Source organism: Ochotona princeps, chromosome 27, assembly GCF_030435755.1.
Source record: "Ochotona princeps isolate mOchPri1 chromosome 27, mOchPri1.hap1, whole genome shotgun sequence".
NCBI classification, from domain to species: domain Eukaryota; kingdom Metazoa; phylum Chordata; class Mammalia; order Lagomorpha; family Ochotonidae; genus Ochotona; species Ochotona princeps.
Genome location: NC_080858.1, coordinates 4,275,222 through 4,381,131, shown reverse-complemented (window position 1 = coordinate 4,381,131; position 105,910 = coordinate 4,275,222). Strand labels below are relative to the sequence as shown.

At 41.3% G+C, this 105,910-nt stretch overlaps 2 protein-coding genes and 1 pseudogene across 2 annotated transcripts; 1 reads left to right on the top strand and 2 right to left on the bottom strand.

Moving 5' to 3' along the window:
- Positions 1–6,839: 6,839 nt before the first annotated feature.
- Positions 6,840–8,058, bottom strand: LOC101517454 (cAMP-specific 3',5'-cyclic phosphodiesterase 4B-like; annotated as a pseudogene).
- Positions 8,059–19,122: 11,064 nt separating this feature from the next.
- On the top strand, positions 19,123–62,227 carry A2M (alpha-2-macroglobulin). Its single transcript, XM_058655762.1, has 37 exons — positions 19,123–19,254; positions 21,299–21,482; positions 22,454–22,613; positions 22,776–22,828; positions 24,338–24,358; positions 24,631–24,799; positions 25,576–25,660; positions 26,153–26,273; positions 26,954–27,068; positions 27,202–27,311; positions 29,900–30,061; positions 32,697–32,915; positions 33,152–33,215; positions 34,238–34,383; positions 34,962–35,111; positions 37,947–38,111; positions 39,241–39,299; positions 40,313–40,344; positions 40,464–40,566; positions 42,455–42,683; positions 44,044–44,170; positions 44,506–44,627; positions 45,112–45,163; positions 51,490–51,573; positions 51,830–52,006; positions 52,285–52,372; positions 53,484–53,640; positions 53,881–53,955; positions 54,392–54,572; positions 55,429–55,637; positions 57,240–57,458; positions 57,611–57,738; positions 59,198–59,288; positions 60,250–60,318; positions 61,154–61,256; positions 61,720–61,761; positions 62,093–62,227. Exons 1-37 carry the CDS (start codon positions 19,190–19,192, stop codon positions 62,107–62,109), a joined length of 4,353 nt encoding a protein of 1,450 aa, XP_058511745.1. The 5' UTR covers positions 19,123–19,189; the 3' UTR covers positions 62,110–62,227.
- Positions 62,228–73,535: 11,308 nt separating this feature from the next.
- LOC101516964 (protein FAM186A-like) lies at positions 73,536–101,621 on the bottom strand. The gene is made up of 9 exons (XM_058656051.1): positions 101,244–101,621; positions 93,683–93,902; positions 92,295–92,465; positions 87,385–89,834; positions 85,430–87,324; positions 80,912–81,104; positions 77,094–77,239; positions 76,387–76,572; positions 73,536–73,636 (listed from the first exon to the last, which is right to left on the bottom strand). The coding sequence occupies exons 1-9, from the start codon at positions 101,421–101,423 to the stop codon at positions 73,615–73,617; spliced, it is 5,463 nt and encodes a 1,820-aa protein (XP_058512034.1). The 5' UTR covers positions 101,424–101,621; the 3' UTR covers positions 73,536–73,614.
- Positions 101,622–105,910: the final 4,289 nt, after the last annotated feature.

The window sequence follows — 105,910 nt, the reverse complement described above, 5'->3', positions numbered from 1 at the left end:
AAGGGAATCAGAAAATTCATGTCATTTTAGAAATGTTTACTTCTTTTTTATAGAAAAAAAGATTTATTTTATTTTTATTGAAAAATCAGTTATACAGAGAGGAGGAGAGACAAAGAGGAAGATCTTCCATCCACTGGTTCACTCCTCCAAATGACTGACATGGCTGAGCCAATCCGCAGCCAGGAGCCAGATTTTTTTTTTTTTAAGATATTTGTAATGATTTACTTACTTATTAAAAGAGCCACACACAGAGAGCAACACACACACTAAACCGGGACCCAGGAGCTGTGGGTCTAAACAAGGACCAAGGAGCATGATTCAATTCTGTCACATGGGTGCAGGGTTCATCCCACTGGGCCATCATCTTTTGCTTTTGCCAGATGTATTAGCGTAGAGTTGGATCCAAAGCGGAGCAACCGGGACACCAACTGCCAATTAAAGGCAGCAGATTTATCTATTGCACCACAACATCAGCCTCTACAAGGACAATCAATGTATCTTTAGCTGGAAAAAATATGAATCAAATAAAATCAGAAATGCAAATAAGAAATACTATAATTGCTTATGAATTCTATATTTAGTGAAGTCTTTAGAGTTTTCTATAGACAAGCTCAGGCTAAGAAATGGTAGAGGACATGCTAAAAAATGGTATTTTTTCAAAAGATGAAATTCGGAAGTTTGATAGACAGCTGCCTGTCATGGAAATGCAAATAAAAGCTACAATAATGTTCCAACTCAGAACTACACACAGAAATCAACAAACAATTACTGGCAAGGATTAGGGGCTAAAGGCACCATAATCCACTCTTGGTAGGGATATAAACTTGTACAACCACTATGTAAGTCAGCATGGAGAGTCTTCAGACAACTGAGAAATAATCTGCAATATGACCCAGCCATCCCATTCCTGGGAATACAGCTAAACAAAATAAAACTTGCATTCAAGAGCTCTCCCTCCAACCCCAGGATTACAGCAGCAGCATTCACAATACGGAGACAATCCAGATACCCCTCAGCAGAGGAACAGATAAAGAAACTGAGGCACATTTACTATATGGAATATAGTAAGCCATAAGAAAGAATGGCATTGTACCAGTTACAACAAAATGGTCCTAGCCAGTCACAAAAGAGCAAATAGGATATGTTCCTTCTGATAGAAGACAGCTAATACACAAAGTACATTTATACATACTTTAAAAGGGTGATTTATACGTGTGTGCCTTGTCTATGTTTTTCTGTGTCTCAAATAAATATATAATCAGATTCATAAAATCAAAGAGAAGAATGTTAGTTGCCAACGGTTAGGAGGAGGAAGAAATGGGGACCTTCTACCAATAGATATAATGCTTTAGTTAAGCAAAGAGTACGCTCTAAAGTGAAAGATAGTGCACATTTAAAAATAGTTATCATGTTAAGCATTTACTGCAGAACCATAGAACTTACAAAAAAAAAAAAAAAAAAAAAAGAAAACAAACACTCCTGGGTATCTCAATGATGTTGTGGAACTGAAGCCAGGGAAACAAGAGGATGTATGGACTTGAGTTGGAAGAGGTTCATATTGCATCTCTGTTTCCTGGAGTTTTAGGCTGTTGGGGTGGGGAATGATGGAGAGATGGGCAGGAATGCTCTTGACATTGGACTCTACCAAGAGTTCTGTCGCTCCTTAGGCAGTCCTGGCATTGAGTTGTTGAGACCAGAACAAAGTCTACTAACAGAAGAATGCTCCATTTGTTCTGCCCTCTGTCCTCTGTTATGGTACCAGGTGTCCTCTGCAGGTTCCAATATACTGCCATATCCTCCACATGCATCTGGATATGCTGTCCACTGCTCTGTCTAAGCACTACCCCAGCCAAGCATTGACAGTGAATAGCTTAGCAAACGGAGACTCAAGGTGGACTATGTCAGCCAGTGGTTCTGGAGAGATTTCATTGTGATTTCTCCAGCAGCCTTTATGTCCAGTTATCGAGGCTAACCTTCCTCCAGTAACTTCTTCCTAGGATTTCCATACAATGCTTTTCTGCTTTGCCTGGATGACCCTTTTCCTGGATGGATCTCCCACATCTATTGGACTTAACACACTTTGGAATCCATCAGGGTTTGGTTTGCTTCGCTTATTCTCTGCATTCTACGTTTTCTTCTGTATCAACTTCTAGAACCTTGAGCATTCTTTGTATCACCGTGCCCACATTTATATTCCCATCCCAATTCTCTGGCTTCAGACTGTTCTTATCTTGGTGACAATGTGTCTGTCAACACAGCATTCTTTTCTCTTTTCTTGCTGATTTTACTTATAGCTAAGAACTTGAGGGGATGCTTCCTGTACTTGTAAAGCTGTACACTTTTCTTTCCTTTTTCCTGATATTTTATTTTTCATGTTAGTGTAATATTAATACAAAGAGAACAGAGACAATACAGTTCATAGATACAATTCCAAAAATATAATGTCTCCTTTCTCTTTCACACTGCTCCCTTCCTTTCTTCTCCTCCCCTTCTCATTCCTTTCGCCTTCTTTCTTTTCATTTTTGAAATAACATACTTTCGCTTAACATTAAAGGGCTTTAATGCTTCACTAAATAAAGACATCAACAAATAAAAAGATCCTAATATGTGACAATATAGAAAAGAGTTGTATACAACAATAGATGGAAATATGAATTTTTACCCATATATAGAAAATTCTACAAGAATCACAGATCATTAAATTATGGTAACGTAGCATTCTTCGCCATCAGTTAATGTTTCCTTTTTCCATTCACCTGATGTTGGACACCTTGATTGATTCCCGATTTTGGTTATTGTGAACAGTGTTGCTACAAACGTAGTAACTCTGGTCCAAGGTGTTCATGTCTTTGGGTATATATATATATATATAGTAGCACAATTTTTGGATCATATACAAATCTATTTCTAATTTTTAAAGAACCTCACCCCCCGCCAGTGCTATTTTCCATAATGGCTGCACTAAATTGCATTCTCACCAACAAAGTATCAGTTCCCTTTTCTCCACATTCTCTCTGTCTTTTGGATAACAGCCATTCCTATAGAGATTAGATGATATCGCACTGCCATATTGACTTGTATTTCCTTGATAGCTACAGATGTTGAGCAGTTTTTTTAAAATACATTTATTGGCCAATTTGTATTTCTTTATGTTGAGAACTGTCTATTGTAGCTTCTCACTTTTAAAAAAATTAATTCTCAGTTAAACTGAGATATCCTGAGATTTTCCTTGAACACTCAATCTAGCTTGGATCTCCTTCTCATAAACAAATCGTATAGTACATTAGGGTAATAAAAGAAGGATTTCCTCATTAATAACATCCATCATCATAGGAAATTACTTTTATGAAGAGTCTCCAGAAAGTTCATGAAGATGTGTTTTATGAAAAGCTGTGTATAGATTTTTAAAATGTTTGTACTAAAATAAAATAATCTTTTACTTTTTTTCATAAACTTTCAGAAGTTCTCTTGTACTTCTTCAGATACTTTGATCTATCTTTTTCCTTAGGGATGTAAACTTTCCAATGACAAGAACTTGTGTCATTTTTATTAAACACAAAAGAGTGGTACAGATTAGGCAGTAATTGGGTTTTGCAACAAATAGTTTATTTTAAAATATTTTCCCTTAAATAATAGTCAGGTAATAGTATTCTTTATGTTGATGGTTTCTTAGAGGTGATGAAATGTAGTAATATAACTTCTACTCCTAATAGGACTATCAATATTAAAGTACAAAATCATGTCTGTAATTTTTCAAATTCTTATTTCTCTCTCACACTCGTTTTATCTCTTTTGAGCATCAGAACATCTGAGTGATCTCCTTGTCCTCTACATTTCCCTTCTCCAATGGATGTGCCACATGCCTTCCTGAGTGGTAGCATTTCTCCTATGCCTAACTCACTTTATTAATTATACAATTACCTAAGGAATTAAATCCAGACTCTACTTATGCCACACAAGGCGCTCACTCTCTACTTTCATTCCTAATAAGGCCCAGACAACCCAAAACTACTGTCTACACTTTACAGATGGCCTAATACTGCAAGTTGTTTCACAACTCCACACTTTTGGTTACACTCACTTATTTACTCAGAATGAATTTTGCATCTGCTGTTGTCAGTGAGGAATTCCTCTGGCAATGAATAACAGAAAGGGAAGCAAAAGTTGCTTAAACAAACAGGGAAGTTCATAGGCTGATATTCCAGAATTAAGGCAATTGCCCAATAACGTTGGCGGGACCAAGGCCCTTGTTATCTTTCAGTCTTGCTTATCAAGCAGACCTTCATCCTCATTGCTTATTGCTTTACCATCTCAAGAAAATCACCAAAATGTCAAGCATTGTTCTGTACATCCATGCAAGAGAATGAGGAAGGGCATTCTGCAGTATGTCCATCAAAGTTTCCTGTTTTTGATGAAAATGTAAGTTTTCTATCAACACCACTGCCCAATTTTTCACCTGTATTGACTGCATGAAAGAATCCCTGCAACATGGAAGGCGGCCAGGCACATGGATGTTGCATAGGCAGTTTAACTTGTGAATCATATCAGCCTCATTCTGAATGGAAACGGTCTTATTTTCTTGAGCCTCATCTCAAAGTTATATCTTAGAAATTCAGAAATACTTGTAAAAAAAAAAGCATACTTCTAATTAGAAAACATTAATAGACTCTTACATAATAACAGATCCGTTATGTTCCAGGCACTGGTGATTCAATAGTGAATAAAATCTTCTGCCTTGAAGCATTTAGTGATTGAGTTTATATTTCAACATGTAGTGATTTACCTTGCAAAATATTGATCAGGATAATAATATTTGAAGTAATTATTAGAATTGAAGTGGGCCCAGCGGCGTGGCCTAGCGGCTAAAGTCCTCGCCTTGAAAGCCCCAGGATCCCATATGGGCGCCGGTTCTGATCCCGGCAGCTCCACTTCCCATCCAGCTCCCTGCCTGTGGCCTGGGAAAGCAGCTGAGGATGGCCCAAAGCTTTGGGACCCTGCACCCTCGTGGGAGACCCAGAAGAGATTCCTGGTCCCAGCATCGGATTGGCGCGTACCGGCCCGTTGCGGCGCACTTGGGGAGTGAAACATCGGATGGAAGATTTTCCTCTCTGTATATCCGGCTTTCCAATAATAATAAAATCTTTAAAAAAAAAAAAAAAAGAATTGAAGTAATTGTTTTAAGTAATTGTATATTAGAATAATTATAATAATTAGAATAATTACAATAATTAGAATAATCAGGAGGTCACTGAATATCAACATAGGGATTTATTAATTATAACACACATAAGCAGTGTAGAACTACCTACACTATTGTTTCTCTTCATAATGACATTTACACTGACATTATTCCCAATGCATATACTTAAATGACAAAGTTTCAAAGTCAAATGTATAACACAAATCTTACCTTTAAAAGAAAAGTCTATGCTAAAATTCATATGGAGTCCCTAGGGAACCCAAGTAATACATGATAGTTCAAGTATTCTGGTCCCTGTAATCTACAGGGGAGACCTAGATGAAGACTGCAGCTTTTGGTTTCAACCATGCCAGCTGAGAGTGTCATTGTGTAAAGAGATGAGAGGGAGGATCATGCATCTTGCAGTGACACACAGGGACCAGCACAAAGCAGAGCACATTGCCTTAATGAGCTGAGTTTTGCATAGACTTCCCTCCCTCTGCTCTTTCATTAGTTCATTCTGTCTACAGCAAAACAACAAAACTCTAGAGGAGAAGAGATAATGCTGGAGCAGGCAAAACATAGATATAAGGGCAATTGTGGAATTGGATTGGACAAGGGAAGGAAATAGAATGTGGTTAGAAGTGTATCCTTTTTGTCTGCTTGCAATTAGTTGTAGTAAAGTGAAAAATATCGCCTAAGAAAGGAAGACTAGTTTTTTTTTCTTAAAAAAAAAAAAAAAGAAAGCCAACTTTAGGTGAACTTCAAATGCTTATCCGTATAGAAGTTGGTACTGAACTCTAGGTATTCAACAGGCATTTTTAAAGACATGAAAATGATTTACAAAAAGAAAAAGCACACAGGTTGGCAGACAAGGGGACAGGTGAGCAGATTAATCAACGAACTTATTAGTAAGTTCACTCACTAGCAAAAACAGGTTACTGAAACTCGGTGCAGAAAAATATTTCAGTTTTGTGTGTTCCATTTTGAAGGCATTTTAGTTGTGCTCAACACTGGCCTCCACTAACACATTAAGCTTCAGCTCTCCACCAGGCCTGCAAGCAAGGAAGGTCAAGTGTGGAATTTCCTGAGCTGCTACTTGCTTCAATGACCTTGCATTCTGGCTCCAAACTCAATAACTGCAAAGGCCAGGTGGCCCTTGTCTCTTGCAGGCCTCAGCCCCCTTGGCAGGCTGACCCTAACACATAGTTAGCATGCTTGCAAAGATGGAATGTTCTTCTCCACAGGGAGAGGGAGATGAGGTGTCAGCTGGGGACTTGTCTTCAGGCACAATGTTTATGTCTGTATTTCCCAGCAAATCTCTATTTTCTGTATTGATCACACAAAGTGTCTTTGGGCTGTTGAAATAGCTGTGGCCCTCATCCTCGTTTTCAGGTCCTTAAGAATCATCCTCGGGGCTTGGCAGCATGGCCTAGTGGCTAAGGTCCTCGCCTTGATCCCATATGGCCGCTGGTTCTAATCCCGGCAGCTCCACTTCCTCTCTATCTCTCCTCCTCTCAGTATATCTGACTTTGTAATAAAAATAAATCTTTAAAAAAAAAAAAAAAGAATCCTCCTCTTCCAGAGTCAGTTCTGATTGAAACTTCTCCATGAGACCCTGAGAGGCTCTGCTCCTCTCATCCAGTGGTAGGCTGAGATGCTAAGGTATCATGTTCTGATACTGGTTCCTGTTACCTTCTAACATAAGCAAGATGTCCTAAGCATCAGGTGGCACCACATCTGCCCAGGTCTCCCACGGTGGATGACAGTGTAGTCAATGAAACCAACCTGGGCCTTTTTCACAACACACACACAATGTGTGTTGTATCACACATTGAGCTGATCTCCATTCCCCTTACCACTCTTCCATGATGCAGTCTGTCCTTTGACAACACACCTCCAAGGACTTGGTAAGGTTGCCCAGGTCTGCACAATGTACCTTGCTGAGACAGACCTATATATGATCAGTGGAGTTGTCCAAGAGAATACCTGAACTTGTAACTTTCGTTGTTTCTGCCATTGTCTTCAGGTCTTCCACCGGGCTCATACCTTTGGACGTAACAGTTGCTAACACTATGTCAAGAACCATTTTCCTGAGCTTCTGCTGCTGTTTCTTGGTGAGATTCTAGAAGATGTCACAGTGTTCTTCTTACAGTGGTTTGAACCCCACAGCAAGGCAGTGGTTTTTCAACACAGACTCATCATTATATATCAAAGCTAGCTCTGAATTTTTGTCGTTGAGGAACTGATTAGAGGCCTTAGGAGGATCCACATCATGGATGGTAGCTGCAGAAATGGCAGCCACGATTTCTAAATCTGTGAAGACAAAATCTAACGCTGGTGTAGAAAGAAGAACGTGTGTTGACTGGACCACATCAGCAGCATGTAGGCTATTCCAATATGTTACATCAGAGTAGTAATGATCTTCCAAAGTCATCATGCAGCTCACAAATGTGTCAGATAAGATTTTGAATGTCTTAAGGAGGTCTCTTTCCTGGAATATAGCATCATGATGCATGCTAGAGGCCTGTTGTGTGAATATCCAACTACACTGAAGTTGTTCATCCCCCATTTATTCAGGTCTTCTAGCTCCTGGGCCAGGTGATATTCGCATTCTATATTGACTCCAAAGTGTGGGATGCCTGTATTGTTTACACTTGAACTGTGCATCCATTTCTTCATTCCACTCACCTGTTGTGTCCTGAACTGCTTTTTCTTTTTCTCACAGTCATTCTGAGTTGGAGATGGAAACTCTACATCATTCTGCTTATCTAAGAAGGTGTTTGAAATATATTCAGACACTGGTTCCCTGGTTGGCTCATCTCCAAGAGGTGTGTCAGCTCTCAGTTCAGCATTCTTTTGAACCTGTTAAAAGCCATCTCACTGACTAAGCACTAGGTCTGGATGACCTCGAGGTGGTCAAGGCACCAGTTTAATTCCTCCATTGTTTCCACTGTTAATTTTTTATATGATCCTCCTTGCAAGCTGGCTTTGGAGACTAGAAGCTGACTAGTCATTGGGGACCTCTTGTTGGATATTCCATGAAGGTTTGTCAGTTGAGTGAAGTTGTTTCTAACACTTCACAAGCTGGCAAGGACCTGAGCAAAAGGAGTTACAATCAAGTCATCACTGTGTTGTTTGCTTGGAAGTGATGAGCTTTTTGACATTGCCTTTGGTGACAAGTCACAGTCACTGTCTGGTCTTTAGAGAAAGAACTCTGAGCTGGCTGCACCCCAGAAGAGTGGCATGAAACACCAGCCCAGAGAAAGAGCTGGCCTGGGGGTTAAGCCGATTCCAACCTGGGAAAGGGCCCTTTTCTACATTAAATTGCTCCTGCCGCTTGTGCCCCAAGGAGCCAGGGAGCCTAGGGAAGCAGCATGTGGGTCAGAGAGGCTGCAGGGCATGTGTGGAATGGCAGGTATGAGGACCCTGGGTCAGCAGCCCCTGAGCTTGACAGCTTGACCAATGATACAAAGCCTCTCTCCAGATCCCACCTGCAGGGGCCACTGGGTTCCAACTTATTTCTATTTATTTGAAGTTACACAGTGAAACGAGACAGAAATATCTTCACTTTTCAAATGGTCACAATGGTCGAAGCAGGCCAGGCTAAAGCCAGGAGCCTGCAAATCCATCCATTAGATAATCCACATGGGTGACATTGTCCCAACTCCTTGAACTATTTTCCACTGCCTTCCCAGGTGAATTAACAGGGAATTGGATCATACGTGGAATATCAGTGATTGATAGTGCAAGCGACAGCTGAAGATGTTGTGTCACATGCTGGCCCTGAAACATTTTTTGGATGAAGGAATAGAGGAAAAAGAGAAAAAGAAAAAGGCGATGAGCAGTTAACACCATTATAAAACAGACTACCTTGTGAAGGTCTTTAGCAAACCAAGATAATACAGCCTGGGTCTTTAGTTTTCTGGTGGTTCTATTAGAGTAAGTTATATTAAATGTCTTTATAAAGTTAACAGAAAATGGGTTTTAAGAAAAAAAAGAGCCTACTCATGGATATAGAACAGTTTTGCATCAAAATAAAACATCTTTCCATTCCATTTTTCCATGAATCTTTTGAAGCACCTTCATGCAGAGAAGCATATACTTCAAACAAAGTATAGTTGTCAGAATGAAACGCCTTGCAACTCCAGATACCCCACATCTTCCAGAAAAATCTGGCAGGAGAATGCTGACTCAGCTAAAAAACTAATTGCACTCCTACCCTTGATTGTGTCAGAATTTATGTATCATGAGTAGACTCATCGAGGACTAAGAACAGACCATAAGAGATTCATGACCAGGAGAATGCTGACTCAGCTAAAAAACTAATTGCACTCCTACCCTTGATTGTGTCAGAATTTATGTATCATGAGTAGACTCATCGAGGACTAAGAACAGACCATAAGAGATTCATGACCGCTGGTGAGAAGAAATGGCCCACAAACTCGTGAAAAGATGTTCAGATTTGCTAGCCAACAGGGAAATGCAAATAAAAACCACAAAGAATTTCCACTTAACTCCAGCGAGAATAACCTTCATACAAAGCGATGCTGGACAGGATGTAGTATCCATATTATATTTTATTTGCTTATTCAATTTTATTTGTAAAAAAATGCTGAAATGTATAGAGAGGGAAATACAGAGAGAGAGAGAGAGAGAGAGAGAGAGAGAGAGAGAGAGAGAGAGAGACCTTCCATCTACTGATTTTCTCCCTAAATGCCTACAGTAGCAAGGGCTAGGTGAGAATTCAATGCAGGTCTCCCAGCTGGGTGGCAGAGAACCAAATAACTACGACATCAACTGCTGCCCCTCAGGGAGTTTTGATATGGGGCAGAGGCATCTAAGGTGGTTTCTTAATTCCTGTGCCACACTCCTGTCGTCATTAAGGGTTTTCAACGTAGGTAATTCACAGCAAAAACTCATCACACAAAATATTTCTATACGGCTAAATGTATGTGTGGATGACGGTTATTGATTGGAGTTTTTGTTTGTAGCACATTTTCCCCCTATCACAAGGTAAGGTCTGGTTAAGGCGGAGAGTTTGTGGTTATCCATCCTTGTTAGAGACTAAGGTGATAAGGGATTTTAAGGGAAATGATGAAATGCTAAACTTTTTGGCAACCTCCAGAAACTGTGGCAAACATTGTTAGAATAGAAGCAATATGAGAACTTGTTATTTTTTTTTTCACTTTTGTGTATACAAATACTTGTTCACATTAGAAGTTGGATGAAAACTTCAGGAGAAACACCCTGAGAACATCTGTACAAGTGTAAAGTCAGGGCACTCTCAACTTAGATGTGATTTTGCCACTCACAGAGCTTTCTGATTTCAAAGATGGTTAATATGTAACCAACTGAAATGTCCTTTACTGTCACTGTCAGGAACTACCTGAAACAATGTTTTCTTTTCGGGTCAGGTAAGCTAAACATATACTTTCGGGCAGTTAATGCAGTCCTTGGCAAGCACGACAGCAGCAGAACTGCAGAAACCAGCTTCTACTTATTGACATTATAGTTCATTTGCCTCTTAACCCCAATGTTTCTCAGTTCCCAAAGATGCCTCCTTTAATCTTAATGTTTCCCTTTATTTAGATTTCTTGCTTTAGTTTCCATGAACTTCCTTTTTCCCTTTCTTTTCTCTTTTACCCTTCTGCCTCAGCTTTTCAGCAATAATTGTTTATTGGAACATTTACAAGTAGTTTAGAATTTGTCTAAATTGTGTGTTTTCATTTCTGCCAACAATTCTCTTCTCTGGTAACTTAATTTGTCCACATTTTCCTGGAAACACAGATGGGAAACAGACCCTTGTTTTGTCATTGTAATTCACAATTTCAGTATTAATTTACAATAGTATAGTAAGTTTGTCATTTTTGGGACTGTTACAAACAGCATCTTCTACACAGCTGTCTCAGATAGTATTAGCTCTACATTTAGGGACAAGAAAGCTGAGGTTCAGACCAGTAGAAGCAGATATCTAGGACTACAGGCCTCACCTTGTACCTGGACTGGGGTGTCCTAGCAATAGACTGCTCCATGTTTCCCTCAAGGCCATGATCCCTTGCCCCGAGGAGACAAGGCTCTGGGCTGGTGAAAGAGGATTGTCATAAAACCTTGCTCATTATTTGCAAGGAAACAGAACATGGCATCCTTCTTCCTGAAGACAATTATTTTGCCTATATTCTTTTTTTTTTTAATTGCAAAGCCTGATATACAGAGAGGAGGACAGGTAGAGAGGAAGATCTTCCATCTGATGATTTGCTCCCCAAGTGACCGCAATGGCCAGTGCTATGCCAATCCACAGCCAGGAGCCAGGAAAATTTTCCAGGTCTCCCATGCAGGTGCAGGGTCCCAAGGCTTTGGGCTGTCCTCGACTGCTTTCCCAGGCCACAAGCAGGGAGCTGGATGGGAAGTGGAGCTGCCGGGATTAGAACTGGTGCCCATATGGGATCCTGGCACATTCAAAGCAAGGACTTTACCTGCTAGGCCACCACACTGGACCCTCGCCTATATTCTTAATACAAGAATATTTTTTAACAAGATTTATTCATTTTTTATTAGAAAGGCAAATTTACACAGAGAAGAAGAAATAGAAATATCTTCTGTTCACTGGTTCACTCCTCAAGCAGCCACAACAACCAGAGCTGTGCCGATTCAAAGCCAGGAGCCAGGATCTTCTTCCAGGTCTCCCATGGAGGTTCAGAGTCACAAGGCTTTGGGTTATCCTGTGCTACTTTCCCAGGCCACAAGCAGGGAACTGGGTGAGAAGTGGAACATTCAAGACATGAACCGACACTTATATGGGATCCCAGTGCATGCAAGATGAGGATTTTAGCCACTGAACCTTCGCACCAGGACCAATACAAGGACCTTTAAAAACTTTATGGACAATACCCATGACTTTCCATTCAGATTTTCTATGGATATTTTACTGAGGTTATTTGCACATGTTTGTTTATTTGAAAGGCAGAAAGATGCGGTAACAGTTCAGGTTAAAACCAGGAGCCAGGAACTCCCACGCCTATATCGGTAGCAGGACCAAAGTGCTTGGTCATCACCTACTGCTGCCCAGGGTATGCCTTAGTAGGAAGCTGGAACAGAGAATAGAGGCGGCACTCAGGCATTCTTCTGTGGAATGTGGACATCCAAACAACACACTCCAGCTCCCAATCCTTTAAAGCCATCTACGCTTAGGGGATTATCTTTTCGATTGCAAGAAGTTGAAAATCTACCTTTTCATTTGTTCTTCCCACTTGGAATTCATAGAAGCAACATTTCACTTACACCCACCCAAGCCTTTTTCAATCATTCTACCACAGCAACATCTAGGCAGCCTCAGGGGTCTAGGGACTTGGGCTGACCAAAAGTGGAGCCAAGTGGGCCTGGGACCTCTCTTAGGTGTTTGAGTCCCAAGTGGATGGGCTGGAGGAGGATGTGTTTTAGGGACCCAGGTTGGCATGCTGACATGATATACTAGTGGACTGAGTTTGTGGACTCGTTAACATGCTTGAGCCCTGGCTGGGTTGAGAAGCATCCCAGGCCAGTACATGTGCCAGAGGACTGACTCCAGAACCAGCGTGCTGCCACCAGAACCCTGGGCTGGAGACCCCCTGTGGGCTCAGGGACTGTGGACTGATCATGGAAAGGGGTATAGCATGTGTGGCAGGGGGCACTGCTGAGAGAGTATGTTACAGATGATTTGGGGGGACTTCTGCTGACGAGGCCACTGTGCTTGCAGATAAGCAAGGGTTCTGAAGTCAAACTGTTTGGAAGGGGGAAGCTAGAGGACCGATGCACCCACCCACATGGGAGACCTGAGCTGGGGTAGTTAGTATTGACCACCAATGACTACCACCCACTGTTGCACATGAAAGTTAGGGCTAGGGAGAGGAGGATAGTCCTACCTGGTAGGACTAGATCACACCAGTGAGTGTCAAAACAGGGTAATGTTAGGCTGGGCTGTGACACTGATCAGCATGTGAAAGAACCAGGTCTGGAGGCAGATTCTGTTGGGGAATATGTGGGCTCACCCCATGAAACTGCAATACCCACTGGTTTGCTCTAGAGCTGAAGTGGGTGACACATTGGGCTAGGCATGATCATGTAAAGCCCCTGACACTCATGGGTACTGGGATTGGGAACATGTTGGGTTGGTCCAGGCTGAAGCACCCATAAGCGCACCCTGGAATATGGTGTGGGCAGTGATAAGACAGAAAGGGCAGACTATGCTGATGAGAGCCTAGTACTGCTGGCACATGTGAGATCTGGGTCTTGGAGTTGGCCTGTTGGGGGAAATTGGGACACTCCTCTAATGGGCTGTAGCTGCTACTGGTGAGAACATGAAACAATGCTGGGTGTTGATCAGGCCAGACAAGGGTGCGGCACTTGTTGAATGGGATGTGGATGAACTGGACCAATCTGCTGTACATAGCATCATACACAGGAACCGGGGCTACTGGTGGTTCTAGTGGGGAATATTGGGGGTACTCTGATGGGGCGGTAGTTCCCTCTGGTATGTGTGAGGTCCAAGTGTAAGGTGGGCATGGTTGGGCTGGGCCACAGTATCCATCAATTTGCATAAGAGATAGAGTTGGAGACAAAACTAATCCCAGCAAAGGCAAACACCAGTTTGTGTGTAGGCTGATGTGGGTAATGGACTGAGCCAGACACATGCTGCTGGCACACACAGGAGTCACCTCAGATGACGTTTCTTTGGAAATGCCCGAAATGAGCTGCTGGACTCAGAACTCCAACCATGGGGAGAACTGCAGGATCTATGGTCCGACCATGGAGTGCATGAGTAAGAACTGGACCTCTTCAGTTGCTGAAGAAGTACAGTGGACAGCATACCCAGATGCAAATGGGGAATATGGCAGTCTACTGGGGCCTGCAGAGTACCATAGCAGGATGGAGGAGAGAACAAATTGGACAACTCTCTTAGCCTAGCATTGACAGCAAGTATCTGGGTGAATGGAGACTCTAAGGTGGACTGTGTCAACCAATGGGCCTTGGAAGGATTTCCCCATCCTTGAATCAATGAAATCAATAGCATTTCAGAACTGTCAAAACCATTTGAGCAGTGCCTTCAGAGCATGCTCCACATTTGGAACCCTGGGATGGGGTCATCCCCCATTCCCAGGTACTGATGTGGTTATAATGCTGGGTGTGGCTTCTACCCTCCTCTCCCCTCTTCCCCCAGATACATGAAAAGGAAAAGGAAAATTGGTAGCAATGGTCTCACTTGTTTTCTTTATTCCTTGACTCTGCCTATGTTAATTGGTGATCCACATGGGCACTGGAATGCATCCTTCTCAACTGTGTAGACATCCCCAAGAGTAAATTTTCTAAAAAACGAAAAAAAAAAAAAAAACCCAATCTTTTCACCCTGGCAGCTCTGATGGATGCTGCCTTAGCAATTTTGTCTCCCCTTCAATTTGTACAAGCAGCTGTAGTCCTTCTCATCCCCTTCACTCTTCAAGCTGCAGCTAAGCTTTTGTCCTACAAGGACAATGAGCTAGTTGGATCGCAATGTTCCTGTTCCTATGTCTAGAAGAAACATTCTCAAATCATTATTTAATTCACGGAAGCATATGGCCTGAGTAGCCAAGAATTTGGCAACTACAACGTTGATAGATTATATTTGTAATTATGAAACATTACAAGAGTGCTGTTAACATCAATCCTATTTTAAGTAATAAATTTTACAATAAGTGTTTAATAATTTCCAGATTTTTAAAAACAACTTCAATGTTATGTTTTGGACCAGTATATTATAACAATTATGCAATCTTTGCAAAACTTATTCTTGTACGCCATTAATTTTGCTGCCTGTAGTAACCTCTCTGCCTTGGAAAAAATATGCTATTTTCTGATTAAAATCATTTGTTCTGGGGGCAAATATTTGGCTTAGGATTTAAGGTACCACTTGGGTACCTTACACATGCACTACACATCAGTATTTCTCAGCTTGGACTGGCCTCCACTGCTCATCCTGGGAGGCAAGTGATGATGACTCCAGTGGTAGAGTCCATTTGCATGCATGAGGGATCTGGATTGCACTAACTCCCAGCTTTAACTTGCCCTTAGCTGCTTTAGACATTGGTACAGCTCTTCAGTGGATTGCTATTTTCAGTGCCCCCTCCCTTCTCAATTTGTTAAATAATATGATCCTTTGATTGGAACTGAGAACCCATACTATTCCGTGTTTCTCCCCCCCCCCGGTGGGTTCTTCTTGTTCCCCCTGGACACCTCTGCCCATTCCCTAGGCCATGGGATCCCCTGTGACTCCATCTTGGGCTCCTTCTCATAGTATATTCTATGCAGGTGTTGTCATCCATTGCCTTATCTTCAACTGTCTCAATATACCAATATACTAATCAATGTTTAGTCTGCATATATTTCAGCAATCTGGTGACATGGGGCCTGGTTTTAACTTTAACTCTACAGTAGGCTATCTTGTACATTTTCATTAGTCAACCCACAGCATATCTGTGTCATCATATTTTCATAAGGTCACTTTTACATTGTGAGCTAGGACATTCATACTTAAGGACAAAGATTGTTGAGGTGATAGTAATAAAAGCAGAAAGTGGGATACGGATTTTACTTTACAGCAAATATACATTAAGATACAAAGGCTGTATAAAGTATTCCTCTCTCAAAAGAAAGTTCTACGGTTGTGATAATATAGGGGAAATCAGTGGGAGGGAGGGAATTTGGGGAGGGGGCAAAGGAAATTCCAGAGGCTATAAAATTATATCATAAAGTTAAAATAAACGATAAAATATAAAAATTAGAGAGCTCATGTTAGAGTAGCCTTGTGATGACTCATGGTTTCAGCCAGTCCATGTCTTATAGTTTTCCCTTCTTGACATACAACTTTCCCATGAGGGTCTACATTAAAACCTCTGATTACTGTAATCATGTCCATGTTCTACAGAAGGCAAGGAAGAAAGCAGAAGCACCCAGAACAGTAATCTTCCCTTTTAAGTCATGAACTGAGAGTTGTACAAATCTCTTCCACTCATGTCCCAGTCCTGGTCATTTGACACACCCAATTTCAAGCAAGAAGGCTATAAAATAACTTATTAATAACTTAGTCTGTCCCCCATAAAAACTTAGGTGTTTTATTACGAAAGAAAGAAGTGGAGCAAGGGTCATAAGAAACAACTAATAGTATATGTTGCAGATATATGAAACAAAAGTTTCTCAAATTTTCATTTTTTCTGTCTTTAACTTTTCATTTTCTTTCATAATGCAGTTCCAAAAAGTTAAGGATTTCACCTTCCACCCTCCTCACCCCTCCCCTGCAACTGATTTCCCCTATAATACAACAATAGTATAATCTTTCAATAATAGTCACAAGTCCATCATTCTGCTACTTAAGTGTATCATGACATTGTAGGTATTGACAATGGAAGAAAGTCCAGCATCCTATTATTGAGGTATATTTAATAATTCATTGGGAACCCATCTTTCGTTCACAAGTAGAGGTTGCATACTGCAATTATTTTCACTTCTCAGTATGCTAGTCTCCATTATACAGAGGAATACACACACACACATATACATATATATAAATATACATGTTTACTTATTTTTTTTAATTTTATTAATTCATTAACTACATTGTATTATGTGACACAGTTTCATAGGTACTTGGGTTCTCCCCACTCCTCCCCAAATACATGTTTACTTATATATCTATTGATCTTGTGTTTTGCATGAAGGTTGCCTTTTGTCAGAGAGAACATATGGTATTTGTCCGTTTGGGATTGACATTATTTCACTGAGCATAATGGTCTCTTGTTGGGACCATTTCGTTGCAAATGACAGAATTTCATTCTTTTTATGGCTGAGTAGTATTCCATATTATTTTCTGTTGTAAGATATTCTGTCTGATTTTGAAATTCATGATCAGGCCATTATCTCCTAGCCCACTAAGAACAGTGACCTGTGATTAGAACAGCACTCTGCTAAGCCTGCCTTATCCAGTATGACCACCACCAGCATTGTGAAGCTATTGAACACTTACTGTGACTTGCAAATATATCTCTGCTGTGAATGTAAAATGTAAATATGCAGATAGAAAAAACTACACATGAAAGAAGAAAAAGTGAAGTACCTGATGGATAATTTTTAGACTGACTCCATATTTTAGATTGAATCCATATTTTAATCTTTGATTAAGTTATTAAAAATGAATTTGAACTATTTATCTATGTCCACTAAAAAACTGAAAATTACAAAAAAGGCTTAATCATATTTCTATAAGCCCACATTGCCCTAAGAACTGGATTAAAATTTCCAATGTATATGAATATTAAAATGACTATTCCACAAGCACACCCTTAAATCATGCTTTTTGTCTTCTCCTCCCTCAGGTCTCCTGTCACCCCTCTGCTCCCACCCATCTGTTCCCTGCGTTGCTCGCTCAGGTAAAGCAAGAAAATTCACTTGGTGGCAGATAAGAAAAGCTAAAGCATATTTTCCTCCATCTTTTGCATTTAGGCATTGTAGGCTGTAACTTTATCTTTTAAATATGAAGTCCATCTGCAAGCTCTTTCCAATCCTCTGGTGAATATTTTAGTTGAAAACAGCATCAGTTTTACTTTATGTTGTTGCATTGATTCACAGTTAGTAGGTACCCTCCTTCCTGAATTGCTTTTCACCAGTCTTCCTGATTTCAATCACAGAAATCCTTCAAAGAAAAGGAAAATCTGAGACCCACCCATTGATTACTTTGCCAAATATGATAACATTGCCACAAAGTCAGTTTCTTCAACATACTTCGAAGAGTGAAGGCATGTCCTCCAGCCCTCATTTTTTTCATCTCCCTCAATGTGTCTTTTTGGTACAAAGCTCCTGGGCCTTTGCAGACACCATGCCCTGAGCTTTTACAATGTCCTTCTCATCTCTCCCTTCCTCTGGGCTTGCCATTCCACTTTCCCCAAATTTCCCTTCCAAGCTCCCAAGTCTGTTGTGCTTAACTTACTCCCAGGGTCCCCAACTCCCTCACTGGTAATCCTTGACTATTGTGTTTTTATTATTTGACGTGTCTGTTTTAACCTGCATAAGAATGCAAGATCTCTTAGTGCTAACCTGTTTCTGATATTTGACCAGTGTTTCCTCTGAGATCTTGCATGGTTATCTAGCTCTAACAGGACCAACAACTGAATAGCAAATGAATGCATGATTAGGTGAATGAGTTAATGAAATTGTTCAGGTGGTTCAAACACTGGGGTGGAGGACAATATTTAGAGGGCAGCATGGAAATTTGTTCAAATACTAGATACTGAAGACAACAGGGACCTTTGTCAGTCACAGTTAAATCAAAGCTTTCTTTGAGGGCCCGTTGCTTTCCTCTTTCACGCTTTATATTCTTAAAACAGGAAACTATTCACTGTTACTCTTTCAGGGTCTGGCTCTTAATCCTCATTTAGTAATATTCCTCACTCCCAAACCTACTAGCAACTTTATTTCTGTGAAGAATAGGCGAAGTCTGAAATAGCTTCAACATCTATGTAGACACACTCAGTGGTAGACTTGCAGCCATACTGGTTTAAAGTGAATTAACTATTTTTATCCTGCCTCCCAATTGCTGCTTAAAATGTAGCCTCCAGCTCAACTGCTCACATGAAAGATGGGAAGAAAGTCATAAAGGACACTATGTGGGCTGGTGAGGAAAGTAAGAGAAGGGGATGAAAAAAACTGATTAGCTGTTTTACAGAAAAGCTCAGAGAAAGCAAACAGTAACAGGAATGTCAAGCTGATCCTTCCACAAATTCCTGTTAGCCTGCCAGGGATTAACCTTGGCTGTAATTAATCCATCAATGACCTTTTCAGAGAATGTTCTTAACTTTGTTTAGAGACTTTGTGTGGGTGGCACTTCCTGTTTGCACACAGAGCAGCATAAAACGCAGTTCCTCAGAGAGTGCTTGGGATCAGATTGACTGCAGGGAGTCAGGGGCAGGCTGATCGGCTCTCTGGCTCATCTTCCTTCTTCCCTGCAGCATGGGGAAAAATGAACTCTTCCTCCTGGTCCTCCTGCATGCGGTCGCCTCCCTCTCTGGAAAACCGTGAGTTCCAAACAGAGCCAGAAGCATAACTCAGAGTCTTTTCCTTGGTTTCATTTTGACACTTTCACCTTGTTATCTCTCAATTGTGAGCATTTGGAAATCTGTTTTTCTCATCTCTAAATTCCCTGATGATATGCAGTCTTTCTCTAAGGCATCACAAACTGATAAGGCTTTATTTTGTTTTTGTTTTTGTTTTTAAAATTAAAAGCAAAGTTACACAGGGAGAGAGATTTTCCATCCGCTGTCTCACGCCACATATGACCACAAGCCCTGGCAGGGGCTGGGCCAGGTTAAAGCCAGGAGTCCAGAACTCCTCTGCTCTCACAGTTGGCTGAGGGATCCAGGCACTTGAGCCATCTTCTGCCATCCCAGACACATGAGCAGGGAGCTGGACTGGAAGTGGCATAGCCAGGTCTTGAAACCATACCCATATGGGCACAGACATCACAGGTAGAACTTTAAAACCCACTGCACCACAGTGCCCAGCCCCAAGTAACCTGTTTTTTAATCCTCATGTGATTTATCTGCTTGAAAACATGCTATTTACTGTTTCTTATTTCCTCTCTCTTAATTCCTCACCATCTTTTTTCTTTTCTTTTTTATAAAATGAAGGCAAGTTTCTTCTTCCTCTTAACCATGGAACATTGTCCCGGAATATAAATCTCTGTGGAGCCAAATAAAAAAATAATTTGAAATACTGGTATTGACACTGAGAAAGCAAAGGATTCTGCTAACAGGGTGGAAAATCCTTTGCATCTCAGCTGGTGATGAATTCTTTGAACACTTAAGGAGGAACTGAAGGAATCTTCAAATGACAGCTAATTAGAAACAATTCTTGATATAAGGATACTGGGCGACTTTTTAGAATAGATTGCAGAAGGAAATGCAAGAAGGGCTGACTAATTCTGTTTTACATATCACTTGATCATTTTTATGTGAATGATTCTTCTTAGGACATATACATACAAAAAATAAAAATAGTAAAAAATCAATGACAGGTTTCAGTTAATTTATACAATATCCATCTACATACATACAAATTCATGGGAGGGAACAAACAGCTAATCCTTATCTTTAAAAATATGTTTCGGGCCCAGCGGCGTGGCCTAGTGGCTAAAGTCCTCGCCTTGAAAGCCCCAGGATCCCATATGGGCGCCAGTTCTGATCCCAGCAGCTCCACTTCCCATCCAGCTCCCTGCTTGTGGCCTGGGAAAGCAGTCATGGACGGCCCAAAGCTTTGGGACCCTGCACCCAAGTGGGAGACCTGGAAGAGGTTCCTGGTCCCAGCATCGGATTGGCGCGTACCGGCCCGTTGCGGCTCACTTGGGGGGTGAGACATCGGATGGAAGATCTTCCTCTCTGTCTCTCCTCCTCTCTGTATATCCGGCTTTCCAATAATAATAAAAAATCTTTAAAAAAAATATGCTCCAAAGTGTTTACAATTTTTACTTAAAATATATGGGTCATGATTTGTGATCATTATTCTCCTTGTATTTGTAACCCAGTTGTTTACCACAATCAAAATTGCAGTGACTCACATTTTTGAACCTCAGATGCCACATGTATGAAGTGAATACAAGCACTGGCTGCATGGTTCTCCCAGGGATGTTGAACCTATGCAACTGATGCACGCAGCTCTTTCCACAGCAAAGATTCCTGTACTAACCTGTATCCCAAATATATGGGATATATAATGGGGTTTTTAGAAAGATGTTCACTGTCATGGCTTATGATGCAAAAGGGAAATAATTCTGATGCATACCATGTGAAAAAAAAAAACAGAATTTGGGAGTGGAGCGCATTTAGCCTAGGCGTGAAGATGTTAGGATGCCCGCATTCCAGTGGCAGTAACTAAGTTCAGCTCCTGACTTGGAGGCAGTAGTGATGGCTCAAGTAACAGAGTGCTTGCTACCAGTGTGAAGTCCCAGTTCCCAAGAGGAAAACTAAAAATTGCTGGAGTAACAATAATTAGATTGAAAACTAGTGCTATCGCTAGCAAAGTCTTTTTGTTCAGTCTCCTTTAACTGGACTTTCTCATTCTCAGAAACTACATGGTGCTGGTCCCCTCCGTGATCCATACAGGGGCCCCAGAGAAGGGCTGCATCCTTCTGAGCCAGCTGAATGAGACGGTGACTGTGAGTGCTTCCTTGGAGTCAATCAGGGAGAACAGGAGCCTCTTCACGGACCTGGTGGTGGAGAAGGATCTATTCAACTGTTTCCCCTTCACTGTGAGTGTGGCTTAAGTCAGGATAAGGAGTCTAGTATTCCTTCAAGACAAGACTTTGTGTCAGAGTGCCTGGGCTTGAGCTCTGTCTCCAGCTCCTGACCCGTGGTCCATACCTGTTCAGACTGTGGTTACAATCATAAAGACTCAAGTTGTTAGATGCCTGGCATGTGTGTGAGAGAGAGAGAGACTGAGTTCTTGGCTCCTAACATGAGCCATAACAGGCATGGGGAATAAACCTGCAACAAGAACATCCCTCCATCTCAAATTAATAAAAAAAATAAAACTTTGATGGATGGTAAGAACGTCAGGCAGTGTCTGAAATGCAGAAACTAAGAAGCAATACATAAATTTCCAACCTTGAAAAACAAATCTTCACACGAAGTTTAAAAAAATCACTTACTGACCAAAGTAAAATCCTACCAGCAAGAAAAGCGAACAGATGAAAGGAAAATGTGACTTTGCCTTAAAATTGAAATGTAAAAACATAAGTTGGGTCCAAGTTTAACAGGAGCCACCAGTGGCAGGCTAACAGGAATATATCACTCCATACTTTCAGAACAAGAATTGGTGCCAATTTTTATTATCTCTTTAGAGTTATTCATTTATGAAAGCATCACAATATAGAGCTAATAAAGCACTGTGAACTTGTCAAATGCTGAAGACATGATGTTCTATGTCCTTTGAGCACATAACTTTGCCTTGTCCAGCTTCTGTGTGTAACTGAACTGAGACTGTATGGAAAGATGTGAACCTTAATCATCATCTGTCATTGATAGAATTCCTCCTACTTTGTGTTTTGTTTTCTCATTTATAATGACAGAAGAATTCCCTGTTTGTGCCAGTTTTTCTAGATGAGAATGATGCAGTGAAATTGGACATGGAGGTCAAGATGTCCAGGGAGAAGTAGAACTGAGAATGGGGGAGGAAACTTGGGAGGCCTGATGAGTTCTCAGGATCGTTTCTGAATTGCAGGTACCTAGGTCATCATCCAACGAGGAAGTTATGTTCCTCACTATCCGAGTGAAAGGAGCAACCCAAGAATTCAAGAAACGGACCACAGTGTTAATTAGAAATGAAGACAGCCTGATCTTTGTGCAGACAGACAAGCCGGTCTATAAACCAGGACAGACAGGTAAAAAGGGGCCCAAGTCAGGACACTGAAAAGGAAGAATATTTCCTCTACCTCTAAATTCCCTAAAATTCCTGCTACCCTGGTTCCTTAAGAACATGCCTCACCAGCCTATAGTCCCAGTTAAAGAATCATGGGTGCTCATAGAAAGTTTTTCTATTTCAGTGAAATTTCGTATTGTCTCATTGGATGAAAATCTTCGCCCACTAAACGAGTTGGTGAGTTTACAACTGTTTACATAGAATCACTATCTTCTGTGTAGATCCAGTGGAAACTGGTATTGATGTTTAAAGGAAGGGCAGGGAGAGCAAGAGTTTCTTGTCACTAACTAATTTTTAACATCACAATAGCACAAGATCCTCTTTTACATCAGATTCCCACATCAAGAAGGTAGGTTATCCTTCTTGTCTTGGTATTGGTACTCAATAGTACCTAGGTATTGGTACTCAATCATACCATTATTCTTTCTTTCAGTCTCACCTAGGAAAATTTTAAAGGTCTGTTGAATAATAGACACAAATAAACCATGAAAGAACCTCAATGCCATAACTTTCCAGAGATTTAAACTTTTTCTAGAAACACTTCAAAAATCTCTGCTAAGAAGAAAGAAGACAATCGATTTGCTTAATATCTCTGGTCACAAACCACCCTTTTCATTATAATGTCAATGTCAAACAGAAGTGTTTGTTTTTATCTCCTAAGTGTATTTCTTCACCACAACATCTCAAAAGCAGACAATTCTGCTTTTAGGGTTTCTAAAGCAAAAGCAAAAGCGTAGAGCATGATCCTGACTTCTTCTCTTTCTCTTACACTCACTTTCATTTCACCCACAAAATGTTAGATTTATAAACACCTACGCACATGCATTTATCTATCAATAACATTGCAAAGGAAAAGAATTTCCTTCACCAGGATGCCTCTCCACTTGAAGTGCTGCCACCTGAGCCTGGCCAGTGTTATCTGTAAAAGAGATCACTGTGATTACCTGAAAACTGCACTCCCAGCTTCTACTTTTTCCCTTCTATCTAAAACACCACAGTCGTCACTCCATCAGCTTCGCCATGTTTTATTTTTCTTGTTGATATTTGCCACCATTAAGATATGTGACTGATAAATGATGAATGTATAGATAGATGGGTAGGCAGCAGATATATATTAATATCATGTGTATGAGGTTGTTTTCTTGTCTGTTCATCCCTATTAAAGAACACACAAATTGTTCTCCTATATGTTGCTATACTCATCTTCTGAGCTTCAGAGTCACATGTAGCACAGAAATAGGCAGTTCATAATAGCTTTTAAGAATGAATAAACATTAATGACAAAGAAATTATCCTCATTCTTCCTTGTTTCTGGAACTTCTAAAAATTCTACGACCAGTCTTAATAACTGGGACTGATATAGTTCTATCTGTATTTATTTCTCGATCTATGGAACTACATTGTAAAAGAATGTTCTTCACTTTGCTGCCATAAACATACAATGTTAGCCATCCTACTCCTAATGAGTATCAGTGACAAATATATTTGTTGCTTCTGGCCAGTTAATTTCTTATTGTTTCTTATTAATCATGTAAAAGGGGTTAATTTAAAATTCTATAAAATTTAACCTGCAATCTTGCATTTTTTATTATAAAATTGATCTATGCACACACAGCTGGCTTGCTTATATTTCAGAATTAGAAACATTTGAAAATACTTACAAGCTTCTTGTCTTTTGTCTTTCAGATTCCACTAGCATACATTCAGGTAAGCATGTAACACATTTCATAATTAGAAAGAACCCTATAAATTGGTAGGGAAATGTCCTTTTCTGAGGGGTTTTTGTAATATCTCAGAGAAATTGTCAGTAAGGGTCAAATTTTCAAACTTACTTGGGGCAGGATGGTTATAATTCACCCCTAGTCTCTTCCTTAAACACCACTCCATCTGTTCTCTTGGGGATCACAATGGTTCTCACTGATGATTTCTAAACTGTCTCCAATGTCCTAGGCACTCTTATAAATTCTGATTTTTCATAGGACCCCAAAGGAAATCGCATTGCACAATGGCAGAATCTCAAGTTAGTCGGTGGTCTCGAGCAGTTGTCGCTTCCCCTCTCATCAGAGCCCTTCGAGGGCTCCTACAGTGTGGTGGTACAGAAGAAATCAGGTGGAAGGACGGAGCACCACTTCACTGTAGAGGAATTTGGTAGGGTCCATTGAATGTAACGGAACCCTTTTTTTTTTTTCAGATTTAAATGTTGGGGGCCTAGAATTTGAACTCATCCAAAGTCTTTCCACTTCCCATAGATAAAACTTGGCTTGGAAGAAAACCAACATTATCTAAGTCCAATGATTTGCTACCTGTGATATTTTTGCAGTAATAGTATTTTAAAACATTTAAAATATCCTGGTTTTGGCACATCTTCCATAATTCATTAAGATTATAGTGAAGTGATCTAATCCTTCAACTAAAACTTTCAACCAATATTTTCATTTACAAAAAAAGAGAAGTATTTATTTATTATTTTAGCGGCAAAGAGAAGCAAAGATAAGGAGAGACAGAAAGAGATCAACTATCCATGGATTCACTGCCCAAATAGCCACAGCAGCCTGGGTTGGGCCAGGCCAGGGCCAGGAACCTACAATTCCATCTGGGTCTCCAATGTGGATTTAGGAACTGAAATATTTGAACCATCATCCGCAGCTTCCCAGGCAGTTATTAAGGAGCTGGATTGGAAGTATGTAACCAGAACTTGACCCAGCACTCCAGGAGAAGCCACACATTTACCAACTATACCACAACATCCACTTCAAGATGTCCATTATTGAGTGAGGTGGACATGAGTATGCTGGAAAACAGGACTCTCGAAGTCCTGAAACGCCATAGAGTGTCGTGGCATGAAATCTGAAAGTATCAGCCACCTTTATACACACATACTTGAAAACAACTAATCAAAAATCTCCTTTATCACGAATCCATAGTGCTTCCCAAGTTTGAAGTCCAAGTGACAGTACCTGAAACAATCACCATCTTGGATGAGGTGATGGATGTATCCGTGTGTGGTCTGTGAGTTCATTTTCTCAATATTATGAGGGACATTTTTAAGGGGTATCCACCATTTGGCATAGTTGGGCCATTTTCCCTGGCAGCAATAACAACTTAAACACTTCAGGTACTTTAGGGTTTGCACCTGTCTCAAAAGTTCTGCTGCTTTTCAACTTTTCCTTCTTACCTTATATTCTTATTAGTATTACTGTAACTATCGTGGGCCAGGGGACGATTTCTAGAGGCTTTGCTAGGTAGGGCTGATCCTGAATGCTTCAAAGCTGTGTAGACACACCAAAAAAGGCATGGTAGAAAGAAGGAAAGATGGAAGGAAGGGAACGAGGGGAAGAAGGAAGAGAGGGAGGGAGAAAAGGAAGGAATGATAGAAGGGAGGGAGGGAGGAAAAGAGGAAGGGAGGAAGGAAAAGAGAGAAAAGGTTAGTTACTGTGGCTCAGAACCAATGGGTAGAAAAGGAGGGTGCTCAATCTTGTTGTGGCCATGTTCTCATGACAGATACACATATGGGAAACCTGTCCCAGGAAACGTGACTGTGAGCCTGTGCAGGAAGTATAGCCACCCTTCCACTTGCTACCATGAAGAGTCCCAGGCATTCTGTGAGAAATTCAGTCACCAGGTGAGTTGAACACCAGGCCTTGACTAAGGACTAATGACCAAAAACTCATTGGCAGAGGGTGAGTTGGATTACGGTGAAAAAAACACACATCTCTTAGCCACTTTAACTGAGTAGCATATCACTCCTGCTGTCTTTCCATGAGCAGGAACTTGCCATATGGCCATAGCCACATGACAGGGAACTGGGGAGCATGATTTCCCACTGTGTGCTGAGAAAGAGACAGTCACATTGCTGAAGCTTCATGTTTCTTTAACATTTCTATATCATCCTCTCTAGAGAAATTTCAGATGCTAAGGGATATATTTATCCATAGGACTCCAAAGGAAATCTCACTGCAAAATGGCAGAATCTCAAGTTAGCCTCAAAAATCTCAACTAACACAGTCTCATTTATACAAGGGTATTCGGAATTAGTGAAAATGGAATTCAAAGACAATTTTATTTTGGAGCAAAAGAATTGAAATTCATAATTTTTCCAAATATGCATTTTCCATGAATTTTTTGGAACCCCTTCCTAAAAGGAATATTATCCTGAAATGTTAAATATTGTGTTCTTATCTCCATCTTAGAAAACGCCTATGTAAGTTGCCCTCCCCCAAATTTCACCAGATTAACTATCACTGATCTTATCATCAAGACAATATGCATCATATTTTTGTATTTTACTTTCTCTCCTTTTAGCTAAACAGTCATGGCTGCTTCTCTTGGCAAGTAAAAACCAAGGCCTTTCAGTTGAAGCAGGAAGGCTATGATATGCAGCTGTCTGTTGAGGCCACAATCCAAGAAGAAGGAACAGGTGTGTGCACCACATGAGTGGGGGAGAAAGACCACACTGAATGATGGTTTATTTAAATTATGCATTCCAGTTTATGAAAATTTCCATTTCATTATTCCTACAAAACTTTTTTGTTTTTATTCTTCATTGTCAGGAGTGAAATTAACAGGAAAGGCATCCAGCAAAATCACAAGAACCATCACTGAACTCTCATTTGTGAAAGTGGACTCACACTTCAGACCGGGTATACCTTTCTTTGGAAAGGTGGAGTACTGTATCATTCACAAGTGAAACTATACACTGTTCATTCACTTACCACAACAACATGGTCTGTGATAAGATCCTACCTGGTTCATCACATTGATTAATGTAACCAAACAAGTGAAACCGCTGAAAAATAGAACCTTTCAATTTATTCACAAAATCTTTTTCAAGCCCTAGTGCGGCAGAGATTGGGTGCAGTGGTTAACATTGCTTAGCGTCCCATCATCCCACATTGAAGTGCCTGGACTTGACTTCCAGTTCTAATCTCTATTCAAGCTTCGTGCTAACCACACTCTGAGAAGGAGAAGCAGTACTTGAGTCCCTGCCCCCCATGTAGGAGACCCTGGTTGAGTTCCAAGCTCCTGGTTTTGACCTGAGTCACCCTCAGCTGCTGTGGAGTTTTATCTTTCAAATGACAAAAATAAAGATTAGGACAGAAAAACTATTTTAAGCACACCTTATCAAAATGTATAGGCTTCTTTTCACTTCTCAAATATCATTGCCTGATGTCACTCCAACTCCTTCTCATACTTTTATATCATTTTTTCACAAAAAACTTAAAACTCAATGATGTCCAAATATGTTATGCCTCAATCATTGACTTTTCATGAAAATGCACATGATACTGATTTTTATATTTGCAGTGTTAAACTTTACTATATATTATTTTCCTTCCATGGCATCACCTGAAACAACCACAGCCTGGTTGGAGAATCAAAGTTAAAGTGTACTCAGAAGTCAAAGCCAAGACTTAACCCTGGAACAGCCATGCTTGTTCTCATGCTTTTATTTGGTTATAAACTTTGTGCTTTTTCTTACAGCATGAGTGTGTGCATTAAGTCAGATTTAAATGAAATTGTGTCCTGGCTAAATTTTTTAAAAATTAAGTTTTGATTAAATTTAAAAATTCAAATTTAGATTAAATTAAAAATTTGAATTTCAATTAAAAATTGTGTCCTGCTCACATTAAAAATCAAAGGAGGAGTGGTGCACATTTGGCTATGGAACAAGAGGGAGGCATGGGATCGTTCATCGTTTTTTCTATCATAGCATTAAGACACATAGTTGACTCCATCTTAACACACTGCAGATGTTTCTCGGCTCAGACTCTGCTGAGAGTCAGGCTGGGTCTGTGCGATTCCCTGTAACTGAGTTCCCACTAAATTCAATCTCCTCAGTCAGCATCCATTGCTCAAATCCACAGTGGATATTACGTTCACATTCATCTTCTGTGATAACAAATATGTATTTTAAAAGGAGCCAACTTAGGAGGAAAATGTAATTTCAAGTTTTTAGACTTGAAATACACAATTTTTCTCATATATCTACCAAAACTAACGCTTCTGCTGCGAGTTTTTTCCATTGTAAGAAGATAGGCACATTGATCCTCCCGACCTCAGCTTTCTGAGATTACAGAACTTCATGTGTAACCAATGGGGAGTTTGTTCTTAATGGAAATGTTACAGTACTTCATCTGTGGGGGACGGGGGAGACAGGAAACTAGACCCAACAAAGTGGAGTGTTTATAGAAGATCTGGCATGTTATGACAACAACACATATTCAGAAATTTTAGCTTAAATGTAACTTCCCAAAATGAAAGACTATCTTTAAGTTTCTCAGAAATATGTATTACTTTTTCAAAGTTGCATTTTTTTTTTAAAGGCAGAAGGTGATAGAGAGAGAGAGAGGGAGAGGCCCACAGATCTTGCATCTGCTTGATCATTCCCAAATGGCCACAGCAGCCAAAACAGGGACAGAGTGTGCCAGGAGTCAGGAACTCCATCCAGATCTACCATGTATGTGGCAGAGATCTAGTACCTGGGCCATTGTCTGCATGTTTCCATGCAGCATTAACAGACCGCTGAATCGGGAGCAGAGCAGACGGAAGGCAGATGTAGCAAGCAGTGGCTTCCCTCACTGTGCCACAAGGGTGGCCCCAGGATTGTAACTTTCAATGTTTTATCTCTACTAAATAACATCATACATATCTCTCACTAGAAAAGCAAGAACCACAATTATGTACATGTTCCTATCTTCTCACAGGCAGCCACAATCTCACTGGCAAGCCTAATTGCATCATGCAGTTATAGACACTACATCAGGTCATTCTGTTGTATTCTTTGATGTCAAAAGTAGTTTATACTGAAAATTGACCACCTTATTTTACCATCCGAACTGGGCTACTCGCTCATCTGCAGAGTTCAATATCAGCAGTAATTTGGCTTTATGACCTTACTTAATATTATGATCCTCTCCCAAATTTTAAATATTTTGGGGGGAAATAAATCATTAGCTCTCCATCTACCTTCTCAAGCTATAGGTTGAGAAGTACGCAACAAATATAAACCTACTGGAGGGGCACACAGGACAATATGTTTTAAAAATGCTTATTTCTACACTTAGGATACTTCAGAAAACTTCAGAATGTATAGGAAGTTAGTAACACAACAAATGTCTGGAATTCAAATAGATTTGAGTGGGTTAAACATTTCAACATGGAGAGGCACTCATATCGATGATACAATGAGTGTGTTTAGTGCTTCCTGGTTATTATCCATCTAACTGATCCACAATTATTAACCTTCAGGTGCGCCTAGCAGACGGGAAAGGTAACCCTATGCCAAATAAGATCGTCTCCATCACAGCAAATGAAGCTGACTATAAATCCAATGCTACCACCGATGAGAAGGGCCTGGTGCAATTCTCCATCAACACCACCAATGTTGCAGGCACCTCCTTGACGGTGCAGGTAAGTTGGGGAACTTTCCAACTACTGTACGGAAAGAAAATGCTAAAAATCAGAAACAGTGCAGGTCAAGCATGAGGAAGTTTATGAAAAGGAGGCAAAGTTGAAAGTGTGAGTTGTCTTGTAGCAACCTTGGTGGGAACAAGACATGAAGCAGCCCCTAGGGAAGACAGTGTGGCACTTACGCAAAAAATTCAAAAGTGTGATGATCTTAGGATCTAGCAATCTTATTTCCATGCACATATTCAGAGAAATGGAATACAAAATCTAAAAACATTTTCCATCCTTATTCACCGTAATTATTCATAATCACTAAGTAGGAAGAACTCAAATATTCACCAACGACATTGTATCATTGTTGAGTTCTTTAGAGCCAAGATTTCTGATCTGTTTTTATGGTCTCTGTGCAATTACTCACTAAAGTCATAAGCTGTATTCCTCATTTCTTTGAATTACTCATCTATATTTTGCTTTAATATCATTAATTGCTCTTTAAAATCATTATCTTTAAATTCTTTGTCAGGCAGTTTGTTCATTTTCATTTCTTTTTGGTTTGCTCTTGGAAAATTACTGTGGACACTTGGAGAACTCATTCACCTTTTTCCTCCCTGAAACTTTCTTGCCTTCTTCAGTATAGATTTCCTTATTATTGCACTAAAACCAAGAAGGTTGGCCCTCATATCTACCTGCTGTAAGTCTTGTCAAGATGATTTAGCGTGTGAATAGCTTATAAATTTGATGTCCCTATGGAGATAGGATTGGTGGAAAAATCAGTCTCCACCTTCATCTGCCTGTAACAATTAGCATTGGGCTTCAAAAATATACATGCACTTCATAAATTCTTACCTGACTTGATTTTTGTCTTGATAGTCTAATTTTCTCACATGGCCTGCCCATACACATGTAACTTGTATTAAATGGTTTAGAGTCCCCTGTTCATCCCTTGAGATACGCAACATGTGTTATGGAATCAAGGTATGGAAAAACTCTTGGCTTTTGAGAGTTTTCATATTAGTATAAAGAATACATTTTATTGATTCACCTTTAAATAGATGGCGTAAAAGCTTATACCTCTAATTGTTCAAACCTGAATGTGCATCCATTTCTCTGCCTTGAATGTGTTCTGTGTTCCAGGATGTATGTTAGTCCTATCAAAATATTATTAATTAATTAATATTTTAAAGTACTTCCTCTTTCTCAATGATCATACACACACACACACATATTCTTGCTAGAGCATATTCTGAAATATAAACAAAGTGTTTTGCCAGCAAAAACATTATTCCTACTACTTGGAACCTCAGTAAAGGTTGAGTAAGTCCAGCAAGACCTCAAGAATAAATTCTGGATCCATCTACCCAGCAGCAACATGCTCAAGTTTTACTGTGACTACTGCAACACATACCTCACCCATGACTCTCCATTTGTCAGAAAGACACACTGCAGTGGTAGGAAACACAAAGAAAACGTGAAAGACTACTATTAGAAATGGATGGAGAGCCAATGGCTGCGTTTCAGCTAGAAGAGATATCTCCTACTCCATTCTCTGCTTTTCCACCTGCAGGGACAATGACCTTATCCCCCCAGCCACCTGCTGCCCTGAGTCTGCCAGGTCCTCCTTACCTTGGTATGATCCCAGAACTCCATATGGGAGGCCCTCCCATGATGTCAGCGATGGGCCCTCCTCCCCTGGGATGATGCCAATGGGACCTGCTCTTGGAATGAAGCCACCCATGGAAGGCGATATGCCAATGATATTGGGGTCCCTAATGAGACCTCCTGCCTGTCCCATGATGATACCCACTTCTCCCAGCTTAGAAGAGCGGAAAGGCCTTCTCTGAGCAGTTCTGTGTCACTTGTTCATTTGTTCTGCTTCACCAGGAGACCATGGTGCTGTGACTCTGTGTTTTCTCACAGCGTGACAAAGATGATCCGCTCCCCTTTCCTAGTAACAAAATAATTTTGGAGGGCAGAAGTGGGGTTTTAAAAAGTGTAATTTTCATTTGTGTTGTGAGATGTGAAAATGAAAATGTCAACTCTTTCAATTAAAAAAAAGAGGAATTTCTGTATGAATGAAAGTTGGAGCTACAACTCAGGTGGGGTATCAGAGCCATAAGAATCCACAATTGTAGGAAGCGTCCAATACCATCAGCCTTACATCCAGAGGGGTAGATGACCTCAGTGAGTTTGTCCATTCAATACTAATACTCCTTACTGAAAGATTTTTTTCAGAACCGTGGGGCTAACATCATCTATTCATAATATCTAATTGAAACCCATCATAAAAGTGGTGGGAACTTTCTGAAGCAGGAGTCTTCGATTTCTACAAAATGAGGCTTCTTAGTTCCAAATCTATCTGCCAAAAATACATGAAAAGGCAAAGACACAAAAGATTCCTCCTGTTACACGGTACAGAAACATACATAGCAAGGCCAGGAGACCCTACAGCATAAAGACACAACCATGTCTGTGTTTGACACACATAAACAAAATAAGGGTTGCCTTTCTCCTTTGGTCTGGAGCAAAAGATGTTTAGCTTCTAGTTAAGGTTGATGTAAGCTCACACAGTTCTGTGAGAACATTGATTTTTGTGTGTGTCAAATGTGATCTACAAAATAATGTTTTCCTAACTCATTAGGCCAAATACAAGAGTGATTCCAACTGTTACAGCTACAGATGGCTGTCTGCAGATCATAAAACAGCGCATCACACTGCTCACCTCGTATACTCCCGGAGCCAAAGCTTTGTCTACCTTGAGCCAGTGACTCAAAAACTACACTGCGGGCAAACTCTGATGGTCCAAGCACAATACGTTGTGAATGAACATGTTCTACAGGAGCTCACCATCTACTACCTGGTAAGAACAGTTGCTGAACTGACTCCTGTGCAGCCCAAAGCTCTCTGTGAGTCAAGCTACCAGAAAGCTCCTTAGACAACACTCTAACTCCCGATTCAGGTTCCCTTGGAAGTTTGACTTTTCGTGGGATTTGTTATTGCTAGCCCAGGCTCAAAGAAATAAGCGCCACATATAGAAAGCAAGACTAAGATCTTTATCAGGAAAATGGAATGGCTTTATCCTTCTCTTCTTTGTAGATAATGGCAAAGGGAGGCATTGTCCGAGCTGGAACTCATGTTGTGCCCGTGGAGCCAGACAGCGGTGAGTATTCACGTAATCTCCACCCTCCTGACCCCTTCCCAAACATTCGAGCCTTACACGACAGAAATATCAAAAAGTTCTTCTAATCACAATAACAAGGAGGAAATGTACTAATATTTTTTCGTTCTGTGTCAAATACTTGCTTTTGTTTTTTCAGCACGTTCCATTTTAGATTATTGGAAGTGTTAATGTTGTTGTGATGATCAATACTTATTTCGAGTTTCTAAACCATAGATATTCACTGACCCTCTTCTCAGAGAGGTGTGGAGTGTGGATTGTGTGCCATATCTTGTACTGAGTCATTTATATCTATCTATTTTGTTCATCCTTCTAAAATAGTTATGATTTATGAAGGGTTATACTGAGTACTTCCGTCATTGTCATGGACTCGCCTCATGAAAAAATACGAAAAAAAAATAGAACTCTATGACAGTTTCCCTTATCTGAATGGCATCTAAAAGATGACTTTCTAGACACCTCAGTGAGCCATGTTCTGGTTGCATCTTCATAGTAACACAGAAGCACTGTGCTGAAGTTAAGAAAGCGTTATGCAACCTCTGCAAATCTATGCAAGCATTAAACATAACTTCTGGAGAGACGTAATAATATTCCTCTTGAAGACAAAAACTACTATAGTTGCTACATAAAAATGTTAAGGAGGATGCAAACCTGAATACAATGTCAAGTCCTCTTGTCTTGTAGAATAAGTTCTCATGAAACAATAGTGAGACAGAAGTCTTCATATACTGACGTAGCATTAGAACACTACATAGATGAGCCAACTTTATGAACTAGTGGTAACTCAGTATATGGCTTATATAGGAAAGATGGGCTTTGGGAAAGGTTTCTCTTCTGAAGCTTGAGTTCTTAGAGGCAGACATCCTTTATATATACTGCTTATCAGTTCTGCTAACAGAAAAGCTTCATCAGAATTCTAAAATAACCTTGCATAAGAAAAATTAATTCGTTTCAGCCCTTGGAGACGGCTAACCTGGAATCACTCTCCCATTTTCTCTGTGCAGCCATGAAAGGACATTTTTCGGTGTCAATCCCTGTAGAGTCAGACATGGCTCCCATTGCTCGACTGCTCATCTACATCGTTTTACCTGACGGGGAAGTGATTGGGGATTCTGAAAAATACGAGGTGGAAAACTGTCTTCCCAACAAGGTAAGTACTTTCTATCATAAAATGTCAAACTATAAAACTGTGAATACTGGATGGCAATCAAAAATAAGTATAATGGTGGTGGGCGTTTGGCGTGGAAGTTGAGGTGTCACTAGGGATGCTTGCACTGCCTGTGTGAGTAGCTGGGTGGAAATCCTGGCTTTGCTTCTCATCCAAGTTTCCTGCTTACGAGCACCATGAAAGCAGTCAGGTGATGGCTAAAATAACTGAATCCATGATAGCCATGCGGGAAACTCCACATTCGTGACTCCAAGTTCTTGTAGCTGTTTGTGGAGTGAATCAGCGGATAAGGGTGCATGTCTTTCCTCTCTCTTTCTCTCTCTCTCTTTAAATTAATAAGACAGTAGGTAAAGCAATTAAGAAATTCTTATAATAGTTAAACTGATTCTTGACAATCTAACTGAAATACAAGGATTTGAAAACTGTCAGGACGGACATCATGCCAACTGCCAGAAAGTGCAGCCAAGCAGTTGCCCATTGAACATAAACAACCAGAAAATGCAGGTGGATAATTGGTTAAATGAAGACATTTTTTTTTTCTGACTTTCCCCTCCAATTAGGTGAATTTGGGCTTCAGGCCCAAACAAAGTCTCCCAGCTGCCCAAGTCCACCTGCAAGTCACGGCTTCGCCTCAGTCCCTCTGCGCTCTCCGGGCCGTGGACCAAAGCATGCTGCTCATGAAGCCTGAGGCTGAGCTCTCCGTGGCCTCGGTGAGTTCCCATCAGCCTCGGGGATCTGCAAGGACTTGGGGGTGCTCAGAGAAGCAAGAAATACTCATTTGAATAGGATAAGATCAATAGAATTACATTTTATCCACAACCTAGTAGTTTTGAGGTCTTCTCTGTGTGCTTCCTTCAGGAAGAAAAGCACATTTTAATCATATTTTAATCACATTTTAATCATATTTTTCCATGCTGACACACACACATACACACATATATCTACATTTATATATCATATATGAAATCATATATATTCACACATATATGATACATATCTAATATTTAATAAAGTATATAATAGATTTTTTATATTATAACATATAGTATATAGTATATAATGTAAAGATGTCTATTTACATGAATTTCTTGGAACTCATATATATGTGGATATATATGAATATATATATCTACATACATATATGTAGATGTATATATGAATATATATATCTACATACATATATGTAGATGTATATATGAATTCCAAGAAATTTATGTAAATATAACTGAAATAAATTTGTACTAATGTCCATTTTTCCACAAGTGTTTTAAAACACACACACACGTATTTTAAAAATGCTCATAGGAAGAAATGAAGTTGGAAGATAAGTTCATTTTGCTGTAAACATTTTGAAATTTATACATGACCTTTTTCATAATGCAAATTTGAAACGTTTTAAAAGCCCCAGTATATACACAAACACACACATATATACACAGACCACATTAGTTTTTGCAGATAAAAAAAAATGAAATTCAAAAACTGTACTGGTTAGTATATTGACTCAAACAATTTTTAAAATATAAAAGATGATTTTAAAATTAGCCCCGCAAAATAACTTGTAATTCAGATTTATTAAATTTCTAACTGAAGATCATGTGGCAAAAGAAACTCAAACTTGACTGCATTAAGGCCACCCAGAAACGCATGGCTGCAGAGAGCAGGGAGGTTGTGTAAAGTGCAGTAAGAGGGGTAGGGATATGCAAAACACGAGGGATGATGAACTTGAAGGCATCAGGAATGTCCGTTGTAAATTTTACATATTTTTACATTGCACATGTTTATTTGCATAATGTGTATATGTTATATCTACATATGGTGAAACAGAGGCCACTCTGCAAACTCTCTGACATCTCCGTGTTTCATCAATCCAATAATAGGTGTGTTTTGTCCAACCAGTTTAATCATTTTGAACACCCAACAAAAATGATACATTGGCATGAGCTAAGACTGCACAGGCTAACTTAAATATCAACCTCCTGTTTTTTATAAAAGTTAAATTAATAAAAAACTGATGTCTGAATTTGAATATCATTTCTCAAGGAGATACATATCGTCGCTGCTGAACAAAAATTGGGAGAAATTAATTACTAGATAATTGCCATTAAACTATGGAATATCTTAAAGTAGGAGTTAATAGAAATAGCAACAGTATACTAGAGTGGAACAGCAAGAAATTAACAGCATGTACTGTTAGTACTTTGCTCATACCTTAATATTTTCAACATGAAGCCACACAGAATCAACTCCACTAAAGTTTCTCTTATTAAAATTTTACAAAGGAGATTTTTTTTTCTTTCCCAAAGTAGGGATATCCAGAAGTTATTTCTTACTTTTTCATCCCTCCAGTGGATTTAATTGAAAACTTTAAAATACTTTGAAAGGAAATATCAAGTACATTTCAGTAGTGGGAATCAACAGATGTTTAGAAATTTACATAAGGCTTTTTAGACTTCTATAGTATAATTATATATGAAGCTCATAAAATTATAACAATTCTGATGAATAAATTAGGCAGATGGCCCTGTTTAACTTGTTAATAATACAGCAGAATCTTTCAAGTATATAGTAGCAGACCTGGGTGAGAACATTAGTTCCTCTTAAGACCTTCAGTTAGTGTTTTACCAACGCAAACACATTCCTCGTAGTTAGCAAATCGTTCATTCCAGGTTTACTTATTCAGTGCACACTGTGTTCAAGGCATGAGAGCAAGTGCTGAGACCATGAAACACTAAAGACAACAACCCATGTCATCTGGAGCTTCCATCTTCACACTGAGACTGACAATCATTATATAACACTTAGAGGAAAACACAGCAAGGTAGGGAGATGGGGAATGGTATTTGGAGGAACTGCCTATCAGCTGTGTTTCGACACCAAATGTATAACACAGTACATCTATCTGCTTTTATACATCTGTCTTACTTCTCCCCTTCAAATGGATCTGAAAATATCATTTCCAGTATTTTACAGTTACTATCCTAGGTTTTGAGTGACTTATCTGGAGAATCTGTTTCCATGAATGATATTTAGAAACTATCATTGAGTCCTATATAGAGGATAGATACAGTATTTATTCATGTGCCTGTTTGAAACAAGCATCCACTAGCTTTGTTGTATACTTGCTAACCAAAACACTGCAAGAAAAATGTCATTTCATTCTAGCATCACAAAACTTGATGTCAGTATTACCTCTAATGTTTGTGATGGAGCTGTGTTGACAAAGTATGATGATAATGGAGCACTTAGGGCATCTTAGATTTTTGTTCCCTAAAATTTCAAAGCATCTTCAACATGAAAACATCATTTACAGGAAATAATCTACACTGTCTTTATAAAATATCAAAGTAATGGGAACACTGAACACAAGGCTGATGAGGATTCTTACTCTTTTCACCTTGGAATTAATATATATATATATATATATATGTGTGTGTGTGTGTGTGTATATATGTGTGTGTATATATGTGTGTGTGTGTGTATATATATATATACACATAAGTAAGCCACAGATACATTTGCCTTTGTCCTCTGCATTTATACAGGTTTATAAACTGCTGCCAGTCATAGACCTCACTGGCTTTCCTGAAAGTTTGAATCAGGAGGAAGATGATCAAAACTGTGTCCGTCTCCACAATTTGCTGATTAACGGAACTTTGTATTCACCAGTACCAACCACAGATGGAAAAGACATGTACAGTTTCCTACAAGTAAGCCACTTACACTTCACATAGGGTCAGCTTTTATGGTTCTTAAAATATTATACAGGGAAGGCATTCTTTTTATTTCATATTTATTTATTTGTTTGTATTTGAAAGTCAGATAAACAAAGAGGAGAAAAAGAAAGATGTTCAATCTGCTGGTTTACTCCCTAAGTGACTGCAACAGCCAGAGCTGAGCCAATCTAAAACCAGGAGCCAGGAGCTTCTTCCGGGTCTCCTACATGGATGCAGGGTCCCAAGGCTTTAGGCCATCCTTGGCTGCTTTCCCAAACTATAAGCAGGGAGCTGTATAGGAAATAGAGCAGCTGGAACATGAACCGGCGTCCATATGGGATCCCAGTGCATGCAAAGTGAGGACTTTAGCCACTACGGTATGGCACTGGGGCCAGGAATTCTTTATTTTAATGCCTTTGTACCATGGATGAGGGTAACAGAACAGAGATGAAGTGACGTCCCCAAGGACACTAATAGTAAAATGCATGCCAAAAATGATGGAACCAGGACTGGTACTTTACAGAATATTAATAAAGTTTTCTTTTTAATAAAAAAACACATTGCTTTGTGATATTTATTAATATCACATATATAAAATAATCACATTCAAAGAGCTTAGAGTACAAAATGAGATTATCACCATGTTAACAATCCTTCTACAAATATGACTATTAAGTTTACAACTAAGTTTTTTTGAATATGCCATTATAAGTAATATCTGCCTCAGCCCCAGCACGGTGGCCTAGCAGCTAAAGTCCTCGCCTTGAACACTCCAGGACCCCATATGGGTGCCGGTTCTAATCCCCGCAGCTCCACTTCCCATCCAGTTCCCTGCTTGTGGCCTGGGAAAGCAGTTGAGGACGGCCCAATGCTTTGGGACACTGCACCCGCGTGGGAGACCTGGAGGAGCTCCTGGCTCCTGAGTTTGGATCAGCGCAGCTCCAGCCATGGTGATCACTTGGGGAGTGAATCATTAGACGGAAGTTCTTCCTCTCTGTTTCTCCTCCTCTCTTTATATATCTGACTTTGCAATAGAAGTAAATAAATAAATCTTTTAAAAATGAAGTATATGCCTCTATATTTTAATGTATTTATACTGATGAGGTGATAATTTTCTTTGCAGGATATGGGCTTAAGGGTATTCACCAACTCAAACATCCGTAAACCTAAAATATGTCCATTGTCTGAACAGTTTGCAGCAGACTCTCATCATTATGCAGGTAAAAAAAAAAAAGTATAACTTTATTTGGTTAATATAATATAAATCAAACAAAGGAATTTTAAAAGAGAGAATGTCACAAAAAAATAATGTAAACAAGACTTGCAATTCAGATAGTTTAAGATTCTTGCTAAAGGTCCCGTGGTAACACAAAGCAAGGTCTGTGCAACTGGAGAGAAGGCAAGGCTGACTTTGCAAAGCGCAGTCAGAGGGACAAACCTGCAAAACAGAAGAGAACATCTCCTTGTGGGGAATGGAGCTGTAGAGAGAGCATTTCCAGGCACAGCATCAATCTCAAGAGAGACAGAAATAACCACAACACAGGGTCCCAAGCAGGTGAGTCAGGCAGCGAAGCTCCTTGGCTCTGTCAAACATCACCCAGTGTTCATACTGGACTCACAGAAAACGGGGATGGGAGCGCCTTCTGTCACGCATCACACAGTAAGGAAGCATTTCTTTACAGTCTTACATTTTCACATGGCGTTGGAAGGTGAGTTCAGACAGAAGAATATAAAACGCTGGGGCAGGCCTTGGGGCTGGCAGTTCCCCGACTGCCTGTGTGCCTGCATCTCACAGCAGAGTGCCCAGTGTCCGAGCCAGCCACCTCCTAACGCACAACCTGAAGGGCAGCTGGATCCCTGACCCAAGTCGAGTCCCAGTGTCTTGAATTCATTCTGGTTGACACTGGTTATTCCATGTATGGAGTGAGCCGGTGTATGAAAGAACTCTTTCAAATAAATATCCATCATTAGCTAAATAATAAAACTTTAGAAAACCCAGAAAAGTATTCACTGAGAAACAATTGTTTATGTATAAGATTGTGTGAAGGTTATTCCATGTTCATTTATGACATGTTCTGTAATGCTTCAGCAGTCAGATTTGTAGTAAATGAATGTACATAAAAACACACACCTCCCTCTCCAGCAGAAATGGTTGATGGTAGAGCTTGTTCCAATACTTGAGAACAGAGCTGAAGACTTTCTCATGTTACACGAGTGCCCTCTGCTGGTTGCTCTCTATTTCAACACCCTATCTTTCCTAAGTATTATTATCTTTGTATTTATTATCTGTCTTTTTCTCAGCCAATGTAGCAAGGCTGAGTAGTGACGTACTCGGATATGAATCAGCATACTACGTTTCGCAACCAATGGCCGATGCTTCAGGTACTTACAGAGAAACAGTCAGAAAATATTTTCCTGAGACGTGGATTTGGGACCTAGCGGTAGTAGAGTAAGTAGCTTCCTTCATAAGTAGAAAGTATATATGTTTAATATACACAATGTTAATATATACAATATATACAGAGTACAATGTCTGATATATGTAGTTTATGTATGTAACAGTAAATTAAAATATGTATAAATTATATAAATATATAATATTAAATTAAATAATACCTAGGCCTCAAAATGCTTGATTACGGACTAACGCTTAGTTACAGATTAGCTCTTATTTTTGCTGCATATATTTGGGTAATTGGGTGCACAGTATATTTTATATATATACGTGTATATACATATACACATATATATGTATGTATCTTATCACACTGTTACCCTTTTCTTATTGTGTGATAAGAGCACCTAAAATCTACTCCCTTTTCAAACTCCCAGTTGATGGCACAGTATTATTAACTACGCTGTTCATAAATGTGTTTTGATCTGCATCTCCCCAATCTACCCAAATTGCCCTTACACACTCTGTAGTACCTTTTCACCTTTTTAAAAATTCTACACGCAAGTTTCTTTATCCACTCATCCACCAACAGTCTGTTTCCCATCCTATTCCCTGACTCTTGTGGATAAATACATAATGAACATGGATGTGCAGGTATCACAAGGGATGCTTAGTTCGTTCATTTTTATACCTGGAGGAAGGCATTGAATCCGATACCAGCTCCAATTTTTTTTCTTATTTTGAGGACTCTCCATACTGCTTTCCATAGTGACTATACTGATCTACATCCCCACCACCAGCATAAAAGGTCCTTTGGTATACCTTCATCATCACTTGTTATGTCTTCTTTAATAAGTGTGACACTTCCTTGCACTTTTGATATGCATTTCCTTAATGATGATTAATATTGCTAATTTTATGTACCTATGGGCCTTCCTTATGTCTTTTGGAAAAAGTGCTTATCCACGATTCTGTCCACTTTTTAAAAAGGGATTATGTATTTTTTATTGAATTACACAAACTCTTTATATTTTAAATATATATTAACTTTCAATTCCTTATATACTTTGAATATTAATCCTTTTATCAGATATATAGCTTGCAAATATCTTCTCTTAATCAATAAGCTACTTTTTCATTTTCATGGTTGTTTTCTTTGCTGGAACCACTTCTCAATTTGATGCAATCCATTGATCTATTTTTTGCTTTTGTTGGCTGTGCTTTTTATGTCATGTACAAGAAAAAAATAATTGCCTGTATCAATGTCAAAAAGATTTTTTGTATATTTAGTTTCATGCTTTATGTCTGCCTTGAGGGAACAGGGGGAACTGGAAGACAAACAAGAGTATTGCTATTAGAATCAAGCACATAGCCTTGACGTGGTACCCTTGGAGATGGAGTGCTAAAAGGAGGGAAATTTGGATACACACGAGCATCACTAAATCACTCTAAATCTCTGGGAAGCTGGGCAAGTGGAGGAAGCTGGAGATTAAGTGAGCCGTATTAGGCCTTATTCCAGGAAATTTAAAACAGAAAGTTGGTTTTGCTTGGAAATTAGGATGGTTGTTTGTAGTTGAGGGGTTCATTTTCTACAGACTTGTTGAACATATAATGTGTAAAGTCCTTTTTGGGTACATTTTCCCTGGGGTTAAAATTTTTCAAAGAACCTCCTCATTTCTGGTTCTATCTATGAACTGTAAGGCTGATTCTGCCATGGCTGAATTTTTCCTGTCATTTTAGCAGTTTCTCTCCTCTTAAATTGATTAAATCATTCCTTTTTTAAAGAGGTCAGCATGTCCTTCTTCGGTGTTCTACTCTCTGTTATTGACATTTCTATGCTGTGTATTCAAGTCACAAGAACAGACTCATTTGTATGCGTTTTCTGTCTAGGAAGCACTTGTTTAACTGAGGTATGTTCTGTTCATCACACTGTCCTCCCCAGCTCCTCGGGTGTGGCTGAACTGGGAGTCACAGTCCCTGACACCATCACGGAGTGGAAGGCAGGGGTGTTCTGCTTGTCCAATGAGACAGGGTTTGGTCTGTCTCCCATGGCCTCTCTCCGAGCCTTCCAGCCCTTCTTCGTGGAGCTCACATTGCCCTACTCTGTGATCCGTGGAGAAGCCTTCATACTCAAAGCCACTGTATTAAACTATCTTTCCAAATGCATTCAGGTAAGGAACTTTCTTTCCAGAACTGGACAGAAGGTAACATCCAGGTAGGGAGGCTGAAAAAAAATCATCGTATAATACATGCACATTGGAAGAGATACTGATAGTATTCTGACAGATATAGGTGGGTATATATGTGTAAATATATGTATAGATATATAATTTGTGATAAAAGTCATAATCGCTGAAACCCCCAGATACCAAATTTCAATTTAAAACAAATCTCTAGCCCTTACCATAATGCTTTCAAGATAGGTAGTTTATGCAACATGAAGATCACCCACATAGCAATAAAAATCAGTACTCTTCATGCTCAAGTGGCATTTCCTCTATGGATTCAACCTCTCCATTTTAATGTATTTAAAGTCCCACTCTTCACTGATTGTATTAAATCTTTTCTCTGTTATTTTTTACCTTATTTTTCTTCTTTCCCATGATACAGTTTTATAGGTGTAAGGATTCCCCGCCTCCTCCTGCTTTCCCTTCTCACCATTCCCCCCCATATTATTGCAGTAGTACTGCCTTTCAGTTATAAGTTTAGCATGCTGCTATTTAAGGACATCATGGCAGTGTAGGTATAGACAAAGGTAGAAAATCTAGTATCATATGGTCAAGGTGTATTTAACTGTTTCACTGGGAGTCCTCCTTTGCTTCCGGAGTAGAGATGCCTACTGCAATGGTATCTTCTTATTTTCAAAGCTGTTTGTAAGAATCTTATCTCTGCTGAAACAATGCTTCACAAATCTTACTCTGTACTCTACTAGACCACCTGGGGCATGCTCAAGATTTGAGGTCACCTCTTCTATGGTCTCATCATGTGAAATAGCAGGTTACCTAAAAAAATACACTAATAGGGCCTGGAGGTGTGGCCTAGCGGCTAAAGTCCTCGCCTTGAACGCCCCGGGATCCCATATGGGTGCCGGTTCTAATCCCGGCAGCTCCACTTCCCATCCAGCTCCCTGCTTGTGGCCTGGGAAAGCAGTTGAGGATGGCCCAATGCTTTGGGACACTGCACCCGCGTAGGAGACCTGGAAGAGGTTCCTGGTTCCTGGCATTGGATCGGCGTATATCGGCCCGTTGCGGCTCACTTGCGGAGTGAATCATCGGACGGAAGATCTTTCTCTCTGTCTCTCCTCCTCTCTCTCTATATCTGACTTTGTAATAAAAATAAATCTTTTTTAAAAAATACACTAATATCCAAACATCAGAGCCACCTAATATACTAGAAGTAGTCTGTATTTGTTGACAGTGTGTTTAGTATCAGGCAACCTGAACTCTAACCAATCATTGCATGTGGTTGCGCTCAATCCCTGCTTTCCTCTGGTCTCTGTCTCTAACCTCTTTGTCTCATTCGTCCTTATAGGTCAGTGTGCAGCTGGAAGCCTCGTCGCTGTTCCTCGCTGTCCCAGTGAAGCAGGAGCAAGAGTCTTACTGCATTTGTGAGAATGGGCGGCAAACTGTGTCCTGGACAGTAACCCCCAAGACGTTAGGTGAGGGAAAGGCCCCTAGAAACCATTGTTTGCTCAAGGATTCATCCATGAGGTCCGTGGATCTAGCCTTACATCCCTTGGGAGGTGACCCGCAGCGAACGAGATGCCATCCGTTTTCTAGGATGTCTAAAAGGTCAAACTCACTTTCCTGTCCCCATACCCACTGTGATTTGTTGTCTCATCAGACTCTCTAATTTAAGCAGCTTCCATCTCTGCCCTTGTTTATGAAACGATGGCTTAGGGGCATGAGACATTTAAAATACTGAGTTTGGAAGCATGGGAGAAAGGGTTCAGAGGAACTCATCTCTACCGGGAATTTTTTCTTTTTCTCCTAGGAAAGGTGAATTTCACTGTGAGCGCAGAGCACCTGGAGTCTAGAGAGCTGTGTGGGGCTGAGGCGGCTGTGGTTCCTGAACATGGGATGAAAGACACCATCATCAAGTCCCTGGTAGTTGAAGTAAGTCAATCTGCCTGCTTGATGCGTGGCCGAGCCATACAAAAACCGTTGGACCAATGGATATTGTGACTTTTAGTAAAGAAAGACTAAATAAGATACAAAAACAGAATAAAAGATACTTGCTTTGGTACAAAAATAGTTTTTCATCATATTCATAATTTTCACAGTATATTTTTTCATGAACCCTATGCATATAGCCCATAACAAATCCATTATAACACACATGAATACTACATTAGTGATGTCCATATTTCATAATATTCTTCTCTATCATCTATTTATCTATTGTTTCTGTCTCTTGTTTATAATCTGCTTGCTTTTCAATCTTTTAAGTTATCCCTTTTATATTGATTATACTTACAGAATTATTTATCTGACATAGTTCAAATTCTCTTTTTATCATTCAGAAATCTGTGGTTACCCCAGCAACACATGGGGCCTGTACAATCATTCTTATCTCTAACCTTTCTTTCTTTACCTAAAGCCTGAAGGACTGGAAAAGGAAGAAACATTCAACCTCCCACGTTGTCAACCAGGTAACACTCAACTGTGATCATAAAAATGACATTAACTGAAGTTTGTCTAATATCTGAAAGCCATTTTTATACTACATCTATGTATTCTCTAGAAGGTATGTCTGACCTGAAGTATAATCCGCACACTTGATAAATAAGAAATCTGATTCATAGGGAAACCAAGTATTTTGACCAGGAGGTTAGCCTTTGCTTATACATTCTGAGCCTCTCTCTCTTGCAGTGTATGATGTGGGAATAAGTGGAAAATGAGCAAAACCAAATGAATATTTCTGAAGAGGGTATTTTCCCCGAATAATTATTATTATAACACACAGACAGCTGAATTCAGGCTATTCTTACGCTGAGCTTTGCACAACCACAATGTTTGATAACAGGACCATGCTACTTCCCAAAGAAAGAGGTGCAGTGACTTTTGATGCTTGCTTGATGACAACACAGTGTTTAAGGCACTGTCAATCATTTGAGAAGAGACCTAGGAGGCTTATAGTAAAGGTGAACTCCATATTGATAGAGAAATTTTTTAACACAATGTCTTCTCACCCAAAACCAATGTCTAATTAGCATCATATATCTGTTCTGTACTTTTAAAAACCCACTAACTCCTGTTAACTGTGGTTTTTGTGTTGTCAAAACTTAACAACTGACAGTCTTATTGAGATTCTTCTGTATCTGATGTGCTTCTTTTCAGGTACTGCTCTCAGAACTTCTATCCTTGTTTTTTATCACAGGCTTTCTCTGTTCTCTTTCTTTTAACTGGATCATTTCAAATAGTCCATCTTCAGATTGATTCTTCTGCTTGATTGAATCTGCTGTTGAAATTTTCTGGCCAACAGTTTAGCTGAGTCATTTCTTTCATCTCTAGGATTTTCATTCCATTTTTATTATTATTTATATTCTTATGCCAAACTTCCCCCATTGTTTGTGTTCTACTTCCCAAATTTCATCCAGTGTTCGATAATTTAGCAGTATTATGAATTCTTTTTCAGTCACTTCATGGATGGAACTTTGTTAGTTTCTCCGAGAGGTGGCATAATTCTATGATCCTTTGTGATTCTGTTTCCTTGTGTTGTTATCTGCACATTTGAGGAGACATCCACCTTTCTGGGCTTCCACAGGTATTTTGGGGCAGGTATGAATCTGCCCTGCTTAGTGGAGTTCATGATTCTGGATGGATCAGCTGTTGGTAGTCCCAGACAGGCATAGCTTTTTGTGGGCTTTTTAGTCAGTTGGGCTGCTGACTTTGCTCTGATGTTGACTGAGTAGGGCAGCTGACTGGGAGGTGTCATCTGGCAAGGTCACTATCTGGGCTATAAAAGTTGCTCTCTGGATATTGTGATGACCTGTGGTCAGACTAGTCACAGGGTGTATTTCTGGTGAAGTCATTCCACCATTTGGAATCTTCAGTTCAGTAGGGCAGTGGACTGGAATGTAAGTTTAGGTGGGGTCTCTGCCTAGGACAGACAGCACTAGCTGTTACGCACCTTAGAAACAGATGACACATGATGAAACAGCCGTCACATGACAGCTTCTCTGGGTGTTCACATGGTGTTTAGCTGCTGGTTGTTTACCCTGTGTTAAGCAGATCAGACCCCTCCAGTCTCTTCAAACTGTGAAATAGTGTGCATCTCTGTCCAGGTGGGATTATTAGGTAGATTTTGTAGCTGAAATAAGGCATTATTTGGACACCCAAGACAAACAGATTTAGTAATTAAACTTCTCTGAAGCATATGGAAACAGTTATCCCCTTGCCTTGGCAGGGTCATTGCAGTGGACTCTGAAGTTAGATGTAAAGACTGGCCATCTAGGGCCTCCTGTCATGTTGAATTTCCTGTTGTGCTGAAAACAACCAGCCGAGCTTCGGACATAAGCTGTGTAGTTGGCTGGTGTCTCTGTACATCCAAGCTGGTGAGAACACAGAGGTCTCACCAGACTCTACACCATGCAATGTGACCTCTGCTTTCCTCCTTGCTTGGCTTCTACTCGAATTTACCCACAGGGACACCTGCAAGGAGATCATGGAGGTATCCATGTTGGTCACCGTCACATGGAGATCCAAGCAAGCATGCTGCAGAGAGCCTCAGAATTCTAGGGGAGTTGGATGACCAGCTCTGGTTCCCAATTCCCTCTCCAGCTGCTGTTAGCAGGGAAACCTCCAACTGGCCATTGAACCAACTAGGGGAAGGGGATAAATGACGTAGTCAAGGAGAGGCCATTCTTCTTATGCATTCTTCTTACACAAGAGCTGCGTACTTACCTCCAAATGTGGAGTTTTCAAAAACATGTTACAGTCTGCGGATAACCACTACTTGAGTTTTTAGGGGGAGGGGAGGAAAGACGTTTTATGCCACCTTCTTGCTGCAATTTTTGTTTAAGTACAACTAAAAATAGATAAATAAAAACTCCTTCTTTATTACCCTGATGCATTTATACTTCCAACAGTTTACATTTCCACAATGTATGTTTTTTTTTTTTTTTTTTAATTATTTATTATTTAACTTCAGTAATTACATTGTATTATGTGACACAGTTACATAGATACTTGGGTTCTCCCCACCCCTCCCCAAACCCTCCCACCATGGTGGATTCCTCCACCTTATTGCATAACCACAGCTCAAGTTCAGTTGAGATTTCCCCATTGCAAGCGTATACCAAACATAGAGTCCAGCATCTTATTGTCCCGTCAAGTTCAACGGCTTCTTAGGTATACCCTCTCTGGTCTGATGACAGAGCCAGCAGAGTATAATCCCAGTCAATTGAAAGCTCCAACATACCATCAGCAAAAATTTACATCATTATGGAATTAATTGACATAGTAATGAGTAACCAATATGTTAAAAGTAAATGCGGGTTCCCAGCCACCTTCTGTGACCACCTCACCTATACTTCAATTTAGTTTATACACAACATGTAACATTCAAAACATAACATGTTATACATAACATCATATCATCTTAAATTAAGGCAAGCATGTGGTATTTAACCTTTTGGGATTGGCTCATTTCCCTTAGCATTATGGTTTCCAGTTTGGCCCATTTGGCCACAAAGAACTGCATTTTGTTTTTTTTAATAGCTGAGTAGTATTCCATGGAGTAGATGAACCATAGCTTTCTTATCCAATCCTCTTTTGATGGGCATTTTGGTTGTTTCCATGTTTTTGCAATTACTGATTGTGCTGCTATGAACATAGGAGTACATGTTGGTTTCTCATAGAACAAGTGTTCTGGATATATTCCTAGGAGTGCTATTGCTGGATCATACGGTATGTTGAATTTGAGTTGTTTGAATATTCTCCATACTGATTTCCATAGAGGCTGTACCAGCCTGCAGCCCCACCAGCAGTGGAGTAGGGTTCCCTTTTCCCCGCAACCTCGCCAACAAGTGTCGTTGGTGCTTTTATTCATGTGGGCCAGTCTTACTGGCGTTAGGTGGTACCTCATTGATGTTTTAATTTGGATTTCCCTTATTGCCAGGGAACTTGAGCATTTTTTCATATGTTTATTTGCCATTTGGGTTTGTTCCTTTGTGAAGTGTCTGCCCATTTCCCGTGCCCATTTCTTGAGTGGGTTGTTTGTTTTGACATTTTGGTTGTTTTGTAGCTCTTTGTATATTCTGGATATTAGCCCTCTATCACCTATGTCGTGTGCGAAGATCTTCTCCCATTCTGTGGGTTGCCTTTTTACTTTGTTGATTGTTTCTCTAGCTGTACAGAAGCTTCTTAGTTTAATGAGGTCCCAATTGTTTATTTTGGTCTTGATTTCTACTGCATCTGGAGTCTTTTTTAGGAAGTGAGGGCCTACCCCTAAGTGTTCCAGTGTGTTTCCAACATTTTCTTCCAAAAGTTTGAAGGTTTCTGGATGTAGGTTTAGATCTGTTATCCATTTAGATCTGATCTTAGTGTATGGTGAGAGATGTGGATCTATTTTTTTGTTTCTGCAGGCTATCAACCAGTTGTCCCAGCAGCATTTATTGAACAGACCTTCCCATTTGCCTGGGTTGTTGTTTGTCTTTTTGTCAAAGATTATTTGGCTGTATCTGTGTGGGTTTCCTTCTGGCGTTTCTATTCTGCTCCATTGATCTTCCTCTCTATCTTTGTGCCAATACCACGCTGTTTTGATAACCACTGCCCTATAGTATGTCCAGAGGTCCGGAACTGTGATTCCCCCTGCTAACTTCCTGTTCTTCAGGATAGTTCTAGCTATCCGTGGTTTTTTGTGCTTCCAGATGAACCTTTGGATCATTGTTTCCAGTTCCATGAAGAATATTTTGGGCAATTTGATTGGGATTGCGTTGAATGTATATATTGCTTTTGGCAGTATAGACATTTTAATGATATTGATTTTACCTATCCAGGAGCATGGGATATTACTCCATCTTTTGAGGTCTTGTTCAATTTCTTTTTTAAGCAGATTGTAGTTTTCTTCAAATAAGTCTTCTACATTTTTGGTTAGATTTATTCCCAGATATTTCATACTTTTCTCTGTTATTTTGAATGGTATCTTGCTGGTTAAGTCTTTTTCCATCTTGGGGCTGTTCGCATACACTATGGCTGTTGATTTTTGTTCATTAATTTTGTACCCTGCCACTCTACCAAACTCTCGTACAAGTTCTAGCAGTCTCTGTATTGAGTCTCTTGGCTCTTCTACATAAAGAATCATATCATCTGCATATAGTGAGAGCTTGACTTCTTCGTTTCCCATTTGGATTCCTCTGATTTCTTTTTCTTGTCTTATGGCCTCAGCGAGTACCTCTAGGACTATGTTGAATAGTAGTGGAGAAAGTGGACATCCCTGTCTTGTTCCAGATCTCAGTGGGAAGGGTTCCAGCTTTTCTCCATTCAGTATGATGCTGGCGTTGGGTTTTTCATATATTGCTTTAATTATGTTGTGGATTTTTCCATCTATGCCTACCTTGGTTAGGGTTTTTAGTAGGAAGTGATGTTGGATTTTGTCGAAAGCTTTTTTCCACAATGTATGTTTATCATTTCTTATCATCAGTGTTTTTAATGTGGCCGAAAAATTTATGTAAAAATATCTTGTTATTTTAAAATTATTTTCTCTAACTTTACATGAGGCTAAGCTTATGCCTAATGTGTATACCTTACCTTGTTATCTTTTGGTAATTTGTGGTTTGAGTAGCTTATCTTTTTCTGATTCAATTGTATGACATTAATTCTTATCTCCAGATTTGTTGAAAAAAATTTTTTTATCATGGTCATTCATCCCTTAATTTGCTTATGACATCTGCTTTATTACAAAATCTTAATATGAATTTTGCGGGTATGAGAAAATAAATAATACATTTCCTAGTTTTACTTTTACATATTTTACCAAGATGAAGATGCCAGTAAAATAGGCCCATCAGTAACACTTATTCTACTTCCAACAAATCAACATATTTTGTTTTCCTTGGTCATTTGTCTTTCAGCCTTGATTGTGACACTTTCTTACAAAAGTTTTAATGCTAATTCAGTGAGAAAAGGATATAGTATACAAATATACTACTTTCATGCTCATTTTCATCTAATTTACCAAGAACAAAATGAAAGAAAATACTGCATGAAATAGCCCATTGATACAGCAGCCTGCAATTTCCCATTCTCACCTGTGGGTTCATTGTAAGACAGTGAGTTGAGGGCAACACATTGTGTTATAAAAAAAGAGAGTTATATTATTTAAATAAAAATTTAAAATATGTTTCTTAGTATCAAACTGTATTTCTAGAATCAGATAGTATTAATTTTTACCCACTTGCCTTCATTTTCTGGGTTTGTTTATTTTTTTCATAAACAGACTATTTTCATAACCGGAGAAACCTGACTGAAGAAAGAACATGACAATATTATAAAATTAGGTTCTTTTGTGGATTGCCCCTTTGTTTCATGTAAGCCTTTGCTGAAACCTTTCCTTCACAAACCGGGAAGAAGGAGGTTAGGAATGGACATTAAATAGATTACCTTGTTATCACTGTCTGATGTTATAGCCACAGGACAACTTCAACAGCACCATAGTATCACTGCACTTTTGTCAACATTTTCTTTTGAAAAAAGATGGAAAAGGGAAGGGAAAAAAGTGGAAGGAAGAGAAGGGAAGAAGAGGGGAGGAAAGGAAAGAAGAAGGAAAAGGGCAGGAATAAAAGAAAATACAGCTCTACATCTAGGGGGCAAAGATGGTTGAGTAAGAAATTCTGGAAACCTCAGAATCCGAGTCCCCCATATTTAAGGTAGTTTTATTTTTGGAAATTTCAGCCTGGTCCTCTTTCTGGCAGAGCTCCTCAGAAATACATATTGCAGAAATAACTCATATGTCCTGACTGGTTTCTTTTCCTAGATGGTGAGTCAACTCATCAATTCATCCTGAAGCTGCCTCCAAATGTCATAGAAGAATCAGCCCGAGCCTACGTATCCATTCTGGGTGAGTGCCCAGCCATGGGTGGATTTGGGCATTAACATCTTCAACGACATTTCTTTTCCATTAATATGTATTCAAAATCCCAACTGTAATTTTAACTTGTTTTTTCTGTCCTTCTTTTGGCCTATCTATTGCTACCAACAGTTTCTGTGCCTGAAAGACTCATTTTTTCCCCTAACAATCTTTGTCACTAGATTAATAGTTTTTGAGAATTTACAATCTCTTAAATTTGTAACATCCCATCTTTCTCATTCCCTAGGAGACATATTGGGCTCTGCCATGCAAAACACACAAAATCTCCTCCAGATGCCCTATGGTTGTGGCGAACAGAACATGGTACTCTTTGCTCCTAACATCTATGTTCTGGATTACTTAAATGAAACACAGCAGTTGACTCCAGAGATTAAGTCCAAAGCCATTGAATATCTCAACAGGGGTGAGTGATCGAATGAATGAGTTGCAAAGTAACAGTGTTACTTCAATTGAATTTCCCAATAGTCCTGAGTTATTTATCCATAACTGTGGTATTTGCTTATTACCTGTAATGGCTACAATGATGTTAACTTCATAAAAGCTATGCACTCTCCAACTTCCAATAAATGTGTAGGTCTTAGAACTTGTTAATATGTAACAGAAACATTTAGGAAAGGTCACAAGAGAGGCCTCAACATGAACATTGATTTATCAAGTTGTGTTATGACCTATCCATTCTAGGATACCAGAGGCAGCTAAGATATAAACATCGTGATGGTTCCTACAGCACCTTTGGGGAGACACTTGGTGGGAATGAAGGCAATACCTGGTAAGGGAAGGTCTCATTTTTTGAGCTCCTATTCTTGTACCAGTCTTTGGATATACATTACCACAACATTCACAACAGCCCAGTCATAAGTGCATTATGAGACCTAGAGTTCATTATATGAGATTAATACAAGGGTACCAAAGAAAAGAGAGATGATACTGAAATGCATGCTGTTATACTTCTTTCCCAAATTCATCCTGCTATCAACACACCAAGATATTTTCTCTAAAACAATTACTATTTCTAAAGCAGTTGCCATTAGCCATGAGTTTTAGATGATTTGATTGGGGAGCATCTCAAATACTTCTGAGGTACTTATGTTAATTTTAATTTACATTGTCTTTTTAATTTATTTTTATTGTAAAGTCAGATATACAGAGAGGAGGAGAGACAGAGGGGAAGATCTTCCGTCCAATGATTCACTCCCCCCCGCCCCAAGTGACTGCAATGGCCGGTGCTGTGCAGAGATCCAAAGCCAGGAGCCCAGATCCTCTTCCAGGTCTCCCACATGGGTGCAGGGTCCCAAGGCTTTGGGCCGTCCTCTACTACTTTCCCAGGCCACAAGCAGGGAGCTGGATGGGAAGTAAGCTGCCCGGATTAGATCTGGTGCCCATATGGGATCCGAGCGTGTTCAAGGCGAGGACTTTAGCCACTAGACCATGGCGCCGGACCCACATTGTCTTTAAAAATAAATCATGAAAGTAGCAATGAAAGTAGCAATCCAAGACAAAGATATAACATACTAGTTTTTAAAGTCCCTAAGATAAGACAGCTTGGAAAAGGTTATTGTATAGTAAAAAAGCCCATGAGGGTCTTTCACTCTAGAAGGAATTCTAAAAAGAAGAGAGATTGAAGATCCTATTCAAATAGCTTAGAAAAAGGAAATTATAAGTATTTGGACTCCCTGAGATAAAGAGAAAGTGAATTGGCAAAGAAATACTTGATATAGTACCTTAATCAAGGAGAATAAAGGAATAAGAATTCAAAGTTTTCAAGAGTTCTCTGCCAGATGACTCATCAATGTAAGAAATGTCCTAGAATGCCAGTTGCTGTGAAGCAACCATAAACCATTTTCATAACATCAATCTCATTCCCGTTTCCTCCCCACTAGGCTCACAGCCTTTGTGCTGAAGAGTTTTGCACAGGCGCGAGCATATATTTTCATTGACGAAGAACACATCACCCAGTCTCTCTTGTGGCTCTCCAGCAAGCAGAAGGATAACGGCTGCTTCAGGAAATCTGGGTCACTGCTCAACAATGCCATGAAGGTGAACTGTTCTGGAGTTGCCTGCGATTTGTTCATCATGATTGCAAGGATGACAAGAGGGAGTCATAATGCAGAACTGCCTAAGAGAGGGTATCAGAGAAAAGACCAGGAAAGAGGGGATGGAATTTAGCTGGGGTAGAATGCTTTGCCCTGTGGGGATGAATACAAGTAAGGATAAATTTCATGACTCAGAAGAATTCAGAAGTTGAGTAACTCTAGTCTCCCTCTCTCATGTTCACAGGGAGGGGTAGATGATGAAGTGACCCTCTCTGCCTATATTACAATTGCCCTTCTGGAGATTCCTCTTTCAGTCACGGTAGGTCCTACTCCACCCACCTGTTGAAAGACAGTTCTGGAAACAACAAATCCATTGATCTGCTGTATGAAACACTCTCCAGTTCAAAGCTATTACTGGCTTTCCTTTTAGATGATCCCAAATCAACAGAAAATCAGGCCAATCCATTAAAAAAGATTTACACTTTTCTAGCAATATCCTTGGTTTATGTCTTCCCTGTCTTCAGCTTCTCCTTAGAAAATTCCCAAATGTATGGTCTCTATTCCTCCATTTTGAAAATGAGAATGGCCGATAAAAATACCATGCTCTCCATCCTCAAGATAGAGGTCAAATGCATTTTATTTCAAATGCATTTTAAAAATGTCTTTCCCTCCTGTGTTAGGCTCTGTGTGGTTTCCAGGGGTGGTTCATACCCCAGTTCACAGAGCTCAGTTCCCTCTTTGTACTCCTTTCACAGCACCCTGTTGTCCGCAACGCCCTGTTCTGCCTGGAGACAGCCTGGAATTCTGTGAAAGATGGAGCCCAAGGCAGCCATGTCTACACCAAGGCGCTGTTGGCCTATGCTTTTACCCTGGCAGATAACCAGGAAAAGAGGAAAGAAGTCCTCCTGTCCCTTCATGCAGAAGCTGTGAAAGAAGGTGAAAGTACACCTGAGATTTTTTTTCCCCTCACCATATACTCTATAACAAGAATGTTACAGAGTTACTCCATAGCATAAAAGGTCCTACTAATGAGAGTTTCCTAAAGGGGTGCTTGCAGCTCTACTTCATTGATGTTCACTGCTGTACAATCTATTACGTTATGTAAATATGTCATAATGACCATGGAGTTTCCCCTAATGGATCATTTGTCATTATTTATTTCTTTATTATTTATTTATTTTGATGGTTACAAAGCCATCCCTTTGTGCAAGTTTCTCCGAGTTATACTTCAAGGTGCATGGTGACTGATGAGGAAGCTAAGCACATCTCCCCCTCTGCCAGACATTGTCAAATTGATCTCCAAAGGGCAGCTGGCTACCCATAAGTGTGCACATTAGTTCCTACCATTTCACACCCATGGCAGCCTTTGGTATTGTATGAATACTGCATTCCTTTCCAACCTGATCAATGTGAAACCCATTATGTCATAGAACTGGATTTTCTATGACATACGTTAGGAAAGATTTAAAGGAAATTCAGTAAACTTCAGATGAGTTCTGGACAATGTCAGAAATATGGATTAGCCACATTCATGATAGAAGTGACTTTTCCTGCCCCCACCTCCTGCTCCTGCAAACACATTACAGCAATTATTTACAAACAGAGATGATCAAAGGTTTCTGACTCTGGCACTGCTTGCCATAGTTGGGCAGAAATCTAGCAGGGTCAGATTTACATAAAAGAAAGGCATTAAGTAAGCTTCAGGAGCTTATCCCTGATAAACTCATCATAGTGTCAGTTAGGATTCTTTGAATATAGAATCACTTGCCCATGTCTGTTTCTCATCCTGAAGGTAACTCCATCCATTGGGAGCGACTTCAGAAACCCAAGACATCAAACACCAAGGCTCCCTCTGCCGAGGTGGAGATGACAGCCTACGTACTCCTGGCCTACGTCACAGCCAGCTCCGCCCTAGTCTCTGAGGAGCTGGCTGCTGCTACACTCATCGTACAGTGGATCAAAAAGCAGCAGAACGCCCAGGGCGGCTTCTCCTCTACCCAGGTCTGTGATTTATCAGAGCTTTTCACTTCCTCTTCAAGTACCATTCTGTTAGAACAAGACAGAAGCACATAGAAGAAGGAAAAAATGAGAGTGGCAATGACTAAATGAGGAAAGGATGATTAGAATTCTGGAATAATGAAAAATAAGAAAAAAAACTTAAGTCAAAGAGGACTTTAAAAAATCCCTGGAATTCTGGGATCACATCCTTGTGTTATTACCACGGCTTTTATTTAACAAAACAACTCCACTTCTCTGAAATAGTAGCAAGGCACCAGAATGAAGAAAAACAGTTTCCATTCTTCTGGAAGCTTTTTTGTTTTATTTTTAAGAGTTATTCCTCTTTATTTGAGATCAGATTTACAGAAAAAAGGAGAACCTGAAAGAGAATTTTTCAATCCACTGGTTCACTCCCCAAATGGCTAGAATAGCCAGAGTTGAGCTGATTTGAAGCCAGGAACTTCTTCCAGGTTTCCCACCTAGGTGCAGGGGCCCAAGCTTGGGCTATCCTCTGTTTTACCATACCAAAAGTAGAGAGCTGGTTTAGAAACGGAGCACCTGGGACTAGAACCAGTGCCTATATGGGATACTTGAAGGTAGAGGATTAGTCTGCTGAGCCACCATGCCGGTCCCCATTCTTCTGGATGTTTTGAGTATCTCTCAGCCTGTTCGCAGGAACTCTACTCAAAACCCAGCATTCTCTCTTTGCAACTCTCTTTATTCTCAAGTCCCTTTCAACTGCCATCTTTTTCAAAAAAGTTTATTTATTTGAAAGGCAAATTGGCAGTGAGTAGGGAGAGAGGGAGAGAATCTTGCATCTGCTGGTTCACTCTCCGAATAGCTATAAGAAGCAAGAGCCAGGACTGAACTAAGCAGTAGTCGAGACAAAAACTACAATCTGGTCTCCCATGTAGAAGACAGAAGCCTGTCTTCTTAACCTACCTTTTTCCCCCAATTGGAAAAGCAGATATACAGAGAGAAAGATCCATCCACCAGCTATAATGGCCAGAGCTGAGCCAATCTGAAGCCAGGAGCCAGGAACATTCTCCCAGCTCTCCCACACAAATACCAGGATTCCAAGACTTTGAGCCATCCTCTACTGTTTTATCAGGAGCTAGATGGGAAGTGCAACAGCCCAACTCAAACCGGCACCCATATGAGATCCCAGTGGATGCAATGCAAGGATTTAGCCACTAGGCTATTGGGCTGAGCCTGAACTTAAGTCATCTTTTGCTGCTTTCCTAGACACATTAGCAGGCAGCTGCACACGAAGCAGAACAACCAGGGGTCAAACCAGATCTCCCACGGGATGGTAGTATTGTAGGCAGTAGCTTTTCCTGCTATGCCACAATGCCAGCTCCCTAACTGGCTTTATGTAAAGCTGACACATTTCATTTTCCTGTGAGGACCTCTTCATCTGCAAACCTCTTCATCTTTATTGCAGCATGAGCTGTCTTTGTTCACTTGCCCTCCCAAGCCTAGCTACATATTCGTGTATTTAAACAAGTCACCAGTATCACACACAGGAAGTTTTATCTTTGGAGAATCTGTGTGGACGATGGCAGGTTTACATGCCTGAGTGTGTCTTTCCTTGATCTCTTCCAGGACACAGTGGTTGCTCTCCAAGCTCTGTCAAAATATGGGGCAGCCACTTTCTCCAGGACTGAGTCAGCTCTAGAGGTCACCATCCAGTCTTCGGGGACATTTTCCAGAAAATTCCAAGTGAAAAACAACAATCGCCTATTACTACAACAGGTCTCCTTGCCAGAGATACCTGGAGAATATAGTGCAATTGTGAAAGGTCATGGATGTGTCTACCTGCAGGTGAGTCTTGGGCAGATGAAGATGGAGGGACTGGGACACCCTCGCTCAGTGACAAGTCCCATTCAGTACACAGTGGGGCAAATGCAAGAAGGAATAGGGGGAACTGAGAGAAAGATAACCAGATTGTTTTATTTTTTTTTCATATCTTCTAGACATCCATGAAATACAATGTTATTCCAGAAAAGGAAAATTTCCCATTTGCTTTACAAGTGCAAACTGTGCCCCAAACTTGTGATGGACCCAAGGCCCACACCACCTTCCAGATCTCTCTGAATCTCAGGTAAGACATTATAACACTATCAGTTAGTCCAGAAAATAACAAGCAATGTTGCTGAACATCACCAGGTAGAGCAGAATGAAGGTTAATATTTGCATCACATTTGTTGAAAACACAAACCAGTTGATACAACAGAGTTTCTCAGGGTTGGGGTTTAAATTTTCTGCGCATTCTCTGGAACCTATTACTATTCACTCCCATCATTTCAAGGTTATGAATTTCCATCAATAACAACTAAGTTTAAAATACTACCCCTAGAACTTGAATTCTCCCTAATGCAATGAAAGTTTCCCTATGCAAGAAAGAGATAATCTACTAAAAACCTTGAATAAAGCCAGTGGCTTGGAAACTAGAATTCCTAATGGAAATAAACAAATGTCAGATTACATAAAAGATGATCAATCTAGGAGAGAGAGAAGGAGTTATACACAGTAATATATAAAAAGCTTACCAAAAATGTTACCGATCCATAAAAACATAACTTAGTTGGGGGACCTGTTCAGGAAGAAAGTTAAGATCAAGTGTATTTGCTGATAACTGAGAGATTAAGAGGACCCTGGTCCATACCTCACTTAAAACTCTGATCCTGACTGGAAATTTTGATTCATCAGGTGTAGAGCAGGACTCTGTGACATTAACAGTATCTGTAAAAAGTATAATACACTGTGGGCCCGGAGGTGTGGCCTAGCGGCTAAAGTCCTCGCCTTGAAAGCCCCGGGATCCCATATGGGCGCCAGCTCTAATCCCGGCAGCTCCACTTCCCATCCAGCTCCCTGCTTGTGGCCTGGGAAAGCAGTTGAGGACGGCCCAATGCATTGGGACCCTGCACCCGTGTGGGAGACCCGGAAGAGGTTCCAGGTTCCCGGCTTCGGATCGGCGCGCATCGGCCCGTTGCGGCTCACTTGGGGAGTGAATCATCGGACGGAAGATCTTCCTCTCTGTCTCTCCTCCTCTCTGTATATCTGGCTGTAATAAAATGAATAAATCTTTAAAAAAAAAAGTATAATACACTGACAGGTCTCTGGCCTGCTGAAGTGAATATTTTCAAAAGCTTACCTAGGGGCTTGGCATGATAGCCTAGCAGCTGAAGTCCTCGCCTCGCAGGCACCAGGATCCCATTTGGGCACCGGTTCTGATCCCGGCAGCCCCGCTTCCAATCCAGCTCCCTGCTTGTGGCCTGGGAAAGCAGTCAAGGATGGGCCAAAGTCTTGGGACCCTACACCCAAGTGGGAGACCCAGAAGAAGCTCCTGGTTCCTAGCTTCAGATCGGCTCAGCACCAGCAGTTGCAGTCACTTGGGGAATGAATCAATGGACAGAATATCTTCCTCTCTGTCTCTCCTCCTCTCTGTATATCTGACTTTACAACAAAAATAAATAAATCTTTAAAAAGAAAGCGTACCTAGGAATAGAAAATATTAATAATACAGAAACAGTAAGCTTATTTCTTCCCTTGATTTGCAGTTACACTGGGAGCCGTCCTGAGTCAAACATGGTCATTGCTGATGTGAAGATGGTGTCTGGCTTCACTCCCTTGAAACCAACAGTGAAAATGGTAGGTTTACTATAAGCCAAGAAACTCTGTTTATTTTACACTTTGTATCTTCTTAGACTGAGGCTGTTGTCATATTAAAATATTAAGTCAATGCCTGTCAAGGCCTCCTACTTCTCCAAACTCAGAAATGTAATGTTTGAGTGCCTTTTGTATAAGTGTCCACTACATGCCCAGAACTCTGCCAGGAGACATGACTACTACTTGGGAAAATGCAGCAGACTTCCGGTTTCCTGGAGTTTAGAATCTCATGAAGAAGATAAAACGTGAGGCTATCTCGGTCACGTTGGAAGTTAATTTCCCACTTTTGGTACCAGCATCCCATATGGGTGTCAATGCAGTTCTCTGCTAATGACCTGGGAAGGCAGCAGAGGATAACTCAAGGCTTTGGGATCCTACATCTACAAGGAAGACCCAGAAGAGCCTCTTGGCTCCTGGCTTCCAACCACTGGCCACTGCAGTCATCTGGAGAATGAGTCAGCAGATGGAAGATCTCTCTCTCTCTCTCTCCCTCTCCCTCTCTTTCTTTTTCTGTAATTCTGTTAAGTAAAATAAACAGACCTCTTTTAAAAATAAACTATGAGAATGAGCAAGTGAAAAAATATGAAAATGACTACTGTGCTAGGAGATTAAGTTAAATCAAGCAAAAAATGCATGAAGAAATAGAATGGGAATTGAATCTTAAATATGAGTATCTCTTAAATTTAGGATATTGAACTATTATTTCTTCAGATAAATCAACTTTACGTTTAAGTCCTATGCCATACTAATATTGAACCCTTCATTCAAATTGCCTTTTCTTTTTAACTTTTAAAACATTATTATGTCTTTCCTTGCCCAAAGAATTTGAAAAAATTATAATCTCAGGCTTATTATAGCAAAAAGAAAATATATTTTTCTAAGTATCTTTCAGATGTTTGATAAGTACACTTATTAATATTCATGATGTCTGAATTGCCTTCAGCTGGAAAGATCTAACCATGTGAATCGGACGGAAGTAAGCAACAACCATGTCTTGATTTATCTGGATAAGGTAAGAGCCCATGAGTACCAACATAAAACTTCAGTGTGAGGATGCGTCTCAGGGACTCCCATGGGAAGTTAAGGAATGCATAGTGGAGACTTCTTCACGCCAAAAACGTGGCATTATAATATTAAATTACAAAGAAAGTTCTGTCTTTTAAATATTCATATTGTGGGTAAATTATTACACTGATGGGATATAAATGTTTCTAGGACCCTTGAGCAAACAATTCTTTACAAAATGTGTTCATTATATTCACAAATTATCTTGAAGACATAAATCAATGCCAGGACGTCACCATGGTGTTCTCTCAATTCTTACAACAGCAGTTCCATCAATAATGTAAAAGAAGCAATACTGTCCATCTCCACAAGGGCTTGGATCATAAAATAATAAGACTGGTTCACAAGTAAACCAACCTGATCTTACAGATATGCGTGCTAGCAAAGTTTATTCACTCCTAGATTGGTGGGAACTGTATGTTACAAACTGCAATGATCAGCCTTTCATATAAGTCTTTGAGACTACAGAAGTATTTCCACAAGCTACAGAAGTGATATTGTGTCAGATCTCTGGATACTTGTAAATAAACATAGCTAGTCAACCACTCAAAAACATGTATCATTGACTCTCTAAGACAAAAGATGCATGTTGGCAATGATGAAGGCTTTATGAGATGTATTAGAAGTTATTTGGAGAATCTCCTGTACAGTCTGAGGGCCTTATGTGTCATTTTTAAAAAATCCCACAGTAGACTGTTAATTGATAAAGTTGTTTTATCCCAAACAGGTGAAGACTTCAATTTATGCAGAGAAAGAACAAAACTTTTTTTCTTCTTTTTCAGGTGTCAAATCAAACTGTGAGCTTGTCCTTCACGGTTACACAAGATATTACAGTCAGAGATCTGAAACCAGCCATCGTTAAAGTCTATGATTACTATGAGACAGGTGAGTATGAGTGAATGTCACATAGAAATTAAAGTCTGGTCACAGAATTTTATATCGGAGGAATGTATTGGGTTTCTCATTACATTAATTCTCTTATCACTTTCTTCTGTCTTCATCAAGCCTGATTCCCCATTTTCTACTGTCTATACATACATTATAGAAATTACCTAGATTGTGAATATAGCCACCACTGTGGCATCTTTTTCATCAGATAAACTGACTATAGGAAAATATGAGATTTGAGTAAATATAAGATCTGAACTAACTGTCGAATATAGGGGATAGAATAAAACAGAGTGCATTTGAAAGGATAATATAAAACAGCAGTCAGAGCATCAAATGAAAGATATTAGTGTTTCTGATGGATTACACTTATTTCCACAACAAAGATTCCTCCAGTGACCAATATCCCGCAGTTATCTGCTTTCCCTCTCAGACAACACAATGATTCTTATCTTTTTAGATGAATTTGCAATTGCTGAGTACAGTGCGCCTTGCAGCAAAGGTAAGCGATTCTCACACTCTCAGACGCAATCAAGAGATCCTTTGGCTTTGTTCCCATTTATTATCTTCTCAAAAATTCTGATTAACTATTCTTTTATAGATATAATGTTGCTCATGGTGCATATTATTATAGAAAAATGCATTTATTGGAGAAGACTAGTGATTCTGTCAAAATTCAGAGGATTAAGTGTTCCTGCTGAGTAATAATATATCATAGAACTCACTTACCACTTTGGGGGTTTCCTTAGTCACCTTGCTACACAGAAGGTGTAGTCTCTGCTCATGGAAATACAAGTTCAACAGAATTTTTTTTTCTCTTTCCATTACCACAGAGAGTGGAAATGTTTGAAGACTGTATCAATGACAAGTATTTGGTCAGTGTCCCTGTTCTCAAGACATCAAGGAAGAAAGTGTTTTTGTATCTCAAAAGATCTAATGAATAAATCTTTTCTTTTTTCTGACTGGTCTATCACTGCTTCTTCATTTGTCCAATAAACATTTTATTTTACATTCCCATGTGATCCCCGATAGAATACTAAAATAAAAATGCCAAAAGTAAAAATTAAAATGCATAGCAAAAAGGCTGAGGGACTTCAGAAGGCAAATGCGTCACAAGCGTGCTGGTACAAGTTTCAGGGGGAAAGGAAAATACTGGACAAAGCATGGTAAGAGCACAATTTTGTAAGAAGTCAAACTGAATTTCTGTAAGAAACACAAAATGATTTCGCAAAAAATGTGTACATTCAAAGGAAATAATATATGAGTGTTATTTAAATTTCTCTGCTTGAAAAGCAGAGCAACAGAGAACAGAACAGAGGGACCTTCTGGCTGCTGCATCCCTTCCCAAGAACCCACCCACAGCTGAAGCTGGGCTAGGCCAAAACCAAGATCCCCAAACTCTACTCATTCTTGTCGGTTGGGTAGTAGTAACCCATGTACTTGGGCTAACAACTGCCACATCCCAAGGTTTACATTAACAGAAAGCTACATCAGATACAGAAAAGCCGAGACTCAAATGGTTGCACTCACATCTAAGATGCAGCCATCCCAAGTAGTGTCTTAGCTATGCATCAAACACCCTGTTTTAGAACTACAAAATAGTTCATAATGAGAGGCAGCATAACCAAATGGGACTCAATCTAAATTGGGAGTTGTGTATCCTAAATGAGACTGGAATTTGCCATTAACCGCACTAGTTCACCTTGGGTCTCTAAATGATCTTTTTTTTTGGGGGGGGGGGGCACTAAAAGGCTAGTACTCAACAGAAAGCAGATATAAGTACTGTAAACTAAATTAAAAGGGATGCTGAAGTTCAGATATTGTTCAGTGCTGTCTATCGGTTGGACAAAATAAAAGCATAAAATGCATCATTTTGGAGTGGATATTTGGCCGAGTGGTGGCGAGAGCCATTAAGATGTGTGTTGGGTCTGTTTTCTCTAACTACCAACCCCATATTCCTACTAGTACCGACCCAGGGAAGCACCAATGATGAAGCACCTGGTGGGATTCCTGTCCTCCAGGAGGGAAAGCTTCTGAACTGAATTCCTGGTTCTAGGCTTCACCCTCAGTCCAATCCCGGCTCTTGTGAGCAGTTTGAAAGTGACTCAGTGGATAGGAGTTCTTGTTCTCTGTCTCTCCACCTAAACTTTTGTGCAGGTTACAAGTTTTAACCTAAAACTTTTGTGCAGGTTACACTCTCAGCACCTCACAGAAACTAACATTAACTCTGACATCTGCGCTGCTCTGTAACAAATGAGGAAAGTGAGGCAGAGGGATATAGTTTTCCCAAGCACCTTAGCAAATGCATGGCAGAGCCAGACTTCACGACCAAGAGCAGCTCCCAGGTCCACACATCTCACCTCACACCTGCAACAGCTCCAGCCCACTTCAGACAAGCAGACCAGGAGAAAATGTGTTCCAAAGCTCAATCAACATTATACTTAGCTCTTAAGTACACACCAAGGGATGGAGAGAAAAAGAAGTCGGGGTATGGCTAAGAAAGCAAACCAACAAGATTATTATAATAAATCCGATCACTTAGTTCTAGTCCCTTTTTTTTTTGTTCGTACAGAAATCATGGCTATAAATGTAAGCCTGTTCAGCAATTTATAACTGTTGAACTATCAAAACCACTTGAGAAAGATCCTCGGAGCATGCCCCACATCAGGGACCTGGGGTGGGTGGGTGGGAGACTGGGTGGGGCTTCTCCCTTAAAATTCCCTTTTACATCAGATATATGAAGGAAACAATACAGAAAAAAATAAATAAATATAAAAAAAGAATAAGCCTGTTATAAAGCATTGGTGATATTATTTTCAACCAAGAATATTCATATCTGGAGTGAGAATTACAACCCCTTGCTTGTACCCAAAGAAGATAGTTTATCATCTAGCATAGAATTTTGATTGCTTATAGCTGTGCTTTTATGGACTGCAGGGCTCCTTCCTTCCTTCCTTCCTTCCTTCCTTCCTTCCTTTCTTCTTTTTTTATACATTTTATCAGTCTGGGTTCTGCAATTTTTGCTTAGCTGAACATATTATAAGAGTTACATACATGGTAAAAATCAAAGCTTGGCACAGACCGAAAAGAACCATCTTTTTCCGATTCCCAAGTTTTCGAAAACTTGCTCTTTTTTATTGCACTTGTACTTTTTGGATTGCACTATCTTCTCTCGTAGTTCTACTCTTGAACCCCAACTGCCACCCTACTTCTCACATAAGTCTTTGAATCTCATCCATCCTCCTCTCTTCCAAAAATTCTTTAACATCTACAGCTCCCCAGTCCATGCACGTATCCGATAAATTCTGGGTCGAATTTGTAGAAATCAAATTAAATTCATATTAGTTGGCAGGTGGTGCAGTCTTCCCCTCCCCCCCCCCGTAGCCCGAGGAGGGGGAAAAAATGCGCTGTTTGGCAAAGCCAAGATGCAGAGTTTGTTGCTTTGTTAGAAAAGATAAACCTTTGCGTCCAAAAGCCGACCCACTAATTTGCACAAATGTAAACATGGTTTTGAGTTTTACGGCGAAACTGTCACAGACTTCATAATTCAAGGTAAAGACCGGGGCACTGGATATCCGGTACTTGGCGAAATTTGTCCCAACCCGCCAAGTGCCCGCGTCCTGCCCGTGTCATGCCCCTCGGCTATGTCCCGGCTCCCGAGGACCCGTTCGGGAGCAGCGACCAGGCGGCTCCCTGTTGGAGAGGGCCAAGACGCCAGGAAACCAAGCCCGGGAAACCAAGCCCGGGAAACACAACTTGAGGCGTTGAACGGCTTCCGAATCAATCCCGCGGCCCATTGGCACCCCAAACAGCCCACAGACAGCGGGGTCATTGACTGTGACCGCTCAGCGCCACGCCTTAGGTGGTCATGCAGGTCCCCAAGGCGTCCCCAGGATGCCCAAAGCCCAGGGTCGCGGAGACACACGGGGCGACCCATAGACGCGCGCGAGGATGGCAGAGTGTCCCCAGCGACCCTGTCCGGCCACCCGCCCTGCTACGCCGCTTTGCCTGCACCCCACCACCCCCTAAGGAGTTCGTGGACAGCCAGCCTGCTGGCCTCCGCTTACCTTGGTGTACTTGGTTTCGAGGTTGGGCGTGGGCGACGGCAGGAGATGCAGCGACGCCATGAGGCCGCAGGGTCGGCTTTCACCTCACGGGACATCTCCGCCTTACTGGAAGTCCTGGTGGCAGGCCGAGACTGTGGCTAGGCCGCGGCCTGCAGAGCGGTGCGGACTGTGCGCACGGTGCGGAGCCGGAGTTGGTGCCGGGCCGGAGACGCGCTCGCCTGTACACAGGCAGGTGTCTCTTCTTACTGGACGTGAGGCCACAGGTGTGTCAGGGGGGAGGGGGCTGGGCCGGCCCACCTAAGACACCCCGGTTCAAAGCCCCCCCGCATTTACATAAAGCCCGCGCCTCGATGACCGGGCCCTGGAGCTGCGCAGCGGCGGCAGCTGGCTCAATCCCACCACACCCCAGATTCCGGCTGTCTGCTGGTCCACTCTGGGTCGGCGGGAGCCGCACCTGGGTTGCAGTAGGCCCGCCGGAAGTCATGGCCCTTAAGAGGGCCTAGGGCACGGTGCTGAATGAAGGGAGGTAGGGGACCCGAGCTGTCTGTGTGGAAAGCTCTATGGACGCGCACAGCCCAAGCCTCAGAGGGAGCGGTTCCCGGGCACTCAGAACGTCTCCCACCCGATCCGGGGGAAGCACTGACTCGCTGAAGACACTGGGGGCGTCCTTGGGCCTTCTCCTGCCGCTGAGGCTAGGGTGCACCTCAGCGCCCCCGCCTGTGCTTCCCACACACGCCCCCCTCAGAGTGACCCAAGGGAAGCTGGAGCAGGGGGTCTCAGCTCTCATGCTCACCAGTGGAAGCTTACAGGGTGAGGGTTTGGCCACTGAGCAATTGTGAGGAGCCCTGGGATACCATTTAACCTTTAAGCGAACAAAACAATTGTAAATCTGCCTTTCCAATAAAAATTAATTTTAAAAACCTCGAAAGAAAATGGTATCCCAATCTGCATTTTCTGCACTTGCAGAGTTGAAAACAGTATTTTTTGAAAATCATTCCATTTCTTGTTTTAGAAGCTGCATTATTAACCTATGAGATGTACTTTAATTGTCAAAAAAACCCCAAAACAAACAAAAAAACCAGATGAACCTGTTTGCTGATTTTGTTAGTGTCAACAAGGTTAAAAAAAATCATTCTTTCATTTTCTCAAATTTTTATGTGTTTGTTTATTTGAAAGAACAGAGTGACAGAAAGAGAGGGGGATACAGAAATCTTCCATCTGCTGGATAAATCTCAAACAGCTGAGAAGCAGCACAGCCGGGCGCCGTGGGGTCCCGAAGGAGGAAGAAAAGGGTCCCTGACGGCGGAGGAATCCTGCGTGGTGCTGACGCGGAGGGATTGGCTGCACCCTAACTTCCTGCGAGGTGCTGCGGCCCTGCACCCTCAGACGCAAAGAAGAAGCAGAGGAAGAGGATGAGAGGGAAGGCTGGGGCTTGGCACTCAGTGTGGTCTCTGGGTGTGGTGGGCAGAGGTGCCTCAGGTTGGCGCTGTCCTGCAAGGCCTGCTCCACTTCTGCCTTCAGGGCTAGTGGTTTTGTTTTTGTTTTCTTTTCTCTTTCCTTCCTTTTTCTTTCTCTCATCTTTCTTTTCTTTCCTTTCTTTTCTCATAATGCTGGTACGTGTTGGTGGGGTTCTCGGTGGTGTTTGTATGCAGCGCGAGCTGGTGGACACACTGGCCTCTCTCCGCCCAGGCCAGGCTTCCACAAAAAGCTGAGCTGCAACTTTCCCCCTCAGGATGGTGTCTGTACTGACCGTTATTTGGGATGGAGGGCTTATGAATATTCAATTGTGATGAGCACTGTTTGCTTAAAACAGTATTGTTCAGTTGATTTAACTAGGCTACCTGTATTGAGAATCAGTTGAGCATAAATGTTCAGTATTATTTCTGTTTTGTTGTATTGGATTGCAGTGGTCTTCCCCTAACGCCAATCCTAAGTCAGTTCATGGTTTCATGCATTTTTCTGTGGTTTTGATTACCTACAGCCAATTGCATTAAAATATTGCATGGAAAATTCCAGTATTAAGCGGTTTGTAAGTTTTTAGTTTTGTGATATTCTGATTAGTGATGAAATCTTACTTGTGTGGCCCTCTGTACTGTCTGGAATGGGATTTATTCTTTTGCCCCTGTTTAATATCCTTCTTAATTATCGGACTGGCTCTCACAGCATTCCAATGCTGGTAACCAGATATGCTTTTTTTTTTTTTTTAAAGATTTTTATAGGAAAGGCAGAGTAGTAGAGACACAGAGAAACATCTTTTGTTCACGGGTTCACTTCCTAAGTGGCCACGATGGCTGCAGCTGAACTGATCCAAAGCCCAGAGGCAGGAGCCTCTTCCGGGTCTCCCACGTGGGTGCAGGTCCCAAGGCTTTGTCAGGTTGCAAACAGGTAGCTGGATGGGAAGTGAAGCAAATGGGACATAAACTGGTGCCACATGGGCTCCCAACACGTGCAGAGCAAGGATTTAGCCACTGAGCCATTGCATTGGGCCCCCCAGATATTCTGTTATTTTACAAAAATGACCCCCCCCCAAAAAAATGATACTCTGCTGGCTCTGTCTTCAAACTAGAGAGGGTCTACCTAAAAAGCCGTTGAACTTGACTGGATAATAAGATGCTGAACTCTAGGTTTGGTATATGCTTGCAATGAGGGAATCTCAACTGAACTTGAACTGTGGTTATGCAACAAGGTGGAGGTATCCACCACAGGGGGAGAGTTTGGGGAGGGGAGGGGAGAATCCCAGTATCTATGAAACTATGTCACATAATACAATGTAATTAATGAATAAATTTTTAAAAATGAAAAAAAAATGACCCCAAAATACAACAGTAGTGATGTTGGCAATTTGGATATGCTCAAGAGAAGTCAGAATGTGTTTTCTCTCATAGGAAAAGTGAAATTAAAATAAGATTTTTAAAAAATCAATGGCTACATTCACCTAACTCTTGTCATAGTATGTTATTGTGATTATTCTATTTCATTATTTGTAATCTCATACACTACCTAATGTATAAACCAAACATTTGTAGAAAAAAAACTATCTTTCTTCTATTTCAAACATCGAATGGTGGTCTTGGAATACCTACTCTGTGTTGTGGGATTATTTGTTACAGTGTTCTGGAGTTCTTTTGGGGAGCAAAAACTGAAGAAAGTGATTTAAAGGAAAAACTCACTTTCCTCATTAAAAGATTTAATAGCATAGTCACGAACTCACAAACTCAGTTCTTTGCGTTAGTATCTGTGTTATTTCCTCAAAGACTTACCTTTTGTCTTTTTTCTAGGAAATGGGAGAAGGCAGATCAGATGTACAGGACTTAGAGTTTTACATTTGGTTCACTCCCCAGATGGCCCCAATAGCCAAAGCTGTGCTGATTCGAAGCCAGGAGCCTCTTCCGGGTCTCCTATGCAGGTGCAGTGTCCCAAGGCTTTAGGCCATCCTCCACCACTTTCCCAGGCCACGAGCAGGGAGCTGGATGGGAAGTGGGGCTGCCAGGCTTAGAACTGGGATCCATATGGAATCCTGATGCTTGCGAGGTAAGGACTTGAGCTGTTAGGCTACGGCGCTGGGCCCAAAGCAAATGTTTAAAATATTATTTATTTGAAAGGCAGAGAGGCAGCTAGCTAGATGATCCATTGGTTCAGTCCCATGTAGGTCTGCAGCAACCAGGGCTGGAGCAGCCAGAAGCTAGGAATGCTTGAGCTACCAGTTCTTTCCTCCCTGGAGGTAAGCCCCGGTGTGTGGCAGGGGACCAGGTATTTGGGTGCTGTCTTCCCAGAAACAGTAGAAGAAAACTGGATGGGAAGCAAGAGTATCGAAGGAGGCAAAGTGGCACTCCCGTATGGACTGCTGAGTGTCCTGAGTGGTAACTGGACTGGCTGTACCACAAAACTGGGCCCTCTGCAACCTTTCTGAAAAGGAAAATAAAATCTCCCAATCAGCAGTTTCCCTTCTGTTACTGTCATCACTGTTAAGATTGCAGAAAGATGTGATACAGTATTTTCCACTGCCCTGAGCAATTAGTCTGTTATGGGGCTATGATGGTGCAAAACCCAGATGACACAGCACACTGGCGACAGAAGCCAGGCTCACTGGTGTTGATCTTTTTTTCTTTAGACAGTGGGATCATCCTTGGATCGGTGAAAAGGGCAGCGTTTCAGAACTATCCAAACCACTTGGACAGAACCCTCAGAATATGTACACATGGAGACTCTGGGTTGATGTGAGGTGGCAGTTCCTCGTCCCTGGGTACTGGGATGTGTGGAAAGGCATGAGTGGTTCCCCCATTTGCCTCTTCCTTTCCCTCAGGAACAACAAGAAGAAATAAAAAATTTGGAATCAGTGAATTCACCCAATTTCCCCTAAACCTAGCTCCTTCACACTGTGATCAACCTGTAATCATTATTAAAAAATAAAATTAAAAAAAGAGATTTATTTATTTGGGCCCAGCACAGTGACCTAGTGTCTAAAGTCCTTGCTTGAAGGTGCTGGGATCCCATATGTGAACCAGTTTGTTTCCTGGCAGCCCCACTTCCCATCCAGCTCCCTGCTTGTGGCCTGGGAAAGCAGTCAAGGACAGCCCAAAGCCTTGGAACCCTGACCCACGTGGGAGACCCAGATAAGTCTCCTGGCTTCAGATCAGCTCAGTTCTGGCCATTGCGGCCACTTGGGGAGTGAGCCAGCAAACAGAAGACCTTTCTCTGTCTCTCCATCTCTCTGTATATCTGACTTTGCAATAAAAATAAGTAAATCTTTTTTACATAAGATTTATTTGTTTGAAAGGCAGAATTACCAGAGAGGAGGAGAGACAGAAACAGACAAAGATCTTCCATCCAGTAGTTCACTCTGTAGATGTCAACATCCAGAGTTGGGCTGGTCTGAAACTGGAACCAGGAGCTTCTTCTAGGTCTTGGGCCTCCCTCTGCTGCTTTTTCCAGGCTACATTGGAGCAGCCAGGACTCCAGGTGTTGCCACAGGTGGAGGCCTAGCCTGTCCATTATGGTGCTGGGCCTGGAATTGCTAGGACTGAATTAATATTTAAGTCTGGGGACTGGCATGGTAGCCTAGTGGCTGAAGTCCTCGCCTTGCACATTACGGGATCCCATATCTACACCAGTTCTAATCCTGGCAGCCCCGCTTCCCAACCAGCTCCCTGCTTGTGGCCTAGGAAAGTGGTGGAGGATGGCCCAAAGTCCTTGGACTCTGCACCCACTTGAGAGACTTGGAAGAAGCTCCTTGCTCCTGGCTTTTGGATTTGTGCAACTCCAGCCAATGTGGCCACTTGGGAGAGTGAATCAGCAGATGGAAGATCTTTCTGAATCTTCTCTTCTCTATATATCTGACTTTGCAATAAAAATAAAATTAAAAAGATTTAAGTCTTGTATTGGTGGCTAGGCTAGAATTGAGTGAAGGAAGAAGACTCATTTACTAAGTGGAATGGATATAAAATTCCAGGCCTAGCAGTAATAGGGAAGAAAGTTTGTCAGCATGATTGAGGAAAGGACTGAGTGATGAACAGCGTAAGAATACATGAAGAAGCTTGCATCTGCCAGAGTATTTGTGTGGTTGCAAATAGAGTAACTGTGACTGAAGACTGCAACTGATTTCTGAAGTGGGAAGCTGATGGAAGGAGGCTTCTGGCAAATTTGACAGTTCAGCGATGGATGCTGTTAACTACTCTGAGCACAGAGTAGGTCTTGCAGCGCCAAGGTCTGCAAGTTAAGAGACTCAAGCCTGCGTGTTAAGTCTCCCGACTCGAGCCTGATCCAACTAGGGTCATTTGGGAAATGCGACAACAGATGGAAGATCTCCCTCTTTCCGTCTCTCTAACTTTGTTTTTCAAATAAATAAACCATTTTTAAAAGATTTATTTATTTTGGGCCTGGTGCAATCTCACTGGCTAAATCCTCCCCTTGTGGATGTCAGGATCCTGTTTAGATGCTGGTTCCTGTCCTAGCCTTGTCAAACATGCTTTGATGGCAATACCCAGTTTATTGGCTTTGTGTTTTTAACCAATAACTAAGCAGGAAGTGGCAGATAGCTCGCACTGGCTGGGTCACTCCCAAGATGCCAACAATGGCTGAGACAAGAGGCAGGGGTTGGGAATTAATTCCCTGGTGGCTTCACATGTGGGTAGGAGGGACCCGACCACCTGAACCATCACCTGTGTCTCCCAAGGTCTGCATGGGTTTGGAAGATGGAGTCAGAAGTCAGAGCTGAGAATTGAAGCCACGTGCCTTCATGTGAGATGCAGGTGTCTTAACAGAGTTCTTAACCGGGGTCTCAACTACTATGCCAAATGCCCACCTCCATCCTTCATCCTTCATCCTCAATTTTCAACTACAAGACAACCAGCTAATTCTACCTGTGTATCTTTTCTTATTTTAGGTTAGTGTTAGATCTTTTTTTTTTCAATTGTCTGGTATCATAGGAAAGGAAGGTGTGTTTGGAATTTAGATGGAAAGGTTGCAATTTTCTGTTTCTATACTAACAAGTTTGAGAGTTTGACTAACATCTAAAGACTAAGCCACTGGAGAAAAGACTTTAAAATCTCAGAAGCCATGTATTGGAAAGACCTTCAGGGTATTAAAGTTTCTGGGACTTAGAACTGATAGAGTGATGATGACCAAGGAGATGGTAGATGCTGCAAGACATAGGGTAGTAAGTGATATATAGGCATAATTGTTTACAATTGAATATTATTAGAGTAGAGGTGAATGACCCAGAAGTAGTATTGAGGTGTGAGGATTCCTTCAGTGTCATTTATTGCCAAGAGATGAAAGGGGAATATGGAAGGTAACAAGTATCATTTGAGGCAGCTGCAGATAAGGAATTATCATCAGATAAGGGCCAGAGGTCAATTATTCTTTTCTGTGTTATGAAGCCATACTATTATAAATATCTGTATTCATAATCATTACACACTTGTGACTCCCTGTGCCATATCACTTGATGGTAATTCCAAAATCTAACAGATTTTTGCCTCTTTTTTTCATATTTCAGCTTCTCTCCAACACATCCTAAAAACCATAAAATTAAAAATATGTTAATTTGAAAAGCAGAGAGGAAAAAGATCAAGAGAGAGCTGCTCCTCTGAATCGTTCACTCCCCAAATGGTGCCAAGCCAGTTCTGATGCAAGAAGCCAGGAACTCCATGCTGGTCTCTACATGGTGACAGAGTCCAAGGTAATTGGGCCATCATACACTGCCTTGCAGTCATATCATCAAGAAGTTAGATGCAAAGCAGAGAAGCCACCACTTGAGCCAGTGCTCACAAGCAAGCTCTGGCTTCACACACTGCCTCAAAGTCAGGACTCCAATTTTAAAAGTCAAAAGAGATGGAGGGAAGGAAAGAGAATCTTCCATCTACTGGTTCCTTTTCTAGATCTAATCAAGGAATGGGTACCTGATGCAGTCTTGTCGATGGAAAGGAGCCAGGTTCTTGAATCCCAAAGTATGAATTAGCAGGAAGCTGTACTGGAAGAATAGCTGGGACTTGAACCAGACACTCTGATAGAAAGTGTAGAAATCCCAAGAAAGGGCTTAATGTGTGAGTAGTGAAAAGGACAAAGAGGGGGGATTGAAGCCTAGACCTTAGATTGTGCTGTTATTTGGGGCCTTGTGGCTGCAACTTCGAAGATGCTACATTGTATTGCTCCTGTTAGAGGCTTTTTTTCCTTAGAAACTTCTCTACACTTGAAGCTTGAAGCTTTTTTTTTTTCTCTAAAAATGTCTATCTAGCCCTTTGTGTAAAAAAAAAAAAAAGTAGTGAGGGAAAGTAAGGAGAAGGGGGAGAAGATCCAGCATTTACTATTTGTCTGATTGGCTGGTGTTTGAAACATTACTCCCAATGGTATAACCATGAGGCTCTTGGCACTCCTGATTTTTAGGTCTGGATTAGGGCTAAAGGGGAAGGCAGTGATCTCCTCTGGGCACTGTGATGAATAGAAAAGATTAGAATTTCTTCCCAAAATTGACCATTATATTAGAAGCCTAGACCCCTTCTATCCAGGATTACTGTTTCTCTTGTTCACTAAATGATAACCATTTCCTGATTCAGTCCTCACCAGGGTTTATTAAAGCTTTGCTTCCAGTGACCTAGAACAGAAGATATTCTGTCTTGAAGGGTCATAGTAATACCCTGGAAATAAAGATGTTTAACCTAAGAAGCTACACGTAGCATATAAAAGCAAAGGTCAGGCCAAGCAGTATGTGTCCATGAAAGATAGCAAGCTGGGCATTTTATTGGACAAGGTGGAACTTGTTTTGAGCATACTTTCATTTAAATTTATAATCACGTAGGAGTCTTCTGAATTCTGAAAATAAAACAAAGAGATCTCATTACAAATTTCGATGAACACATTTGTGAAGTAACTCAGATAAAACAAAGTGCCTTCAGAACTAAAAACAAATAAGCTTCATAAAGTCAGTGTGTAATCCATGCTTCATGAAAGTCATAATTAGGTGCAGAATGTCACCCAAGACAAAAAAAAAAAAAATCAAAAGACCAGGGCATGGCAATACATTATTTATCAGACAGTATTTTTAAAAATTCATTTGAGAAGCAAGTAAAGACACACATATACAGAGAGAGAGAGAGAGAGAGAGAGAGAGAGAGAGAGAGAGAGAGAGAGAGAGAAAGATATCTTCTGTTAGCTTACTCCCCAAATACCAGAAATAGCTGGGGGCGCTAGCTGGACCAGGAACCTGGAACCCAGATTTCCACCTCAGTGACAGGGACTCAACACTTGAATAACCATCTGTTTTCTGCTTGGTGTGCGTTAGCAGGAAGCCAGAACATATGTGGAGGTGGGACTCAAACCCAAACATTCCAAGATGGGATTTGGGTGCCTCAAGTGTCACACAACCTATTACATGGTATGCGTTTAAAATTATCTATCTATCTATCTATCTATCTATCTATCTATCTATCTATCTATTTGTTCATTATTGGAAAGCATTACAGAGAGAAAGAGTGAGAGGGATTTTCTATCTGTTGATTTGCTCCCCAATTGACTGAAATGGCACGGGGAGGGGAGACTCTTATATTTAAAGTTAAAACATGGGTTAAAATTGAAAATGATTGTTCCTTCTGGGAGTAGACCTCATTCCAATTTCCTCTAAGTGAACATGCATTGCTTTTGGAATTAAAAAATCATTTTAATGAGTCTTTCCCAGGTTAACAATCATATAAATGTAACTCCAGTGCAAAAAAAAAAATGCAGCAGCATTTTTATAGTATTGACAGATGTCCTAATTTCTGTCAGAAGCAGAATGGTACAATGTTGTGATATATTTGTATGTTGGTAGGAATGTAAATTAGTACAGTCATTCTGAAAGCTGGTATGGTGAATCCTCATTAAAAGAAAAGTAGAATTATTGTAGGATTCAGTGATCTCACATCTGGGTACAAGTCTATAGGAACTGAATCAATACATTGAAGAGATTTGCACTTTCATGTCACTGTAACATGCTTCATAGTGACTGTTTTTTTTTAAAAGCTAATGTCCATCAGCATCTGAATGGGTGAAGAAAATGTGGCATATAAACATCATAGAATACTATTTAGCCTGTAAAACTTAAAGAAGCACTGTCACTTGCAACAATGTACATGTGTCTAGAGGACCCTGTGTTAAAGAAAATCAGCTGAGAATAGAGAAACAAAAACATATGGTCTCATTTATTAGGAATCCGAGCCGAATTCCTAACAGAGCGAATGGAGTAATGATTATCAGAGGCGGAAGCAAGGGAGTTTGCAGGAGAAAGGGATCTGTTGTTCAAAGAGTGCAGTCTTATTTAGACAGGAGGAGTAAGGACTAAGTTCTACTATACATTATGACTGCAGCATATGTCAGAAAATTACCTAGGTGATTTTTTAAAATGTATTTATTCATTTATTAGAAAGGTAGAGTGAAAAAGAGTTATAAATCTCCCACCCACTGATTTACTCTCCAAATGTTTGCAAGAACTGTAGCTGGACAAGGACAAAGCCAGAAGCCCAGAACTGCACTTGGGTTTCCCAAGTGGGTGGCTCAGACTTAAACACGTAGGTCATCATGCACCACCTTTCCTGGCACATTAGCAGGCAGCTGGATCTGGAATGGCACAACCATAACCCAAATTGTCATTCTTATACAATGGGCAATTCCAAGCAGCTTGATTCACTATGCCATAATGCCTGCCCTGAAAGAGCAGATTTTTAAGTGTTCATCTTACAAAGAAGTGATATATTTAGAGATGGGTAGGATAAGTAGACTGATTTGATCATTCCACAATCCATGCATACATTACAAGAGCATACTGTATTTCATGAGGATTTACCCTCCAAGTTGCATGACAGTTAAATCCTTACAGTGGAGACAAATTCAAATAGTGACCTTAAGTCACAATCAGATTAACACGATGAATTTCTGCTATGATTCTATATTTACAAGCCAAATTTCTAGTTTACCATTTGTACCCTAAGTAGCTTATTTTTATTTTAAGACAAATTCTCTAACAAGCCAGTGCACACAATCTGAAAATTAACTTTTTCACTTTATCAATTACATAAAGCCCCAGCTAAGATCTCCCCTTAGGAAAGTAAAGGATTTTGATAAAACACAATGTTTGACAAAAATATTTTTTCAACAAATATTTTAATGATAAAATGCAGGAAACCCAAGGAGTCATGGAGACACAGAGTGAATGAAGACAGAAATGACAGATTTAATCAAAGTGATCCTGACCTTACCCTACTATGTGGTAAGATTTTCCAATTTCAGTATTTAAACCATTTAGTTGAAGGTCTATTTCACATGTCTATGATGTGACATAGGAACTTATTTGAAATTCTGCTTTTCCTTTAACTTCCTGTCACCTGAAATACTTGGGAGCTTAGCTTGTGGTGTATTGAGACAGGTTAATACTTGGATATCTTTTTGATTGATTTTTTTTCACAGATGGTGCCCTCATGTTTGTGACACACTAAACTCTTAATTTTGACAACCCCCTGGTGCTGCAGGAGAAAGATGAGGGAAACGAGATGTGACAAAAGGCCCATTACCAGGGTGCTGCTAGTACTGACCGTGTTTTAATGGATGCAAGAGATTTTCTGAAGGTAGACTGGACATCTAACTGGAGCAGCCTAGGAATGTCTGGGTACCCACCCAACTGGTCCCAGGGCACATTTATTGGCGTCTTCTCTACTATTGGGTAGCTGGATGTAGACAGATCAGTTTTCCAGATGGCATTCGTCTGGTTTACGTGGCATCTGTAGAATAAGGGAAGCACAGGTGAAAAGTGCACAGCTATTTTGTACCAAGAACCTGCCAAAGTGTATGAGTCTTATTCTCCGCCCCCCAACTTCTACTCTCCCCTATAATAACTTACCCTAGCACTGACAAGCATTAGCCATACTCACTTTGAGATAGAGGTAAGATGATGATGCAGAATTTGCCAGAATGGTTAACAAAGCTAAATTTCCATGACTTTCCCTGAAAATCCATATTAAAACACACACCATGAATGTGTTTTGCTTCCCTCTCACAGTGCCTCCAGGAGTTCATGCTTCTAAGCTGCTTTATTAAACATTCTTCAAACAATTTTTTAATAATGAAGGGTGCAATTTTACAAAATGAATTCAGCCAATAAATTACCCTCCTAGTAAATTAGTTTAGAAAATCAATTCTTGCTTAGGTTCTCCAATGAACCATATCACAATGATGAAGGGGTTGTTAGGGGGAAAAAAAAGTTTCACAATCATCTCAACTTATCAGTCTCTCCACCACATACCTAATTTTCTTGACAGATTGTCTGTCTTCTTCTATTGACAACTTCTGGAATGTTTGTTGAACAAACTCAGTAGGGGCAGGCATCTCCTTTTTATTGATTATCAAAGGGATGGGTTGACTAAGATTCAATTTGTATATCTCTTGTAACTATAAAAGTTAAATAAGAGAAATAATGTCATAAAAGCTGAGTTTAAAAAAAAACCTGTGAAAAAAATGGCCAACACATATGAACAGATATTTTGCAAAAGAACAGATCCAAATAGCTTACATTCATGTGAAAAGATGCTCAAGCTCCCTAGCCATCAGAGAGATACAAATGGAAACCACATTGAGATATCACCTAGCTCCAGTCAGATTGTCCTACATTCAGAACTCAACTAACAACACCTGCTGTTGTGGATGTGGGGCGAAAGGTACCATCCTTCCCTGCTGGTGGGAGTGCAGGCTAGTACAACCAATATGGAAATCAGTATGGAGAATGTTTAGAGAATTGCAAATAAGCCTGCCATACGATCCAGCTAACCCACTTCTAGGAATATACCCAAAAGAAATTAAAACTACGTGTGAGAAGGGAATCTGTAATCCTATATTTACAGCAGCACAATCTGCAACAGCAAAGACATGTAAACAACCCAGATGCCCATCCAAAGAGGAGTGGCTAAAGAAACTGGTACATCTACTCTGTGGACTATTATTCAGCCATTAAAAAGAATGAAATTATACAATTTGCAACTAGATGGTCCCATTATGCTCAGTGAAATCAGTCAATAACAAAAGGAGAAATATCATATGTTTTCTCTAATATAAGGGGTCTATCATGCAAATTGGAATTATAGTGGTGGAGTAATGAAGATTACCATATCCAGAAGTGAAAACAATGCAACATGCATCTCTGTTTCCAAACAAAAGATGGATTCCCAACGAAAGTGTTGGCTATATCTAGACAATGGGATGATGGACTGTCTGACATTGTCTGTACCAGTGTTGTCGAGGCATACCTAATTAGCAGACTGGTGGAATTGTAACTCCTTATGAAGAGTGTGACATTATGGGAAAAATCAGTGGGGGTAGAAATTGGGTTGAGAGGAATCCCAGACTATACAGTATTCTATGATAAATATAAAAATTTTAAAAATAAAAAAGAAAGGCTGGAATCTTTATGGAGATGATCTGAACTGTCACTTGGCTGAAACACAACTCCTCCTTTTCTATGGCTTCTCAAGTGTTCTTCCCTCTCCAACTCACTTCCAACAGGCATAAGTTCAGAATTGGAGTCTGTGACAAATCAAAGCCTTCCTCCTAGTTACTCTCCAGTCTGAGTCGTAGCTGAAAACTTTGATTAATCTAGCTACACCTGCTCATCTTCATTATTAAAATAGGAATAACAAGATAGTGAGCACTGTATAGGGTAGCATATATGGAATATAAATTGTGCTACACTATACAAACATAATGATAGCTAACATTTACTGAATCAGTGCCAAGCACTGAGCCAAGCCCTTTCCCTGTCAGCTCATTTGGAACTTGTAACTACCTGGTCAGGCTCAGAAAACTCAGGAATGTGCTTGGTGTTGCTGGTCAAACTGCTCCTTGGAACACCATATCTCAGAGTGTCTGGGATCGACTCCCATCACTGCCTTCCAATCCCACTCCCTGCTAATACACCTGGAAGGTTGCAGAAAATAAAAAACTGTTTCAGAAAGTACCACTCATCGGAGATACCAGGAACAACTTCTTGGCTCCAAATCTGGGCCATGTTATATCTATGAAAAAAATTAAGATGTCCACGTATCTTAGCTAGCATTGCAGTTGAAAGTCATATGAACTCAGACATCTCATAGCAGAGCCAGTCCCCTTAGCCATCCCCTTGATTCAGTGCAAAGTATTTACTGCTATCTACCCCCCATCCCTTTTGCATTTTACTTTCTCTTCTCCTTTCTTAATGCATTCATACCAGCATGGTCAGATTCTGATATTCTTGACTTTGAAACCTTATATATGATATAAAATGCCCTAGACATGGTCATTCTTGCTGGATGCCATAGCCAGCTTATCTTACTTTGCTCCATGCATTTTGACCATATTTGCAAAATCAAAACATGAGCTATGTTTTTTAAGTGTGTTATATTTAGAATATTTAGTTATAAAATGTTCCTAAACTTCAGCTTGCATTATTTATTGTTAGAAACTCAGTTAATGCCAGGAAATCTGAAGCACATAGTCCCAGGGAAGAGAACTCTCTTCTCAGCTTTTGTAAGTTTCCTGTTGCTTCCCAAAACAGATTGCCAGTTGTCTAATACGGGGTTGTAGGTCACAGTGAATGGATGCCAGCACTGAATGGAACAGCCTGTGCCTGGTGCTGTGGAAGCAAGTTGTCTCCCTTCCGATAAACTCATGGCAGTAAGCCTAGCCAACTGCTGGTTTTGAAAAGCAACTACCCATAATTAGGGAGCAGTGGCTTCAAGAAGTTTCACTTCTGGAGTCTGGTACATGTGGGCAACAAAGATGAGCTGAAATTTTCTGGAGCCTACTACTATTCTCATCTTTTTCTCACCTAGAATTTTAACGAGTATTCTTGTTGCCAGTCTGGGAGCGTCACTGGTCATGCTGTAGTGGCAGGTTGGGCAGTGGCCTCTTCAAAAGCTGTATTCACTCAGGATATCTGAAACAGCCTTATTAGAGCAGGGACCTTTACAAATCTGAGTTAGGGATCTAAACGTGAGATCATCCTGTATGAGCCAGGATGTCATTGGGTCCTACGTCTGATGGCATGTGGCCTCCTAAGGCCCAGAATCCAGATGCATGCTGAGGGCCATTTGAGAGGTGGAGGCGAAGATGGGAATTCAGTGGCTGCAAGCTAAGGAATGCGGAGGATTTCCAATGGCACTGTGTTGAAGGAAACATGAGACAGTTTTCTCAGAGAATCCACAAGGAACCAGCCCTGCTGTACGTTAATTTCCTTCATTTCTAGTCTCTGGAACCATAACAAAATATGTGTGGGGAACCTTTTTTTTCCCGCTAAGGGTCGTTTGGATATTTATGACATGACTCACAGTCCATAGAAAATTGTCCAATTAAAAAATCAGGCTTCTGCTGATCAGGGTGATGGACTGTGCCGGGCCCTGTGCTTGCTAGAACATACAAGAATCTGGTCTGGGAATACCTCAAAGTTTCTTTGGAGGTCTCCCCAATCGAACTGCTGGACTCAGAACCCTAACCAAGAAAAGACGGAAGACAGAACAGGTCAATCCATCACCTCAGCTATATGTTGGCAGCAAAATATGGGGCAAACGGAGATTCATAACTGGAGAACTATTAAAACCACTTGAGCAAATATCTCAGAGCATGCCCCACATCCAGGACTTGGGGTGGGTGGGAAACTGGGTGGGGCTTCTCCCTCAATATCCCCCTTTACCTCAGATACATGATGGAAACAATATGGACATAATAGTATTACCCACTTCCCTATACCCCCTGAACCTTTTTTTTTTTTTACTGTAATTAACTATGTAAAGATTGTCAACAATACAATAAAATAAATTAAAGAAAATTTTAAAAATTTTTAAAAATCCATCAAAAAAAGTAGGCTTCTATAGGTTTATTGAATTTCAAGTCTGCATGGGGTTACCTTGACAGGATCAAACCAAATGACTTCATGGGACTTACCCGGCCCTCACTCGTATCCCATCATGTTTGTGGCAGTACATTAAGCCATCCTTAGGAAACATAATGATGGTGTCTCCCTTTGGATGTTAGTTTCAAAACCTAGCACTTTTTAAAATCACAACACACTGGATAAGGTAACAGAAAACACATTACCTGGCTAAATAAGGATATCATCTTCCTGAGGCACTGATTTCGTTTCTCTTCTAGAAACTTCTGCCTCTCAGTCCAGGTACACATCATCTTTTTTTGATAGTCATCAATTCTGCTCAGCATGACATAGAGTTTCTGGGTCTCATATCCTTTACCAGTGTATTGGATGGCTTTTATTTGATAGATTATATTGTTTCTTGAAGAAAAAAAATACAAGAATTGAGACAGCTAATCAACCTAACTCAGTGAGTTTGTCCTCAGTTTCCCTCATTTCTCACATCAGCCTTTGCTAGTAAGAAGGATGGATGGGGAAAAGAGGCTTTTTTAGTAAGACATTAGTCTGTTTTCCGTGTAAATAAAAAAAAAAATTTAAAGATTTATTTATTTTTGTTACAAAGTCAGATATACAGAGAGGAGGAGAGATAGAGAGGAAGATCTTCCGTCCGATGAATCACTCCCCAAGTGAGCCGCAACGGCCAATGCTGTGCCGATCCAGAGCCAGGAGCCAGGTCTCCCACACGGGTGCAGGATCCTAAAGCATTGGGCCGTCCTTGACTGCTTTCCCAAGCCACAAGCAGGGAGCTGGATGAGAAGTGGAGCTGCCGGGATTAGAACCGGAGCCCATATGGGATCCTGGGGCGTTTAAGGCGAGGACTTTAGCCACTAGGCCACACCTCCAGGCCCATGTAAATAAAATTTTAATAATCTATATGGCTACTTGATTTTCACTAACTGTTCACATGGTTTTTTTTTTTTTTTTTTTTTTTTAGCATTTAACACTACTGCTTATCATTTCAATTTATATTTGCATGTGCTCATTTATTTTAAAATTTGCCTTATGGGGCAAAAATCTTCATTTTTAAAGTAGTGATGTATAAGAAGTGTAGCTGGTACATAATACAATTATTAAAAGACAGTGAAAGGCCCAGCATGGTAGCCTAGCAGTTAAAGTCCTTGCCTTGCACACACCAGGATTCCATATGGGCACCAGTTCTAGTCCCAGCAGCCCTGCTTCCCTTTCAGATCTCTGCTTGTGGCCTGAGAAACCAGAAAAGGATGCCCCAAAGCCTTGGGACCCTGCACCCATGTGGGAAACCTGGAAGAAGTTCGTGGCTCCTGGCTTCAGATCAGCACACCTCCAGCCATTGCAACCACTTCGGGAGTGAATTATCAGATGGAAAAATCTTCCTCTCGGTCTCTCCTTGTCTCTGTATAGCTGACTTTCCAATAAAAATAAATATATTTTTAAAAAACAGTGAAATGAACAGAGAAAATGTGCCCAGAGCCAGTGTCATGGGTAAGCTAAGCCTCTGCCTGCAGTGCCAGCGCCCTATATGGCCTTACTTCAAGTCTGGCTGTTCCACTGCCAATCCAACTTCCTGCTAATGTGCCTGGGAAAGCAGCAGCAGATTTCCCAAGTTCTTAGGTCTCTGCACCCATGTGGGATATCCAGAAGAAGCCTCAGGCTTCCAGGATTGGGGCAGCCCAGCTCCAGTCATTGTGGCCATTTAGTGAGAGAACCAGCATATGGGAAATCTCTCTGTGGTCTCTCTTTCTCTCTGTAAATTTTCCTTTCCCATAATAGTCGGGACCCTAGAATTTCATCCAGTTCTGCTATGTGTCTGTTAGGGGCCCAAGCACTGTAGCCACAATCTGCTGTTCTCCAGGCTGTGTTAGGAACCCCAGCTGGAAGCAGCCTGAAAAACAGCAGAAGAAAAATGAAAGAAACTGATCATTGTGTTTGAGATTTATGAAATACTATCAAATGAAATCAAATAAGTATCGTAGGAGTTCCTGAAGGTATAGAGAGAATGTACTAAAAGGCCTACCAGCAATTTAATGACAGAACTTTTGAAATTTGAGGAAAGAAACATCCAGATACAGGAAGCACATAGAACTTTAATAGACATGACCAGAAAAGATACTCCTCACAGTGTATTATAATAAAGCTTTAAACAATAAAGTGCAAAGAAGCATTCTAATATGTAGTTTCACAAATGCCAAATTATCTCCAGAGTAATCTCCACAGATCTTACAGGTCAGGAGAGAATGGAGAGCAGCAGGCCAATTCCTTACAGAAACTGCCAACCCAAAATTCTGTACCACACATGGCTTCTGTTTATAAATGTATATGAAATAAAGATCTTCCAAAACAAAAAAAATTTCTCACTACCCATCCAGCCTTACAAATGATGCTTAATTATGTACCACATACAGAAACAGAGAATGATGAATATCATCCTGAAAGAATTTGAAGGCAGAACAACTTCATTGCAAGTACAAAGGAAATTCAAATAAATATGAGGAATATTGATGGAAAAAGTGATGGAGCCAAGTAATTACTTGCTAATTACTTTAAATGTAAATGGCTCAAATTCTTCAATTAAAACAGACTGGCAGAATGAATTTTTTAAAATACCCATTTATTTTCTGGCTTCAGGAAACACATTTCACCAACAAAATACAGACTAAAAATGAAAGGATTAAGAGAGATATCTCATGCTAACAAAAATCAAAAAAGCAAGGAGTAATAAGAGCAATATCAGACAAAATAGATTTGAATACGAAAACTGTCAGAAGAGATCAAGAAGGGCATTGTGATGATTAAGAAAACAACAGGAAGATATCACCTGGCTATTTGATTTAAACAAACACAGGCTCTAATAAAATAATGGGGGGAGGGGCTTTAACATCCCACATTCGTCTGTCGATAGATCAACTCAAAGAAAAACCAAAGGAACAACAGAGCTAATCTATAATCTGGATCAAACGGATCTGATATCTGCAAAACATTTGATTTCACATATTCTGCTCATCAATGCATGGAACTTTATCTAGGAAGGACTTGTGCTAAGCCATAAAGCAAGTCTTAACAAATTCAGGGGGAAAAATTGAAATTGCATCATTTTATTTTCTGACCGCAAGGAAATAAAGATGGAAATTAACAACTTAAGAAATTCCAGAAAATATACAAAAATACATGGAGATTGACTAATAATGCCCAAACAAGCAGTGAGTTATAAAAGTAATCAGAACATTCCTGGAAACAAAGATGAAAACACAATATATAAAAACCATGAGATACAGCAAAAGCAGTATTAAGAGGGAAGCTTATAGCAAATAGTAATGTGTATCAAGATATTGGAAAGACATAAAATAAATGACTTAATGGTTCATCTCAGAGAGACTTGGGGGAAAAAAGAGAACAACCCCAAAATTAGCAGGAGGAAGTAAATGAGCAAAATTGAGACCAAATAAAATAAAATAAAATGAAAAACATCCGTGAAATGGAGATTTGGTGTTTTGAAAAACTAAACAAGGTCATGAAGGACCACTCATAACACTAGAGGGGAAACCAATGTGACGGGAGAGAACTTGGGGAGGGAACCAGGAAATCCCAGAGCCTGTGGAACTTTATTATGAAACAATAATGAGAAGAGGCAAGATGGCGGTTTAGGGTACAGTTTTGGGATAACAGAATCATTAGGGTGAAACACAAGGAGCAGATGCCAGGAAAAGACAGATTGGTGACTGGCGGGGAGAGAAGGGATGGAGATCCCTGGACACAGGGAAGCAGCAGCAGTGGCAAACTGGTGTTGCAATGAACAGAAAACCCACCAGCAGCCGGTAAACAGCAATCCGGACTCCAGTGATCCAGTATCAGCCAGGACACCTGCAGCAGCCAGGTGGGAACAGGAATTCACCAGGAACTCAAGAGGTGAAAGGCATTGAGGTGGAAGACAGAGTGAGACTTTTGTAACCATTGTTTCTGTCTCCAAATTCCCCAGATATCCTGGGCTGGGCTACGCTGCAGCCAGGAGATTGGATGTGGGTTTTCCATGTGGGCAGAAGGGACCCAAGAACTATGGTCATCACCTACTGCCTCCTAATGTACATGTCAGAAAAGAACAGAAACTCACACCGGGGAGTTGGTTATTGGATGTAGGAATCCTCAGGAAGTACTACAACTGCTACAGCAACATCTCTAATACGACAAAATGTACCTCAAACCAAAGTTATCATTTTTCCCAAGGACATGTAAGAGGTAAAAATCCAAGTCACCAACATTTTTAACACAAACTTATACTAATCAGTAATGAAACAGTAACTCATATTTTGAGAATCTGAATTATGTAGAAATGGAGAAAATAACCCCAAAAAATGAGGCCAATGTTTCATATCATCTCTTCCATTGCGATGAGTGTATTGATTCTCTCCCTTGCCTTGTCTTCACATAACACTGAAGATCATGATATTACCAGCCAAAAGTCACCCCATTCCTAGAGAAGACAATGTAAAGAGATGAATGAATGAAATGGATCTTGGTATTATCTATTTATTATTCCCTTAAAGTCTCCTTTTGCTGTCTTAACCAGGCTTCTGTCATACATATCTTCTAAAACAGATTCTTTTATAACATTTGTCAAATTTGACAATATCTCTGCAGGGCAGTGAAGGAGGATATTTGACTTCACAGGAACACTGGAAACAGAGCAACTAGATCACTGGAGAATTGCCTACCTCACACGCTGGATCAGCCTGTAGGCAACGTACTTGTGTAACAGGTATCCCAGCCGAACTGCATCTGTGTGTAGTGTCTCAATGATGAGATTCCTAGCCATCATGTGTAAGTGGGAAGGAAGTTCAGAAGTTCTCAAGGCCTGGTTTAACAGTAGCAGGTTCTTCCTCTGAGCTGACACATCAACAAAATATGTCTTCCCTTCAAGTTCCTGGGGAGAAGGGGGCCCCGCCATGTTGTCTTTGTTGGTATCTGAACATGAAGCTATCATCCACGGCTTTTCTATAGAGGGGGACCATGATATCTGGTCCCATTGTGGCTTCTGTGACGTTATCAGTAACTGAGGAGTCAGGGAAGGCAGCGATTTCCTGGGTTTCTGCAGTGTGTGCAGGATCGCCTCATTGGCATGAGGGGTCTGTGGGCCTGGGGGGCTGTCACTTGTGAGATGGGGCTCAACTGCCTTAAGTAGTTCCATGGATGAGGGATCTCGAGGTGTCTGGGGTTCACCTGGAGTGTCAGAGATCTCTGGCAGTTGGATCTTGTTAATGGTGAATAGAGCTTGATCTGTCTTCACAACAGGGGTACTGGGTTGGATCAAAGACTGAGCTTTCAGAGTAGAAGTAGTTGCCCACCTTTTCTTCTTGTCAGAAGACAGAACACCTTGTTGGGGCATTCCAGTAGCTGAAGGGGTCCAGAGTCTGGAGGGATGTCCAGGAGTGGGAGGGATCCGTGGTGGGGAAGCATCCTCAGGGAGGATCAGTGGGGTCACTTGCTGCCCAAGGGTGTTACGGACTGGGAGAGAGGGGGACTGGTCTATGGAGGCAGGTTGGTGTTCCAGGGGCTTTCCAGAGATGGTTAAGGGTCTGGACTCCGTGAGCTCTCCAGGAAAAGACTTCCCAGGTGTGAGAGGATGCCAGACGCTTGGTATCTTTGCAGAGATGGACATCATTTCAGATGTTATAGGCCACCTGGTTGTAGGAGGGCCCTCCAGTACTGGTGGTAGCCAGGCAGTTTGAGGGCTCTTAGGCAGAAATAGCTGCCTAGAGCTAAGAGCTTCCAGCTCAAGGGGCTGCCCGGGAATAGGAGGAGTCCCAGATATTGGTAACTGCTCAGGAGTGGGAGACACCCCTAATGACTGGGCCTGCATAGAAGTGAATGGTAGCTCCATCTCCTGAACAAGATTAGGAGAGGGGGTGGCTCCAGTTGCCTGGGTGAGCTCAATATGTTCTTCAGTGCTAGGAACTCCGAATACCCAAGCCTGTTGCATATTGGATGAGATTTGCATTGTCTGGATCTTTTCAGAAGTGCCAGCTGCCTTTACTGCTGGGGTGTCCTGAGGGGCAGTAGGGGTTGTCAGTGTTAGATCTGGTTCCAGGGTGAGAGGATGCAGCCAGGCCTGGTTGTTTTCTTGCTTGAGTGCCATATGTGAATCCCAGACCATTTCAGGATTAAAGTGGATCCCCTGACTCAGGGTATAGTGAGGGGCCAGGGTGGTCCCCAAGGCCTGTGACTGCTGAAGAATCATTGTTATATTCAGGGCCTCAGCCTGTTGAGGGGTCAGAGTAGTCCCCAAGGCCTGGGTCTGCTGGGAGGTCAGAATTCTCAAAGGCTTGGCTTCCTGAGTGGTTGAAGTTATCCCCAGTATCTGGGCCTGTTGAGGGGTCAGAGTTGTCCCCAAGGCCTGGGATTCTTGAGAAGTCAAAGTTGTCCCCAGGACCTGGGCCTGCTGGTAGGTTAGTGTTTTCTCCAACATCTGGGCCTGCTGAGGGGTCAGAGAGGTCACCAGGGCTTTGGCCTGCTGAGGGGTCAGTGTTGTCCCTTGCATCTGGTCCTGCTGAGGGGTTAGTGTTGTCCCCAGCATCTGGGCCTGCTGAAGGGTCAGAGTGGTCGCCAGGGCCTGGGCCTGCTGAGGGATTTGAGTGGTAACCTGGGCCTGCTGAGGGATTTGAGTGGTAACCTGGGCCTGCTGAGGGATTTGAGTGACTGCCAGGGCCTGGGCCTGATGAGGAATCAGAGTTGTCCTCTGGGCCTTGGCCTGCTGAGAAGTCTTTGTGGCTGGGGCCTGCTTATGGGTCAGAGGTACACCCGTGACCTGGAAAAGCTGAGGAGTGTGAATTTTGTGCTCTGCAAGGGGCTGTGGGTAGATGTGAAGGGCTTCTGGTGTTGATGCCCGAGGAGAGAGTGAAGGAGTGCTTGGCGGGGAGTGTGTTATCTCACGCGGGAGACCTGAGACTCGAGGGAAGGTTCTGCCTTGGGGTAACTGGGATTCCCCTGCTGTGACTTTGGTCTTGTCTTCAGGTTTCTTTCCCTTGGTCTTCTGATGGCCTGCTGCAATCTCCCTTTGCCTGTCAAGGCGCTCTGCCCCCTCTCTTGGCTTCCGCTTGTCCTCCTCCTCCTCCTCCTTCCTCCCTCTTGTTTTCTGCTGGTGGTGTTTCTCTGCCTTCAGATCCAGGTTCAGCTTCCCTTCCTTCTCTCTTTGGAAGAGCATCCCTTGCTCTTTCGCTGTTGTCTTCTGTGCTTCTGTCATCATATGAGCTTCCTTCTGGAGACTAGATTTGTCTTGCATTTTGTCTTGACCCTCTTGCCCATATTCATCCTGTTTGGGCTTTGCTTTCTCATGTTCTTTTCTTACTGTTGAGACTTTTGGAGCATCTCCCTCACTTTCTATTTCAGTCAAGATCATTTCTATTACGTTTTTCATTACTGGGTCTAAGTTTTCATTTGAGAGGAAACGGCTGATTTTAGACTTGGTGGTAGTTGATGACTTCTCATCATGCAGTACTGGCATGAATGAAACTGCCTCTTTTCGCATCCTAGGTTTCTCTCCGACATCCCCTTCGTTTTTTGCAACTTTGAATTTCCTCACCATTTGAGTCACAATCTCAGCCATTTTCTGGAAGTATTCATCCATCTTTGCTTTTATTGTTTCAAAGTTTTCCATTTCTGCCCTTTTCAGTAAGCTCTCCTTCCTTGGCATGGTGTTTTCATCAGCAGGCTTGTCTATGTTGTTAATTTTCTCTTTAAGGAAATCCATTAAGGCTTTCTGAAATGATTCAGTGTTACTCTCTTCACCTTTGACCTCTGGAGTTGCTAATGCCCTTTTAGTTTCTGAAGAATCTTCCTGGATATTTGGGCGTGATTTCTCAAGTTGAGGAGACTTGGGTTGTTTGCTGAAGGTTGGACTTTCCTCATGGTCTCTTCTCCCTACTTTGCTTCTGTTCGTTGTTAAGGGGATGTCCTGTGTCTTTGCTTTAACTTCAGCTTTCTGTGACATTGATGTTTGTTTCACTTGAGCCATACTCAATGGATCTGCTAGGTCCCTAGTCAATTTGTTTGCTGATTCAATGGGGGACTCTTTCAGGTCTGATAAATTAAGCCTGTTTCTCAAGGGAGATTCAGTTTTAAATTTCCTGGCCTGCTCTGCCTTATAAGAGGTTCTACCTTTGACATGTTGGCTTTTAGCTTCACTGAAAGGGAAATGCTGGATTCCTGGTTCAGATGATGTCTTTGTTTTTATTCCTTCTGTTCCCTTCTCTATTTCTTCTAGCTCAGAGTATTGATTAGTTTGGGCTTCAGTCAGTTTCCCTTCACTGTCTTCCTTGCTTGTATTTGATCCAGAGTGGTCTTGGGTGCGTGGGCCTTTTGTGTGTTCTGTTTTCACGGGTTGATATTGGCCGGTCATGTCATATGAATAAACATCCCCTCTCTGCCCTACTTTACTTCCCGTGGGCTTTTTAGAAGGCCCAGAAGCTTTTGTTCCTTTTTTTTCAGATTGAGGGTCTGGCTCTTCAGGTAACTCTGGGATCATTCCAGCTTTATATAAAAGAGTAGAGTCCCACTTTGTCTCATAAGCTTTGATCTTTTTCGAAGGAGACTTAAATAGTGTATTGTCAAATTCTTTGGCTAAAATAATGTCCAAACTGTCCTCTGTGTCTTCAGTTTTGATGTTAGTCATGGATGTCGGAAATGATGCATATTGATCTGTAATGCTTTTGAATCTAATTAGGTATTCATACTTTTCTTGTGTATCTTGTAATTTTTGTTGAAGCTTCTCATTTTGCTCACTAAGGTCACAAATCATTCTTCGGGAGAGTTCTTTTTCTGTTTCATACTTCTCATAAAACATACTGTCACCTACAATATTAGCAATATTTACTTGCTCGACTACAGTACTCAAGGCTTTAGAAAGATTGAGTATTGTTGATGAAATGTATTTGATAGCTGTGTTTTCCAATTTATTGAATATTGTAGTCCCTGTGAGTTCCTGCAGCATATTTTGAATTTCTAAAACCTTGCTATTTGTTGCAAATTGATTAGCAATCATTTGATCTGGTCTTAATGCATAGGCTGTTGCAGGTCTCTTTACCAACCTGTCTTTCCAGGATTTCCATAGAGCTCCTCTAGACACTGGAAAGAAACACACGCACACACATTTAAAAAAAAAAAAAAAAAAACAGATTGCACTGATTCTTTTTCACCCTGCATTTAAGCCTAATGAATTTAGGTTAAGTTAACACCTGTCAATTGAAGAATAGTCAGAAAACTAGCTCTGGGGACTGGCCTTATATTGTAGTAGGTTAATCTGCCACTTGTGATCATGTAATCCATATTGGAGCACTTAGTGTGCTACTTCTTATCCAGCTCGCTGCTAATGTGCCTGGCAGGGTAGTGGAGGACGGCCTAAGTGCCTGAGACACTGCCATGCGGAGCCTTCTGCAATTGTGTGTTCTTGGCATCAGCCTAACCCAGCCAGCTAAGGAGTGCACTAGTAGATGGAGTATTTTTTTCACTCTATATCTCCTGCCTCTCTGCAAACCAGGGTAATGGTGGGCCTGGTAGGGGTTATTGTGGGTCGCTCTGATTGGGCTGCAGCTCCCACTGGTTGATGTGAGGGCCGAGTGTGTGCTGGGCAGAACCAGGCTGGACTGCAACACCCATTGGTTCCAGTGGAATTCGGGGCTGAAAACAAAACCAACCCAGCAATTGCAACCACTAGCTGATTGGGGCGATGGACTGTGCCAGGCCCTATACTTGCTAGTACGTACAAGAATCTGGTCTGGGAACACCTCAGAGTTTCTTTTGGGGATCTCCCTAATCGAAATGGCAGACTCAGAACCCTAACCAAGAAAAGACGGAAGACAGAACAGGTCAATCCATCACCTCAGCTATATGTTGGCAGCGAAATACTGGACAAATGGAGAGTCTATGATGGACTATATCAATCAGTGGATTCTTCAACAACCTCATCGTGCTTGGAGTGGCGAGATTGACAGTGATTGATAACTGATGAACTATCAAAACCACTTGAGCAAGAATCTCAGAGCATGCCCCACATCAGGGACCTGGGATGGGTGGGAGACTGGGTGGGGCTTCTCCCTCAATATTCCCTTTACCTCAGATATATGAAGGAAACAATATGGAAAATAATAGTCTTACCCACTTCCCTATAACCCTTGTACCTTTTTACCCTAATTAACAATGTAAAGATTGTCAAAAATATAATAAAAAAAATATGTCCAAACGAAATGAAACCTGCAAATGAAAGAGGTTTCTTCAATCCCCTATCTATGGCAGCACAATTCACAACAGCTAGTACAACCCAGATATCATCAACAGATGAATAGATAAAGAAAATAAGACCCATTTATTTCATTGAATACTGTTCAGCTATGATAAGGAATGAAATCTTACCATTTGCAACAAAATAGTCCTAACTGCAAACCCATATGCTGTATCCAAAAAGACAAATATCATACATTCTCTCTAATGTACAACAGCTAATGCACAGAACACACATAAACTACAAAAACTCGACAGTGGTGATTAGCATACTGGGAAATAATGGATATAAATGGAATGATATGGGGGGTAGAAGGGGGAGGGATGATCCCCTGAGCATGTAAATCTGCATCATGGTGGAAAATAAATCTTTATATTATAAAATCTAGCAACAGGCAAATGAGGAAAAATAACAAAAGAATTTTCTCTTACAATCTCCTTGAATTTTCTCCAGAGTTAAAGACGTTATCTCAGCTATGAGATCATTAACACAACTGAGATCATCAACTCTCATTCACAAATTTGGGATTAGATATAAAATGCAAACCCAAATTTTTCCTGGTCTGGGGTATGCTTGGTGTTTTTAGTATTCTCTTTGGATCTCTGTGTCTCTTTTCTACCTTTGCTTACTGAGTACAAACTTTTTGTCAAAAGTGTCATAAACCAACAGACAAAAGGTCTACTCAATAACTGGGTGAGAAACTCAGCAACTCCCCCGCCCCCAGAGAAACAAGGATTCTGGTGTTTGGATCCCTCCCACCCATGTAGGAGAACTGAATTGTCAGACTTGTGTCAAAAGAAAAAGTCCCACAGGATCCAACTTCCAGTGACTCACCTTGTATTCAGAGATGCAAACAGATGATAGAAAAAGAAAGGCTGTGAACACAGAGTTCACATAGGAGCTGAAGAAACTGTGCTAATATTTGAGAAGGCAGATGTGTTGACAAATATTAACACAAAAAACAATGGTCCTATAACAAGGAGGATCAATGCAGCTGCAAGCTACAGTGATTATAAATGCATGCATATGCACAACCTAGTGCCCAAACACATGAACTGACAAATTTAAGGGAGAATAGATTGCTCAGCAGTGACATTTAGGGTATTCAATTTCTAAACAATGGGTGGAGCATGAGGCCTGTGTTGTGGCACAAGGTTTGGGTTTCAGAGCTTTAAAAAAAAAATTGAAAATCATTCAACTCTACACTTAACATGTGAATTTTATGATCTGCAAATTATACCTCCACAAAGTTGTATATTGAGAAAAAGAAATCAAACTTCATTTCCAAAATCACAAAGCACACTTACCTGATTCTTTCTTTTGAGTCTTCTTTTCTTTCAGGAACGTGGAACTCATGCTGCATAGTATGTTGACGTTGTTCTCAACGGCTCTCAGTGTGTCTGGAAACATCTCCATTTGTACTATCCAGTGGTAGTGCTCATCAATATCAAATGCAGTTATTTCCGATAAGATGGAATCTTGAAGAAAGGGAAAAAACTTTTTTTTGCATACAAACAACGTGTGTTCAGAAATGTGAGTATAGTGTTGTACTTACTGATTTTTCAGTCTTTTCTCAGTGAAAAGGTTGAAGACTTGGACTCAGAGAGTGAGCCAGTAAGCCTTGTGAATGCTGCTTAAAGTGTCTATTTGGTTTCATTCCTAAAATCCAGGCAAGTAGGTGTCTGAGATGTGAGTATATGCTTTCATACTGGGTGTGGACAGCTTGCTAGGGACCTCTGAGTCAGCACTGTGGCTCAGATTCCTTGCAATTCCAGATCCCATATCAGAGTGCCGGTTTGAGCCTCTGGCTGCTCCATTTGCAATCACTCTGCCTGTGAATGTGCCTGGAAATGCAGCAGAATAGAATGAAATATCTTATTCTCTATCTATCCATCTCACTGTCCATCTTACCCCCACCTTCCTTCTTAATCTCTCTCTTTGTTTCTGTGATCATTATTGTATGTTTGGTCATTTCTTTAATTCCATCAGTGCCTATCCATACAAATAGTGTTCTCGTGCATTGAGTACAAGTTCCCCCAACTTCATGGTGCTTATCTTCTTGTGAAAGGAGACAAAAACAATTTTTTAATGTAATAATATAGAGGAAATCAGTGATCAGAGCAGAATTGGGATGGAGAGGAGGGGAAACCCCTGAGCCTATGGAACTATATCTCATATATATATATATATATGATAGTATATATATGTGTGAAATATATATATACACATATAAGAAATAGACACAACTGTTTATAGATACGCATACATATACAGAGATTTATTTTTTAAAGGGGGTTATATAGTTACATTAGCATAGATACTGATACTATAGACAAAAAGAAAGGTAATGAGTAATAGAGTGTGAAATGATAGGGAATGGGATGTTCAGTTCGTTTCAAGTGAGACATACACAAGGAACGAGCCATATAACTTTCTAGGAATAACACTCCAGGCAAGCGTTTGCATAAAGACACTGGGCAGGAGCATTCCTGACAAGTTTGGAGAAAAGCAGAGAAGTCAGAATAATTGCTGGTCAGTGACCCTAATTTGTGTTTGATTTATTCTCGAAAACAGGACAATCACTTTCTGAACAACCTCTTTAGTGCTTTCTTCTTTAATCTGACTAGTCCTTCACAATTTCTTTGTAAATTTACTGACTTTATGGTCTTTCTCTGGAACATTTCTGGAAACTTACTCCATTCTTCTAACCAGGCCAAAATGTAGGCAAGCGTCTTTTCTCTGCTTTCAACACTCTTAGCATAAGTGGCCATTCTCTCCAAAAACATTGTTCTTTGCTTTTTCATACGTTCTGTAAGGAAGCTACTCCTTCCCAAGGACAAGTCAAAGTCAACAGAGTAGCGGGTCATGATTTGATGCACGTTGCTCATTATGTCGATCATCTGTGTTTTAGTATCCTAAGGAAGAAGAATGGATGACGTGTAAAAAAATAATAATAATCTGTTTCACAGTTTGTAAAAAAAAAAAAAAAGGAGGGAGTCACAAGGTTTTATTAAAAGAAATTTGAGAAGTGTCAATAGAAAGCTATACTGTGCCTCAGTATTGAAAGACAACATTGTAAAGCTCACCCAATTAGTCAGGAAACTCCATATAAATCCAGTCAGAATTCTACTGTGTTTTTTACAATTCATCTTAAACTTCTCAGTTCAGTTTTAGAAGTTATGTGAAAGAGCAAATGGCTGAAAACGTCTAAGACACTCTCAGGGTAGAAACATTTGGTAGTGATGTTGGAAGTAGAGGTGAGATTTTATCAGTTGACATTATGATAAAATATGGAGAGATACATCATAGTTTTATTAAGGTACTTGTCTAAAGTGTAGCAATTCAGGTTTTTTAGTACTACAAATTGACCAGCTAACAGAATGAAAACCTTCGACAGGCCAATACACGTACACACAAGGCTGATTTGTGAAAGAAGCAGTTTATACTCAACAGGGAAAGACTGAACTTTTCATTAAGTGGTGCAAAAACAACCTCTTATCCATATGGAAATATTTAGTGAACTGGACTCTTATCACATACTTTCACAGAAACCAGAGTAGGATAGGCTAAAGACAAATGTGAGAATGAAAATTGTAAAACTTAAACTTACACATTAAGTAGCAAATTACCCACTCCATCTCTCATATGCCCCCTGCCCGACACACACACATAGGCCAATTTGTATCTAACTCCTAAAAAGAATAAAAAAGATAAATGTAAATGTATTACCAAGCCATAAGTTTGTTTTTAAAAAGTAAATGCAAAAGAATATCTATTGTGTGCTACCCTTCATGTGTGAGAAGTGGCGATACGATACATTACACCTGAATCTATTCATTTATATGGGAAAAAAGACAAAATAGAAGTTAGAGAGGGTTTAGATGCACATGTGTGAGAGAGAAAGGATGGAAAAGAGGATGGAGAGTTGTAGTAACAAGGATGAGGAAGTGGTGACATTTTTCTACACACGTATTTTATATAACTCTGACTTTGTTCACCATAAGGACCATGTTTCACTACCTTCCACATATGTGATAAAGTTTTTAAAAACAACAAATATTTCTGATAATCAAAAAATATAATTAAAATGCTAACAATTCTGTACTAATTGTACAGAGATGAATATCTTAAATACACTGTGAATAAGAAACCTTGGGTAGCAGTATTTTGAAGAATATTGTAAGGTTAAGTACAAAACAGTTGTCATGTAAACTCAGTACTAATCGGTAAATGTATTCATACAGGGTAATGGAACAGTAATTCAGAAATGAGCATTGTTCAAAAATTGGATTTTCTAATGTGGATTCGATTTGCATTTCTTCATGGCTAGTGATGCGAGAATTTCTTCATGTATCTGTTGGTCATTTGTATGTTTCTTTGAGAGCTGTCATAATTGCCCATTTCTTGGATTGTTTTGGTTGTGTTGTTTTGTTTTTTTGCTGTTGTGTTTTTGAATTGCTGATACATTCTAGATAGTCTTCTTAACATAAGCATTGATTGAGATAAACTTTTCTCTCAACACTGCCTTGCCTGTGTCCCATAAGTTTTGATATGTTGTGCTAATTTGTTTCAAGCAATGTTTAAATTTCTCCTTTTATTTCCTGTCTAACCCATTGCTCTTTTATAAATGTGTTGTAAGCATCAATAACCATCTTCCTATGACTGAAGCTTCATCTAAAATTTAACAAATCTTACTTTGGTGTCAGCAAAACTTTTGTTGCGCTGATAGATCTTTCCAAACAGATATCTTCTTATCCTTAGTGTCTCAAACTAATTTTGTTCAGTCATATTACACCAAGTTAGCATGAGTTGATGTGGGTGCAAGAAATTTTTATATTCTTGTAGAGTCCCATAATGCACATTTTCTCCAAAATTTGAATACACTTAGAAATATTAACAGAGGAGGGGGGGGGAGAGAAGATGAGAGAGGGAAAAGAGAAGAGAAAGGAAAAAAAGAAGTAGACAGTAACAGAGACAGGAAAATAGTTACAAGAATGAATTGGCTCATAAAGTTATGGAGGCTGAACCGTCTCAAGATGTTTACTTACAAGTTGGCAGCCAAGGACGCCCAGTGGTGTGATTCTACTCTCAATCCAAATGGATCAAACCCAGAAGAGGCAATACTCCAAATTCTACTTCAAAAACTGGTCGACACTGGGTCCAAAAAGAGATCATATTCTCAGTTTCTGTCTGAAGGCAACTGGATAGGGGTTTGTACTGTGCTGCATATACATTAGGTTCTCACTAAGATTAAAATACTAACTAGTGAGTGAGGAAAATCCCATGTGTTAGAACAAAATTGAACTACAGCTAGCCCTAGAGCAATGGAATAGCTTTGGTTTTGGTGAAATCTGAATCCACAGCTTCAGGATCAACCTAGTGCTGCACTGTAATCTCATGTTGCTCTGTTACAAATCTGACTTTCCTGGTGGGTATCTGCAGCCACTTGCTAGGGTAAACACTGAGGAGATGTTTGGAGATTTCTCCATGACTGGCATCAATTTGTATTGAGGAGATGTCTGTGACACATCCATTTGCATGGAAGAGATGATAACAGTCAGGTGGGTTCTATGCAGAGGAACATGGGATGCAGATGAGTCACATGTTGCCTGTCTCAGCTGGGCTGTACCAGCAGACTCATCCTCTGATCTCTGTAATCCCCGGCAGGGATGACACTGGCCTGCAGCTTCCTCTCACCATGGCTCAACACCTTCAGCAGGCCAATCTCTAGGCATTATGGTCAGCCATGTGTAGCACTTTTCTTGTCCCTCTTCACTGGCTCTGTGGCAGTAACAAGAATCCTCTTCTGTTCGACTTTGGATTTGGCAGCAGAGCAGCTCCTCTTGTGTGTGGCCTTTCTAGAATACAGAGCAGGCAGGGGCTACCTGACCATTCCCCAGAGACAGGGTTCATTAGCCTTGGAGTTTCTACTTTCTTGACTTCCTTGCCTTGAGGTTGGCGTTTGTAATCTAACCTTACATCAGCCTTCTGGAGTACCTAGTTCCTCTCAGTGTTTGGACTCAATTTTTCTGCCTGCACCTTGCAAGATGAGACAGAGATCTTTCTTAGCCTTTTCCATTCACTTCTATTGATTGAGGCTCAATCATGTTACAGAGAGCAGGCTTCTTTCCTCAAACTACTTAAGTCTCACCCAGAAATAACCTCACACCCAGCAGAATGCTTGATGGAATGTCTATACACTCCATTAGCCAGTCACGTTGACCAGTCAACCATCACAACTACCAACAGTCACACAGAGCAGGAGAAAGCATTTGTAAATCACATGTTTTACCAGGGAGTTAATATTCAGAGCATATAAAGATCTGTTGTGACTCAACCATAATAGCATTAAACAGAATTGAAAATTAAGTGAAGGATTTAAAATAGGCAACTCATCAATAAAGATATACACAGAGACAATAAAGCTATGAGAACATATCTTATATTACTAACCATGAGAAAAGGCAAAGTTATTTAATGCATGTAGTTTGTTTCAGATGATGGAAAAGTTCTGAAACCAGATAGGAGTAATAGATACACAAAATTGTAAAGGGAGTGAATTGGACTTGTGTCACAGAATTGCTTACATGTTTAAAATGGCTAAAATGATAACTGTTTTAGATATGTGTATTTGTGTGTGTGATTGTGTATATGTGTTGCTGTAATAAAATGTTTCTAAACAGCTCATTTAGTAAATGGAGCTTATCTCCAAAACACAAAGTTCATTTAACATCCATAAATTAATGTAATTTATTACGATTCCACCAGAAAAAAAATTATTGTCTCAAGAGATGTAGTAAAACCCATTGTACATTACTGATTTTAAAATTTTAAAATTTCAGCAAACAAGAACAAAAAAGGTTTTCCCAGTCTGAATAAAAGCACCATCTAAAAGGCTCAGCTACTTTCGTATCTGCGTAAGGGTGGAGAACTACTCGATTTCCCATCAGATCAACAACAAAGTGATAATGCCCATTCTCATCCTGTCTTCTCAGGTATGTAGTGGTGATCCTAGCCAGCCAAAATAACTTTTTTCCCTTTGTATTAATGGCCTGCCTCGGGCATGTCTTTATAATGAGGAAAAGCTAACATACCTGAGTCATTTATATAGATTAATAAGACAAAATACGTCATTGGCATTGATGTAAAAATGGCAGGTACAAAACTCCCAGAACACCATGTTCGTTCGTAGTTTATACTTAGGCAAACCTTGTCTATATGCTACGCTAAACACATGACCCAAACACAAAATGATAGCGGTGCAGTGCAATGATTCAATTGTCTAATCTTCCCATTGCAAGTACCAAGATTTCACATGGGTTCCAGTAGGTATCCCAGCTGTTCCACTTCCCATCTAGCTCCCACTTATGGCCTAGGAAAGCAGTAGAGGACGGCCCAAAACCTTGGACCCCTGTAACGACATGAGAGACCAGAAAGAAGCTCCTGGCTTCTGGCTTTAGATCGGCTTAGCTCTGCTTATTTCAACCAGTTTGGCAGTAAACCAGCAAATGGAAGATCTTTTTATGTAGTTTTTCTTTAGCTTTTTTTATGACGATGATGTTTACATAGCTAAGAAGGACGTATGCCCATGTGGACCACCAACTAGGGTGAGGAGAGTCAAGGAATGGGGAAAAAGTGAATGAAACAACTGCTTTCAATCTTCCTTTCTATTCTTCTGTGTCTGGGGAAGCAGGAATAGAAGGGGAGAAGCTATACCCAGCATCCTAACCACATCAGTACCTGGGGATGGAGGATGGCCACCCGATGTCATCCCGGGGTTCTGAATGTGAAGCATGTTCTGAGGGTACTGCTTAAGTGATTTCGATAGTTCTGAGATGCTATTGAGTTCATTGCTCCAAGGTTGAGGAAATTCTTCAGAAGTCCATTGGCTGACATAGTCCACCTCAGAGTCTCCGCTCTCCCAGATACTTGCTGTCGAAGGTTGGCCAGGACTATTGTCCATTTTGTTCTGCCCTCCATGGTGTTAGATGTGATCTGTCATGTGCCCCATATGCATTTTGGCAAGCTGTCCACTGCACAGACTTCAGATACCGAGGAGGCCCAGTTCTGACCCTTGTACTCCATGGTCAGACCACAAATCCTACAATTTTCTTTATGGTTGAAATTTTGAGTCCAGTGATTCAGTTGGGGGGATTTCCCACAGAAACCTCATCTGATGTGACTCCAGACCTACTCCTGTGTGTGTGTGCCAGCCAGTATGGGGTCTGGCTTAGTTTGTCACCCACATCACAATGGTGGTTGCAGTCACCTAGGCAATTCTGTCCCAAGCCACATCTCATATGCAAACCAATGAATGCTGTAGCCCAGCACAATGCTGCTCACCACATGCACATAAGCAGGAACTGCAGCCCAGTCAGAGCAACCCATAATCAACTCTACCAGGCCTTCCCCTAGCCCTGGTTCCTGCACATGCTGGTATGTGCAGCAGACTGGTCCAGTCTGTCCCGCATCCCATTTGGCTCCTGTACACACGCATGTGTAGTGCAGCCTAGCTCAGCCCAACTGACCCTACTATCTAGCCCATACTTGTGTTAGTGGATGCTACTGCCTTATCCAGTCAGGCCCACTCTCAGCCCTAGTTCTCATGCTCACCAGAGGGAGCTATAGCCCAGCAGAGGCGTGCCTACAGTTTCTTTACTAGGCCCACTCCCAGCCCCACTTGCTTCTTCAATTCAGCCTAACAGAATCTGCCTGCAGCCCCATGCCAGCAATGCTCCTCAAACCCAAGCCAGCCTGCATTTACTGTGGCTCATGCATTCAGCAAGGGATATGGTCATCAAACCCAGCCTGGCTCTCCCTCTAATCCTGCTCATATGCAGACTAATGGATGTTGTAGCCTTACCCACCTTGGTCTGCCCCCAGTCCCAGCTCTCACACCAGCAGGAGTACTGATCCAGCATAAATTTCCCTTAAGGCCTCCTACTGGGTCTTGTGTGTGCTGGTGGGTGCCATAGCCCATCCTGGCATGGTCCACTTTACCTCATCATTTGCCAATGGATGCTGCAGCCTGGCTCAGCTTTGCCTGTCCCCAGATCCAGCTTATGCTGGTGGGTGCTACAGCATAGCCCAGCCCAACCAGCTCCCAGTCATAGCACTAATGTGAACTGACTGGTGTTGTGGCCCAACCCAACCTGTCCTGCACCCTGTCCTGGTTCTCACATCTGCCAGTGAATGCTATGAAATGGCCCAGCCCAGCCCAGCCCACCCCCAGACCTGACCCACATGTCTATATACTAACAGGTACTGTAACCTGGCCTGGTCTAGGCTCGGCTCTTGCACTCACCAGAAGGGACTGCATTCTGACAGAGGAGTTCCCAAAGCTCCTCTTTCAGGCCACCTCCCAGTCACAGATGTCAAACACACTGGTAAGATCTTGGCCCAACCTAACTTGGCCTGCTTCCTGTCCTGGCAACTACAGTGGCCTTGCTCAACTAGTGTACACCAATTTCAGCTCTTACCATTGTGTGCTACAACCTAGCCATGCCTGGCCCCCCCTAGACCCAGCTCTCATGGTTTAGCAGCTGCTGAGATCTAGCCCAGCTGGTCCTACATCCATCCTGGCTCTTGCATTCACCAGCAGGTGCTGAAGCCTAGCTCAGTCTGGCACAGTGTGTGCTGGTTTTGCCTGACCCTGCCTGGTCTGCCCCCCAAACCAACCCACATATCTGCCAACAAGTGGAGCATACTTGACCTGGTCTGGCCCACACTCAGCCCCAAATCTCATGCTCATCAGAAAGAGTTATAGCCCACCGGAGGAGTTTCCCCACCAGGATCATTCCCAGAACCAGATCTCACTCATGCCAGCACGGTACCCAGTCTAATCTACCTCCCATTCACAGCCTTCGTGTGGATTGATGGATTTTGCAGCCCAGTCTGCCTCACACCCTATCCCTGGGTGCAACTATAGGTGTTACAGCCTGAACCAGCCCAGCTTGTTCCCAATCCCAATACCCATTAAGTGTTGAGTTCCATGATTATGCCTAGTTTGAACCATCACCATCCCCAGTTCTCGTGCAAACCAGCAGGGATTGCAATCCCACAGGGATTCCTGGCTGCTGGCTTTGCCATGGCCAAGCTCCAGCTGCTTCAGGCATTTGGGAATGAACCAGTGATGTGTGCATGTGTGTGTATGTGTCTGTGTTTCTCTCTCTCTGCCAGTCACCTCTGTTCTTCAGAAAAGTAAATGAATCTTGTTTTAAAAGGTCCCATCTGTAAGCTTCTGGCTCATGACTTACCTCTCTGACCCGGGAGGCCTGTGCTTGCTCAATCCGATAGATGATGTCCTGCACTGGGCCTGGGATTTCAAGCCCCGGGACCGTTGGACTGTCTAGGGTGTTTTCGGAGTTTGTTCTTTTGATGGGGGAATTCATGCCATTTTCTTCTAAGGCAGATTCATCAGCTTCCACACTTCCCATTTTGATGAAATGCTGAGAATTTGGCGATTTTATTCTATTTCTCCCCTTTTCACAGAATCTAGCAGACAGATGCTAACAATGGTGCCCACTAGAAAGCTAAAGAAAGGCCTTTCGAGGGAATGGCTCACCCCATTGGCAACTCCGTTTGCTAACCACTGACTTCATGTGCCGGTGAGGTCACATTAGAACCACTGTGACGTTTGCCACTGACTCACAGATTCTTTAAGGGGACCTTGCAATATAGGCCTCACATTGCCTATGGCGTGAGAGTAGAAAGGTGAAGAGGTTGGGAGGACAGTAAAGAACAGACAACAGCAACACAGAAAGGAGTAGAAGAGATATTCCTGCTGAAATGAGCTTAAAACCCACATGGTAGAGTTCAGGGCAGAATACATAAAATGTAATTCTGTTTTACTCTCTTCCTGGGATTTAAGTATTTTCATGTCTGTGATGAAATAAGTGCACTTCAACTTCCTCAGCTATCTTGTAACTTTTCTTAGCCATGTGGTAACTTGAATGTTTGGCTGAAGATGAAGGTCGCTCTCTTTGTCCTTTCCTCTGCTCACACATCTTCCAAATATCCCCCCCCCCGCCAAAGCTGGGACTCGGCCAAACTCAGGTCAGGAGCTGGGAATCCAATATGGGTCTTCCATGTGGGGTCTCCTATATTGAATTATTGAATTAGGAACCCAAGCACTACAGCCGAGCCATCACCTGCCTCCCAGGATTCACCTTAGCAGGAAGTTGAACTCAGAAGCTGAGGCACTCCAGTGTGAGATGGCACCTTAACCATTGCTCTAAATACCCACTCCAAAGGGTGGCTGTTTCAAGTGATGACAACCAAAAAGTGAAATTCACCATCTTGTCTGTTTTCCAGTGATGAAAAGAGAGTGGAGCTTCTATCTCTAATCTTCATGGCAGATCTGTTCCTTGCTAGGTGCCATAGGAGAAATGAGCTTGTCTTTGGGGGGTCAGCTCTCCAGCCCGGCCAGGCACAGGTGATGATCACTGGGTTGTTTTCTTCATGATATATTTTAAATCATTGAGGATCTGAAGTCAGTGTGAGGTCAGTCGATCCCATTCTGTGACTGAAATCAGCAGTTTGTCCTAACAAATTCACCCCTAAAGCAAGGAGGGTTGGGGGTGGAGGGGGAGAGGAAGCACTGGCCTGCATCCCTGGTCTCCCTCACTCCAGGGCCTGCCTCAGTCCTTGCTGCCCTGCAAGGGTGCACAGAGAAGGCCTGTCCTGCCCAGAACAGCTGAAAGCCTGGTTTGCCACTCTAGCCATTTTGTTTCCAAATCCAAGGGAAGGAAGAGCAAAGTTGTGATGTCAGGAGATAGCTGAGAAGCAACCAGCAGCTGCCATGCCCCAGTTCTGCTGGGAGGTGGCCTGCAATGGGGCGGGTGGCAGGTCCTGTCCACAGAGGTGGGGCAGTCCCATACCCACTCTGGAGGTGGATACAGAAGTGGAAGGGCCTAAAGTGAACACTTGGTACATTTATGGACTGCCATACTAGGGCTGCCCCTCGTACCCATAGGGAAGACAGCTATTGGGTGCTGGATCACTATGCACTCATTAACAGGTGGCTGGGGGCTTGCAGCATGGGCAACAGGCAGTGTTAGAAAAGTTGGACAATGCGTCCGACACTGTGGCCTAGCAGCTAAAGTCCTCACCTTGAACACGCTGGGATCCTATATGGGCACCGGTTCTAATCCTTGCAGCCCCACTTCCCACCCAGCTCCATGCTTGTTTGTGGCCTGGGAAGGCAGACGAGGATGGCCCAAAGCTTTGGGACCCTGCACCTGTGCGGGAGATTCAGAAGAATCTCCTGGCTCCTGGCTTCAGATTGGCACAGCTCTGGCCGTTGTGGTCACTAGGGGAGGGAATCTGACTTTCCAGTAAAAATAAATAAATTTTTAAAAAATAAAATTAGAATCAAAAGCGATTCATGTCTGTAATTACAGCAGGAAATACATGTTCCCTACCCGCCCATGTCACACCCCGGCCCCAGGGGGTTGGCTGACCACTGTCACTGCCGTGCAGTGTCCTGACACAGCACATCTCAGCAGCATTCATCCACAAGCCTTGGCCTCTACTCCAACATCTCTCCTCACCCTCCCTCCTTCTTCCTCCCTCCAGAGTTGTCCACTGAACGCCGGAGCTGCCCTTTAGAGCTGCATTTTAGATATGTGGTGAGAGCATGTGAGTGTGTCTCTAGGATCGCCCAGGACACACACTGAACAACCACATCAAGACCTGAAGAGCACGTTTCCCACATCAGTCTCAGGGTGTCTGCTTCCAGTTCCAGCTTTGCTGCCAATCCCAGCTTCATGGTATTGGAAGGAATCCATTGCCTGCCACCCCAAGTGGGAGACCCGGCTCCTGACTTTAGCCTTTTGGGGAATGAACCAGCAAATGGTGTCTACCTCTGTCGGCCTTTGGAATAAAATGTGTATGTTTACCAAAATAATAAGGAAAATAAAACATTGAAGGAGGAGAGACAGAGAGGATAGAGAAGAGGGAGAGAAAAATGCCTGGAAGAAACCAGCTAACATCACAGGCCGATGCTGGGGCTGTGCACCAGAAGGGGGCGACATCCACAAGGCTTACAGAATTGATGGCATTTGCCGGCTCTGGCCTGGGGCCCGGCTTTGGGAAGGGAGGGGATAGCACTGGACAATAGAGGGAAGGGACTTGAAAGGCAAGGTGCCCACTCTGAAATCCCCTCTGCGATCTCTGCTGGGTAGAAAGCCTTGGGAACTTGCACTCCGCCTGTTGCCACCCAGGAACCGTTGTCCATCTTGAGGCAGGTGCAGTCAGCACCGCCAGGAATGCTTGCTCCTGAGCCCAGCTGCGCACTTGGCCCAGGCCAGACAGGGGTCTGGGTGGGAGTTGGCGGGCACCCGCCCCAGCCTTCCACTGTGTGGATCAGAACAGACCCGCAGTCACTACCTCATCTTTTCATGGGCCCTCAAAGCCGGAGGAAGTTTTTGAACAGGCCCTCAGCGCTCACAAGGTGGCAGTGCTGTACTGTCCCACTGTGGGCCTGAACACGGGTGTGAGGTGGCCCCCAGAGTCACACTTCCGGCAAGGACCAGGGGAGGGCGGTCTGCGATTGCAGATCCTCCTGAAGGCGTCCCTCCCCGCTTACACTGAAGCTTTATAAAGCTTGATGGTTTAAATGGTAAAGATTAAAGACAAGCAAAATCAGAAAGAAATAGATCATAATCCTACCAATAGTGTTACAACAGTCTATATGTAATTTTTACATATCTGTATCTTATAAGATTTTAAAAATGGTAACATCTACCTGCTGTTATTCCTTAACAAAATGTTAGGCTTGGGTTTGTTTTTAATTATTTACATGACAGGGCCTGGTGGAGTAGTATAGTGGCTAAAGTTCTCACTTTGCATGCACCAGGATCCCATACGGGCACTGGTTCGATTCCCAGCTGCTCCACTTCCATTCTAGCTTTTCCCTTCCAGCTTCCTGCTTGTGGCCTGGGAAAGCAGTCAAGAACAGGCAAAAAGCCTTGGGAACTGCGTGGGAGACCCAAAAGAGGCTCCTGGCTTCGGAATGGCTCAGCCCCGGCCATTGTGGCCACTTGGGGAGCAAAGTGAACAGAAAAATCTCTGTCCTTCTCTGTAATTCTGACTTTCCAATAAAAATAAATGAATCTTTTAAAATTTAGTTATTTACATGACAAGCAGAGAACAAGCACTCCCACTCACTAGTTCACTCCCCACATTGCCACAATGGCCAGAAAGCAGAATCAGGAGACTCATGCCAGGTGAGTTCCTGAAGGTAGCAGGGACCCAGTGACTTGAGCCGTCATCACCAGGAAGTCATATCAGGAGCTGGAGCTGGGTATCAAACCCAAGATTCCAGCATTGGAAGCACTGCACAAAATGCCCAACCCCACCAACGTGGTCCTCTGTCAACCAGTATGCCATTACCCAACCCTGATCTTACTCAACTGTATCCCCAAGGATATGTTTTATATAGCCACTCCTCTGGTGTTGGATATTTAGACCATTTCTAGGGGTGTGTGTGTGTGTGTGTGTTAAGCAAGTCTGTGCAGTGCTGAATCCCTTGGTGCACATCCTAGCAGCTGGAGCACCTGCTGGAAGGTTGTTGCAGAGCCCCAAGTAGTAAGCAGTTCCTGCTTCTGCTGCCTCTTGGACCCAGGGCTGCTCCAGTCTTGGCTGTCTACCAACTCACTGGTTTTGCACTCACTCTGTTCAAGTTCAGTCAATGCTGTTCAAGGCCATCTTTTGAGGCTTCTTCACTTTTTCTCAAACCTGGCTGGTGAGGGGGCAAGGGGCATTCCCTCTTCCCTCAGCCAAGGGTCCTTTTCACCCAACCCCATCCACCCTTGCTTTCCACACTACAGAATGTCTGCAGTTCCTCTGAGGGTCTTTCAGAATGATGGGAATGGAAAAGCAGAATTTTAAAATATGTGCCTTTCTGTTCGCTGAAAAGCAG

Excerpts from the sequence above, each read along its gene's own strand:
- LOC101516964 (XM_058656051.1), bottom strand. The coding sequence starts at position 101,423 with ATGGGAAGTGTGGAAGCTGATGAATCTGCCTTAGAAGAAAATGGCATG. Across the intron at positions 87,325-87,384 it reads AAATCCCTCAGCAGGCCCAG|GCCCTGGCGACCACTCTGAC; the intron begins GTTACCACTCAA and ends CAGCAGGCCCAG. Across the intron at positions 73,637-76,386 it reads CTTGCATCCATTAAAACACG|AATTCAGAAGACTCCTACGT; the intron begins GTCAGTACTAGC and ends TTTTATTTTCAG.
- A2M (XM_058655762.1), top strand. The coding sequence starts at position 19,190 with ATGGGGAAAAATGAACTCTTCCTCCTGGTCCTCCTGCATGCGGTCGCC. Across the intron at positions 38,112-39,240 it reads ACATGTACAGTTTCCTACAA|GATATGGGCTTAAGGGTATT; the intron begins GTAAGCCACTTA and ends TTTTCTTTGCAG. Across the intron at positions 44,628-45,111 it reads TCAAGTCCCTGGTAGTTGAA|CCTGAAGGACTGGAAAAGGA; the intron begins GTAAGTCAATCT and ends CTTTACCTAAAG.